This window comes from Calliphora vicina, chromosome 2 (genome assembly GCF_958450345.1).
Source record: "Calliphora vicina chromosome 2, idCalVici1.1, whole genome shotgun sequence".
Lineage (NCBI taxonomy): Eukaryota > Metazoa > Arthropoda > Insecta > Diptera > Calliphoridae > Calliphora > Calliphora vicina.
The window spans coordinates 58,951,047-59,081,753 of NC_088781.1; the positions used below are offsets into that span (position 1 = coordinate 58,951,047).

Sequence of the window (130,707 nt, forward strand, 5' to 3'; positions counted from 1 at the left end):
AATGCCGTAATCTCAAATAAGAAAATTACGATCGATTTTACTCGATATCGAATGCGGTAATTCGGCCCAGGTCTCTGCTGGTTGGTTACTATAACACAATAAACATAGCATACAGAGTAGTATTATTTTAGGTCAGTTTTTGCTTGAAACACAATAACAACATTTTCAAACCATTGTGAAATATTAGGACATTATGACAATATGACATGATATGAGACCTTGTGAATTATTGACCATATATATAATAGAGCGAATCACTTTGTATGGAGATGAAAAAAGTTAAAATAAACTTTGGTTTGTTTTATGATGTCTCCCAAACTATTTCGGGTCTATTGATAAACGTTCATGAGCTGGGCCATTTGCAAAAAAGCATTTTTTTTAGTTTTTTAAAAATATTTGTATTTTCTCCCAAAACAACACATATAATAAGCGATATCATTTGAAAAAGCTCATCCATACAACGCTATATCAAGTAATTTTCAAGCTCACCCAACCACTGCATCCGGACCCTCCCACTATTTACGTGATGATGGCTTCCATAATTTATTGTATAAGATTTTTCAAATATTATCTTCTCTGCGTGTGTATGCTACAAGAAATATCGTATTCATTATATAAAATTAGTAATGAAATTTAATCCTAGAATAAAAGGATTTTCGGCAATAAAAGATGCGATGACATAATATGTCATGTCATCGCAATATGTATTTTCAGAATATTTTTTTAATTTTCAAATGCTAATATGACACATTTCTGGAATAATGACAGTCCTGGTATTGTAATAACTTCAATTCTTGCTGCTATACATTAATGGTTCACTTTTTAGTTCATTTTTTATTTTTAAAGTTTTTGAACAAAGAATAACAAGAAGGGAAGCCTCTCATTTTTTCTACAAAAACAACTTCTCTCTCTTCTCACATACAAGTAGTATGTGAATTCAACACACTTGAGAGAGAGATTTAACTTCAAAACTTTTTCTTGAAAATTAATTTCTTGACATTGGGGGTGGAAATAAAAACTAAAAAAACGCGTTTGTAAAATTTCGTATTAGAAATTAATAAAAAAAATTCAAATAAACTTAATTTTTGCAGAAATTATGGAATAAAAAGCGGAAAAATCTATTTATAAAACCTTTCCAGATCAAATATAATTCAAATATTTTGAGAATTGTTTGAATTTTTAAGTTTAATTGTAATAAAATTTTGTTATAATTTTTAAGGTCGCTTTTTACAACTCTGCGTGTTTGAGGAGTGTGGTGAAAGTGGTTTTGAAAACCAATTCAAATAAATAAAACAAGTAAGAAAGTATGGTCGGTCAAGCCCGACCATATAATACCCTACACTAAGTAAAAGATCAAAAACATTTTTCTTTTAAAATTTCAATAATTTATATTTTTGAGTGATTTTCGGAAGTGGGCCTTATATGGGGGCTATGACCAATTATGGACCGATCACCATGAAATTAGGTCGCGTGATTTATGTTTATATTAAAGTTAACTATATTGAATTTTGTGTGTATACCAATATTTTTAAGTGATTTATGCACGTTAAAGTGATTTTCTGAAGAGGGCATATATGGGAGCTATGACTAATTATGGACCGATCGTAACAAAATTTGGTGACATGAATTTTGTGTATATAAAACTTATTTGGAGCGGAATTTGTGGAGATACATATATAAATTAAACATTTATGACCGATAAAGTCCAATTTCGAGAGGACATTTGTATGGGGGCTAGGTGAAATAATGGACCGATTTCAGCCAGTTTCAATAGGCTTGGCCCTTGAGCCGAAAAAATACTATGTCCCAAATTTGATCGAAATATCTTCAAAATTGCGACCTGTACTCTGCGCACAAGGTTTACATGGACAGCCAGCCAACCAGCCAGTCGGACGGACGGACGGACATCGTTTAATCGACTCAGAAAGTGATTCTAAGTCGATCGGTATACTTTAAGGTGGGTGTTAGACTAATATTTTTGTGCGTTACACACATCTGCACAAACGCATAATACCCTCCCCACTATGGTGGTGTAGGGTATAATGATAAAAATACATTCTTTAGTTAAGTTTTTTTTTACAACCGACTTAGTTTTTTTTTGACAGCGTATCACTTCTTGTTATTATTCTTTGTTTTTGAACATATTTTAAATGAAAAAAATTATTTTTTTTTTTGAGAAATTTTTAATTTTTCCTAAAAGGCACAATCACCCCAAAGAAAAAAATGCAAAAAGGCCCCAAAAAATGATTGCCCCAATTTGTTTACTTTGGGGCCATATTTTCTGGGCCCATAATTCTCAGCTCCTCTAAACATGTGTACATAGAGAATTATACATAGAGACGAGACACTACGATTTGTCAAACAAAAATACAACAAAAAATATGTTTAATACAACAACAAAATACATTGACTAGCATGTATTTTGTTGTTGCGAGAGATAGGTTTTTGACAACAGACTTAGGTTTTTGACAATTACGTCTCGTCTCTATGTTACCCTATGCATGTGTATTTGACTTCCAATTTATTTACTTTTAATTTTGTATTAATTTGTTTTAATCATTTTCTATTTGTGTTAAAATATAAAGTTTTTCTTAATTTAAATTCATCCTGTTATTTATTTAATCTGTGTTAAAGAATATTTCAAAAAATGGCGCGTTTAGTTTTTGTGGAAAATGATAATAATCCCGCCAGTAGACGTTATAGGGTAAATTTTTCGCCAAACCAACAAAACTCTAAACAAAATTCTGACAAAATATTTTTTTCGTTGTTTTTGCAGGTTAAGAAAATTGGTGGTTGGCGTAGTGTGCGTTTGTATTTAGAGCCATCATCACGTAAATGGTGGGAGGATCCGGATGTGGTGGTTGCGTGAGTTTGAAAATTGCTTGATTATTTATATTTGATAGTTTTTATTGTTATATTTTGGAACAATTTATTATGTTTGTCATTTATGAGTGTTATTTAAATGAAAGGTTTATTTTTGCGTCTTAATCACGTGCCAAATTTATGAGTTTATTGATTAAATAGGAAAACTGTGATAATTTATGCATTTTGGTGATTGATTGAGAATGATTGCCAAATACAAACACACGTACATATAAAAGTGATTCAATTAGAGGCTTTTAGAATTTTAAGTAATTACTAATCTAGCTTAAATATGTTTAATTCATGTTATAAACTGAGAAATTGAGCTGCTAGTGTCAAAATATTTAACAAATGCTTTTAACGCAAACTAGCCACAATTTTTAATCTACAAATTAAATTATATTTCACTTATTGAAAAAGAGGAAATGCTTAAATGGCAAAATCTGAAGACCCAAGGTACATTTTTTAGTGATGAACGGTGGAATTAATGATAAATAAAAAAATTATTTTGAATGTTACATTGTTAAACTCTTGGCAACTCTTAGAAACCTAAAGAGGTGGTAGCAAATATTATAACATTTTATTTGTTTAAGTAATTTCAACACCATTACAATTTTATATCATTGATGATTTATTATAACTCTGCGGTTTATGAAATAATTTATGATTCAGCCTATAATAGACACACTTACCAATTCATTCCATATGGCAATATTTTATGGATTTTTAGCTTTATTTGTCAATAGTGCCTCAACAATGCTGTATAATTTATACTCCTTTTTATGGTTTATCTAGTTGGCCCGGTTCGCTTCGCCACCCCAATAGTAATTAAATTAATAATTGTTTAAAATATAGGAAATGTGATTTAGTTTTGAAGAATATACCATGATATTGAAATATATATTATCCTGTTATTTTTCCATGTTAATTAATACAGGAAATTCAAAAAGCACAACTGAAGAAGTGGACAGAGCTTTAATGGTACGTTCTTACTTCACTAGAATCACATTATCATCATTATTTTAAAATTTCTCAGTCACTCATGGTCCCTTTGTGAATTCTCATTCAGGATAATATTTTCACTAGTTCACTCTAAACCATAAAGTAATCAAAAAGTACTAATAGGTGTATGACTTAAAAATGCGGAATTTACAATAGATGGCGTATCTTTTGAACGCGGTTCTTGTTTTTAATTACTTATATGTCATTTTGAAGGGTACATATCTGTCATTAATACTCACTTAATTATTGAATACCAAACACCTGATGTTCATTTTTTGAAAGCTAAATATGAATTTTAAATATTCATTGTAACTGTATTCGTTTATAAGATATAATCTTGCCGAATTTAATCCTTCAAATTTGCAAAAATCACTTCTTTGTGGATCTCATATGGAGAGGGGAATCTATAGACCAAATGTCATGTCTCTACTTTTTGGCGTTTGATTCGGGCGATGTTGAATCAGTCAGTTACTCAGTTACATTACTCTTTTATACATACATAGATAAATTCAAATGTATTCCTTACTAAACCTTTATAATACATTTAACTCAACTGCTATTATTGTTAACTTTATTTTTCTTTTTTTTTCGTTTAATGAAATTAATTTTTTCTATTTCATATGAGCTGCAAATTGAAATTAAGACAAATAGCAGTAAAATGATTGTAATTGAATTGTAAAAAATATTGTAATTGTACCATTATTTTAATATTTCATTTGATATTTGTTAATTTTTTATTTCCAACGCATATGCATATCTACATACTTGTGTGCCTGTAACAAAAATATATGAATGCAATTAATAATTTAAACACACCCATGCTTTGATTTAAAGTGCTCATTGACGGCAAATTGGTCTAAAGATAAAAATAAATAAATAATATCTATTATTATTATTAAATTAACAACAAGTTGGCACTTATTAAATTGTGTCTCCTACCATTTAATGGATGATATTATCAATTAGTGTAATTTTCATCAAAATATTAAACAATAAATAAAATAAATTTATGACTTTCCAAAGAAACATCTTTTTCGAGTCCAAAAATAATAGATTTTAAATTTAAAAATTTAGAAAATGTTTATTAAGTTGTAATGCAAATAATGAAACTATTTTGGAAACAAATCTGCCATTGCTAACTGGTTGATCCGATTGATATGAAATTTAATATAGTCATAGTAGAAGAGTATTCTCATTTTTTTTGACGAAGATCCATAAAAGATCAAAGATTTAAATATAATATTAAAGCCCAATTAAGCATATAAAAACATTCTCGCATGTGGAATTTATAATCGATTTCATTCAAGTATACTTGTTAGTTAAACAGTCATACGAAAAATGTTTTAAAGCAATATATTTAAAAGTTCAAAAACAATCGGTTTTAAATTTGAAAATTTAGAAAATATTGAATTTTCCTTTTTTTATTGACCAAAGAATCTCAATTGCACTTTGCTTTCTACAAAACAATATTTTTAAGGTATTTATAATTTTTTTTTCCAAAAGTTTCTTAATAGATATAGTTAAGAAACCTCCTAAAATATGCTTAAGGGGGTATCCCTAGAATTAAACCAATTATTCTAAAATTAAATTCTTGGGAATCCAACATTGAAGTATTCGAATCAGCCATATTATTTTTTTTATCAGTCTAATTTGTAATAGAGGTCCTTAGCAGAGTCTTCCAAATTTAAGCCATATTATGTTGCAACTTTGGATTTATCGTATTTGTTCTAAAAGCCCAAATTATCAGCTTCGGACCTAATGTGATTCCAATGGACTAAAATCTAAAAATTCCTATTTTAGAATTTTTTTAAGGGATTTATGGGATTCTTTTTCTACAAATTATTTTAATTTTACCAATTTAATTTTTAGAATTACATAGTTCATCTGGGTAGGAAATTTCATAAATAATAAACAACATATGGGCATTTCCTGGGGTCACGAACGTACGTTCGTACGCTTTTGATGTCCAAACAATATAGAAAACAAAACATTTCCTAGCATTTTTTTTGCGATTCGATAGCATTTTGGTAGCCCTATGTTTAGTGCAAAACATGGATTTCATCGAGTTTAAGTTTTCTTAATGATAGTTATAAACATGTGGTAACGAATGTCGATCAAGCCCGACCATATAATACCCTACACTAAGTAACAATTTTCTTTTAACCCGGCAATTCCCAGTGTCACCTACAGGTGACAAAGATTAACGGTAGTTTTAAACATAGAAACAGATATCATTGATAAATAATGATATTATTTATATACAGACAAGAACCTGTTTTATATCTGATTTTATTTTGGCAACGCTAGAATTTTATTAACTAGGGGATTTTTAAAAATCTTTAAGCAGTGTTTTTGATTTTCACATACTGATGTGTGTTTTATGATAAATAAGTTGTTATAAAAATGCAAAACGGTAAAGTATCACAATAATTTTTTTAATAAATACTGCTAGATATTCAGGCTAACAATATCAGCAAGTATTTTTAGAAAATTATTTTTTCTCTGCCCAGTGTCACCTATTGGTGACCCCCGCTATAAAATCGCAACTAGCTATATTTTTTTTTTTTTTAAACTTATTTATAGTGTAAACTAGACGTATTTTTACTATTTTTAATAAAAACAAATTGTTTCTCCCTTTGGCGAGGGTATGGGAATTGCCGGGTTAAAAATTCAATTATTTATATATAATTTGATGGGTGATTTTCGAAGTGGGCCTTATATGGGAGCTATGACTAATTATGGACCGATCATAATTTGTGTAGATACCTACTAGGGTATTCAATTAATCGGGTTTCTGGTTTAATCGGTTAATCGAGCAAATAATTAATCGGGGTTTATATTTATTCGGTTAATAATCGGTTAATTTAAAATTATTCGATTAACCGAATAATTTTTATTTTAATTTTAAATTGAAAATACAACAACGAATTTTGTGTACAAATACATAAAAAACAAAACAAAACAATTCATCCAAAAAATAGCAAATATGGTATTTGAGATCTTTTTTGTATACACATGTGAGTTTTTTTAGGGTTTTATTGAAAACTTCAGAAATAATCATTTAAAAAAACAATATAATTTAAATGATTTCCTTTAAAACTATTTTTTCTTTAGATTTAATAAAACTTGACTTGGAAAAAATTCTCTCGCTGATGTATTCTTGGAGAAATCGAAATCATGATAAAGAATATCCAATATATCAGTTCTTCTTTTAGTTATACCATTGGAGTCCTTTTTGGATTGTGTTAGATATTGAATACATTTAATAGTTTCGCAAAGTTCTGATAAAATACTCTTTTCCAAACAAATTTCGTATATACATGTAAATACAAAGTTTCAAATACATGTAAATTAATTAATTGAAATTTGTTTCTTCATTGATACGGAAAAATAAATACAAAAAAATATGTATGTTAAAGTGCAAAAAAAAGTAATTTCGGTTAATCGACACAAATTAATCGGTTTATTTGTTATTCGAAAAACGGCAATTTTAAATTATTCGAACAGTTAACAGTCAAAAATTAATCGGTTAACCGATTAACGGTTAATCGATTGAATACCCTAATACCTACCAATTAAACATTTATGATCGATAAAGTCCAATTTCGGGAGGAGATTTGTATGGGGGCTAGATGAAATAATGGTCCGATTTCAGCCAGTTTCAATAGGCTTCGTCCTTGGGCCGAAGCCTTCGTCCTTGGGCCGCAAAAATTATATCGAAATATCTTCAATAAAACACGATGATTATTAACATTTTATTTGGTTGACTAATCGTAGGAAATGCCCATATATAATATTGGGTGTATGTCTTTAAAATACTAGATTTTTTTTTGAAATTTTAGCTTTTATTTTGAAACATTTGTACAATATAAATATATTCAAAGTATTGCCCATTGTAGTTATGACATTTTCCCATCTTTATGGCAACATATGGATTATGTGAAAAAAGAACTGCTCATCTTTTGAGGCCAAGAACGAATCAAGCCAATTTCGGATACTGTGTTCCAAAGTGAAGCGTATCCCAGAGAGAGGGTTCTACATCGATCGAAACAAATAATAGTCGGACGGTTCACGGGGCAGACAAAGCATTCTGCATCGTTAGAAACATATAATAGTCGGACAGGGCACGGTCTGGACTATAAAGCGGGTGAGGCAAAACTTCCCAAACACTTCATTTAAAATACATTTTAACAGGTATTGCAATATGTTGCGTTTTCATGATGGAATATTTTTCTGCAAATTCTCGCTTCAAGCGAATCAGTTGCATTCGGTACAGGATCCCCGTTATGGTCTGGTCAGACTTCAGTAGCTCATAAAAGATAGGACCTTTTTGCTCCCACTAATTACTGAGCAACCTTAGTGCCAAGGATATTTGGCTTTGGTGTCGATTTGGCATGTTGGTCGGGCTTCACATACGCTTCGGTTTATCAAGGATTCGGTGCAAACATGATTTTCTTTTATAGAATTCAAGCATAATTTCAGACATGCAAAACCGTTCCTGCTTATGGATGAATCCTGCTGCTCGCAAACGTTTTGAAATTGCTGTTTGAGTAGATCCCAAGCTCTTGTTGGGCTTTACAACAAACTTCATGGAGTAATGCCCCCAATTCTTGGTCTTCCAACTTGTTTGACTGTCCTGGGCGATATTTGTCCAAATCACCATTTCTGAACCGCACAAACCATCTCTCATACGTTGAAACCAAACCATGAGCTTTGGTGAGCAATCGGTATGCTTCAGCGGCACTTTTTTCAAATTAGAAAAGTAAAGCAAAACTTCTCGCATATGACGCATATGGCACAAAATTTTACATTTTCAAAGCAAAAAATACTTTGTTATTTACACTATAATGTTCAATAACCAAGTGAGAATAAATGACTGTATGTACCCTTCAAAATTACATATATGTAAGTGGATTTAGTTGGGAAGTGCCTAGTAAATGTTTTTAATTAATACGAATAGTGTTTTCATGGAGAGGGAGAATTTCCTCATTGAAACAATAGCAGTCCAATTTCAACTCGTTGATATAAATGCAATTTTTTTAATTACAATTGGAAATTTCAACAATTATAAACTTCTGAAATAGAAATTAAAAGTTCTCAAATACAATTGGGAAGTTGGGAAATACTCTTTGAAATTTCTGAAAAATATATTGAAAATTTCTGAACTACTGAAATTGCTGAAATACAGATATAAAATTCTGAAGTACATTTGAAAATGGTGTAGATTCTAGAGTTTCCAGTTGTCAGTTACGATATTAGGATGACCTTTAAAGCTTGTGATTAATTAGCTACATAAGTATTTGTAAAATAAATGTTAAGGATACCATTTTAAGTATAGAGTTTTGTTTGGTCGGTTATAATCAATGATTATATTCTTATATGCTTTTTTAGATTTAAATATAATAAAAAATTATTATGTTCATACTTTCTAATTTACTTGATGCAAATTTAAATCTAAATTGCGTCAGTTAATTGAAAAAAATAATAATAATTTACAATGTAAAAGGAAAAACAAGTGTTTTATGTTGGTTTTGTGGTAGAATTGAAAGTGTTTACATACATATATACAAATATATAGTAACGACCTTGACCTAGCCTCGAGGGATACTAAATAATGTATATATTTGAATCCTCACAAACAAAGTAAATATTATCTATTTTTTTTATCTCTTCCTTCAACTTGAGCAACAACGTAAGAACATCCAAAACATAGTGAAATATACATACACAGAAAAAATTATATTTCAGTTCAAACATTTATCCCATATTGAACTCGTTTCAATTATTTCATAATTAAATCAAAAACAAAATTTCTTGATATTTTCTATTGAATTTTGAGTTTTGAATTTGATTATTTTGACAATTGAATATACAATTTTCGTTACTGGTTGAATTTCAAATACAAGAATTATTGAATAGATAATTTTCGTAATTGAAACACTAAAAATAACAAAAATGTGTTTTCAATTACGAAATTATCTATTCAATCATTTTTGTATTTGAAATTCAGCCAATAACGAAAATTGTATATTCAATTGTCAAAATAATCAAATTCAAAACCCAAAATTCAATAAAAAATATCAAGAAATTTTGTTTTTGAGCAAATGAATACTTGATTTAATTATGAAATAATTGAAACCAGTTAAATATGTGACAAATATTTGAATTGAAACGGTTTAAGAAATAGTTTTTTTCTGTGTAGAGCGCAAACTAGAAAAAAACTCAAACCAAAAAATTACTCAAAATAATTACACATTCCAGTGTAGTTTTTGTCTTCACATAGTTTATTTTACTAATCCATTTTTACCACTGAGGTTTTTGACAACGGAGTTAGGTCTTTGACAGGAGAGTTTCCGATCTATGTGTACTTATCCAACTATAATCCAAACCACCATGTTGTTGTTCCATTAACTGAAAATTATTTATCAAATACAATTTATCATTTTCAGCAATAAGTCACAACAAATCATAAGTTTTTCTTACAAAAACCTTTAACTTTATTAATTTATTTATCGTGTTGCAAGTAATTTTTTCTACTAAATTTTCAAATTTCTATTGGAATGTTAACTTGGCTCACGTGACTTTGCTGTTTGGCTTTATTTAGTTTAAATTAACACCCACTACAACATACAATTGGCTGGAGTTGTAAATATTTTCCAACTAAGTATTTCAGTTGTAACTTTTATAAAGTTAATTTGTACTCCAGTGTGAAGTGAAAGTTGAAGTTTTCAACAACATTTTTTCATGCACAAATACGGCAGCAGTCTGGATGTCGCCTTTGTCTTTGAGGGTGTATTTTTGGTCAATTTTTAAATGTTTTGAATATGAATTTTTTTGTTTGTTTGCAAATATGGTTTAATATTAAGAGATTTTAATTGAAAACAATTTTTCACCTACATAATATGAATATGAAAACGTATTAAACAAAATATTTACTTACCAGCAAAACACAAGGATACTATGACTGGATTATTCCATTAAAATAATAGAGATTTGAAACCATTAGTATTGCTCAATTAAGATTATTAATTAATTCATATGTACAATATTATGGGTCATTACTAAAGGGGACTTACGATCATCTGTCGAATTAGCTGTCATCTATTCACTATATTTTGCCAAATCATCATGGACGGATATAGCGTTCAAATGGTAAAATTTTCCATCAAGATGGGTGTTATGTTCGGGCAACATTCCGCTAATTTCTTTCAAAAAATCATCTTCAGTGATGAGTCCCATATCTGGATGAATGGATACGTCAACAAAGAAATTTATCGAATTTTAGACGATTCCAATCCATATGAGATCCAAGAGCATCCAAGGCATTCCGAAAAAGTCACAGCTGGGTGTGAATTTTGGGCTGGCGGTGTTATCAGCCCTTGAGAACAATGTTGGCCAGACCATCACCGTCAACGGCGAGAGCTATAGGTCGATGATATGGTTTGAACAAGACAGCGCTACGTGCCATACAGCTCATGGCACATTGAACATTCTGCAAGAGCAATTTGAGGGCATGGTCATCTCACGTTGATGTGAACTGGCCACCGAGATCGTGCAATTTGACCCATTAGACTTTTTCTTGTGGGGTTTTCTTAAATCGCAGGTTTATTCGATGATATCTCACAAAGAGCATTTATTTTCTTTAAAATTTTTTCCGTATTTTGCGCATTTTAGTTATTGACCGATCGCCATAAAATTGTATACTACGCCAAACGTATTTGTGATGAATATAATTTGGATACGGATATTTTTAATTTTCGGAAGTGAGCCTTATTATCATAAAATTAGGTCCATACTTCATGTTTAGTAGCTTAGGGTTTCTACAAAAGAATTCCAGTTATTTCTGTTTCGTGCTAGTAATCTTAATTCGTTAGACGATTTGCCGGTTTCTTTAAGAACATTTCACGTTGTTTGCGGTCTTCCATGACGCCTCACACCTTGCGGGTTCCACACAAGAGCAACATGGAGAGGATAATCGTATTCAGCCATACTTTCTCTATCTTATTTCGGAGTTGATGATCTGTTGGTGGTTATTTCTGCATAGGTAGTCAATAGATATGGTTCTTGGCCATCATATTTGGAGAATATTTCGATGGAAATGGTGTTTAAAGTTGTGGAGTTTTGCTTTCATATCTGTGGTAACTAGCCATGTCTCTGAGTCGTAGAGAAGCAATGACTTCACGCACGCATTAAAAATTCAACAGTGCTTATGTTTTTTACACGGCATACATTTCGTGGCTTGACATACGTCATACGCGCCTTCTGTATGCGACTTATGATGTCCTGTTTAGCTCCACATTTGGTTGAAAGAACGCTATCCAAATATGTGAAGCTGTTGACGTCTGCTATGTGTTGGCCGTTTATATTAAATGTTATATGGTTTGATTATTTAATTCGCTGGTATTCTGTTTTGATGATATAGATTTTAAGGTCAACCTTTAACAACTCCTGCTGTAAGTCGTCTAGATTCGATTCCATGTGTTGATGCGAGTGCTAGAGCAAAACAATATCATCAATTTCCAAGGCTTTCATTTAGACACGAACTTATTCCCCGTTTGTTGCTTGTGCTGTCAAAAATTGCTAATGGAAGGTAACTACTGTCTTACAGCGAAGGTGGAATTGAATGGTTCACTAATATGGTATTCAATTAATCGGGTTTCTGGTTTAATCGGTTAATCGAGCAAATAATTAATCGGTGTTTAGATTTAATCGGTTAATTTTAAATTATTCGATTAACCGAATAATTTATATTTAAATCTTAAACTGAAACTAAATCACGAATTTTGTGTACTTATTGAAGTATATTATTAGTAAAAAGAACAAAAACATAAAAAATAAACAAAACATAACAATTCAACCAAAAGGTAAATAATTTTCTTTAGTTTCAATAAAACTCGACTTGGAAAAAACTCTCTCGATGATTGTAGATGTTGGAGAAATCGAAAGTAAGACATGATAAAGAATATCCAATTTGTCAGTTATTTTAGTTTTTTCTAAGCATAAAATCCTTCATTATACCATTAGAGTCCTTTTTATACTTTTTAGATTTTAAATACTTTTAATAATTTCGATAGGTTCTGATAAAAACTCGTTTCAGTAGTGTCTCCAGTTTCGTCTATTATCATGTTATCATCCGAAAATTACATGTAAATTTAATATATCACTTATTATACTCACTAAACATATATCGCTCATTTGCTGCAACAACGACATAATTAAAAAAAAAGTCGTTTCGAGAAAAACGGCTTTGAATGTTTTATTACATTATACTATTTCTTGTATAAATTTTCAACAAATCATGCGATTTCCGAAATAAAACCTGATTTAAATAGTAGATATTAATGTCTTTCCAATCTGAATTTAACCCAAATTTTTACTTGTCAAATACATAAACGAGAAAACATGAATTTTAATTTTGACGTTTACAACGAAAAAACACTCTCATACAAATATTAATTGACTTTTTTTAAAACTGATAAAACTGCATATATGAAAGGCAAAAGAACGGTGTATATTTTGTATTACTCAGTTCAAAACTCCCGGATTTTGAGTTATGACGTTGTTGCAGCAAATGAGCGATATCTTAAATGTTCAAAAAAATATGTAATTTTACTTTGACATTTGTATTTGAATTAAAATGGAAAATTAAAAACAAAAAAAATATGTTAAAGTGCAAAAAAATAAATTTCGGTTAATCGGTTAACCGACACAAATTAATCGGTTTATTCTTTATTTGAAAATCGGCAATTTTGAATTATTCGAACAGTTATCCGACCAAAATTAATCGGTTAACCGATTGGATACCCTATTCACTAAGCTTGCCGTTGTGCAGCACTCTGAAAACTATATTTATCGATGCATTGCACTAGTATAATTCTGATTGGTTTGCCCTAAAGTCGTCAAGTGGACAGATTTCTTCCATTCTGAGGGCATCGTTTCTGTATTCTATTTGTATGGGACTTATGTGTGTTAAATTTTATTTGGATAGTGACATTTTTATAAGATTAATGCATATTAATGAGAATATCGGAAATGGGTCTTATATGGGGGTTTTGATGTATTATTTGGGTAGAATGATTTTAGAAACAATTATTTTTCTATCTAAATATCTCTTGAACTAAAACTATAGTTTTTGTCACATGAATGTTTTTATAATTGCTGTAACCCAAAACAATTTATTCTTTAGCAAATTCAATTTTGATATTCCCCCTCCTCCACAAAAAAGAACCTAAAGTTTAACACAATATTTGTTTTAAATATAATAGAATGCAAATTAAACCTTTTTAACACCATGCCAACACCTGAATATTGACACACAAAACAAAAAAAAAAACAACTTTTGAAACTCAATCAAATCAAATCGCATTATTTAGATGGCAAATACAAAAAAAAATATAGAAAAAGACCCCACAAAAAGGAATCTAAAGACAATGTAATGTAGCAATATTTGGTAAATATGAAAGTATAGGAAAATGGCAATAGAGTGGAACAATTATAAGTAAATCCACCAGCTAGAACGAATTTGATGTACACTACAGATACATATGTACGTCATAGTTGGAATGTTCGAGTATTAATTTAATTCAACATAAAAACAATTTTGAAAACTAATAACGAACATTTAACATTTTCTAACAGATGTTATATTTGCATATATATGGGGCATTTCACGTCAAGTGAACCAACTTTTGAAATCGATGTCTTCCGATCGCGATGAAATTTGCACCAATGTTAGTTCTATTGGATAGTAATTCGGACACCATTTTTCAACAAGATCGGTCAAGAACTCTCTGAGTTATAGGAGGTCAAAATTTGACATTTTGGCCAAACAGGTGTTTTTTTTATCCATATAACTTATTACCTATTGTTCTTAGCAAAATGTGTCCCAAATAGTTTAGATAGCTATTTATGCAATCTTTCGAAAAAAAAAATTAAAAAAATTTAATAAAATATTTTTGATTTTTTTTTAAATCAAAAATATTTTTGACTTTTTTTTCAAAATGGGCCCTTTTTATTTTTTTTTTTTATTTTTTTTAAGAAAGCTTAGGTCTTTTCCTAAGCGACCTATATGGTCGCTTAGTGGGATGCGAGTGGGATATCTATCAAAAAAAATATTTTGTAACTCAAGATTTAAAATTTTTGAATTTTTTTTGCAAAATCAAAAACTTTTTTGACTTTTTTTTAAAAAAATGGACCCATTTTTTAATTTTTTTTTTTGCTCAGAAGAAAGCTTACGTGTTTTCCTTTAACACCCTTTTTGTCGCTTAGTGGGATGCGAGTGGGATATCTATAAAAAAAATGTTTTGTAACTCAAGACATACAATTTTTTACTTTTTTTTGCAAAATCAAAAACCTTTTTGACTTTTTTTTCCCAAAATGGACTCTTTTTTTATTAATTTTTTTTTCTCAAAAGAAAGCTTAGGTCTTTTCCTTTAAAACCTTTTTGGTCGCTTAGTGGGATGCGAGTGGGATATCTATCAAAATAAATGTTTTGTAACTCAAGATAAAGGTTTTTAAATTTGCACTATTTTAATTTTTTTCATATTTGTGTGTAAACCTTAAAAATTAAACTTACGCAGAGAAACTAGACACATTAGCCTTTCCGATGGTATGTAACATACCCAACTAAAATTTCATAGCCTCGATACTGTAATACCCATAATATGTTAACCTCAGGAATAAAAATCACTTTTTTTCTATGGAAATGTTGAATAATTTAATTTTGTTATTTATTTGTAATAATAATTATTTTAATATATAATAATAATAACAAAAAGATGAATAATTTAGTAAAATTTAATCTTAATCACAATAGATCAATTTATATAATAACTATTTTTACACTTAATGTATGAAGTTTTTAAATTTTCAAATATCCATACTTTTATCCTCCTTATTTGTCACCTTTATTAGGTGCTTTTTTTTTGTCAATCCTTTCTTGGCGTTATTAGATTCAGCTACTGATTTCGCTGCTGGCTTCTTTTTTGGCTTTGGAAAGAAATCGCATTGAGTAGATGCAGAAAACTTTTTTAATTTGAGTCTTCCATCGACAAGCGGTATGAAAGCATGGTATTGAGCAGTGCCATCGATTGTTACCGCAGCATCGAATCTGCTCTTTAGTGTTTTCAATGTTTCCTCATGATCCTCTTTGCTACTAAAAACTATTTTAGTTTCTTTACAATAATTCTTTGCCCAATGGAATAAAGCAGTCGCATCTAAGATGCGATCTTGATGAGAGCACTGGGGGCTATACTTCGCTGCATTTCTTTTGAGGTTTGCTCCAATACCATCACATGCTCCTTTACCATGAGCAGTAGGATAAAAATGCCACTCAGCTGGCATTCCAAAATCTTTTTCATGAGCTGTAAGATTTGCGAAGCTACTTTTGTTTTTAAAATGTTGACGAGCTCCGTCCGAAACGTAGTATACCTTTTCTACTGTAAATTTTGATTTTAGATAATTTAGTATTATCTTCTGGTACTCATAAACTGCAACGGTGTCATGTTTTAAATCGTCGGATATGATTGCCATACTTTTGTGTTCCAGGTTTTCTTCTTTCATGTAGTAAATAACTACTGTGAATATAGTTGCTTGGTCGTTATTGAAGTGGAATGCTTGTATGGAATCCTGAAGAACATATTAATAGTTCTCTGCGAAATCAAATGAAATAATGAATTCACCAGACTTCAAATGTGTTTTCAAGTCCTTGAAGAATGACCACTGCTCTTTGACTAAAAAGTCATGGGTTCTCAAATTTAGCAATCCTCTACACAGTTCTTCCACAAAATCATCCACATTTAAAATTATGGTTTTCAGTGTGCATCTTTCAGTCTGAAGCCAAGATTCAAATTTTAACTCCTCAATACATTCTCGATCAAAAAACTGATTTCCGTATGTCTTCAGAATGACAATAAATAGTTTTTTAAGATCATATAGGTAGTACGTTTTAATGAATGAGTCTAAAATCTTTTATTAGGGTCAAGAAGGGCTTACATACTAAAGTACCTAGTTTAACCAAATGTTACAAATAATAATAAAAATAAACCACCATATAAATAACCTACCTGTCAACTTCTACCTCTCCACCCACTTCTTAAAGTCAAATGTCATAAAATAATAAATAAACTGGTACTTCGGAGAAGGGCCATAAAATATTTCCACTTGATTCCAAAAATTTGTTTCTGGGGCACCTGATATTTTAACAATGAAAATCACGTGCGCTGAAAACTACCTCTAGGATTGACTAAAAAAGCCGCAAGATACAAAACTCGGACAAATTTTGGGGGTGGAAAATTAATAGCGGTCGGCCTCATATTGCACCCCTCCAGTGGCTATTATCGGTCAGTTGTTGTGGTTTTTATTTTTAAGGTTTTAGAAACACTTACACACAAATATGAAAAAAATCAATTTAAAAACCTTTGTCTTGAGTTACAAAACATTTATTTTGATAGATATCCCACTCGCATCCCACTAAGCGACAAAAAGGGTGTTAAAGGAAAACACATAAGCTTTCTTCTGAGCAAAAAAAAAAAATTAAAAAATGGGTCCATTTTTTTAAAAAAAGTCAACAAAGTTTTTGATTTTGCAAAAAAAATCAAAAATTTTAAATCTTGAGTTACAAAATATTTTTTTTGATAGATATCCCACTCGCATCACACTAAGCGACCATATAGGTCGCTTAGGAAAAGACCTAAGCTTTCTTAAAAAAAATAAAAAGGGCCCATTTTGAAAAAAAAGTCAAAAATATTTTTGATTTAAAAAAAAAAAAATCAAAAATATTTTATTAAATTTTTTTAATTTTTTTTTCGAAAGATTGCATAAATAGCTATCTAAACTATTTGGGACACATTTTGCTAAGAACAATAGGTAATAAGTTATATGGATAAAAAAAACACCTGTTTGGCCAAAATGTCAAATTTTGACCTCCTATAACTCAGAGAGTTCTTGACCGATCTTGTTGAAAAATGGTGTCCGAATTACTATCCAATAGAACTAACATTGGTGCAAATTTCATCGCGATTTCAAAAGTTGGTTCACTTGACGTGAAATGCCCCATATATCAACAGGGGAGCTCACAATCTTTAGCTTCACGGCCCCCTTGAACCATCTCATTGAAAGCACGACCCACAAGTTAAAAATGGGAAATCCAAATTAATATTAATAAAATAAAAATTGAAGATGCGATATCCAATTTAATATTGAGAAGATAGAAAATGTAATTCAGAAAAACAAGTTAATGTTGAGCAAAAGAAAACAAATTGAAATTCAGAGGTCCAAATTAATATTGAGAAAAAATAAATTGAAATAGAAATTAAGAATAATAGCAAATTAATATTGAGAAAAGCACAATTAATTGAAAAACCGAAATTAATATAATGAAAACATATACAATATTGAAATTGAGAAAGTAAAAATTTATGTAATTGAGTAGTTGTAGTAGTTTCTCAATTTTAATTGTTTTTTATCTCAATATAAAAATGAATTTCATAATCTCAATTTGGGTTATCTGAATATTAATTTCGGTTTTTCAATTTCATTCAGTTTTTCTCAATATTATTAGCTATTCTTAATTTAAATTTGTATTTTCTCAATATTAATTTGGATTTTTTAATTAGCTTTTTCTCAATATAAAATAGAATTTCTCAAATATTAATTTAAATTTGGTTTTTCTCAATTTCAACTTGAAATGGTGTAGTTTCACCTAAATATAACATGACAATTGTATGACAAAACAGCTTCAATTCTTCAGAGCCAAACGAAAGTTTTTGATTTCAACTAATTCAAAATCAAATTTAGCAAACGAATTACATTTAAATTATTACATCTTGGATTATATATTGGGTGTATAACATAAAAATGCGGGATTTACAATAGATGGCGTATCTTTAGAAAGCGGTTTTTGTTTTTAATAACTTATGTCATTTTGAAGGGTACATATCTGTCATTCAATCTCACTTAGTCATTGAACGTGTAAACAACAACGTATTTTTTGCTCCGAAAACGTCGAATTTTGTGCCAACAAAGCGTCATATGCGAGAAGTTTTGCTTTATTTCTTTAATTTGAAAAAAAAAAACTGGCGCTGAAGCAAACCGTTTGCTCACCAATGCTTATGGAGAATGTGTTCCATCGGTTTCAACGTGCGAGAGATGGTTTGTTCGGTTCAGAAGTGGTGATTTTTCCACGGAAGACTAAGATCGACCAGGCCAGCCAAAAAAGTTTGAAGACTAAGAATTGGAAGCAAGAGCTACTCAAGCAGCAATTTCAAAACATTTGCGAGCAGCCATACGAATTTATGACCGAAATTATGTTCGAACGCTATAACAGAAAATCATTTTTACTTCATCATTACTTGCGATGAAAAACGAAACCATTACTAAAACCAGAAGCTTAAGTGAGCATACGTGAAGCCCGGCGCTAAGAATGATCTGCATTTGGTGGGACCAAAAGGGTCCTATCTATTATGAGTTGTTAAAATCTGGCCATAATATACGGAATATATGTAACTGATTCGTTTAAAGTGAGCATTGGCAGTAAAGGTTTTTTGGAAATATTTCGGTATCTTGGGAGTTATTTGATATATTGTTTCGAAATTTTACATGGTTTGAGCTGAGGTGTTTTCAAGCTGATTTACGTTTGTTCAGCATCATATCGATAATGGGGGTCAGTGCGTAGAAAATCAAAGTTGGTCACTTCGGGTCTCAAATTTTTTAAAAAAATCGCCAAAATTCTTTTATTATCCGAATGAGCTCAAATTTTAAATATAAATAGAATAGGTCTTACAAGTATAGGTTATCTCTATTAGTTGAAAATATATTCTGGTTTATTGATTTATTTTTTTAATTTTGCTCGATCTTTTTATGGTTTTTTAGATATGGCGGACCTAAAATACTAAATAAAATAAAAAAAATGCTAACAGTTATCTGTTCCCTATATACGCATGTTTACGTTTTTTCCCAAAAAAGCCCATATATTTTTTTCTTTTGTAGAAAACAATTTTCTTCGGAACTATATAGAATTTGTATATGATCCGGAAAGATAACTTAATGCATAAGCATGTAAAGAAACATTTGGCTCACTGAAGCAGACATATCACTCCACAGACCTATCCAAACTTGGCCAATTTAAAAAAAAAAATAAATAAAAAATTCTAAAAAGGCAAGGAACGGATCCACGAAAAAGCTCCATATTATAATTTTTTAGTTTTTAAGTTAAATGAAGTCGCAAAATTTCATAACGTTATTTAATTTTACTAAAATATTAATCCTCAAGTCACAATGTTTTCAACAGTATCAAATACATACTTATATAAAAAGACTTTATTTACTCCTCAGAAGTTCCACAAACCTTGCCCCCTTTGACAACTTTGTACATTTTTTCATAAATTTGTGACCCGAGGTGACTAACTTTGAGGGGCTACCCACTGACCCCCATTATCGTTAGGAAGCTGAACAAACGTAAATCAACTCGAAATCAGCTCAGGCCAAACCATGTGAAATTGCGTAATAATATCTCCAATAGTTCCCAAGATACCGAATTATTTCCAAAAAAAAAGGTTCTAAAACACTGTGCAACACTCGGCCACATGTTGCAATACTTGTTAAGTGAAATGGTTGGGAAGATTTACCTCACCCGCTTTACAGTCCACACCCTGCCCCGTCCGACTATTATTTATTTCTATCTGTTCTTTGGAACAGAGTATCCGATGTTGGCTTGATCCGTTCTTAGCCACAAAAGATGAGCAGCTCTTATGGCTCGGACTCCATATGTTGCCAGAAAGATGGGGAAAAATTCATAGCTAACAATGGCCAATACTTTGAATAAACTTATATTGTACACAGAAAAAAGTTTCAACATAAATATTATGATTCGAATTCATTGATTTCAATTCATAACATTTATAAATAATTTCTTAAATAGTATGATTTTTTTAATATTTTATGTTTTGAAATAAAATCTAGAAGGCTTGAAAAATATAATTTCAATTTCATTTTTATTTTTATATTGTTCAAAAATTTTTGAAATTTTTCATGGAAAATTTTTAGTTTTTTTATGATTTTCAGCTACAAAATGATATAAAAAGCGCGAAAATGATTAAATTGATTTAAGAGGATGAAATGCTTTTATATTTATGAATGTTTTATTATGTTTAATGATAATTTTTAAGTTTCAGATATTCTCCTTTTTATCTTAAAATATTGGCCAATATATGGCTATCATGCAAATATTCTTGCACTAATTCATTATATAATACAATTATAATGCAATTTATTAAAAAAATTAAGTAAAAAAAGCAAAAATTTTCGTCATGTAAAATTTTATAATATTTATGAACATGTTCTTATTTTGAATGAAATAAGTTTGGGAAAAAAAAGTCAAGTTCGATTAATAATATTTATTACAAAATTCATTCCAATTATGAATTTTTTTTTTCTGTGTACAAATATTTCAAAACTAAGGATAAAAATTTGAAAAAAAAATAATTTCTAAGTCATACATCCAATATATTTCGAAGTAAGTTATTTTTCCAAATATCTAGAATAGAATTATGTGCTGTAAAAATAGTTTTTCCGAACGATTGGAAAATCTAGCAAATTATAATGATACTCAAGCCAGGAAAGAATTTGACATTGGTATTATCCTACAGACCGATTATTTAGCATTTTTCTTGCCTTGTTTGTCTAAACTATTTGAGAAAATTTTAATATTCTTAAATAGTCAAAACATTATCCCATATCATCAATTCGTACTATTACACAATATTAAATACATACTACCTTCTAGTACACTCAAAATACTAGAGTCTTAACCATCTGATCGCTTGTTTAGGATAAAATGCGGTGATTATCTAAGAAATGACAACATCCACAGAGACTTAGATATGCCTTTGGTCAAGGACGAATTTAGAAAAACTCGTGAGGCTTATTTGTCAAAACTACATCAACATTCGAACCCACTCGCAAGGCTACTTACAATAACTCAAGGCAGATCAAGGCTGCGTAGAGCTGTCTTACCACTCATCTAATTTGAGACTAATTTGGAATCATATTTGGCAAATTAGTCCACTCCACTGAGAGAACAATAATTGTTTAGTTATAAGGCGCCTAGACATTAAAGGCAGAAACAATATTATAATAAACGTATAAAAAAAAGTATCCATTAGGATAAATTACTTACCGATTGGCAAACATAAAATGCCCTGATTTTGGTGGTAGTGCAACAAATAAAAAAAATTATAAATTGATGGCTTATAAATTGAGGCAAATAATGAAAGCAAGAAAAAAAACAACAGCAATTTATATTCAAACAATAAACAAACAAACAATAGAAATTAGAACCTTTTGATATAAAAGAAGAAGGGGACCTAAAGGAACAATAAAATTCTAATGGTTTCAAAGGTGCTACACGGCAATAAACAAAGTGGGGGGAAGTATTGAAGTATTGTTTATAGAACTGTAATAGCAAAGTGTAGCAATGAGGTAAAGATGGCTGAATGTTGGTAAATTGTTATTGAAACGAAAAGTGTTACAAAAGTGTTGCACGTCTGAAATATGAGCTGTCATAACAAAATCAGACACTTTACTTGCAACACTAACTTTTGCCAAACACGAAACGCAAGAACACAAAATAAAAATCGAAAGTAACGTGAGTTATCAAAGTGCAAAAATCAACGAAAAGTTGCATACAACAACAACAACAAAAACTTAAAAAAAGAAAACTATAACAAAAAACTAACTTAAAAGAGCGTTTTTCAATTCACATTCGCACGATTTGCAAATCAAAATAAAGTTTCATTTTGCCACATACATCATTGCAATAGAAACTGAAAAAAGTACAAGTGTGAAATTTTGCATTAAAATTTTTGACGTGTTTTAAATTAGAAAAAAAGAAAACAATTTTCCTAAAACTAATTTTGCTAACAAATCGCAAAATGCGAACATTCAGCAAAACTTCATCACAGAGTTCCTTAGCCCAATACCAGCCACATCATGGCGTATCGCCATCAATTACACTGACATCGGCTGCAGCTGCAAAAACACCTTCACACAAATCGAAATTAACGGCAACGACATCACCGGATCGTACAACAAAATGTGCCACCGTTACAATGATGCTTGCCGAGCGTATAATTCGCAATGACTGGTCAGTCGAGGATGAACATTTCTTTGAATCGAACAACATGAACGTCTGGCAAACATTGGAATTTCTGTCGGGTGTTAATTCACGCAAACGTTATAATTATGAGGGCTATAACGATATCAATAATGCTATACGCACGTTAACGCCCTCCTGGCGTCGTGATAGTTTCGTTGAAAAAAATGTCAATCCTAACGGCGACGAGTCAAAAACTGGTCAAAATGGCAAGTACTCAACGGTGGCAAGTAGTACGTCGGATGCCAATGATAATTCGGTAAACCACAACGCTGAAGGTGTTGATGGTAGTGGCTTGCGTGATGGAAGCGCTAGTAAAGGTGGTGGTGTTGGCGTAGGACGTAAACAGCGTTCCTCATCATGCCATGGCAAGACCTCTAAAAATGTAAAAGGTGGTCATCGTAAACGACGCGATAAGCAAAAACTTCAAGTCAATGAATTGGATCCAGAATACGCTTTATCACCGTCAGATTATACGGATTTAATTAAATGCACGTAAGATTTGTATATAGAGTTTTGAGATTTTTTTTATTTTTAAAACTTGTATTTTCTTTTAAAAGGCAAACAAATCATTTATTTGCTTTATACAGTTTAAAAAAATTGTATTCAGATCATATAAAATAAACTTGTCTGAGTTTTTTATTACTGTGGGTCAAATTTTAAATTTTTTTAATGATGAGAGCACTGTACTAAATGAAAAAAAATTTATGTTAATGTCTGAGAGAATTCTTATTGTCAGAGTTGTATTGTGGAATTACGGGGATCTCTTTAAGGGTCAATTTGACCATTTTTTCGAGAAAATCAAAAAGGATATTTAAGGATTAAAATATTCCACGAAAATGTTTGCTGAAAATTTTCAGTAGGGTTCAAAATCTATTTTTGACCTATTGTTTCTAGAGCAAAGTTGCTAAAAATTCTTCGGGGAATCATGATTTTTTGTCGAAAATTTAAGGCCCTAATTTTGTAAATCACGTCACAAAGTGATATTTATATGGAAAGCAAAAACAAAATTTCAAAAATTTGAAAAATTAGTTTTTGTTTTATATACAAATTCTTAACAGAACAAACGCACCAAAATTCAAGCGTTGATTTGATAATTTGAAAATTTTGTATATAAAACAAAACAAATTTTTAAAATTTTTGAAATTTTGTTTTGCTTTCCATATAAATATCACTTTGGTGACGTGGTTTACAAAATTAGGGCCTAAGTTTTTTTCTAAATATTTACAGAAATATTAAATACTGGCAATAAACTAAATAAAACTGCTGGCAATAAAGATAAAAAAATATAATTTTGCAATTCCTTACACAATCCTACAAATATCCCTAAATGTCATAGTAAGAAATGGTACTCAACGTAAATTTTATATCCATAAATAGTATTTAAAACGTTCAATTAAATGTAACGTTCTTGTGTTAAACCTTCTAAAAGTTAGGTTTTTTCGTGAAAAAATTCTCAAACTAACAGCACAATTTTAAAATTTTTGACAGATTTGTTTCAGCTTCTGAAAATTACATAAAAAGTATGTTTTACACGAAATGTCCTTTTCAAAATGTTTAATTTTTATTGTAATGTTATGGGTTGGAGTGATGACCAAAAATATTAGCATAAAACACCCTCCTTAAAGTATACCGCTCAGAATCACTTTCGCGTTGTCCATGTAAAGTTGTGCGCAAAGTACAGTTCGCAATTTTAAAAAATATTTCGATAAAATGTTGTATATGTATTTTTTCCGGCCAAAGGACGATTATTCACCTTCAGTCCATTTTTTACCTAGCCCCCAATACTAATGCCTCCCGAAATTGGAGCATTTCAAGGAAATTTAGATTTTGGTTACATATTTGTTAAAATGATGTATTAAATAAACTTTTCGTAGCCTATCCTTATAGATAGCGGAGTCGATTAAGCTATGTCCGTCTGTCTGTCTGTAATTTTAATTTCTAGGACATTTATAACCTTTTGTTAAGTACTTGGGGTCAAAATTGTGCAATTAAGACATCTACACTAAAAATTATTAAAAATATAAAATAGATGAAATCTGTTTCTTAAAAGCAGTTTTAGTATTTTCTTACTTGGACTTCATTAATAATTATGGACTATTCATGCAAGAAGTCAAATTTACCTTTTTTTAATGCAATTTCTCATATAAACTAGACCATTATAATGTTATACCATCAAATTTACAAGCAATTTAAATGTTACCAGGAATAATAAGAAGTTTTTAAATTATATACAACTAGTTGACCGCCCCGGCTTCGCCCGGTAGCATTTACTAATGTTAGTTTTTCAAGTTTCTCCAACCCACGCACACCAGCCTGTTCCTATTTATTTGCAAATAAAATATCTAAATTTGTACTGCATACTTTAGGGAGCTTTTTTATTATAGTTAACTGGACTCACAAAAAAAGAACTTCCGTATTTTACCCGGAATTTTTGAATTTCTTTACAAACCATCTCCTGAAAATTTCGAATCGAATAAAAAAAAATCAGCCAAATCGCTCCAGCCGTTCTCACGTGATGACATTAAATACATGGGCCATCTCATTTATATATATATATAGATTTACGTCGCTGAAATATATTGGACATTGTATGGTAATGAGGTGGAATTGCCTAGAGCTAAAAAATATAATTAATGAATACTTCCTATCAAAATTTGCTATCGAAGGTAAAATAATAGAGATATTAGTGATTAGTGTTTTAATTGTGTTTTTTGATATTTTTTTAAAGAAAGGCAAAAAAAAACAAACACCCTTAAAACAGGGATTTAAGGGGTTAAAATGTTCCGAAAAAATATCCGTGAAATTTTATTATAAGTCCCTGAAAACACGAAAATTCAACCAGAAAGTCAGAAATATGACACAACAAAAGAGATCCTAGGGTTAATTTCGCATTTATTAAGAATTTTGTACCTCAAAAATTTAGCATGAAAAAAAAACTAGTGTTTATAAAAAACCGACTTTTTAAAAAACCGGTTTGTCGGTTAACCGAAAAATGGCCTTTTTTAAAAAACCGGTTTTTCGGTTAACCGATATCGAAAAAACCGGTTAACCGTCATATATGTGTAGAAATCATAAAATGTACAAAAAATTATATACAGCTTTAAATTTTTTAATTTTTAGTAGTCAGGAATGGTTAATATTAAATAACTATAAATATACAAAAGTGCTAAGTCCATTTATTTTGTAAAAATTTCAAAATTATTATCTCAGTCAAATGGAAATGATTATAAATATGTTACTAAATATAAAATACTTGTTTTAATTATTGGTTTATTCATTAAATTTCAACCAAAAAATGTAAATCACTTTTTTAATTTAATATTTGATAACTTTGAAATTTATTTTCACCTCTACTTTCTGATATGAAAGACAAAATGTTCCAAGTCCCAAAAAAAGGACCTATAAGATGTAAACGCACTTCCACTTAGCTGTGATTATTTGTTATTATAAAAAACTCCATTATCAGATTTCATAAATATTTCAAATAATGAATTTTAGAACGTTTTTTGTCTCTCCTGTAATATTTCTGAAAAGCTAACGAAATGATTAATAAATTAAAATTTTAAGAACAAAATACACTAATGAAGTCAAATTTATTGAAGGAAGGTATGTACATCGAATTCAATTTAACGTTTGGTAAGATCACCACTATGTTTTTAATGAATCATTAGTAAGATTTAGCCTAAACTTATAGAATTATGCGGAATTTAATTTTAATTTTTAATAGTTTCATTATGTGCAAAAAAGTTTTTAAGTAAACTTATCATCTACTACTATTTAGAATAATTGTAATTCTTAAAAATATTAATCTAAAGAGTTTTGTATTGTAAATCAGCAGTTTAGGTTTCAAATCAGACAAATAATGTGTATACAATGAATATTAAAAATGCACAAAAGAGTGAGATTTATCAATTTTAGTCCTAAATTTTAAAAACCGGTTAACCGAGTGATAAAAACCGGATAAACCGGTTAACCGAAAATCAACATTTTAAATTAACCGGTTCGCAAAAAACCGAGATTTGGAAGAAAAACCGGTTTTTCGGTTAACCGGTTTATAAACACTAAAAAAAACTAATTCAAACTTAATTAAAAATCACTAATATCTCTATTGCCTTTTAAAGGTTAAAAAAAATTTTTTTTAACCTTTAAGATAAATTATTGAATAAAATTGGAAATTAAAGCATACTTAATGTGCTATTAAAAAATTCAAATTATAAATTTATTGTATAAATTTTATTTAAAATCCAATTTTTGTTTTACACAAAATTGTATAAATTTACAAATTTTTTCAAAAAAGTCACAAAAGATACATTTTAGAATAAAAAAAAATTTTAACCGTTAAAAAGACCTTAGCTCAAAATTTATGTTATGTAACTTTGGAATGTAAAGCGATAAATTAATGAATAAAATTGGAAATTAAAGCATACTTCGTCCCCTTAATAAAACAATAGTTACAATAATTTTTTTGTCATTTCGAAATAATTGAGTTTAAAATTTTTGTGTTAGTAGACATCTAGAACAAAAGTAATATTTCAATTGATCTTTTGACCCACTTTGTGGAAGTAGAATTCACCAAATTTTGACCACATCTAGAATCAGTTATGTAGATTATTCCAAAAAAATGGTGTATGTGCTTATACACCATTGTTTTATTATATGTATTTATATTAGTATAAATTTAATTTAAAATCCAATTTTTATTTTACACACAATTTTATAAAGTCACAAAAGAGAATATTATAAATTTTTGTAATGAATAATCATAGATACATAAAAACACAGCTGTAAAAAAATGGAAAAAAAATGTTTAACCTGTTAGGCGTTTTATGTTTTTCGGAAAAAATATAATTTTAGCTGTAGCTTTGAAATCAAAATAAATTTAAAGAATAAGTTAATATGTAATATGGGCATTTCCTGGGGTCACGAACGTACGAAGCGTACGATTTTGATGTCCAAAGAATGTAGAAAAAAATACTTTTCCCAGCATTTTTTTTTTGCGATTCGATAGCATTTTGGTAGCTCTATGTTTAGTACATAAGATGTATTCCATCGACTTTACGTTTTCATAATGATAGTTACACAGAAAAAAAAAATTCATAATTGGAATGAATTTTGTAATAAATATTATTAATCGAACTTGACTTTTTTTTCCCAAACTTATTTCATTCAAAATAAGAACATGTTCATAAATATTATAAAATTTTACATGACGGAAATTTTTGCTTTTTTTACTTAATTTTTTTAATAAATTGCATTATAATTGTATTATATAATGAATTAGTGCAAGAATATTTGCATAATAGCCATATATTGGCCAATATTTTAAGATAAAAAGGAGAATATCTGAAACTTCAAAATTATCATTAAACATAATAAAACATTCATAAATATAAAAGCATTTCATCCTCTTAAATCAATTTAATCATTTTCCCGCTTTTTATATCATTTTGTAGCTGAAAATCATAAAAAAACTAAAAATTTTCCATGAAAAATTTCAAACATTTTTGAACAACATAAAAATAAAAATGAAATTGAAATTATATTTCTCAAACCTTCTAGATTGTATTTCAAAACATAAAATATTAAAAAAATCATACTATTTAAGAAATTATTTATAAATGTTATGAATTGAAATCAATGAATTCGAATCATAATATTTATGTTGAAACTTTTTTCTGTGTATAAACATGTGGTAACGAACGTACGCAAAATAGAAGAAAAGTTTAGCTGACAGTAGTGAAATGAAAAAATCTGCGAAAAGGAACGGAATATTTAAAAGCGATTAATTTATTTAAAAAGTGTACTAATGTAGGTATTTACACAATAAAATATCTCTATTGGTTTTTGTTTAATTGGCTTAAGTACCGGTCGCTCACGTACGGGTCGCGAACGTACGATTTTTCCATATGTTTTTTTTATTATCACCGTGCATTTTCTCATAAATATCTCCAAATTTCCTTAACAAACAAGTAAGAAAGTATGGTCAAGCCCGACCCTACACTAAGTAACATTTTTCTTTTAAAAATTCAATAATTTATATTCGTGAGTAATTTTTGTAGTGGGTCTTATATGGGAGCTATGACCAATTATGGACCGATCACCTTGAAATTAGGTCGTGTGATTTATGTCTATATGAAAGTTTACAATGTTGAATTCTGTATGTATACCAACATTTTTAAGCGATTAATGTACGTTAAAGTGATTTTCGGAAGCGGGTCTATATGGGAGCTATGACTAATTATGGACCGATCGTAACAAAATTTGGTGAAATGAATTCGGTATATATAAAACTTATTTGGAACGATATTTGTGTATATACCTATATAAATTAAACATTTATGACCGATAAAGTCCAATTTCGTATGGACATTTGTATGGAGGCTATGTGAAATAATGGACCGATTTCAGCTAGTTTCAACAGGCTTCGTTCTTGGGTCGAAATTATATGTACCAAAGTTAATCGAAATATCTTCAAAATTGCGACCTGTACTATTCGCACAAGGATTACATGGACAGCCAGCCAGACGGACGGACGAACATCGTTTCAGATCGATTCAGAAAGTTATTCTGAGTCGCAAAAGATCGAATGCATCATTCTCATTCTGAAGAAAATAAATGCATTCTTTATGAAAAAAATTTACTTACAGTCACGAACGTACGAAATTTTGCAAATAAAAAAAACTTTAATTGTAACCCAGAAGTTTTTTTTATTTACAAATTAGTGACACCGAACTTAATTAAAATGTGTTCTGTCTGGCTCCAATTGACGTTTAATGCGAAGCAATTACAATAAAATGATGTTTTCGGTAGCGAACGTACGATAAAACATAGATAAGAAACAAAGTAAAAATTAACCGTTAATCGAACTTTTTTGTTCTCCTTACACTTTTCTCTTCTTAATTGTAATAGAGTGATTTGGAAGAAAGAGTGCAAACATAATATATTTTTTACATGTAAAATAACAAACTGCTACAAAATTACACTTTTTGTCAGAACTTGAAAAGCGACCTAATGGAGGTTGTAGGCCTAGGTGAGGACATACTAAAACCGTTTTCAAAGATTTTGAAACACCCTCAAAATTTTGAGATATTTTGAAAAAACTGTTTTAGGGTAGGTCGTAGTACTTTAGTACCTCTTACTCACAAATTTTTAGACCGATTTCAAAATTTTAAACAATTATGGATAAACAATTTCAAAATTTTAAACAATTATGGATAAACAAAGAATTAAACTTTCATAAAATGTAAGCACAAACTGTACATATATAAATTTCGTAAGTTTTTATAAAAAGTTTCACGTAATGTAAATTATCTGCGAGTTGTTAAGTTTTCCTTAATTAATTTGCCACGTAAAAAAACGTAATGTAGACATGTTATAATCAATGGATAGAAGATTTTGTCTACTTTCCATTTTTATTGAAAATGGTAAAATGAAAACAAATTTTGAAATTTGTAATCAGGAATCCCGCAATTCCCAAAAATGTATGGAAAAATTTGCAAAAATGGGATTTTTTCAATTTTTGGCTATAATATCCATACTAGGTGCGGGGTTATCGAAACCCTTTACAAAATAATTAAGAACATATTGGGCCATCTAAAATAGATTATTATAATTTGATATCGACTATGAGATTTGAGAATTTTTGTTGAATTTTACATAAAAAATAGGCATTTTTTGAATGGACGTGGTCCCCTCGGTATCAAAAATTGTAATTTTTTTTCATTTAAAATATATGATGTAAAGTTAGCTTTTCAAAAAGTACAAATTCATTATACATCCTCTTATACATTTTTTAGATAACTTAAAAAGAATAAAAGTACCTTTTTTCCCCAAAAAATAGCGAAAAATAGCCTTTTTATTTTTTTAAATTCAAATGCATGTAACTTTGGACTCTGTCGTGCTTTTTAACCAATTCTTTCTTTATTTGATATTTCTTTATTTGATATATACATCTGTTGTTAATCCTATAAAATCGGGAAATATTTGGAACCGCGGTCATCAAAAAACTGGAGTAGGGTTGGTAAAAATGTTGAAAATATAATTTTCAAATGCGAATATCTCCTGAGCTATAAAATATAATTGATAGCTACGATGAGGTTTTATGTCGTGCTTGATGAGAAGATTCTATACATGTTAGGTTTTTGAAATCGGAATACAAACGAAGAAATAAGATCATTTTTAAAATTGAACATACCCGAGGTGTCCTAGTTTAGGGACCCCTGGTCCCGCTCGTGGTGCGGTCATGAGGTCCAAATTCAAAACTTTAATTTGGCAACACTTCCTCTTTGCCCATGTGAAATTTCATTCAAATTGTACTAAGGGTTTAGAAGTTACAAATTTATTTCCATCTTTTTTTTCTCATACCACTGTGCACCATGTAATTAAATATAAAAATGTCTTTAGAACTAGTTTAAAAAGAAAATATAAAATTTTCCAGTTTCCAGCCCAAATTTCTCAATTAAAGCTACGTTTTCGCATACACCGTAATCGGCACCGAAAACGAAATTCCATACATTTGCACCGAAAAAATGTTCTGAAACGAAGTTTTTTTCGGTGCAAATGTATGGAATTTCGTTTTCGGTGCTGATTACGGTGTATGCGGAAACGTATCTTAAAACAGCTGAGATTTGCTATGAAACCATTCTATTATAAAAACATACACTTTTTTTATAATTATAAAAAATAAAACATTTTAAAATCAACATTTTATTTTTCTATCCTGGTAGACCATTCAGGGGAAATGCTCATATGTATTTTTATTAGTATAAATTTGAATCCAGTTTTTCTTTCACTAAATTCCGTTAATGTAAAATTTAATCTGAAAAAATAAAAAAAATTAAAAGTTTTTGGTTTCGTTTTACCTTCTTAATAAAAAATATATTAAAGTATTTGTATTATTCTGCATTCTCAAATTCACCACAAATATCCCAATTTCATTATAATCTTCATCATCATTATTATAATCTTCGTCATCATTATCATCATCACTATCTTCATCGTTCTTATCATTTACTGGTCTTCTTAAATAAATTACAACCAGAGCTTTTACACAAAAATGAAATTAAGGGCCAGGCATTGTCTGGACTTTTTTTTAAATATAAGATGATATCCTATACTATTCTAAAATCCATAAAACTAATACTATTACTAACTTAATACTTGTGGCCCATTAAATGCGGAAATTATTCCAATTTTGGATCTTTTTTAAAAAGATTATTAAAAATATATTCACATAATTTTTATAAAAAAAAAAATACTATATACTTTAATACCTGATGTTGAAGGTTCCATTATAAAAGATTTACTTTTAATAGATTTAATACTAACAATAATCACTTGAATTGTAAAAATTTCAAATTTTTTCACTTTTTTAAAAAAACAGCAATAATTTGCTAACTTTGACCGCTCACTGAAAAGAAAGTAAACAACTTAGTTGATTGATTTTTACAGCTAGTGATGTAGCATTTTATCTACTTTACCCTATACCAAAATTTATTATAAAAACTTTATTTCTAAATTTCAATTAATCGCCACTTTTATACCATTTGAACCCAACGTGCGCTGGTAAAATTCTAAGAGCCATTATTACAACTTGCCGTTATAGTTAAAGGTAACTTTAAGCAATAGAAAAAGGTACCCTTAAAGGTCACTTTGACTATAACGGCAAGTTGTAATAATGGCCCTAAGACTACTTATTCGAAAGAAATATTAATGGTTTTTGGTTTAATTTAGTATTAAATTAGGAACCCTACTATCGATCAATAATTACTCATACCTCCCATATAAGGACAACTACTGAAAATCATCACAAGTACTGATATCAATATAAAACTTAACTCAAATATGTTTTATATGCTCATAAATTAAGCATCAACATTTTTTGAAAATCGTTCTTTAATAGTTCATAGCTCTGATATGGAACACACAAAATTTAAAATCTCGGAAACAGACTTAATAACCGTTAATAACGCATATTTTTTTACCAATTAAAGGAATGTTTGTTTGTAGAATTAATTGTTCATACAAATTTATTACTTTTTCCTTGCCGTTAACATTTACAACCATATGCATATGTTTATTATTTATCTGAGTGTATCTAAGTTGTTTAAAAGCTTTATTATAGTTTATCATATTCACAAACCATTTAGCGTTATATTAAAATAAGCTTTTGTATAAGATTTTTTGCTGGAAGCTTTACCATCTCAAAATATAAATGATAACAACTTTCGATAAATGCACATAACTATGTAATACCAGTATAAGAGGACTTTCTAACACTCTATTTACAAAATACATTTTTTTTAAGGTTCTGTTTATTTATTGAATTTGTCTTTAATTAGGCATAATAATAAGTATATAAACCTTATTAGGCTGGGTAACTTATTAATTTTTAAAAATTGTTTAGGCTTAATCAAAGATAAAATTTATTTAATTTCTATGAAAAAAATATATTCAAACATTGATTAAGCCTTAACTATGTTTAAAATTTTGATAAGTTACCCGGCCTTAATAACTATTTATCTCTATTGAGTGCTTTATTAAGCTAATGGGCCTCAAAATTTAGCATGGTGGTGTGGTTATTATTTCCCTACAAATTTTTATAATAAAAGGATAATTGGTATGATTCGGGTCCTTTGAAGAAGTATTCATGTCCTTAATTCATTACTTTAATTATTGGCAATAAACGTACCATAAATTTAAATGGGATTCTAAGTATATCATAAGTAGGGGGCGGATTTATATGCAAATACAAATTTTTCTCGAACGTCCAAATACAATGTAGACTAATTATCTAACCGAATCGCAAATTTTGCTGCAAAATGGAATCGATTTGTTAGTGTATATTTTATTGACAATGCATATTTTGGTCGTCAGTTTTTTGTCGAATTTGTTCTTCATTTCTCTATCAGCAATTGAAAATTATCATTTCAAAACATATTTGAGGGATTCAAACGGTCTGCTATTATGTTGTATTGTCATAATGTCGTAAAATATTTTTTTAGTTTAAATAAATTCTTGTTGTGCTGCAAACAAAAAAAGTGTTATTTTATGACAAACCAATAAACATAGTTCAAAAAGTCTTATTAGTTTATAACTTTTTTGTTTCAAACCCAACAAAAATTTGTTTAAACTAAAAAAATATTTTATGACATTATGACAATACGACCTAATAGGAGACCGTTTGAATCCCCCAATTGCCCTTAACGGGTACCACATACAAATTATATGGAAATATTACTCATACGCTCATAACACAATACTGAGTAGTCTTTCTACTTGCTGAATTTATTTGAGTACTGTGTTTATATACGGGAATCCCCATTTATTGAATTGACATTAGGATAAACTTAAATTTTTTTTTGCATTTCATAATATGGAGCATTAAGGGTTAAATGTATCGAAAACATTCATATTTGTTTCCATTGCAAATTCGATTTTTGTAACTTCACATACAAGTTACCACTCCAGCAGTTCTAGGAGACTGTCCTGAAATAGTGATTTTACCTATTATTTTGGGCAGTGGTGCCCAAAAACATACCATCAAAGCTTTGCTTGTGTTGGTAAAACAGCGGAGAATAAAAATCAACTCAACATATGAATGTCGTACACTGAGAAACTGAAAGAAAAAAAAACAAATGAAAACAAGCAATAAACACATGATTATAAGAAAACACACAAGTATGCTTATAGTGTACATAGAAACACTTAAGTGACAATTGTCTATACGCTAGATTTCATGGGATGTATAAAGTAACCAATTGAGTTTTCTCTGCGTTACAAATAGCACATACGTGTCAAATGACCCAAAATATATACATAAATTGGAGTCAGCCAATTGATCAAACATTATTAACAATTACCGTCTATAAGGGATACATTTACTAATTGCTGGGTTATTACGAGATGAAAATTAAGCTTGAATGCTAGTTTACAGCTCGATCAAAATATTGATGATTTTAAAAGGAAAGGCACAATATAGAAGCTATAAAGATGACGACTTTAAACAAGTTTTCATACCAAGAACTGCAATTAATACATCCATCGTTTTTTCTGAAGAAAAATAGTTGTAAAAATAATTTTTGAACTTTAATTGTTTAATTCCTGGTATAATTTAAAGAGTCATAATTCCTGGGAACAGTGTTGTGTATGGACATTGCGAAATCTATACTTTATTATTTTATGTTTCTGCACAAAAATATAAGTGCATATTTTTTAACTTTTTAGGTCATATTTTGATTTTTATGAATCATATTTTAGGCGCATATTTTGCAATTATAAATGCATGCAAATCCGCCCCTTAATCATAAGATAAATATTACTTTTACCAACTACATAACATATTTTATAATAAGTTTTTACATAAGAAGGATATTTTTATTCAATACTAGCCAGTAGTGAAATAAAAAATGTAAAGGGATTTTATAAAAAAATAAATTAATATAATTAATACCGGAATTTATTGAGTAGTGAAAAGGAGGCAGTGTTGTTAGCTCTTAAACTTTCTCCAAAACATTTTTCTTATTAAGAAAAATGAGAAATGAAAAGTAGGCAGTAAAATTTTCTCATAATTAAATTTATTTTTCTCCAAAGTGACTTTTAATAAAAAAAATGAGAAGTGATTTTGCAAAAAAAGTCAAAAACTAGCAACAGAATCTTACAAACGTTGTTTAAATTAGTTTTAAAGGTAAACAAAAATATTCATTTGCTTATAATATTTTCTTATTAATGCTTTAAAAATAAGAATATGAAATTTAATTCAGAATTGTTTGCATTGAAAAGAAAAAAAATTAAAAAAGTACGTATGGGTTGATATTTAATTGGCCAAAACATATGCAACTAATTGCTTCGAAAACATTTATGTCTATAAAACTTAATATTTGGTGGCAAATCCTATATTTTCAATGACGGCCTTACATCGGCAAGGCAGTGAAGCTATCAAATTGGCAATAAAATTTTGCAGGAATAGCGTTCCAAGCATCTACCAATCCACAGTGGGGCAGAATCGAAATTTTTTGGAAATAAATCTGGCATTTCTAAACGTCTGGTTCGATCGGGATAAAATTTGACGTGACCGTAGCTAAGGAGTATTCGAGTTTAACTTATTAAAATGGATCCTACAAATGCACCAGGGGCGGCGTTAGGGTACCTTCGACATGTAAAATTTTTAAACACGTGCCATTTTTTGTTTCCCATCCTATTTCAAAGATTTTTTTATTTTTGGAAAGCGCTCGGCTAGGTCTTGAAAAAACATGCTTGGATGTGCTAATTATCTCTTCTAATTTTCGAGTTATAGGCATTTTAAAATTGAAATTTAAAAATATGACAAAAAATGCTTTTTAATGAGTTTTGGCATAGATACAAATTTTTCAAATTGAGATAAAATTTTTATTTATGAATATTTTGTAATGAAATTTTACACTTATATAGATTTTTTTATTGAAAATGGAAAAATGAAAACAAATTTTGAAATTTGTAATCAGGAATCCCGCGATTCCCAAAAAAGTATTGACAAATTCCAAAAATGGGATTTTTTGGATATAATATCCATACTAGGGGCGGGGTTATCGGAACCCTTTACAAAATAATTAAGAACATATTGGGCCATATAAAATAGATTATTTTAATTTGATATCGACTATGCGATTTGAGAATTTTTGCTCTAAAGTTGAATTTTACATAAAAAAATATAAATTTTTTGAATGGACCTGGTCCCCTCGGTATCAAAAATTATAATTGGTTTTTAATATAAAACATTTGACGTATAGTTAGCTTTTCAAAAATTACAAATTCATTATACCTGCTCTTAGAAATTTTTTAGATAACTTAAAAAGAATAAAGGTACTTTTTTCCCCAAAAAATAGCGAAAAATCGCCTTTTTTATTTTTTAAAATTCAAATGCATGTAACTTTGGAGTCAGTTACGATTTTTAACCAATTCTTTCTTTATTTGATATATACATCTGTTCTTAATCCTATAAAAAAAAGTGGAGAAAATCGAGAAATATTTGGAACCGCTGTCATAAAAAAACTGGAGTAGGGTGCATAAAAACGAAGAAATAGGATAATTTTTAAAATTGAACATACCCGAAGTGTCCTACTTTAGGGATCCCTGGTCCCTTTGTTTTTTTTTCTCATACCACTGTGCGTCGGTGAAGCATGCAGGATGCAACGTAATGGCATGGAGGTTGTTTTTCAGCTGCTGGAATTGGCCCATTGCTCAAAATAAATGGAATAATGGATGGATTTATCTATAGAGACACCTTGGAAAGAGTAATGCTTCCAAATGAATGATAAACAAGTAAGAGTACTATATTCGGCCGTGCCGAATCTTAAATACCCTCCACCTAAATATGATAGTATAAAAACTGAAATAATATAACAATTGTTAGAAAGACTAGTATACGCAGAAGATATTTTATTTCAAATGTACAAAAAATTCTATCTAATTCAGCAATTTATAACTGAAATTCCTATTAGAACGTATGAAGTTTAACAATTTATATACTTAATAATTAGTTAATACGTTTGGATCAACATTTTTCCCTTTTAACCTCAAGTGAAGAAACAGAGTATAAACAAGTAAGAGTACTATAAATGTATTTATAAGAGATTTATGAGTACTTAACTGATTTTTGGAAGTGGACCTTATATGGGAGCTATGGTCAACTATGGACCGATATTCACAAAATCCAGTAGTATGATTTTTAAATATAAACTATGTGTGAAATTTTGTTTTGATATTGATATTTTGTAGATATTTATGTAGGTTATTGTGTTTTTCGGAAGTGGTCCTTATATGGGAGCTATAACCAATTATCGGCCGATCTTCATAGAATTAGGTACAGCGATTTTGGTATATATGGGGACTATTTGTGACGAATTTAAACTTGATAGCGATGTTTATAAGACATTTATGCTTATTTAAGAGATTTTCGGAAGTGTACTTTATATGGGGGCTATGGTCAAATATGAGCCGATCCACGAAAAATTGTATAATATTCTTTTACCACGAAACATATGTTTGCTGAATTTTATGTGGATATTCCAATTCTGTAGGCATTTATAGACCATAGAACCATATTTCGGGAAGAAATTTGTATGGGGGCTAGGAGAAATCATGGACCGATTCTTATAATTTTCACCATAGTTACTCCTTTTATCATAAAAGTAACGAGTGCAAAATTTTATGATATTAGCTGCAATATATTTACAAAAAATGTCCAAAAATATGTGAAAACTATCAATTTTTTTTTAAGGTTGTCCCACATTTTCATTCATAACTTTGGTTCCACTGTACCGATTTCGCTGATTTTCAATACCAAACTCCAACTCTACTAAGTTTGTTTGCGTATTTTTGACGTGAGCGTGTTTTACACAGACGGACATGGCTTAATCGACTTAGAATTTCATAAGGATCAATAATATATATACTTTGTTGGGTCTCAGATGAATATTTCTCAATGTTACACACGAATGACAAACTTATATATACCCTCATTCACCACTTATGGTGGTGGAGGGTATAAAAAGACCTGTTTGGTCAAACTCAGAGAGTTCTTGACCGATCTTGTTGAAAATTTGTGCCCAAATTACTTTCAATAGGACTAACCTTAGTGCAAATTTCATTGTAAGACATCGATTTCAAAAGTTGGTTTACTTGTCATGAAATCTCCCATATATATATTTCATGGTATCAATTTATATTTTTGACATACATATGGGTAATTCTATGAATATGTTAACTACGATTGAAAAGACAAAAACCCTTGAAACTTTTTTCAAAATTATTTAAATAGGAAAAAAAGCACTGACATTTTATTTTGTGAAGATATTTAGAGCTTATTACAACTTTTTAAGAGCAAAACGAATATATATTTTTTATTGTTTTTTAGTTTTTGTATATTTACAGAACATACTTTATAGTTTTACTATAAGAGAAAAATCTGTCGCATACGGTATGTCACGTACGATATTAAATTTTAGTTATTATATAAGCATACAAAGATTGTTTTTATTTAAATATGACGTATTGTAAAGGAAAAATATTTCATTTATTGTAACTATAAGAGAAAAAAAACTCATCTCACGATTTTATGTCAAGTACGATATAGCTAACATTGTCAGCTAACTACAAATTAGATGGTTAAAATTTCCATTAATGATGTAAAATTGTATCAGGTTTTATTCAAAACAGTAATTATGAAAAAAATAATTCTTAAATTTCAATTTAGCCAAATTTGAACCCAATGTGCGCTGCAGTTTTAAAAGTAAAATAAAGAAAAAGGAAAACTTCAACATAAAACTTTTTAAACAAATATTTACTCTAAAGACATTCAACTTCTTCGATGCTGTTTAACAATTTTGTTCTCCCAGCAACAGAAACTACTAAAATACGCACAATCGCATCTGATAATTGGTTTAGAAGCTACAGCGACAAGTTGTTGGGTAAACAAACTTGCAACCAACCACTTTATTTCTTATTGCTTCTGGTATTTTCAGCAAAAACAAATTATTGTCTTAAACAATTTGTATTTGTTTTCTGGAAATGCACTACTTCAGATGGATTTTTTTCCTGTTCGAAAAAGTACAAATAGAGTGCTTTGTCTACATTTCAAATCAATGGTTTTTCATGTTTCTTTTTATTATTTCTTTCATTCATGTTCTACACATTTCTTTGCAACTTAATAAATAACAACAAACAACCTCTCGCGTACACATACTTACACAAACAAGTGGCAGCTGCAGCTTCACAAAGTACTCGCATTTCTCTAGAACTTGAGTTCAATTTGAAAGTGCAACAAGTTTTATTTTTATATCCTTTTAAATGGTTTTTATGTCGCTATGTTCGTTTTTTTCTTTTTAATTTTATCCTTTTCCTTTATGTGTGCGAGCATTTGTTTTTGCTATTATTGTTGGTGAATGCCACACAATTGTATGCGTGTCGAATGCCACAAGTTGTGGTATGAAACAAATAGCGAACACAAAAACCAAAGTCGTTATAAAGTAATAAAAATATCTGATGGATAAAGTTTAACAACTTCTCCATTTTTTATGACTTCTATTCTCTTTAAAATAATGTTGAAAATTAGATGACAAACGCAAACATCGTTAATTTTAAATACGCGTTATACGAGATTTGTTTTTTAAATAAAATTATAAAGTCCAAAAGGCTTTTTATTTTTATTATTGGGGGAGTTTAGCATTTGGTGGAAATGGTAGTTATGTGTTTGTAATGTAACTAGAAATACGCAAATACATACATCTAATACAACTTGACAAAATTTTTTTCTTAAAATGTTTAAGTGCTCACATCCAGAATTGTTCCTTTTAGTGTGAAAATACGATTGTAAAAGTTCATATTTTTATTCTCTACTAGCATATCCCGGTGCATTTCGCTACCCCTATCCTAGTAAAATTTAAAAAATATAAATGGATTTTTGATACAACCTAACTATGTACAATGCACTATGTGTCCAAAAGCCAAAATTGCGGCACAAATATTTCCAAGGGATCTAGCATCATAAAACTTTGTGCAGAGACCGATGTTACTAAAATTAGCATTTTAAAAAAATTGCCAATAACCCCCTTCCCTCTTTTCTCATAATCCCTCCACCAGCAACTCACCTTGAAAACTTTATTTAAAAAATGTAAACTTTCACAGCTTTTTACATATAAACTGATAGGCCAATTGGCGTACATTTTTGACATTTATGTCGTCGAAGTGTTAGGAATTGAACACAAAAATTTGCCACAAAAATTGGAATTGGGCACATAGTGACATGGTATGAAAATAACACATGCAAAATATTGAGAATCTCTCAATTACAGTTCGCTTGATATTCAAACATTAACTAATTTGGTATGGGAGATACCACTCCACTGATCCCACCCATTTTTATGTATTTTATATAAAAAAATAACTCAAATCAAGCTTCACTTTAACTTTCCTTTATATGGGAGGGGTCATTCCTACTAAGCCGATCACGTTTAGCTAAACTTTGTAAAAGGATCAGGAATAAATTCATTTTTAGCTAACCTCCGTGGAATGGTAATAAATTGATTGATATTTTAAATACTTTTAGAATTATAGTTCTCCAGATATTCGAAATTAATTATTTACTTTGTATGGGAGGTGCCACGACCACTAATGCAATCCCGACAATTTTCAGACAATCTCTGCTATGTGGACGAAGTTTGAAGAATTCTTACTTCGTATGGGAGGTGACTCACCTCCTTTTCCGACCCTCCCATTTTGGTTCCCCAGACATTCCAAATTAATATTTACTTTGTATGGGAGGTGCTTCGCCTTCTAATCTAATTTCCCCAATATTCAGCTATCTCCGCACAGTAATAAGAAATTAATTCGTAAAAAGTTTAAACACTCTTATAATTGTAATAGTTCTCGAGACGCCCACTATTCCAATCCCGGAAATTTTCAGTAAAACTATGCAAAATGATAAAAAAGCCATTTAGACAAAGTTTGAAAAATTTTGGAATTATAGTTCACAAAATATTTAAAAATAACTATTTAATCCGTTCCATTTTTGGTTAAACTTCATGCAGTGATAAGAAATTGATTCGTATAAAGTTTGAACACCGACACAAATATAGTTCTGCAGATATTATAAAATAACTATTTACTTACAAAAAAACACCTTCAAAATATTTGTTTCAATTATTAAAATCTTCTTCTTCATTGTTTTCTATAACAACTCTCACTTAAAACAGAGCAAAATCAATGTTGTTTAACTTTTTCTCTTATTTATTTCAACAACAAATTGGACAAACACGCAATGTTTTGTTTACTTTTTAGCTTGAAGATTACATGTACACATTTTTTGCATATGTGTTAGTAACAACTTTACATTCTTATAGCTCCTAAAATACTGAACCGATTTCAATAAAATATATATTCTGCACTTCTGTGAATAAATCCCTTTAAAATGGTATATTTCTTGCCTAAATTTAATGTATAATGTGAGCGTAAAAGGGGTCTAAAGAAATCGACTTGCCTATTAATATTATGATTATGATCTCAACAAATCCTGGGAATTCCTGGGAATATTTTTTTGTTAATTTTCGGGAAATGTTTGTAGGGAATTTTCTGGAATTCTTTCATAAGTTTTCTTCTAAAAGTTACAATATTCAGATACGTTTCAATGCAATATAGGTTAAACGACTACCAAAACTGTGCTAAAGTCCAATTTTTCAAATGCAAATATTGCACTTTTTTTAATGCCATTTTGTAACCAATACTCCAAATTAACTAAGTCAGCTTTTTGTTTTTGGTAAATATTAAATTCCATTTGACAACACGCAGTCAAAGACATTGCATCGTAATTACTTAATAAATTTTGTTGAAAAGCTTGTATTGCTTTAAAATTTTCAATTGCATGTTTAAATAATTTCGCGAGTTATAAACAAGAAAGTGAAAATGGAGAACAATAAACTAAGTAAGTAAGTAATGTTTTTTGTTAAAAAATGTGATAAAATTGTTTAACTTGCTTGAAATAAATCCACTTTTCTAACATAACCTTAAAAGTGCTGCGATTGTTTTCAAAATGTAACTTCGTGAAAGCTTTTAAAATTTCGGCAAAGTTCGGCAGATTAAATGAAATCAGAAACGAATATATTGAAATGTTATAAAACAATTTTCATTTACATATAATAGCCATTTTTAGCCGTTTTCGAATAATACTATCTTTTTTAGGTTATTGTTTGAAATTTGGCTTAACGAAAATTCAAAAAAAGAAAAATTTTATGCCGTTTTCAAACATGTAGTGGACAAAATTGAAAATTTAAGTATTTTCAGATGAAGTGGAGAAGCATATAACGAAAACAATAAATTTGTTATACCCTACACCACCATAGTGGGGCCCAAGCACGAAGCCTATTTAAATTGGTTGAAATCGGTTCATTATACCACCTAGCCCCATACAAATTTCCTCGCGTAATTGGACTTTATCGGTCATAAATGTTTAATTTGTATAGGTATCTACACAAATTTTATCCAAATAAATTTTATATATACGGAATTCATGTCAGCTAATTTTATGATGATCGGTCCTTAATTAGTCATAGCTCCCATATAATAACCGCTTCCGAAAATAACTTTAACGTGCATAAATCTCTTAAAAATGTTTGTATACACATAAAATTCAACTCTCATTAAGAAAATAATCACACGACCTAATTTCATGACGATCGGTCCATAATTGGTCATAACTCCCATATAACCCACTTCCGAAAGTGACTCACGAATATAAATTATTGAAATTTTAAAAGCAAATGAGACTCTTGCTAAAGTTTCTTTGCAATTACTTCATATTGCTAAAAAAATTTTGAGATGCAAAAAGACGCTGTAATGGAAGCGGAGAAGATATATTTTTTAAGCTCCGAATTAATATTAATATTAAGCTGTACCTCAGATCCATTAATTTCCACATTATTTTTAGATAGTCGCATACAAAACCGGAAACGTTCCACACTTCTACCAGAAGTAATTCAACTGTTATGTTGCAGTGAACCCATGGAAGAATTTAACTTTAGCCACCAAGACAATGAAATTAATGAAAGCGAAGAGGACCTTTTTGATTTAAATTTACAAAATGAATTAGATTTAAGCAATTACTAAAAGTTTTAGTATAATTAAAATAAATGAATGTATTAAGTTTGCATTAATGATTGTAAATGGGTTAATTTTTGGTCGTTAGTGGGTTAAATTAAATTTTTTTAATAGAATTAGTCTTACTTTCGAAATTCTTTAAGGTTTTGGTTTGAATACCATGATTTTGTAGTCGTTATTAATTTAGCACAGAAAAAGTAGTCATTTAACCTATAGTGCAATGGCCAAATTTGTTGCTAATTGAATTATTCTATTATATCCATAGATTTTTTCGGTTCTAGAAACAGATAGTCAGTTGGCAAAGAAGTATTACTGTTGAAATAACCATAACTCAAGCCTCTCTCATGTAATGCAGAAAAAAAATATTCTAAAAATTATACACGTCGCCGGACATAATTGATTTTCATTGGCAAAGACATAAATTTTGTAAACATATCAAAACTAAGGTAGCCAAAATATGTAAACATAAATATTTAATTTAAATTTGGAAAAAAGTAAATTTTTTATATTTGATCAGATAAAAATTATCATAGCTAAATTATTATCGATAATGAACTGAATTTTTCTTTCTAAATTGGTTGGATTGTAGTCTTTGAAAACGGTATACTACATGGCATGTGTTATAAAATATTTGTTAAAGTACTATATTTACGTCAATACATCGCCCAGATAAAGTTAAAAGTATTCTCTTTAACCCTGTATATGATTTTGTAAACGCCCGGACCTGCGCGTAAAACATTAACATATTTATTAACAATTTTTATTAAAATAACGTCCATTTTCTCTATATTAGTTATGGCATTTTTTTAATGTATGGAGGGTTCCAACAATTTGTATGTGCTTAAATTGTTTACTGGTTCAACATTTTTAGTTAATTTTTGTCATAATATCCCTGCCAATTTTTTTTAACTGATTTTCAAAAGCAAAAATTTCAGATCATTATAGTAAATATATAATTTTCATTAGAGCTAAATGAAAATAAAAAAGGCTAAAAAAATGGCTAAAGGCTAAATTAATTTTTTTGTGGCTAAACAAGATTGAAATGGGCTAAATTTAGCCTAAAATGGACTAAATTGGCAACACTGCTCACGACACTCCCACAGTAGTCTCCTAGCATATTCTGATCTCAAAAACCTTGATAATTCCTCTCGAAAAACTTAAAAGCTTGATGGAAACGCTCTCCATGTTCGTCACTCATGTGTCCGAGGTTTTCCGGTTTTCCGGGGAAAAATCAACATGAGAATGTAAAAAGTGAATTTTGAGGGACATTTTATACCCATCAGTTCAAAATTATGTAATAAATTCGCTACAATATCTCTGTAATTTTGACTTTTCTTATTCCCCAAAAATTCTTGAACAACAAGTTTAAAAGAATTCCATGCTGATTTTTCAACATCGACTCAAATTTGGTATCACCCAAAATTTTTCTTATTTGAGGACCCACAAATATCCGTTGTTTTAATTTAGCCTCAGAAAGACTCGGGAACACGCTGCATAAATATTGAAATGCTGGTTTTGTCTTATCTAAAGCTGTTACGAAATTTTTCATTAAACCTAATTTAATGTGGAGTGGCGGCAAAACAATTTTTTTGTGGGTCAACCAAACTGACATTTTTAATGTTCATTTTACCTGGAATATATTCACTACAATTTGTGCAAATCGAATGAGGGACCCACTTTTTATCCTGATTTGACACGGGGAATCCAAAATAATGTAAATAAGCATTTTGAAGAGTTTGTGTTATAGGAAAGCCTCGATTTAACTGAATAATTTTTCCGCAAATAAAACAAAAATGGTCTGAGTATATTTTACACTTTCTATCATATTTAGAGAAAATAATAGCAATATAGGTTCAAATAATAGTGGTTCAAATTTGTTTATCTACAATCAGATTTCAAAAATTTCTCTAACTACGCATGTTTTATAGATTTAATATGATCGAAATTCTTACGTTTTTTAATTAAACAAAGAATTTATTGATTTCAAACTGATTAAAACTACGACTGTGACAATACCGATCAAATACCACTATTAAATTGGAAACCTTATAAAGGCTGGATCAACAACCAAATATAGTTATTTTATACTTCTTTTAAAACCCTGTTAAAATTATAAGTCAATTTATTCGAAAAAAAATGTCTGGTTTTTGATTTAATTTAGTTTTAAACAAGTAAGGAAGTATGGTCGGTCAAGCCCGACCATATAATACCCTACACTAAGTAAAAGAGCAAAAACATTTTTCTTTTAAAATTTCAATAATTTATATTTTTGAGTGATTTTCGGAAGTGGGCCTTATATGGGGGCTATGACCAATTATGGACCGATCACCATGAAATTAGGTCGTGTGATTTATGTCTATATTAAAGTTTACTATGTTGAATTTTGTGTGTATACCAACATTTTTAAGCGATTTATTCACGTTAAAGCGATTTTCGGAAGCGGGTCTATATGGGAGCTATGAATAATTATGGACCGATCGTAACAAAATTTGGTGACATGAATTTTGTGTATATAAAACTTATTTGGAGCGGAATTTGTGGAGATACATATATAAATTAAACATTTATGACCGATAAGTGATTCTAAGTCGAAAGTGATTCAGAAAGTGATTCTAAGTCGATCGGTATACTTTAAGGTGGGTGTTAGACTAATATTTTTGGGCGTTACAAACATCTGCACAAACGCATTATACCCTCCCCACTATGATGGTGTAGGGTATAAAAATTCCCGGGAATGAAAGATTTATTAATTTCCTCCCGGGAAAGAAAAAAGTCCGGGAAATTAGGAACCCTACTACTAACACAAACATTTTAAACTCAATTATTTCGAAATGGCAAAAAAAATTATGCACTATTGTTTTATTAAGTTATAAAGAAGTGGCCACTTAAAATCCGTACGCACTATAGTAATCATAACAACGCCCCCTGTTATCAAAATGGAAAAAGATTTACACAGATTTTTAACAACAAATCTACCATTATTCTACAATGAATTGCAGGTCATTATGTTTAGTTTTAAAAAGTGTAGACACAATGGAAAATGAAGCTAGAAATAAAATGGTGCACAAATATCTAGAAAATTCGACTTTGTCGGGCTAAAAGATAGTAAAAATCTGATTTTCGGCAGATATCAGGTCAAAAATTTTACATCTCAGCAGCTGGAGGTTGTGTGGCCTTCAAATAAGAATACGTAAAATTTAACTAAAATATTAATTTGGCAGGCAGAGTCAAGCTTTTCAGATATGTTTTTAAAGAATTTTCAGAATAATATATAAAAAGAGAGTTTGGAAAAGCGATTGCTGTCATTTGTAAGACATCATACATCCGATACAAAGTTTCAGCCAAGTTATCATTACTCAATGACAAGTTGTCATTACCCAAATATAACTATGAAGTGGTATAATGAGAATAATATTGATTTATACCAAAACACATCAATTAAACAAATTGCCTAAATCTTCGTCCGATCGAGATATATTGGCCAATTGTTAAACGTAAATTGAAAAGGAGAGCAGGTACAGTAAATAACCAGATTTTGATGAGAACAAAGTGGAATACATATGCTGGAATAACGGTAGAAGTGGGAAGAAAAGTTGTGCAGCTATTAATGAGAGGCATAAGAAGAAAAGCCAGACAATTTATTCGCAATAAAGACACATAAACCTACGGTTACATTTTTTAAAGCTTAATAAATTACTTTTAATTTCATGTATAAAAAGTTAACATACGTTGTTTCATTTAAAAGTTATGCTCGCTTTAATCCGTACGGATTTTATGTGGCCACTTCTTTAGCAGCTTATTTCGGGGCAAACTAGGGACTAGTAGAAAATTAATCGATTATTTCTATTTTCGACAGGGTTTGTTCATTCGTTGTGGGAATAACGAGTGCAGAATTTCATGGTATTATTTGCAATATATTTAATAAATATAGTGGTCCAGACCACTGGTTCTACTAGACCGATTTTATAGATTTTCAATCAGAATGGATCTCAGATGAATGTTTCTCAATGTTATGCATGTCATGCCGCGGCATGACTACCATTACTTTTGGTGATGGAGGGTATAATAAGATGACAGTATGAATGAATCACTTTATATAAAAAAATGTTCTGTACTAATGTTGGACTATAAATATTTTTAATTAAGTATTTTGGTGAGCCAAGTAAGTTTTTGTTAAAAATTTAATTTAAATTGATGTAAATCTGTATTCTTTAATATACGTGGGTGATTAGCGGCAACGTCATTTCAATGTTAAAAACACAATGTCTCCTGATTACAAAACGCAAATATGCACATTTTAATACGTAGAGATACTTGACGTACGAATACCTATGTGAATGCAGGTGAACTAAATGGCTAAAGGAAATAACGAGGGTGTCATATTAACTTGAAGTATGTATGTACTACATACATGTATTTATGTATGTAATAACAATGTAAAATTACACGCTGACAAAAGCCTACAACATAAAAGATTCACAAACCTCCTATCCCTTTATTATAAAATACAGTCATAAAAACTAATCAAAGATATTTGAAACTTTAACAATCACGTTCATGAGTATGTGTGTGGAAGGAAATAGTGTTGATGCACATGGTTATCTATATTTGTATCTATGTACATATATATTTATTTATCTATATATTTTATTTTTACAAAATGTTGCATGTGTAGTTCGTTGTTTTTCCCAAGTCGTGTAATGATAGAGTTCTAAAGTCACATACAAGTACTCATATCCTTTCAACATGCATGACTAAAATACGATATAAGTTTGATAGTTTTCACTTTTTTTGCTTTTAGTTTTAACACAACCTACAACAACAACTGAAAACTATACTCATTGTTTAAAAGAAAATAAATATTTACACTTCAACACATGAGAATTAACCATACGTGAACGTATGGTTAAAATCGCACTTAAAATCGAAAATATTTGGATGACACCTTTATCATATCAGGTACATGTTTCAGGGACGTGTGGGAGTCAATAGTTATGATTTAATATCTCTGGAAAGAAGAACTTTCAACGATGCGAAAAATAAGTTGTTTTATTAGTCATAAATGATGAATGAAATAAATGCAAATAGCTCGCGTAGCTATATACGATAAGGAATCGTATTTTATTTCAGTGTAAATTCCTTTTTGGCTGGTATATATTGGAATAGATTAGATCAGTCATGCCCAAGCCCTATACTCTTGGTACTCTTTTGTTATTGTAATTGCTCTTAGCTATAGGCTGTGTGTTTTGTATACTCACTAGAGCACTCAGCATTAGCAATACAAAATACACAAACAACTTTGTCTTATTATTTTTTTTGTCGTTCTTCACTGAATACACGCATGTTGAAAGCAACAACACTTTCGTATGCTTGCTGGTAAACATTGACGACTGCGATCATCCATGTAGATTTTGTTTTTGTTTATCGTATGATATTTTAAAAATGTGTGTGTTGAAAGTGAGTTTTTTTTTCTTTTTTCTTTGTATGAATTGGTTTTAGCAACAACAAATATTGAATAAAAAGTAGCTTTTCTTTAAATGTATTGGTGTTTACTCTTCCATAAGGAACTTGTGGGCACCCCTGGATTAGATTCTATCCTTTATTTCTTAGAATTATTGAAATGTCTATCGAAAAATGTTAAAGTTTCTAAATTAAAATATGCTTTAGCGGTATCCTATTCTAAATTTTTAATTTTATCTTTTGCTACAAATTTATTCTAGTTATTTCATTTAAGATATTTCGAACCATAAATTTTATGCGACACTGTCAGCATTTCCAAAAACATGAGTGTACTTGTAAGTACAATAAATATCATATTTTTGAAATGTGTATCATTGTCAACACTCTTATTAACCAAATTCTAAACAATACCGTCATTCAAAATAAAACAAAGTTGTTGAAATTAGGGTTCACTCTACCAATAATTGTATGATTATTGAAATTAGGATTATTAATTTTCTACATTTTATTCATATTACATAGATCCTAAATATGACCCCTTTCACACTAGGCAATTTAGTTGCGCAAGTCTCTTGTGTTTGTAGATGCCAGAGGTACTGTCGGGTTAAAGAGAAGAAAATTTTGCATGCTGTTTTGTTGTTGGACAAGAGACTTGCGCAACTAAATTGCCAAGTGTGAAAGGGGTCTATTCTTAACAATGTCAGTGATCAAAACTTGACTTTTTCTTTCTTGGTCCGTTATAAAATAGTGTACATATATATATGAAGATTATAAAAAACGATATACTAAAAAATATAACTTACAATTGAAATTGTGGAAATTCAAGAGAGAGAGAGTTCTCATCACAAAACCATAAATTATTGTATCCATAAAATATAGAAATTCAACCAACATTAAATTATGGTGCTCCAATCAATAAATGAAGTTCGATATAACCACTGTTACCAATAATCATCATCGTCCTCTCTTTAACGTGATCGAGATTCCCAATAGACTCAATGTGCCAGTTGCACAGTGGCGCCATTTGAGTATTTTCGTTGCAAAAATCATAACTTTTTAACCAAATGAGACAATCAAAAAAAATAAAAGGCATATGATAGATAATTGATCAGCCTATGAAATGAGTGTTTGAAAATGGTTCTACGCCTTTCAGGTGCATACTTGTGGGTTAGCAAAGTTGAAATTTGTGGAAAAATCAATTTTATGGGAAGTAAAATAAAATATTTTTTAAAAATATTTTAATTTTTTATTTTTCTTTTCAAAGGCTTTTATGATTTAAAATTATTCCAGAAAATATTAAAAAAAAATTTGTTTGGTTGGTTTTTCACATTTTTGGAACCATGTTTTTTCCAAAATTTTACCTCTAGCAAAAAATGGGACAAGAACGGGTAGCTGGACATTTTTGCATTAGATAAAGAAGAAATCAAAGAACTTATTTTGAAAATATGGCAAATATAGAAATTGATAGTTTTTTTTATTTTCCTTCAAAGCTGAGAAATGTTGAAAAAATGTATAGTTGGTAAATATCAATTTACTTGGACAAATACAAAGCAACCAGTACAATTTTTGTGTATTCTTTTCATAGTAAATAGGTCTATCAATAAAATCAAAAATAATGACGATCAGTTACTTAGTTTTCGATATATTGTATCTGAAAGCGGACTAAATTACCTAAAAATGGTCTGTTTTTTTGAAAACTGAAAATCAGTCAACTTTGAAGTTCTATATCTTCTGAACCAAAAATCTGATTGTAATAAAAGTAGCATATTTGAAATCGTTGGACAATTTACTCATTTATTCAATATTTTTTAGGGGCATATGAAATTTTTGATTTTTGCAACCTCATTTGATCTACGGTCGCCACTGTGAGTCGATCACCTAGGTATTCTGGTTGATTAAATAATGTATTACTCCGTTTTAGAAATTCAATATACTAAAAATCTTCTATTGAAACTGCAAAATTGTGCTTATTGTAACGGACATCAATCACACAGAACATCCAAATTTTCTAATTCCTTTTACACCGTAATGAAGTAATAGAATTAATTGTTCTAGATGTACAACCTTCATTTAAGATCTCGGAATCTTATAATTCTGTATTCTGAAGACCACGTAGTTTAATTTCATAATCATCGCAATGGGTTTGTAGTTCAGGAAACAGTCCTTTCTTTCGTTAAATCCTTCAGAATTCTCGATCGTATCTGGATTTCATTTTGTTGTTGAATTCATGGAGTTCGTTAAAGTCCTCTTGATCCTGGGTAGAGTTTTCATTGTCTTCATTTATTGCTGAGGGGTTAATTCTAAATCCAAATTCTAAATCGCCAGGCAATTTCAGTTCAGTTCCAAAGACAATTTTAACAGGTGTTAGAGAGGAGTCCTGAACAGCTGATCTGTATGCCAGCAGAAGTTTTGGTATGTGTTCACCGCAGTCCTTTTGATGTGTACTGACCACTTTTCTTAAATATTTCTCCAGAGTACGATTAATCAAAAGTTTCATCAAAAGATTTCTCCATGACAATTATGTCATCAAGGTAGTCCTTTCAAAACCTGTTCCATTAAAAGTTCGAATGTGGCTGGAGCATTGCAGAATCGAAATGACATCACATTAAATTTCCATAACTCATCGCTCGCACAAAAGGCGGATTTCTCATTGTCTTTGTCCGAAATCTCTACGTGGCAGTAACCACTTTGCAAGTCCAATATGGAGAATCATTTTGTTCCAGCTAGTGTGTCCAGGGTGTCGTCAATTCTTGGTAGCTGGTAGCTGTCTTTCTTGGTTAGGTCTTACAGCTTTCTATAATCGACGGTAAAATCAAGTGCTGCCGTCTTTCTTGTTAACTAAAACAACAGGCGAGCTCCAAGGAATTGAAGATGGTCCGATTATACCGATCCGCTTCTTTTCGTTTAACAACTCCTTCTCTTCGTTTTGCTAGAGGAATACTTCTGGGCGCCTACTTTATAGGCCTCGCTTCGTCAGTATTTATTTCATGTTTTACATCTGCCGTTCTACCTTGGCTTTGACACTTTAATGCGAAGACGGAGATATGTTTCTGCTTGGTCCTTCTACCCATTTCCCCACATATTCCGCTAGTAGCTCGTGTTCTTTGGTGGACTTATTGGCGGGCTCCGGCCAAACGCTTTTTTCATATCTGGACAGGTTGATCAGTCTTACAGGAACTATTCTTATGTTGCATTATTCTAACGAGGGCTTTTGCTGTTATAAGATCGCTTTTTTTCCAATGGTTCTACCATGCTCAAGCTCTTGTTCTCACAATCTCCCTCCATACGGGGTCACACTAAAGTTTCGGATTGTGGTGGTAGTTTCTGATGGGCGACAGTAACTGCTTTCTTACTTGAATCTTGCTTCCATATCCGACGTCAAGGGGTATTTCCACATTTCGCCAAATCATAACTTCCAATTCCTTATGCAGATTAATGCAGTGACTAACCAATAGAGTGTCCCAAAAAAATTTCTTTTTGGAATTTAGGAACGCATACCCTCTAATTTGTTTATATATATAAAACTATAGTTAAATATGAAATTTTGTCTTTCATCATGATTGTAACCCGTGCCGACTTGCGATTTAGTTTTGTGCAATTTTTTGCTATTAAGGGTTAATTTTAATTTTTGTGCTATTATTATAAATACTAGACATCATGTTATACTTTTCTTGAGTTTCATCAAAATGGGACCAAAAATATATAACATTTCGTTATTTTTCCATGAGAAATTCCAAATATTGAAAAATTTGACCTTTGACCTTCTCGATTTAAAGGTTGACGTTTTCCGATTTTAGTAAACCTTTCAGACTATATTTAAAATTACATGGACTATAATATTCTGAATAGCTTTTACTTAAAAATCATAACAGAAATCATAATGGCAAAATTTTGATAAAAACTGAAAAAATGCATTTTTTCCCCTTGTAAATGCACCACAAAACTAAATCGCAAGTCGGCACGGGTTACAATCATGATAGAAAGACAAAATTTCATATTTAACTATAGTTTTATATATATAAAAAAATTAGAGGGAATGGGTTCCGAAATTCCAAAAAAAAAAATTTTTGGGACACTCTACTAACCAATGATTACTTCGTCCAAAATTTCGGCAACAATAAATACATGATAGACTCATATATTGGCAATGGTTAATTTCAAACTTACTTTGCTATAGACAGTGGCTGGCTCCCCAGTAGCTGTGCGCAGACTTACCTGACTAAATATGGCCTGAAGATGGACTGTGATGCTCCTGTGTCTATAGTAAAAACGTGTTTCTGACCATTGATGTACCCACAAGCAGTAAGATTGCTATTTTTCTACTGCATTACGGATATGGCTATTTCGTGGAGGCTCAGCAGATTTGCTTAGTTTTCTTGGTGCTCGACAGTTTCGCTGAATATGAACGGCTTTACCGCATTTATAACATTTAAGTTTGGCTTTACTTTGTTTCTTATTAAACGCCTCCAAAACCTTTTTTAAATCATGGACTATATTTCTTGTCCAAATTTCTCTCATTTTCAGCGATAACTTCGATATTTCGCACCCTGCATATTTGCGACTTAGAAATTTATTGCTATTTTTCTTGTGCTAACACGAATTACTGGTTTCCGCAAATGTTGACTTCCGTTTGGCATAAACCGCAAGTTTTACATCAGGTTCATTCACAAATACTTCAATCTTCAAATGATTTAATAACGGAAGGTTTATTATCAACATCTTGGGATTGTTTTTGCAGGTGTCCGCTCTCGGACACCTGCTTTATAAAATTTAGAGACTTGTATTTCAAGTATATCCACTCTATAACTTCCGAAATTTCCTGAAGTTTCTCATTTGTGGTTCTACAAATTTCTTAGAAATCTTCCTTGACTTCTTTTACTTCAGTCTTGGCAGTTGTTGGCTCTTGAAGTTTCTTGAACTTCAGAAAGAAGTTTCTCGTTGTTGGCTTTAGAAGTTTCTTGAAGTTCATTAAATTTTAGTTCCATGATTTTGACTTCCAGGTACTGACTTCCACTTCTTCTTTATACTCAATTCAAGTTCCGATGTTAATATCAGCCTCTTCTGCAATTATGCTTTGTTACTTGCTGTTGGTAGGTTTTTTTTTAAGAAATTGGGATCTTTAATGGAAAACCCTATCAATGCAACCTTTAAAAACTAAATACACAAAGTCTCACACACATTACCACTTACTCACACAAACATCATCATCATAGTTTCATTAAAATACAAATCCATTCATTTGTTTAGTTCATTGTAGTTTTACGTTGCAAAAATGATGTTGTTGACAACATTTGAAAACTTAAATTTGTAAAATAATAAACAATTTCCGGTTCAGTCTGTTTGTTTTTAAGGATATAAGTTAATTAAAGTTTTGATAAAATAAACTTTATTTGTTTGAGCAAGTTGTTGATTTGATAATTGTAATTTGAATATCTAAAAATATAAAACTGAGAATTTAATATAATAATAGTTATAGAAATGCATTTTGCAAAACCAAGGTTTCCATTGAAAGAACTTTAAACTTAAATAAGCTCTTTTGGCTTGAGTGCAATATTATTTACACAATGAAACTCTGTAAAGTTTTAATGAAATCAAAAGTTGCAAATAAAAAAGTTACTTCATCAGCTGCAGCTGCTGCCAGAAGTGATAACGATGATGCTAATGATTACTTAGAGGATTTTGTTAAGTGTATTATTGCACCAGATGACAAGTAAGTTGTTTCTTTTTTTTCGTCATTTCTGTGTTTCAATGTTTAAACATTTAACTATCTCACCTTTAAAAGTTACTTGTAAGTTGTGTTGTGGGTTTTCGGAGATTATTTGAGATAATTGTGGGTGTTTTAATCTCCTTGACACCAAGGAAGTTGAAGTTACATTGTGATTAGGTTGTGATCATTATAAATAAACGTATTTAGTAAGTGGGTTTTACTTATAAGGATTGTAGAAATGTTAAGTTTGTTGTGGTTTTTATAAATTCAAAGTTTAGTTAGATTATGAACTAATATTTATCTTTAAAAAAAGGAGATAATACTAATTTCAATAACTGTAGGAAATTTATATTTTTGCTGTAGAAAATGTTTAAAACAATGCTTGATTATTATTTTTCGTTCCGATAACATTTTGCTCCATAACTCTAGACATATTTTGCCCATTTTCAATACCAAACATTTCTAATCAACAAAGAATATTTCATCCCACTAAGTCCTTAAATGAAGGCCCTATTGTGCCTTCAACAGACAGTCAGACGAATGGACATATCTAAAACGCCATAGAATTTTTGTGGCACTGGAATGACAAACTCAATACATCCCTCCCCCCCATCCTTTTGGTGGTGTGTATAAAAACGCATTAACTGCATAACTAAGATTCACTTAATAATTTTTTATTGCATTTTCACTTATTTGCAATATCTATTACTAACCTTTATATTTCTTTATAAAATTTTACCTTAACTTTTCTACAAATTCATTGTCATTGGTATCGAATGACAAAACAAAAAGCAATAAATTATTTACTTTGTGCCAATACATTTCACAAATATGGCTTTTGTCACGTAAACAATTTACGTAGAAGGAAATTACTTTAATCAAAATTCAAGTTCAATAATAAAACCAAAATTATGCATCAATAAAAAGAGTATAGATTGAGAAAATAGTTTTCATAATCAAATTTAAATAGTTTTACAATAAAGAATTGCAATACAGTGCCAGACCAAATTGCAAAAAAAAATATTTTTTTTTGGAAAAATATACCCCATTATTTATAATTTTCCGTCCCTATAAAGTATATATATTCTGGATCCTTATAGATAGCGGAGTCGATTAAGCCATGTCCGTCTGTCTGTTGAAATCAACTTTCCGAAGCCCCCAAGTAACTTACATACACGATTCATATATCAATATCTCCGGAATTCTTCCGTCTCGGTTGCTATTTAAAATCGATAAAATCGGTCCACAAATGGTTGAGATATATAACCATTGAGATATATAATCGATTTTTAACCTATTTCTGACCTATATCTGGATTAAAAATATTAGAAAACATATTTTTTAACCAGCATTTTTTTCACCATATGATTTTTTTCGCTAAATATTAAAAAAACAAAAAAAAATTTTAAAATTTAAAAAAACAATTCGAAAAATTGTTTTCCAATTTTTATTTTGAAGTATAAATTGGTGAAAGGTATATAAGATTCAGCACATATAGCTCTCTTACTTGTTAATTCTTTAAATCTATATATGTAAAAGAGTAACGTTACTGACTGACCGATTGAATGACTGACTGATTCATCATCGGACAGCCCAAACGACTGAAGCTAGAATCATGAAATTTTAACTGTGGGTTCCTCCCTCCCCAAAACGATCCGATAAGAAGGGATCTTTGGAAATTCGAACATTAAGGGTTTAAAAAAGCGTAAAAACGGGTAAATTCCGTAACCTTATATCTTCAAAACTAATAAAGATACAAAAAAACTTAAAATTGTATGTTACTCCAATTAAAAAAATAAGATGACAGGTGTTTCGTATTTTGGTACTTTTTTTAAACCAATAAACATAGAAACAAATTTTATATCGTATTCTTTACTTATCAAAAAATAAAAAATATAAGTTTGTCACTTTTTGGAAATTCGAACCCTTAAGGGATAAAAATTGTGTTTATTTTTGGTACTTTTTCATAAAATATGTTTTTCTATAATTTGATATAGACATACGAATATTTTATTATGAGCTCCCACCACGATACAGAAATTTATTTGAATAAAATTTTATCACCGCAATGGGGATAAAAAAGTAACAAAAAGGGGATAAAATCGGAAAAATACATTTTATTTGAAATTATTAAGCCAATTTTGATAATTTGTTTAACATTGGTTCCTGGATTCATACAAAAATTAACTAACAGGGTGTTATTTGGAACTCGAGTGCCAAATCCGGGTAAACAGTTTGGCACTTTTTTAAAACTTTTTTTAAAGCATATTAACACAGATGGAATACGGGATAATATTTAGGTACCAAAATGTAAGAATGGTACTGGTAATGGTATTTTTTGAATTTTCTATAACAATGAACTTAGAAACATGAAATTCAGCATATATGGTCCTAAGTGAGTGAGAATTTTAGGGGAAGACTTTTGGTACTTTTTGAATTTTCTGTACTAATGGACCTAGAAATATGAAATTAAGCATACATGGTCCTAAGTCAGTGAAAATTCAAGCGGATACTTCATGGTACTTTTTCTTTATTTGAATGGTACTTTTTTTAATTTTCTATAACAATAGACTTAGAAACATGAAATTAAGCATACATGGTCCTAAGTCAGTGAAAATTCTAGGTGGAAACTTTTTAGTACTTTTTCTTTATTTGAATTACTTTTAGTAATTTCTTCACCAATGAACCTAGAAACATGAAATAAAGCTTATATGAACCCGAGTGAGTGGGAATGCACAAGTGGCTGCTTTTTGGTACTTTTTAATTTTTTGTAATAATGGCCATAAAAATATGAAATTAAATATATATGGTCCTAAGTGAGTGAGAATTCTAGGGGAATACTTTTTAGTACATTTTCTTTATTCGAATGGTACTTTTAGTAATTTCTTCACCAATGAACCTAAAGATATGAAATTAAGCTTATATGGACCCGAGTGAGTGGGAAAACACAATAGGAGGCTTTTTCGTCCTTTTTCTATATTCAAATGGTACTTTTTGAATTTTCTGTAACAATGGACATAGAAATATGAAATTAGGCGTATATGGTCCCAAGTGAGTGAATATTCAAGGTAATTTTTCTTTATTCTCATGGGTACTTTTTTGAATTTTCTATAATAATCGAAAAAAACCGAAGAATTTCAAAACTGATAGGTTTCGGTTTTGTAATAATTTATTATATATTAAGTGTTGTAGAAACAAAATTAGTTGATAGTATAGGAAATGCTATACACATTTAAAATTCAAACATGACGGCTTATGGTTTAGTGAATGCGAATTCAAAAGTGATAATAAATGGTACTATTTGTTTATTGCAATGGTACTTTTGAATATTTTATAATAATAAACCTAAAAATTTAAAATTAGGCACACATGATTCTGAATGAATTTGAATCCACAAAAGATAACTTTAGTGGTAACTTTCTTTTGCATTTTCTATAATAATGGACCCAGAAATATGAAATTAAACATTTACAATTAGATTCACAAAGTGACTCTTAATATTACTATTTAATTCTTCTAATTGAGGTGGCGAAGCGCACCGGATCAGCTAGTAGTTTATAAAACAAAATTTCCATACAATTTCTTTTACAAACCTGTAATAAATTTTCAAATTGACTATGATGCATCATGGTTACCTATAAGTACAAAAATGATAAAATTTTTTAATTCTATGTCTAGATTTTTTTTTTAAATTTTTTTTTGTAAAATTGTGAATTTGGTTTAGATGTTTCTCCACATAATTTATGATAGGAAAATTTAGATTTATATAACCTTTACGTTCATATATTGAGTTTCAATCGGCTCAGTAATTTCGGAGTTATAATAACAAATTGAAGCAAAAAATATATTTTTTACATGAAAATAGCAAATTATTTTGTTTAAAAAAAAATGAAAAATCGAAAAAAATATGAAAAAATAGCTATTTTCACTTAAAAAATATATTTTTACCCTACAACACCATAGTGGGGAGGGTATAATGCATTTGTGCAGATGTTTGTAACGACGAAAAATATTGGTTTAACACCCACCTTAAAGTATACCGAATCAGAATCACTTTCTGAGTCAATTAAACGATGTCCGCCCGTCTGGCTGGCGATTTATATGAAGTCGTTAAAAACTTGGGTAATTTTGGGACATTTTTCGAAAAATGTCCCATATACCCGCATATATATCGGGTACTATTTATGCTAGCTACTTAAGTTATACTTTGTTAGAAAGCTACAATCTCATGCCATCCAAATTTAGCTTCCTAGCTCTTTAGGGGCCTTTAGAATTGCGATTTATATGAAGTCGTTAAAAACTGGGGTAATTTTGGGACATTTTTCGAAAAATGCCTGGCTGGCTATATATACAAAATGCATGTCACCAAATTTTGTTACGATCGGTCCATAATTAATCATAGCTCCCATATAGACCCGCTTCCGAAAATCACTTTAACGTGCATAAATCTCTTAAAAATGTTGGTATATACACAAAATTCAACATAAATAACTTTCATATAGACATAAATCACACGACCTAATTTCATGGTGATCGGTCCATAATTGGTCATAGCTCCCATATAAGGCCCACTTCCGAAAATCACTCACGAATATGAATTATTGATATTTTAAAAGAAAAATGTTTTTGCTCATTTACTTGGTGTAGGGTATTGACCGACCATACTTTCTTACTTGTTTTTGCTTCAATTTGTTATTATAACTCTGTATATGAAAATGTGTACATAGCATGGGAAAAATGTTTTCAAAATCAATCGATTTTTATGATTGATATCTCATTTTGTTGCTATTATATATGGGTTTGCGAAGATTTCAACCCAAATATTATAAAAATACCAAAAAACCAATTTGTCAAAAAATGTGAAAAAGTACCTTTAGTTCTGCGGCTCCTCATATAATATTACTGACGAGCACATTATATATCCCAGGTAATTTTGCGTAAAGTCAATTGTTACTTTAGTGTCTCAAAGTGATCTAGAGGGTAGCAACATTGAAGATTTATTTTGTACTGTCCTTTAGAAATAGTTATTTTATCCACTGATTACTTATGGTGGGGATAAGATTTGTTTGTTATGAAAATTGGGCAATTTAGGTCCTTGTTTCAAGAAATACTGTTTGAGCAGCAATAAATATGTTGATTACGCGATAATTCTTAGTACTCTGAAATTATACTGTAAAGTACGGCGAAAAACCGACAACATTTGTCCCTAGTCACCATACAAGGCTCCCCTCAGAAAATGATTTGAACATTCAAAATTGTCTTATAACAACCAATATCGTGATGAAATTGGTCACAAACAAGTTTTATATGAATCTAAATCTTTTACCAACTTTTATATACGAACTTCCAGGAATACTTAAAAAATCAAGATAGTAAAATTTTAAGGGCCATTTCGAGCATTTGTGTTGCGAATGTTTGTATATTTCTCATTAGATTTTCTGATTTAATTCTGCAAGTAAATATACTATACATATCTATTTCGCTAAAAATTATAAGAAAAACTACCTTCAAAAAGTTATTACATATTTACTTATGTAAGCATGTTTTCTGTGAACTCTGAAATTAATTAGTTTATTGCAACAGAATTTTCGTAGTCTTTGTAATTTCTTGAAAGTCTATTAAAATACGTATATTGCAACTTGCAAGAATATAATATGAATTCATACAAGACTTTTAGTATGCTTTTATATTGTAGTCTTCTAAGTAAATTTAAACGAAATATATATATACATATATTCTTTTATATTATTTGCAAAAACGCAAGCAATTAATATGCATATCATAAAATTATATTTCCATTTGACTTTTATGCTTTTCTTGTGCCATCAACAATCTCTTGCTCCACCCAACATCCAAGTCTTTTGTAATTTTCCACATGTTGCCAAAAGCAAATGCAACACAATTTAAGATGTAGTAACAAGATTTCAAGCAACAAGTTGGCTGGCTGACTGTAAGTACAAAAATAAATGCAAACAGCGCAGTATCATCATATTTCTTATAAAAATAGTTCGTTAATTGAAGAGTTGAGTTTGTTTGTAATTCAGAGTTAAATAATAACATTTTGTTTCAGCTACGAATCTTTATATGAAAGTTAATTAAAAATGTATGACGTCATGCTTTTCTTTTAAGATGAAAGAACACGTAAGATTTTCATAATACAAGTTGAATGTCCTTGATTTTGGAATTGAAATAAAAGAAAATCTTATAATAGTTATATTGTACTTTGTATGAACTACATAATTCATATAAGTTTATATAATCGAACTGTTTTAAGAATATTTAACCTTGTCACATGATTGGGAATCATTTGTTAAGGTTGGTTATAGGTATGAATTGCAAACAATTATACACCATTTCAAAATTGTTTAAATTATTTTATTTAATTATTTATATTCTTGCGGAAACCATAATATGTTTAAGTTACCATTAGCAAACATATAATTTATAATAGTAATTAAGTATATTTTTGTGGCAACAATCATATACATATATATAAATAACACTATGCAACAAATGAAGACTTTTGGAAAAACACAAGATCATGACAGCATAGGTTCGACTCTACTACCAAAGGGTAGTAAAACCCTATACTCAGTTTGTCCATTTTGGCGACCGCTTTTTTTTTAATGGCCCCCAAAGTTTCTGAAAATCTGTGGGGCCTCTAAAAAAGGTGTCATCAGTTTTTGGTTAACAGCCAATTCAGACTTTGTGATACGGCTTAACTTTATATGGCAATAATATAGCTAAGAGTCCGCCAAATAAATTTTGTTAAAATTTTTTTCCAAAAAATAGCTTTTTCGTGCACTTTTTTGGAAAAAAAATTAACAAAATTTATTTTGCGGACTTGAATTAGCTGTTAACCAAAAACTGATGACACCTTTTTTAGAGGCCCCACTGATTTTCAGAAAGTTTGGGGGACCATAAAAATAAATCGGTCACCAAAATGGACAAACTGAGTATAGGGTTTTACTACCCTTTGGTAGTAGAGTCGAACCTATACAGTCATGATCGTGTGTTTTTTTCACTGTTGCACTGTGTAACAAGTAAGAAAGTATGGTCGGTCAAGCCCGACCATATAATACCCTACACCAAGTAAATGAGTAAAAATATTTTTCTTTTAAAATATCAATAATTTATATTCATGAGTGATTTTCGGAAGTGGGCCTTATATGGGAGCTATGACCAATTATGGACCGATCACCTTGAAATTAGGTCGTGTGATTTATGTCTATATTAAATTTAACTATGTTGAATTTGGTGTGTATACCAACATTTTTAAGCGATTTATGCACGTTAAAGTGATTTTCGGAAGCGGGTCTATATGGGAGCTATGACTATGGACCGATCGTAACAAAATTTGGTGACATGAATTTTTTATGTATAAAACTTATTTAGAGCGAAATTTGTGTAGATACATAGATAAATTAAACATTTATGACCGATAAAGTCCAATTTCGAGGGGACTTTGTATGGGGGCTAGGTGAAATAATGGACCGATTTCAGCCAGTTTCAATAGACTTGGTCCTTGGGCCGAAAAAGTAATATATACCAAATTTGATCGAAATATCTTCAAAATTGCGACCTGTACTCTGCGCACAAGGTTTACATGGACAGCCAGCCAGCCAGCCAGCCAGCCAGCCAACCAGACGGACGGACGGACGGACGGACATCGTTTAATCGACTCAGAAAGTGATTCTAAGTCGATCGGTATACTTTAAGATGGGTGTTAGACTAATATTTTTGGGCGTTACAAACATCTGCACAAACGCATAATACCCTCCCCACTATGGTGGTGTAGGGTATAATTAATGATCATAAAATTGATAAAAAAAAATTAAAAAGTTTTAAATGGTTCAAATGTATTTTTATACCCTACACCACCATAGTGGGGAGGGTATTATGCGTTTGTGCAGATGTTTGTAACGCCCAAAAATATTAGTCTAACACCCACCTTAAAGTATACCGATCGACTTAGAATCACTTTCTGAGTCGATTAAACGATGTCCGTCCGTCCGTCCGTCTGGTTGGCTGGCTGTCCATGTAAACCTTGTGCGCAGAGTACAGGTCGCAATTTTGAAGATATTTCGATCAAATTTGGCACATATTACTTTTTCGGCCCAAGGACCAAGCCTATTGAAACTGGCTGAAATCGGTCCATTATTTCACCTAGCCCTCATACAAATGTCCCCTCGAAATTGGACTTTATCGGTCATAAATGTTTATTTTATCTATGTATCTACACAAATTTCGCTCCAAATAAGTTTTATATATACAAAATTCATGTCACCAAATTTTGTTACGATCGGTCCATAATTAGTCATAGCTCCCATATAGACCCGCTTCCGAAAATCACTTTAACGTGCATAAATCACTTAAAAATGTTTGTATACACACAAAATTCAGCATAAATAACTTTCGTATAGACATAAATCACACGACCTAATTTGATGGTGATCGGTCCATAATTGATCATAGCTCCCATATAAGGCCCCTTCGAAAAATCACTCAAAAATATAAATTATTGAAATTTTAAAAGAAAAATATTTTTACTCATTTACTTGGTGTAGGGTATTATATGGTCGGGCTTGACCGACCATACTTTCTTACTTGTTTTCTCTGGGTTTAGGTATTTTGTATCCTTTGAATTAATTTAGATCCTGAAATCAACAAGAGACAGTGTTTCATTTAAGGCTGGCTACCGTTACCGAAATAACTGCAATTACCGTTACAGCTAAAATACCGTTACCGATATAATCGTAAATACCGTTACCAATTTTCTATATAGGGTCGAAACCAAAAATTTGCACAATAATAACTGTTGATGGTCAAAAATTAGTTTTCGGCTATCTCAATATCTGGAAAGGGGAATCGTTTGTTTGGTCCTGACGAACAAGATTCCGACATTTTTTCGCCCCCATATGAGATCTGGTCACCCTACTCTGCATCATTGAATTTAGCAAATCGCTCGTGCTTAATGTCTAATATGTCATGAACTATGTGGCACTTAGCGCCGTCCTATTGTTGTCCATATCATTCAATACGGGCCAAAAGTAGTTGGAAGCCATCGACCTATAGCACGCGAATTTGACAGTGATGGACTGGCTAAAGACGTTCTAAAAGAAAAATGGACCGATAACGCTGCATAGTAGACCAAATGTCCAATCTGGGTTTTGCGGGTTTTGTTTTTAGTCGAAATGTCAATTTTAAGACAAGAACGGTTCACTGTTTGGATAAACGCTCAAGACAACAAAAATAAATCGGGTGCCGTTATTGAGTATGTTATGAGAAAAATTGGATTTACAGAAGAAGGCAATAATAGGTCTGTTCATTTACTTTCCCAGTAAATACTTGCAACGAGAGAATAAATTCAAAATTTACAAAATTACTCTCTTAAATTCTCAAAAATAGTAAAAAGTAAATGAACGCTTTTCCAGTAACAATTGTTTTATACACACAATTTCCTTATTTTATTTCTTTTAAAATGTATAAATACTCACATTTTCTTCAATTTTATTGAAAATTCTTTTGTTTTGACATTTTTGCACCAGAAAAATAAAATTTTAAATAAATAAACAATAACACAAAACATATAAAATATAAGCTGCTAACTATTGTATAACTTGTAACTTGTAATAGTTTGCAACGAGAGAACACTCTCTAAAATTTATACGCTCTTGATTTTTTCTCTACTTACAAGTTTTTGATTTAATGAACGCTTTTCCAGTAACAATTGTTACTAACTAGTAACAACTTTTAGTTATTGAACATAGTTAATGAGAAGTACAAAAAAGTAAAGCAAAATGTACATAAATTTCTTCATGACCTTGGAGAGAAATGGAAAAATGTGTGTAGGAAAAGAAGAGATTTTGAAGTTAAATATGAAAAGTGGCTTAATGGTGCCTTAGTTTTAATATCGATGAAAAGGATTCTGAAGTTGCTGGTCCCTCCACCTCAGTTACTCATATACCAAAAACGGAGTTTGCTGAAAAAAGTAAGAGGACCCAACTTTTAAATGTTTCTTCGATTGTAAAATCTAAGTCGTGTGAGGAATTAGTTTTAGCAACAAAAGTTAGTTTGTACAAATCTGGCAAAAGAGATTAACCACCTCTCCAACGAGAGCAACTAAAATTAAAAAAACAGTTTTCTGCCTCACTATAGTAAACACACATACATATAAGTTAATGCAAACAGGCAAGTATCCAACGTACCATGTTGTAAAATCTGCGAAAGAAAAGTGCTATCCCAGTAATATGATATTTTCGGATGTTTCAGCACAAGTTTCTTTGCAGGGTTTAGTCGATAAGACAGTTAAAAGGTTGGGAGAACTTCAAATTGACTTACTGGAACAAACTAAACCACTTGAAATGTTTATGACATACAAGTGGGGATGTGATAGTATTCCGATAACTCTGATTAACATCTTTTCGCAGTATGTTTGATGCCTTTACAACTTAAATCTAATAATGTCCTTTTATGGCAAAATCCACGCCCTTCATCAACACGTTTCTGTAGGCCTATTAAAATTATTTTTGAAAAAGAAAGCAAGGAGCTAATAAAGCAAGAAATTTCAATTGTTGAGAACCAGATTTCTGCAATCCTGCCAACAAAAATTAAAATTGGAAGTGAAGAGTGTATGGTGCATCATAATTTCTTATTAACTATGATATATGGGAAGGTCTTCAGCACTATTTCAGACTCATCATCCCAAACATATGGAATATGTGGAGCATCACCGAGTATAATGAACGACTTAGAGTCAATTGGAAAACTCTCATGCGATGGAAATTTGTATAAGGTCGGGATTTCTATTTAACATGCCTGGATACGTTGTTTTGAATGTGTTTTACATATTTCATATAAGCTTGTTAAAAAAGGTGGAAGCCTCGTAATGCTGAGGAAAAAGAAAAAGTGGAAAATCAAAAATAGATTATAAAAGAAAATATTAAATCTCAAATGCATTTACTGGTCGATGCCCCAAAACCTGGAATGGGCTCTACAAATGACGGAAATACGGCTAGACGTTTTTTTAGTCGAACAGCCTTAGCATCAAGAGATTGCAAATTATTTTAAGAACAATGTCCAGTGGATACACAGTAAATGTTGCAGTTTTTCGCCTTTACTTAGCAGATACCGCGAAATTATACGTTGAACTCTATCCTTGGTACTATATGCCGTTCAGTCTCCACAAAATATTATTACATGGGGCGGATATAATTCAACAGTTTTCGTTACCCATTGGAATGATATCTGAAGAGGCCTTAGAGTCCAGAAATAAAGATATTAGAAATTTATGTGAATTTCATACACGAAAGAATTCGCGTGAAAGCACAATTTAAAATATAGTCTGAAAGTTTTACTAAAATCTGAAAACTTTAACCCTTAAATCGTGAAGGTCAAAGTTCAAATTTTTCAATATTTCAAATTTCTCATGGAAAGATAGCGAAATGTTATATATTTTTGGGCCGATTTTGATGATTTCAAAATATGTAAAAAAAAATGCATTTTTTCCCCTTGTAAATGCACCTCAAAACTAAATCGCTAAGTCGGCACGGGTTGCCCTTCTTAGAACAAGCTAAACATTTTTTTGGTGGTATTTTATGTCATTACACAAGTTTTCAGGGGGTACCGTCTCAACATTTCCAAAAATTTAATTCTAAGGGACACTCTAGTACATACATATTGGGAATTCTTCGGTTGCTATTTAAAATCGACAAAATCGGCCAACAAATGGCTGAGATATAAGGAAAAAATCGGAACAACCTCGATGTTTGGCCTATTTTTGATCTATATCTGGATTACTAAGTCATTAATCTATATATATAAAAATGAAATGGTCCATGTATGTAATGTCATCACGTGAGAACGGCTGGAGCGATTTGGCTGATTTTTTTTTTATTCGATGGTTTGTAAAGAAAAAAAAATCAAAAATTCCGCGTAAAACTCGGAAATTCTTTTTTTTGTGAGTCCAGTCAACTGTAATAAAAAAGCTCCCTAAAGTATGCAGTACAAATTTAGATATTTTATTTGCAAATAAATAAGAACAGGGTGGTGTGCGTGAGTTGGAGAAACTTGAAGAACTAACATTAGTAAATGCTATCGGGCGAAGCCGGGGCGATCAACTAGTATATAGATATTTCGAAGTCCATTTCCACGATGTATATAAGGCTATAGTAAGTAGGATCTACAATGGGTCAAAATCGGGGAAAAATATTTTTTAAACCTTATAAATTCTTTTTCAAAAAAAAATTAATTTTGTTTCCCTAAAAATATTTAAAGAATTTATTTTAAAGTATAATTTGGTGAACATAAGATTCGGCACAGCCGAATATAGCTCTCTTACTTGTTAGTAGACATTTGGTTGGAAATAGATAACAACTTGGAACAATTTATCTAATTTCAAAGAGCATTTTGATAAGGTTTGAAGGCAAAATAATAATTTAATTAGATATACATACATATATATAAATACCTGTTAATGTTTTGATATAGGCGATAGTACATTTCCGGAAACGTTGTTTTTTCTTAACAATTTTCAGGAAGTTGATGCATTTCTAATATCATCATTTTAAGTAAATTTCGTAGAAAAGTACTAAATGTAATATCACAAAATCAATAAAAAAAATTCAAACTACTTAACCTTAGTATCTCTAGAAAACTTGAATATCAATTGATAAGAAATTTATATTTTGCTATTTAAACTAAAAACTAACAACGTTAACAATCAGTTCTAAAAAGACATATAAATCGAAAGCAGCATAAGAATTATTACAAATATTTTTCCTAACTAAAAAATAAAACATGAAACTAATTGCAATTATTTTAACAATAACTGTATGGATACAGGTATGAATTCTTATTTAAGTACCTTATATTATACTAATATTCAATATCTTTAAGGTATCACACGGTGGCACTATGCCACATTCTCCAGCATTAGATACAGCCATCACTACTGAAACTATTAACAATTCTTTGCAGGATTCCACTAGTATTTTAACGCCATCAACCTTGCCACAACGCATTGAACAACATAAACGAGAACAACTTTTTAAATTTGCTTTGAATCAGCTGGAGAGTTTGGCCAATGATTTATTGCATCAAAGTGAAACCACTTTTACCAGCTTGTTAAATGACATCGATCAGGTTGACTCCATCAACATTAACGCTTATAAAAATAGTTTACAGAACTATTTAAATGATTTCCATTCCTATCAAGCACAAACTGAAGCTTCAATTAAGGAAACCTGGCAAATGTTTAGTAAATTTGGTATTGTAATTGAGAAATTTGCTACAGAGCAAGATCCACAAATCTTACAGATTTTACAAGATTTTGGTTTTTCAAAATTTTATACGCAAATTGAAAACACTGTAAAAGTTTATTTTACAGAATTTTCACAAAAATTCCAAGACTTTGCAAATAATTTAAATGTATTTGAGAGACAAAATGAAACAAAATTATTGCAGTGGTATGAGGAATTTTCGCAGGAGCCTGATACTTCCAAGCAATTGTCAAAATTTTCTGAGTTCTTTGTGGTTTTCTTGGAAAAATAAATTTATTTAATATTAAGAATTTATACTAATAAACGAATAAATACGAATTTATTAAAAAAAAATAAAAATTGTGGGTTTATTTTTTAATTAATTTCGAAAAGAAAATCGTTCGAATTTATATGGGGGATTTCATGTCAAGTGAACCAACAATTTTATTTTTTTGATCAACAGAAAGCTTAGGTCTCTTCTTTGAAGAACGTTTTGGTCGCTTAGTGGGTTGCGAGTGGGATATCTATCAAAATAAATATTTTGTAACTCAAGACATGCAAAACATGCTTGGCCAAAATGTAAAATTTTGTTGAAAAATTGTGTATGAATTACTATCCAATAGAACTAACCTAGGTGCAAATTTCATCCCGATCGGAAGACATCGATTTCAAAAGTTGGTTCACTTGACATAAAATGCCCATATACTTAATGCATTGAATTTCGAAAATGTTTTCTTTCGAGCGTTTCCTTTAACTTTAGAACAGGCAGTGGGTAATGCCTTACTTTTGTAGGTCTACGACAGATATTTCGATGTATTTCAAACGCAATGACAAAATCAATATTTTTGCTTGAATTAGAAATCATCGACAAAAAAAAAATTCATAAATTCGATGGTAGACTGCGTTTTTTTCCAAAAACGTTGTTTGTTTTTATTGCCATCCAATTCCGAAAATCCACGTTTCCAAACTCATAAAATTCCCTCTATTAAACTTCCGCCTTTAATAATTTTTCAGTTGCTATCTTGACGCAGCAAAGTGGGGCAGAATCGAAATTTTTTTTAAATAAATCTGGCATTTCTAAACGGCTGGTCCGATCGGAATAAAATTTGACGTGGGTGTAGCCAAGGAGTATTCATATTAATGTTAATAAAATAGGCCCTACAAAATAGCTCAAACTAGGGTACCTTCGACATGTAAAATTTTTAAACACGTGCCATTTTTTGTTTCCCATCCGATTTCAAAAATGATTGGGTGTGCTATTTATCTCTAATAATTCAATTTTAAAATTTTGCCATACCTTGGAGTCGATTTTTTTGTTAGTTAGACAACTAAATTACCAATAATCTACAGACGATTTTAGAGCAATATCAATTATGAATCCAAAAATAAACGATTTTCAATTCAAAAAACAGTAAATTTTTTCTGTTTTTTGTGCGAACTTAACCCTTTTTTTAATAAAAAAAAACTTTCTTTAAGAACATATAACACTTTTATGTTTTTATGTAAGGTATGTTTACGGAGAACATTTTCTTATAAAAACTATATTCCACTTTTCTAATATATCGGTCTTACGTCCTTCGGAAATTAACCTATTTTTTATCAGAATTTCAAATTCGGGCCACATGTTCTAAAATCCCAAAGCTGGGATCAGAAAACAGAAAGCTGATTTAGAAACCCTGATATGTTCCCTATTTATTTCCAAATTACTTTCTCAGCCCCGTAGGAAATGTGGACCTTATGGGCAAAATTGTAAAAACTACCATTTTAGTTTTTAATTGTAATTGCGGGAATCCCTTTGATCTTTTGACAAGTTTTTTTCCACTTTGTTATTTAGAATGATAAATTTAAAAAACCTTTAAAATTTCGTTGAGTTCTGTTGATAAATAAAGATTTTATTACATATTACATATTTATTGAGTTTCTAAAACTAAAATTTGTATCAAAATTTTAATAGGATTGCACATATTACTACCAATTTGATCCCCGTTTAATCCGAACTAATTTTTTTTGTTTAGATACACAGAAAAAATTATATTTCAATTCAAACATTTATCCCATATTGAACTGGTTTCAATTATTTCATAATTAAATCAAGTATTCATTTGCTCAAAAACAAAATTTCTTCATATTTTCTATTGAATTTTGAGTTTTGAATTTGATTATTTTGACAATTGAATATAAAATTTTCGTTATTGGTTGAATTTAAAATACAAAAATTATTGAATAGATAATTTTCGTAATTGAAACACAAAAAATAACAAACAATAATATAACAATAATATTTGTATTTGAAATTCAACCAATAACGAAAATTTTATATTCAATTGTCAAAATAATCAAATTCAAAACTCAAAATTCAATAGAAAATATGAAGAAATTTTGTTTTTGAGCAAATGAATACTTGATTTAATTATGAAATAATTGAAACCAGTTCAATATGTGACAAATATTTGAATTGAAACGGTTTAAGAAATAGTTTTTTTTAAAAAATTGAAAAAAATTTTAGGTCAATATCTTTATTAAATTTAAAAATATGCCACTTTTATAAATGCCAGATTTATTTCCAAAAAATTTCGATTCTTCCCCACTGTTCGCATTAGGGTGGTCCTTATATTAGACTTTCACGATTTTCAGTGCTTTCATGGTCTAAAATTATTCAGTGTCATCTAAAACCCAAGTGCACAATTTATTAAAAGTTTCGAGTTTTAGGCCAAAATATTTAAATGTTGAAAAAATTCACTTTTTAGCACTTGGCTTTTTGATGATAGGGAAAAACTTTAGGCAGCGAGAATCAAAAAATCCAATACAAAACGTATAAAAATATATGCAGCATATATGTATTTTCAAAAAAACTTGGTTGTTGAAAATTAAATTATTACGGATATTAAACATTTTATTTTTAATAAAAAGTATATAATATATTCGAATAATCGATCAAATTTACTCGAATAAATCTTTACTGGAAATCAGCCATTTTAATATATTCAAACTATTCCCACGTACATACGGGAATACATAAATACCCTAGTACATATGTACGTGGTTTGGATCTGTTATATTCAAACCATCCCCGCCAAATTGTATTTACCCCTAATAATACATCTGTATATTTATATTAGCAACAACTTTGAATCATTTTAGAGATTCTCTCTTTTTTAAATTTATAGCTTTTTCTAACCTCATATTAAAAAGGTAATATGATAAATTAAGCTCACCCTAATATTTTGTAATTTGCATATAAAGAAATACATATGTATGTATTTATGAACATGATTTAAGTCTACATATAACGATAGATAAATTAATAGCAGAACACTTTCATAATTTGTAGGGCCATAAACATTCATTCATTTATCGCATGTGAACTTACTACCAAAGAATATATCGTTTGTTCTTTGTTACTAAGTTTGTATGTAAAAAATAAAATAAACATAAACAAAATACAAGAAACTTTTTAAAAGCACCCTAGGATGGAAATAAATAAACCATTTATTTTATATTTGAATATGTGAACAGCACTTTTTTGCTTTGATTTTCAAACAACAATGTTAACGAAGTGAATTTAAGGGGAAAATCAAGAATACCTCATAAAGCTAGTAAATAGAAAAAAAAATTGGGTCTAGAAAATATGAAAGGTTAAAACGAATTTATTGAACACTATCAGATTAAAAAGTAAATTAAAATTAATCTATAGTGGAATCAATTCTAGTCTACTGTCCCCATATTACGACTATCTATAGCTTGTCTGTTAAAGGATTAATTTAATTTAGATGGCTACATTGTAGTGTCTGTAGCATTGATTGACTACATATATAATAAAGCATGGTGCTTCTATAAGTAGCATAGGGGCGGAAATAGTTCGTTACATTCGGATCTGTCGTATGCAATGGCTTTAGTTTTCATCCAGCTTTTACGAACTCTCGTTAGTTCGACATAAATCCACCGCTTTCATGTATGAGCAGTTCGGTCTCCACGCCTACTTCCCTGGGGTTCCATTCAATTGCCTGCTTGCCAATATCATTATCATCTGTGTGACCTATCCACTTCCACTTCCATTTGCATTTACATATTTATGTTTGTATTGGAATTTGTTGAGTTGTTACCCAATATCTTTTAAAAATTGCACGTCTTTAAAAATTGTATATGTCGAAGGTACCCTACTTTGAGCCTCCATAGCGCCGCCTCTGGATTATTTGAAGGGCTCATTTTAATAATTTAAACTCGAATCCTTGGCTACGCCCACGTCAAATTTTATCGCGATCCGACCAGCCGTTTACAAATGCCAGATTTTTTTCCAAAAAATTTAGATTCTGCCCCACTGTGCAACATGTGAATGTGTGATGAGACAAATATCGTCAGCATAGTCAAGGTCTTCAGTTAATTTTCATGCAATATTCTTCATGTTGCATTAGCATAAATAGATCTTACTCCACTATTATTCTGAGACTGTTGACATGGTCAATAGAGGATTTTCCACGGCGACACCAGTTTGTTCTCTTGAAGACTTGGACAATAACATTTAGCAGCATATTGAAAATAGTGATACCCTTTCAGTTACTACGTTCTGAAAAGTCTCCTTTCTACGAAATCTTTATGATTACACCTTCCAAGAGCAAATCTGATAAATAATTGGAAGACCAAAATCCATCCTTGAGCGGTAGCAGTAGTTCTGAGCTTGTCAGTGGATCGATCAGCAGCAATTCGGGAGGGATATTGTACTGGCCTGAAGATTTGCTTTAATAGCTTCACATATTTCGGGAATAGAGAGATATTCCGTGGTGATATGTTGGTTTCACTCATGTAACTTGAAGTCGCACAGTTCTTTTATTTTTTTTATTCATTTTATCCATCGGACTTGTCATCGTTAATGTCACTCTTTGATGCTTCCCTTTCTTCCACAGATCCTCAGACATCCATTCTTTACGTTCCTTCTCTTTGAAGCCTATATATTTGAAGGGCAGTGTCGACAAAGAGGTTTTCAAGTTTCGCACAGCTATATTCAGTGGAAACTTGGCATTGCGGTGTAGTACTTAGCAACGCCGAGATCCTTCAGTTTGATGATATTTCGTTCTTCCTTATGACTTTCATTCCGAGTGTCTTATTACGTGCGTCTAAAAGAGACCCCCCGCCATTTCCGGCTGATAGTGATGTGATCAATTTGGTTTTCGGTCATATGGTCAGATGAAATCCAATTAAACTTGTGAAGGAAAGTTTAGTTCTGCCACCAATGCCGACAGAATTTGTAGTATACATTTCGGTTAATAGTTAGCCATTTTCCGTCATTCGCCCTAAGCCATGTCTGCCCATTATACTTTCCATACTGAAGTTTTCAGCACCAAACTCCAGTATGGAGTTAAAAGTAGCTAAAACCTTTTCAATTTGCCTATAGAATTCATCATTTATTGATCTTTCCGATGTTTCTGTTTATTATTCGATCCGAGCCAGCTCGACGAGTTTCCTTCGAGAGAAAGATCCTGCACCACTTGAGCTAACTTCGTCAGCCCCAGAGTAGAGTTCCAGAGTACAGAAGGGTTAGACCATCACTGGTCATGTGTTCTCCTGCATCTGCTCGCTAATGCCATGTAGTGCCAATTTATAATTTTTGAACTTTTTACATAGTTGTTCCCATCGGGATGGATGTAAAAGCATCATTACGTTCCGTGTGTCCGTTTTTTCATGGGTTTTTCGAAGCCTACCAGACAGACACTGAGAACAGCCGAACACATTTATATAGCCAGCAGCTTCATGCAAGAGCAGACGTACCATATCAGATACACCCGGCAGTAGCTATTGGTTTTGAATGGCTTCAATGACTCGCCATATCATTTCGAGTATCATTGACACTCAGAATTTAGATGGATATCGGTATAACCCGATATCCCTCTGAGACTCTACTCTCGAAACAGCTGATTGTCCGCGACTGCATAAAGCAGCTACCCCGCATATCTGACGTGCGAACCACTATCCGCAACCTGTGACGCGTCCGGTAGCATTCTGCTATGCTAAATAGGACCTATTAATTCTATGATATATAGTGACAGTAAAAAACTGACTTTTCAGGTATGTGAGAAAAAGTCTCATGAATTTAGATCGATTTCCGAAATAATTTTTGAATGATTTATTCTTTCCTTGCAAAATTAAGCCCATAACCAATAATTTAAAAGCACTCTATTAAAAAATGTGAAACATATTAATTAATAAGTATTAAAATTAATATCGAAATCAGTTTCTCGATCACATACCTGATTGAGCCCAAAATAGATAAATTGTAGCATTTCATTACTGCAGGTTAAATTACTGAACCTACATTTTATAAATGGAAGTAAAAAATATTGAACAGGCACATCCAAAAGTGAATATTGTTTATCAAATTTATCTAGATGTTACCAACATATCCTCCACACAATTACACCTACAATTTACAGGGCAGAGTACACTAAAAAAAAGACAAATTTTGACAAGACAAAATAACAAGGCATCACAAATAAATAAGAAACAAACAATAAAAAAAAGAAAAACATATAAATGCAGGTATAAATTATCAACAAAATATGAATTTAATAAATAAAAAGGAAACACAAAACAAACGAAATAAAAATCATGCATGAATATTTGTACCACAAAAACTTTTGTAAGGTTTTCGAAACAGTTTTCTGCAAATGGTGGTAACGAAACGTTATTTGAGACAAGAAAACAACTGAATAAATTTTTATATATTTTGACAAATATTTACCAAGTAAAGTTAATGTTATTTAGACACTTTTTGCATTAAAATTTGTAATTGTAGATATTTAATTATTTTACTTCGCTTTCAGTTTTAATTTGCCTCGCATTAGTGCTGCTTTAGAACGTCTCATGGGCACAAATGTTGTACGTTTAACTGACCGCAATTATATGAAAGAACTTAGGGAGCGCATCGAAGATGACTACAGGGCTAATTTACAGAAGCGGATTAAGGCAAGAGAGGTAAGTTGGTAAAATATTGTAAAAACTAATGTTGCACAGTGATTCGTTTGACTGGACAAAAATATAAGGAGTTATTGTAGGCACACTATTATTATTATTATTATTGTGAATGTTTAAGAATAAGGTAAAGCTTTAACAAACTTAAACCAAGGACTTCCCATATGTATATTAGAGTGACAGCCGATTTTTTTTTTAGATTTCAAAGAGTGCCGGGTGCAATATTGCCAAATCGGACAACGATTTCTGGACGCGCATCGCGGTTAAAGTTCAGATATATGCAAAATTTTATTATTTATATGGAAAAATAGGTCAAACTCGTTAAGTTTCTTCATTGTTTTCTAGAAATATGTAGATTTATTTATATTAATGAATATTACATTAAAAAAATTTTTTGGATTATTAAACCTGTATCTGCTTTGGGTCAAAATGACCAAAAAACTGTATTATCGCCAAAATTCGGAAAAAAATTAAAATTTTTCAGTTTTTGTAAAAAATTTTCTACTAAATAAATACTTTTGCAATTGAATGCAAAAGAATCGAAATGTGTACATAATTATCGTTGTAATGAGTTATAAATGACAAAATTTGGTTAAAAAATGTTAATGTTATTATAAAATCGCCAGACCATTAACGTGTTTCAGGCCACTTCAACTAGAAATTTAAGAAAAAAACAAGTAAGAAAGTATGGTCGGTCAAGCCCGACCATATAATACCCTACACTAAATAAAAGAGCAAAAACATTTTTCTTTAAAAATTTCAATAATTTATATTTTTGAGTGATTTTCGGAAGTGGGCTTTATATGGGGCTATGACCAATTATGGACCGATCACCATGAAATTAGGTCGTGTGATTTATGTCTATATGAAAGTTTACTATGTTGAATTTTGTGAGTATACCAACATTTTTTAACGATTTATTATTTTGGATAGGTTTTACTTAAAATTTATAAGAGTAAGGAAATTGGGCTCATTCGCCAAAATATGGACAAAAAAATAGTTTTTCTTTAAAAATTTAAATCACAGGTACGGAAAAACTGTACGAGGTATTGACATAATTTTTTCATATTTTTATTCCCTATTATGATCTCAATATATGCCAATATGATGATCAAAAAATTCTGAAATTTGTTTAATAAAATTTTTAAATATTTGAAAATGGAGATTCGAAACGACAGTTAAAAAAATATTTTTTTTGGCCATACCTGCGAATATGTTAATTTTTTTCCTAAATTTCTAGTTTAAGTGGCTTGAGGCACGTTAATAGTCTGGCGAATTTGTAATAACTTAAAAATTTTTTAACCAAATTCTGTCATTTATATCTCATTACAACGATAATTATATACACATTTCGATTCTTTTGCATTCAATTGCAAAAGTAGCAAAATGTTTACAAAAAACTGAAAAATTTGCATTTTTTCTAACGGGTAACGAGGCCATAATTCTTACTTCGTACTAATACCGTAGTTAAAATCAGTAGTTAGCCGACCGAGAGCTGAAGCATTTATCTCGTCGGTTTGTACTCATTAGCTAGCCATAGTCATTGTACAATAGAGCTTACGGATTACATTCATAAGCTCTATTTACCAATAATTATGGCTGTGTTAACCGATCGTTGATGGAATGTAACCGTAATCCTGCCTTAACGTAGCACTTTAGTGCGATTATAGAATTTTGAAATTTTCAACTTTAAATCAACATTAACGGCTACAGATTTAACATGCTAAGTATTAGCGTTAGAGATGCTAATCGGGACTGATTTTTAAAAATCCCGGGGTTCGGGATTTGGTAAAGAATCCCGAAATCCCGACCCGGGGTTTCGGGTCGATTGGTATGGACGATCAAATCGTAAAAAATCGTATAGCAGAAACGCAATCTACACAAAATTTTAAGAAATTATCCCCAAGAAACCATATGTCTAAAATAAAAAAAATATATATACTGAAATATCATTGGATAAAAGATGAAATGCGATAGGAGTTGATTTTAGACCTATGGTTTCTTCTTAGAATTTTCCGTAGAAGGCGTTTCTGCTATACCATTTTTCGTGAAAAAAATCGGCATACTGGTGAAAAACCGTACTTTAGTATAAAAAACTGTTTATTTTAAATAGCTTCTTAAGAATACTATTGCATCTATGGTTTCATTTGCCATTCTGGAACGAATTTTGTTTTCGACATATGCTGTTGCCGAAAAACATATTTCACATTCCATATTTCACATTGGCAAACCCGTTTGCAAATACTTATAACAAATCTGCAAGTATTTTCCTCTTGTTCCTTCAGAAATAAAATGATCTATACTTTAGCAAGTTGAAAATCTACATTATAACTTGGTTTCGTTATTGTTATTTGGGGTTTTTACATTTATTAATAATATCTTTTAGCCAGAAATACCGTTTTCCTTTATTAACTATATTGTAGCAGGAGTTGAGCTTAACAACTTTGCTGAACATCACTTTGCGATATTCGGGCATGTAGAATGTCAAAATGAATGAAAAAGTCACACAAAAATGACAACTTCCCCTATTTATTTATGAAAAACGGGATTTGGAAAATCCCAAAAACCCCGGGATTTAAAATTAAAAAATCCCGGGCTTCGGGATTTAGAAAATCCCGAAAACCCCGGGATTTTCGGGAACTGGATTCCCCGTTTAGCATCTCTAATTGGCGTACACAAAGAAATTCTAAAAATGTTGAATTTTATTTTACGTATGAGTAATATTTATTTCCAACTATTAATACATATTATTCATACGCTAAGATATGCGAGTTTTTATACCCTTCACCATTAGTGGCAAGGGTATAATAAGTTTGTCATTCCGTTTGTAATTTCTACATTTTTCATTTGCGGCCCCACAAAGTATATATCGCACGCCCAGTTCAAAAGTGACACAACTGATAATTAATTTGTCGGGTTATGTAAACGCGAAAAATTAATTTTACGCTTAAACTATGCACAATACACTTGTTTATCTATACAAAAGATATCAGTGTATTCTGTTGTTGGTAACTGTGGCTAAAAAAAACACTAATGTCTTTCATTATGTTTCAATTGATATATATTTATTTTCGATTTCTGAAAAAATAAAATTTTGAGTTGTGTCTCTTTTGAACTGGGTGTGCGATATGTATATTCTGGATCGTTATAGATAGCGAAATCAAGATAGCCACTGTTCGTTTGTCCGTCTTTATGTTGAAATCAACTTTCCGTAGACCCCAAATAACTTACAAACAGATTAATGTATCAGTATATCGAGAATTCTTCCGGCTCGGCAGATTTTTAATCTATATCTGAGTTAATAAGTCATTAATATAGACTATATGGATATAGAATATATGGATATCTAAGATTGATATTATAAGTTTTTTAAAAATGTTGGAATCCAAATATAATTTAACAAAAATAAGTTTCATATTGGCATAAACCACACGAACTAATTTCTTGGCGATCGGTCCAGAATTAGTTATAACTTCCATATAATGCCCACTTCCGAAAATCAGTTGTCAGTACGTCGTCCCGAAATTATCTTCACGTATATCACAAAATCAAAAAAATGAGTTAGGACCATTTTCTGGGGTAAAATTCTTAGATCTATCGATCTGTTCAATCGACAGGTTTATATCTCTTATAATTTTAGAGATATTGTGGGGCAATTTTGTTGTATATCCATTTTTGATAAAAATTTAATGAGTTATGATACCGTATGAGCCATTTTTGTGGATATACAATAAAATTTGTATGAAATTTTACAAATATAAAAATCTTGTGTTATCTTCACGTATGTGATACTAATATTTAACAAGTTTTTAAAAAAGAAAAAAATATTTTATTTTAATTATAATAGGAATTTCGAATTCGCTCTATATTCGTGAATTTTAGAGCATAGAATCTATAACGGTTATTTTTATATATAGAGTGTCTCAGTAAGAATGCAATTTTTGATTTTAAAATAAAAACATGTATTTTTTGAGATAGTTGTGATTATTTATTGGATTGTAAAGACGACATGTTCTGATTAACTACGGAATAAAATATCTGTCAAATGACCACACGGATCTGATGACGAGGTATACATATATGCTTTGAATATCTTTAATTTTGTCTTGAGAAATATTTATTCATGTGTATGAATAAAATTGCCAAAACTCTCTTTCTAGCTCGTATTTTAAAACTTGATGTTGGAAATTCGTTTTCACTTATAGATGTTTTATAGACTAGAGAAAATAAATTGAATTTATTATATTTTATTACTTTAATTTTGGCAAATGGAACTTCTTTAAAATTATATTGGCTTGCTAGTAATGAATAAACTTTCAAATCTTCCGACCGGTTTCCATAATTTTTAAAATTAACTTTTTGGATTGATTTTGTTGTCGAATCTAAAATGATAATGACATATTTTAATTTTAGGTATCGGTCTATTGCACTATGTATAGTGTAAATCTCTTGAATTTGAGAAAGTCCCGGCTTTGACTTTCAAATTACTTCTTTTATACAAAATGTCAAGGAAAGTAGACGATACTATTTTATTTCTGTTTTGTGGCACACAGGAGTCGCTCCAAAGAATCATATGCTCAATATTATAAAATCTTGGAATACATTTTCCAACATTTTAATAATAAATAGTGGTTTTTAAAGCCCGCCAGAACTTGCGAAAGGATTAACGATCTAATGAACTGTCCCACTGTTGTCACTTTTTGACATTTAGAATCAGTATATTCTGTCAAATCATTATAAATATATTGATGCTTGAACAACGCTACCTAATTATCAATATGTACTTCGAAAATCAGTTATTGATTCACCTTATTGTCGACTGTTTTATCGCAAAATTACATTTAGCGATGAGGCTCAATTTTGTCTTCACGGGTTTGTTAATAAACAAAATTGACGCATATTGAGTAAAACTAATCCACAACAAACTCAACACACTTTATTACATCCAGAAAAATTCACCGTTTGGTGTGGTTTACATGCTGGTGGCATCATCGGATCTTATTTCTTCAGAAATGAAGCCGAAGCTGGCGTTGCGGTCAATGGAGATCGTTACAGAACCATGATGAACGATTTTTGTTTGAAAATATGGATTATATATAGCCGGGCGATATCTGGTTTCAACATGAGGCGCTACGTGCCATATGGATACCGCAACCATCGATTTATTGAAATGGACCTGTCTATTGGCCTCCAAGGACGAGCGATTTGACATTTTCGATAATTACCTGTAGGTCCACTTGAAGTCACTAGTTTATGCTGATAAACCAGCGGCAATTGACGCATTGCACGCCAACATTGTTCGTGTTATTTGTGATATACCATCAATTCAATTCCAAAGTGTTCCAAAATTGGAAGTCCATAATGCGCTTCATTAAAAATAACCATGGTGGCATATTCCCGAAATCATCATGTTTTTTAAATAAAAAATTTTTTTGATTAAAATTTACTTCTTTTGTAAATTTTTTACTATTTAAAGTTCTATTCGGCTTAAAAAAACACACTTTAGAACTTGCCATAACAATTTCCAGAGCGATTTACTAAATACATACGTTAATTTTGATTACTGAAAGTATAACTCATATACGTGAAGATAACTTTGGAGAAAAATATTAGTGCAGTTTTTTTCAGTACATTTTCACGTATGTGCCATAAATTAATAAATATTTCGTAAAAAGTGGCGTATACAACAAAATGGTAAATTTTTTTTGGAGCTAAAAATGCCAATAACTTGAAAAATTTCCTCCATGACTTTGGAAATTTTTACACTAATCGATGTAGAATTTCAAGCACTACATAATACAGAAATATCGAAACACTTTTTTCGACTCAATTTTTTTATATAAATCGTTAAAACTTTAAATTCAATTTCCCAAAAAAAATTTTTTGGACTTACGTGAAGATAAATTCGGGGCGACGAGTTGTCAAATTCCTAACTTTTGCTACAACAAAAGACATGATTTAATACAATGAATTTGTTTTTTCTATGAAAAACTTTTGATTTAAAACAAAATTTTCAACATCAAAGTGCATGTCAAAAAACAATTTTTTGACAAATAAGTTTTAGTTTCTATCTTAATAAATATCAACATCAAATGCAATTTGGTGACAAGTGTTACTCCTCAATAAAGTTTGCAAAACAATTTACTTGCTACCCAATTGAAATTGACTGCAGAAAGTCATGTCATGGTAATATGTATTTTGAAATTCAATCCCAATTTTCAATGGTTGTTCTATATTTAGTTCAACATTGACCTTAATAGAAATCAAAATGTATACATGAAATATGACCTCTGCAGTAAAAATGTAAACTTACAAAAATAAAAAAGTTCAAGTTTATGGCGAAAATCTAGTAGCTACCAAACATGTGTTTTTGTAAATCCCTTATTCCTAAAAAATTCCATTGAAATATACTGAATTGTGTAGGAGATAACGTGCGTATCTAAATCTATCTGTTGAGTGTTCGAACTACGAAGTGTTTCAATATTTAAAAGGTGTTGGCTGGTTGGTATGTTGGCTCTTTAAGATTTTTGATAGTCTTTAATTTAATGTCTTTTAATAGCTGAGTGTAGATAAACAGCAACGATAAAATGACAACTTTTGTGATAATTTCAGTTTATTGGCATTTTGCCAATAAAATGGTTGATGGCTGTGTAATATAATGCCGCCAAATGTGCACGAACATTAAAGTTTAATAAGTTGTAAAACAAAAGAGTCTATATCCATTTAGAATTAACCCTTATTTGGAGCGAGGGGTCAAATATAAACGAAATTTTACTAGTTACGAATTTTATTAATTTTGATTTTTTAATTTTTACAGAAATGAAAAGAAACAGGGAATTATTTGTGTAGCAACTTCTTCATAATGATCATTTATAATTATTTTCGTTCCCTATTTAAAGGTTAATTTTCACACCCTCCCTTAATGAACTTCCGAAATAACACAAGCAATCATAATTTCTTATCAATATGCACAAAATTTCAACTGAAAAACTTTCCTTTTACATGCAAAATCTAAATAAAAAAACAAAAGTAAAAAATACCATCAGGTACGAAATTAAAGTGACATTTTTGTCACCAATAATTCGTATTTAATACATTGACATTATACGTCTATTTCTTTCTAATATTTATTCGTACATTAAAATTCTGGCACTTTTGCTTTTGACAGTGATGGATGAAGGCAGGTTGTTTAGCTTAAAATGACAATAAACCAGATTTTCATTTAAATTAGTTATTGAACCAACAAATAAACAAAGTTTTTGTAATTTTTTTTGTTTGTTTTTCCTTCATTTTGGTTGGTTACAATATGAACCAGGTATGAACCCTTTAGAAAAGTGCCACCTAACAACAAACTGCATTTTTTTATAAATAAATTAAATCATTTATATTTTTATGTATATTTTTGTAAATTTGTTTATTTTTGTCTGGTTTGCTTTTTTGTGGATTTATTTGACAGCTTAAAGAAGTCGAACGTGAACGCATTTTAATTATTGAGGGCAAAACGAATGTCATACCGGCAGAACTGGCTGACGATCCCATTTTTGTGGTGGACAAGAAGGCCGATTTGGAAATTTTGAAATCAAGAGCAAAGGTATTATATATTTGCTATTTAATATTTTAATGGAATAATTGCATACGTGAGAGTAAGGGATTAAACAAAAAGATAAGGAAGAGTGTTATTATTTGCCTGTGACGAATCTTATGCAGCCAAATACATACATATAATACTCGTGGTTTCGAATGGTAAAATGTCTGAAATAAGGAAAGAGATGTTAGGAATTTCACATGGGAAGGACGGAGGAGTTTCTGTATCTCCTCCTTCCAATGTATATTTTTGCTAATTGACTAAGATACTCGTACTCTCCAATGGATAGAAGCAAGCATAGAATAAACGCATATAACGGAAGGAGAGAGTAAAAAATTACTCTCTTTTCACACATACGGGTGATACAAACAAAAAATACATTCTCATGAATTAGGTTTTTGACAACATACTTAGGTTTCTGGCTCTCAGTTACCTATCTAGTTGTTGTCTATGGAAGCAAGGGTAATTTTCATACCAAACCCAGGAAAAGAGAGCAACGCATATCCGAAGGTATATAGATCCATACGCATAGAATAAAATATACATAGAAGCGTTACTGAGAGACAAAAAACCTATGTTTTGCAACAACAAAGTACATGTAAATCAATATATTTTGTTGTTGTGTGAACCAGAAAATTTGGGAGAGAGTAATTATTTTTAATCTCAGCTTGCTCTCAGTTATGCCTCTAGTTCTACCCTATGCCCATAAGATTAACATTATTCTGGGTTAGAAACCTTGGAACGAATTGTTGACACAATGGTAAAAAGACAAATACCAGACAACGCGTTAAACAACGCGCTTATAGAAATATATACTCATGGGTATTTTGGGAATCCCTTCAAGATAATGATCGTGGAAATAAAGAAGATAAGAAATATATGTATAGAGTCTGGCTAGAAATCCCAGAGACAGATCACCGGAGAATAATAATAGAACTGCTTTCTTAAAATCTGATATTATATTGTAAATTACCATTAATCCAACCTAATCTCCTAATGAAGCTGAAAATGACCTCTGGACTACAACAATTCCTTTATGGAATGGTTGGCCTAGCCACCTAAATCTATGTAGTTGAAATCACGGGTATTGGCAGATAATATGTTGCACAGTTTTCAGCTCATCTTCGTCAACGTATATTCTGCTGAAGACCGTCGCATCCATTCGCCCTAGCTCTATCTCAGGATTATACTCACGATCACTCCAACACTACCTTTGTAGTAGTAGTCTGATACCTGAGGTATTCAATCTTTGCCATAGGGCCCTAGAGATCCAACAGTTGAATCTATTCCTCCGCTTAGTGCGGAGAAGGTCCTCCTTCATTACTATCCTGTGGTAATAGCTGAGTGTTGGTTTCACCCAGTCATTAACATTCATAAGGTTCGCATACAGTCATGTATTAACATGGATTTTACCCTATGACCTTCCCGAGTTTTTAGTGCTGCCTGATCGCCATTATGTGGAAGCATTAGTTATGATGGATCTGATAAATACGAGGATGGTATTTTATCCTACTATGGGTAACTACCATACATATTCTATTAAGTATTATCATCGCTGAAGGTTACAAGCCCGTTTCTTATGCGGATGACGTAGCGATATTTATCAGAAGAAAGGATCCCAATGTTTAATGTGACATGGAAAAGGAAACCTTCAACATAAAGAAAGCAACTGTTCTGCATAAGCATATGTGGTGAAATGAAAACCACATTGAATATATTTTATGAATACCACTGATGAAAACACGAAATGAAATATATGACCAAACGGGAATGGGCTTCTATTATGACGAAATTTAGACAAATTCCTTCGTCTATCAGATCATAATACTGTCATTAAGTTTGAGATCATGGCGATTGCTTAAGGTACGTTTCCGCATACACCGTAATCGGCAACGATAACGAAATTCCATACATTTACACCGAAAAAAAGTTCGTTTTAGAACATTTTTTCGGTTCAAATATATAGAATTTCGTTTTCGGTGCCGATTACGGTGTATGCGGAAACGTAGCTTTAGGGGATTAAATGATTGAAAAGGATTGATAATAAAACTCTTACTCGTATCTTTAATAATCGTGAAATGAACGATAGTGTTCAATTGCGGAACGTTTTACAAAGCAAGAATGAAATAATGTTGTACTACAATTGGAACAATTTTAAGATAATAAGGGTCTCAAGACATCATGGTATTGTCGGAAATGAGAAGGAGGACAAGTTATCCAGGATAGGATACCGTCACTCTGGAAAATTTCAAAACATTCCTTCCCAAGGTTTAAGGATGCCTAAAAGAATGGGATATAAATGAGGATGTCCGAACTTTACAATCATCAGAATGACCAATATCCTATAGTAAACCCAAAATTACGGGGTTGTCATAGAATCCAATCATTGTCGGAATCGGTTTTGAAAACGACAGAAAAAGTACATTGGTCTTGCGAAATCGAAAGTTAACGATTTTATATTTGATCTAGAATAAAATTCTTTATCGATTAAAAAAAAAATATATTGTATTTCATAAGTCAAATGTACCTTTTTTGTCGTTTTCAAAACCAATTCCGACAATGATTGGATTCTATGACAAACCCGTTAAAGAGAACAACCGAGATCCTAAACCTAAATAGGTCAATATTAATTGAACACGCAGAGTTGAAAGTTCATTTGTATCGAATTAGTCTATCCGACAATTCGACCTGCAGAGCGTGTGATGCAGAGGAGGAAACACTGGAACATTACGTGTTCCGTTGTCCTACGTTTTGTCCAATCTGGACTACGATTTTAGGATTAAGGGCTCAAAACATACCGATATAGGCATATGTGTATATCCGAAATAGGTATGGGTCATGTAAATTCCTCTCTACTTAAACTGACCTAGCTTTGGGCAGTAACTATTTGTGCCAACATTGGAGAGACGTACATTTTGTGCTTAATTTATTTTTTTGTTGCAACACTTTTGTCTACTTTCAATACCAAATATTTATGATCAAAAGAGATTATTTTTGGAAAGTTTAATCCCGTTATGACCACAATTTTTAAACGAAGTATCAGCGTTATAGTGTATCTTAAATTTTGAATTTTTGCAAATGATGTTATTGAAAATTTAAATTACAAACAGCGCTCAATTTCAACATACTGTAAATTTCCATCCTTTCTGGAATAATAAATATTTATTAAAATCCTTTCTTCCCACTTTATTTATTTTTCAGTTAAAAACAAATCGTGAAAAAAATTCCGATCGTTTAAAACTGCAAGGTGTAAAATGGGAGCGTGAACGTTTGCAACATGAAGAGGAGGAGGCGCAACGCATCAATGTTTTACGGCAAAGATACAAAGAGCAAAAAGCGCTAGAAGAACAATACAAGGAGGAAGATGCCAACAAGGGTATGGATTTTTTAAGGTATGTGTGGTCCAGTTTTATATTTTTTCCTTTGTGTTCTACAGAATTCTAGGGCAATACAATTTTCTCACTTAAAATAATATTTATATAGGCCATCACATCATTTTTGTTTTTTGTTCACACTACAAACATTTTGTTTGTCTTATGGTGGAAGTGAGATGTTAATAGACCTTTTTCCACATCCTCCTATGGTTTACATAAATAAACATAATGTTTAAAAACTTCCTTCCGTATTTATGCGGGTAATAAAGAATGAAAAATAAAAAACAAAATAACTTTGTAAGAAAAAAATTAAATCACTATTGAATTTGTTGTATGTTTGTCTGTTTTCGAATGTAAAAATATTTTGCATAGTTAAAACATCCTGTAATAAATCATGGCATATTTAATTTCTTTTTTATTTCTTCTGCGTTTTTTGTGTTTTAAGGAAATCATTTATTATTTTATGATATTGTTTCCCTTTCAACGCTTTTCTTATGTAAATGTCTATTCTGGCTTTGTAATATTCACCAGCATAACCAGCCCTCAATACCACAGAGTTTATACAATATAAATTAATGTGAAATATGTATGTAAGACAAATAGGGTGGTCCAGTCTCTTAGATTATGATAACCATATTATGCAATGATGTAATGATTCCTCGTGGATATTATTGCCACAAACATAACATAATTACTACAATCTTATGTATGATTGCTGCAAGAATGTGAATGACAACTGCATCATATTATGGTTGCCGCTACTTATTAATAATTACACTGGCCAACAGCATTTTTGCGACCCTATAATTCTTAAAGGGCAGACTAGATCATTTTTGTAAAATAAACTATAGTCCAGCTGGTCTGAATTTTTTTTACAGTGGGTCAAAATTTTAGTTTTTTGATCGAAGGGAGCATTATACTAACTGAAAAAAATGTTGTAAGTAAATGTCTGAGAGAATTCTTATTGTCAGATTTATATTGTGAAATTTTATGGGGATAATTTTTGTGGACGATTTTAACCCTCTAGCTCATCTCTTTAGGGGCAAATTGATCCTTTTTCGAGAAAATCAAAAATAGTCCTTTCAAAAAGAGCATTTAAGGATTAAAATATTCTACGAAAATGTTTGCCAGCACATTATGCTTAATTAGCAAAATTACACTCCACCTCGGGTCTCAAATTTTTTAAAAACTTCGACAAAAATCCAAGAATGATCCGAATGAGCTATAATTTAAAATATAAATAGAAGATCTGCAAAAAACATGCATACATGTGTAAGTTATTTCTTTTAGTTCAAGAGATATTTAGGTATATTTAATTATTTTTTAATTCTGCTCTATCTTTTTTTGGTTTTTTAGATATGTCCGGCCTACGGAGGTTCGAAATTTGCGATAAAATTTCGAATACAATAAAATAACGTGCTAACAGCTATCTCGTTTCTATAAAAAGTTACACGAATCCACAGTTGGAACATGTAAAAATGGCCGTATTTTTTACGTTTTTTCCAAAACATATTTTCCATGGAATATATAAAAAAACGTTAACATTTTTCAAAAGGGAGCAAGGTTTGTGGAGCTTCTGAGGAATAAATACAAGCTTTTTCTATAAGTAGTTGGCATTGGTGAAAACCTTAGGACTTGAAGATTAAAAGTTTAGTGAAATAAAATAATTTTATGAATTTTTCGGACGTCAAAAAAATGTTTTCTACAAAAGAAAAAATATAGGGACTTTTTGGGAAAGAACTTAAAAAATACGGTAATTTTTACATGTTCCAACTTTGGGTGCTTGTAACATTTTATATGGACGAGATAACTGGTAGCAAGTTGTTTTTGTAGTATACGAAATTTTATCGCAAATATAGATTATATTTTATAAAAAAATTTCGAGCTCGAGCACAATTAAAAAAATAATTAAATATACCTAAATATCTCTTGAATTCCCGGCCGGGAAATCCCGGGAATCCCCGTAAAGTTGTTGCCGGGAATTTTAATTTTTTTCCTGGAAAAACGGGAAATTTAAAATTAATTGAAAATACTTTAATACATTTAAATATAACATCTCTGTTTGAATGAATGGCTTGTTCCAAATATTAGTGGAGGTTTTAAAGCCCATTAAGGATGCAGTAGAAGCATTAAGACATTTTGCTATGACGAACACTCTTTATGAACAGATGTTATCTAAAAATTTTACGATTTCTCAAAAAATGGTTCTTGCAATAAAATGTAAAGTTAATAAACAGTATAACAGCAGACTTACATATGTAAATTTCCTAATAACTTCTCAACATAATAAGCTAAATTATAATACAAAAAGACAATGTTCATACATTCGCCTATTTGACCACTATGTTCCCTCATCAGTTCAAAGCGATGATGATGATGTTTGCGAAATACAAACGGAGCACAATTTTAAAAACGAATTAGATTATTCAATCAATATTGAAAAAAAAAATAATCCTAAACGTTTAAAATCAAATGCTGAAATTAGTTTTAAGCGGGAATTAGCTTTATTTGAAGCAAGTAGCAATCGGAGAAAAAATTTAGATTGTCTTTATAATGCTTTTTTAACGATAAAGCCACCACCTGTTTAAAGCGAATGAGTTTTCTGGGTGTCTGGAAACATTGCCACTAAAATAAGAAAATGTCAAATGACTTACTGAATGCATTTTGAAAACTCAATTTTTTTAAAAAAAAAAAAATAGTTCTATGATGAACATTATTTATATGAAATAATAGCGGTATTCAAATGCAATTAAAATATTGATCGACAGTGAATTATAAAGGTACATTCACAATTTATAAAATTTTGTGACACTTAATCGCTCTTTTGCTCTATTACCAGGACAAGAGCTCTACCTAGTAACAAATGATCTCCAAATATTTTATAAAACATTTTTTTTTGTTTTATGTAAGTAGAATTGAATTGTAATGTATTGTTTTTCATTTTCTTTTAATAAAATTAAACAATTTTGTAAAATAATGTTCTTTTTTACTTATTTTTCTAGTTGAAAAGAAGTTCCCGGGAATCTCGGGAAATGAAATTTTTCATTCCCGCTTCCCGGGAAATAAAATTATCCGAGAAACCCCAAACCCTACTTACAACATTTTTTTCAGTTTGTATAATGCTCGCTTCGATCAAAAAATTAAAACTTTGACCCACAGTAAGAAAAAAATTCAGTCCAGCTGGGCTATAAGTTTATTCTCCAAAAATGGTCTATAGATCATTTGAGTATACTCAATATGCCCGTTCAGAATTATAGGGTCGCTATTCTGTTCCAATCAAAAAGTGTCAAATTGTTGGATAGTGTAATAAATATTGTGATAAATTAGACATAAACAAGTTTAATATGAACCAAATTTTGTGATGATCAGTCCATAATTGATCCATATAACCCATATATCAGACAAATATTTAATTGTCACATGTATAACACTCCTACTTGTTAATTATACCCTACACCACCATAGTGGGTGTATCTGCGTTTGTGCAGATGTTTGTAACGCCCAAAAATATTAGTCTAACCTTAAAGTATACCGATCGACTTAGAATCACTTTCTGAGTCGATTAAGCGATGTCCGTCTGGTTGGCTGGCTGTCCATGTAAACCTTGTGCACAGAGTACAGGTCGCAATTTTGAAGACATTTCGATGAAATTTGATACATATTATTTTTTCGGCTCAAGGACCAAGCCTATTGAAACTGGCTGAAATCGGTCCATTATTTCACCTAGCCCCCATACAAATGTCCTCCCGAAATTGGACTTTATCGGTCATAAATGTTTAATTTATATATGTATCTCCAAAAATTTCGCTCCAAATAAGTTTTATATATACAAAATTCATGTCACCAAATTTTGTTACGATCGGTCCATAATTAGTCATAGCTCCCATATAGACCCGCTTCCGAAAATCACTTTAACATGCATAAATCGCTTAAAAATGTTGGTAAACACACAAAATTCAACATAGTTAACTTTAATATACACATAAATCACACGACCTAATTTCATGGTGATCGGTCCATAATTGGTCATAGCCCCCATATAAGGCCCACTTCCGAAAATCACTCAAAAATATAAATTATTTAAATTTTAAAAGAAAATTTTTTTAGTGTAGGGTATTATATGGTTGGACTTGACCGACCATACTTTCTTACTTGTTTTGAATTAAGATTTTGTAGAATTAAATAATTCAAAACTGCAAAGCTCCAATTAAATTCATATAAAAACAAGTAAGAAAGTATAATCGGCCCGACCCGACCATAGACACCCCACACCATACATGGCTCATGAAAAAGGACTTACCCTAATGACCAGTCTATGAAGTAGGCCAACCAATATTATTTGACTGAGATTTTTGATGAAAACAAATGTAAGGGGATTATGTTTTCAATACATTAAAGAAATGGTTTCAATATTTTATTAAATATTTCACTAGATTTTATCAATGAGATATGAACTTTGCAATACTTACCTAATTTTCCACATTGCCGATTAGTTAAACTAAAAACTACTTTAGGCTACTGGTCAACTTAGGCACAGTGTGTTTTTTAACCCATATTTAAAACAGACATTTACGCAAACAATATTCTAAATTATTCTAGCATAACTTCTCCTGTTTAATATTCCTACATAATTTAATTCTTAATAAAATTTGTCTAAACAAATTGGCACACTTCTCCCCATACTAGACTATACTAAAATTTACATTCACTTGTTGCCTTTTGAAAATGTTCTACCATTTTTTTGTTGAAAATTAAGATGTTTATGGTTTATATTTGATGAAGATGAAGTTGATTCATGTAATACATCTTTTTCCATTTCTCACAAATTTTATTCAATTTTAATTAACTTTCGTTTTTTTCGCATGGTTGACTGGATAACGACTTTTACCAACCAGTAAAATAAAGCAAAACAAAGAAATGGAGGAAAAGAACATATTGTATTTTTGTGATTTACTTTAAATACATTTATTCAATTATCCCTCCTTTTACTTGTAATTTCTTTAGAATTGAAAACGAAGAATGGCGTCCTTGTGAACAGGAACTGAAAGAGTTTCTTGAACAGGAGCGTGCCAAGATGAAAGAACGTTCATTGCGTATGCCCACGCCATTCGCCACTGATCCCAAGGATATTAATAATATACTGAAAGCCAGGTAATAAATAAATGGTCATTTAAAATATTAATTTTGACAGATTACTGATTTGTTTTGTATAGTGTTTCAAATGCAGGAATGAGTATAATTGTTTACTTTTAATTTTATTTTATTTTAGGAAAGCTTTCCGTGAGGTTGAAAGACGTATACGTAAGGCCATTGAAGATAATCATGAGGAGAATGTACAACAGAAACATCTTCCACATCAACTGTCTGGCCAGCAACAATCAAACGGGTTTGCTATTTTAGGACAATCTCAAGAGAAAAATATACAACAGGTAAATTGGTAATTTTTTGTTTTCAATTTCTTCGATTTCTTTTTGTTCGGTCAATACAATGAATCATCTACGGAGAACGAAGACGGTTTATTAGTTTGTTTGTTATTTGTTGCACTACGATATTAAAATATTACAGATTTGTATTAAGCCAAAATAGTTGCAATGTCTAAAAAATAATATTGAAATGTTTTCCATGGTACCTGAATGTGTTTGCTTAACCTTTATATGCTCGGTAGTCTACATTTGTAGCATTTTTGCAGGAAAAGTTGAGTAAAACAAGTTAGAACGGTATATTCGGCTTTGCCGAATCTTAAATACCCTCCACCTGCATACATATTTTTTTAGGTTGATATATATGGGAGCTATAACCTTTTTAGGTTGCCTCACATTTTGGTTCATAGCTCTGGTTCTACTGAGCCGATTTTGCTGATTTTCAATACCAAACTGCTTAGGACAATAATAATCATATTTTTTGCAAGTCTACCAATTTTGTTTGCGTATTTTGGACGTGAGCGTATTTTACACAGACGGACATGGCTCAATCGCCTTAGAATTTCATAAGGTTCAAGAAAATATATACTTTGTTGGGTCTCAGATGAATATTTCTCAATGTTACACACGGAATGACAAACTTATATATACCCTCATTCACCACTTATGGTGGTGGAGGGTATAAAAATAATTTCTACAATAGGGTCCGAAATTTTCAGTAGCTTCCTAAAAATCAATTATAAGCAGTTTTGACCACTAACACGCTTCAAAAGTAATTTACAGCTCCCCCCAGGCCCTACTATTAAAAATGACCATCTCCTGGCCGGAAATCTACAAATGTATACACCATATAAAATGTATGGAAATTCACATCACTCTTTTACTCAACTCAAATTTTTCGGAATGCGGCATGTCGAACATGTCTTTTAGTATTAGGAGGCAGTTTTTGAACATTTCCAGTCTACCTAATCAAGCAATTCGAATTGGAGCTCATAATGTGTTTTATGGACTGTTGGCTCATCTCGTGCAACCAAAGGGCTCATCGAGTCGGCCGTATTTGATTTGATGTTGATGCTCGAACAAGTTCGGATTGATACTAACTCAAAAGCCGTGATAACGTTTCAAAAATAGAATGAACAAAACCGCTTCGCAAAGGGTGTGGAATAAGGTGACAAATATTGAATTGAAAGCATTCATTGGGGTTTTTTTTGGGCAGACGTTTATAAATAAAACGATGAAGATACAGATGTATTTTGATGTACGGAAGCAGTTTGTTATTACCGTAATGCCGAAATCTCTATTCAAGGAAATTTTGCGGTTCATTCGGTTTGATAGTGAGCATAGTAGAGCTGCTCGACTGGTTAACGATAAAGCTGCTCCAATTTATGCATTATGGGCTCTAATGAACAACAATCTTCGTCGGTACTATCAACCATCGGGAAGAACTAGATTTACGCAGTACATCTCATCCCAGCAAAGTATGGCATAAAAGTCTGGTTCGCATGCGACGCAAAGTCTATCCTCTCAAAACCGATATTTAAACAGGAATGACCTCAAATGCTAGTCGTACACGGCAATCTCTCCTACATTGGAGGAGAGACTGGTCTACCTTTGGGAAAACACCGGAACAACCATAATCTGTGCTGGGTAGGCATTGGATGTCCAAAAATCTCGGTCTTCTTGGTGAAATGAAAGCAGACCGCAAACGAGCAGTTTTTCTCGAATCAAAGTTGTCTCGAATTAAAGTTTGCGTTGGTGCCCTAAGTGACAAAAAAGGGGAAAGCAGTTGTACTACTTTCCAGTACGCCAGAAGAAAAAGAAGTCATAATATATCCTTGACTACAACGCAGCCAAAACAAGGACCACATCCACCAAACATACAAACGACGAAAGTTCCCGCGGAGCCTTGCAGAACAGCTCTTCATGCCACCAATTGAACAGCTCTCTAAAAATCCTAGGATATTTGGCCATGCTCCAACTCCCCTGGATATTGAAATGACACTCGGTAGAGCGTACTGGTATTTTTTCATACAAATACATATATTCTACAAATGTAAACTTCCGACCGTCAACGTAATTTTACAATCCCGTGCACATAAAGGTTAATTTGTCCATTTTAATAAATTGCACCATTTCTAGAATAGCTCTAAAATTATCATTGTTCTCAATACTATCAAGGCTTTATTCGGTTTTCTGAACTGATTACTACATCATTTATCTAGAACCTCCACAAAGATTCTTCAAAAATAGAAAGAACATATCATGAATGATCATGAAAATTACTCCAAAGTGAACATGAACTCTCGAAATGTTGATGGAGCTGTGCAACTTAAACATTATCCTTCCAAAAAGACCACCAACTACAATATTGGTTCAAAGCTTTTCCTCACTACATAATGGAGGAAAATCAGGAATCGAGAGAATGGAATGCTTAAAGATCAGTTCGATATTTTGGAAATAAATTTAACAGTGCTAACAGTATGATCCAATTGCCATAAAATTTCATATAGGCGTAGCAGAGTTTAAGTTTTTGGCCGAAACCCCGCTTTACTCTTTGTTTCCCTGAAAAAAATTTTCTTAATGTGTTTATATTTTTGTCAATAGTATCTTAACAGGGATAGTTTTAAAACAGAACACGGCTAACATATGCTACTAGGGGTTTCCCTACGCCGAATTTAACTTATTTTTTATCGAAATTTCTATTTAAAATAAGTGTTTTAAAATCTCATAGCTGGTTTTCCAAAATGGGCAACAGTTTTACATAGTATTCCAAATCAGTTATGTTAGTCCGTCTGTTGCTCATCCTTTGAGGTCATGAAAGAATCAAGCAAATTTCGGATACTCTGTTCTGAAGTGAATCCCATCCCAGAGAGAGCGTTGTGCGTCGATCTAAACAAACTGTAGGCATACTGGGCAAGGTCTGGACTATAAAGTAGGTGAGGCAAAACTTTCTAGATAGTTTTTAACAGGTATTGCAACATGTGGCCTAGCGTTGTCATGATGGAATATTAAAGTTTCATGTCTGGGCGTTTTTCGGCTAATGTTCGCTTCAAACCAATCAGTTGCGTTCGGTACAGGTTCCCTGTGATGGTCTGTCCAGATTTCAGCAGCTCATAATATATAGTACCCTTTTAGTCCTACCAAATACAGTGCAATCATTGCCTTAGCACCATGGATATTTGGCTTTTGTTATCGTAATCTACGGGTTATCGCGATAATGATTCGGTCCAAAAATTATTTTATTGTATTCCAGATATCGAGGGAATATATTCAAAACCCTCTATCTTTGATTTTCACGAAAATGACTTTTTGATGGTAAAATGTCCAGTAAAACAGCCCTCATCTATGGTGTGAATTTCATAACGAACATATTTTTTTTTGCAGTTTATTTTGAATTTTTGTTACTTCCCTATCTTATACAATTAATTTTTTCCAAATGCAAAACCTATCTTTTCAAATGCATAATTAATTTTCAAACATTTTTTGGAATAATTTCTTCTTACAATACATGATTTCTTACTAATTTTAGCAGCTGAATATGAATTTTATATTTTTCAATCATTTATCAAAACAGCGAAACCGATTCTGATTTGAATTACCATGAAGATATTTTAACTTTTTGTTTTTGGAAATTAAATGATTTAAGTTGGAATTTGCTTAAAAAAAGTGTCTACTTTTAAAGTGTCATCATTATGGTTGTGGCTACGAAAACCGCAACCATTATTTATCTAAAGCTCAATCCAATTTTGCTGCAGATAATAATAAAGTTGTTGAACAGAAGTTCTTAGATAGAGATTAAATTATAAAATTAATCGATACAATTGCCAATCGATTAAGTTAGAATTACTAGAGAAGCCAGGAAGACTGTTCAAATTCATAATGAGATCTTAAAAAAGCGTTCGACGAATAATATTTAAATTATGATTTCTTTAATAACACTGTCCAACAAATTGAGACTTTTTGATTGGAATAGAACAGCGACCCTATAATTCTGAAAGGGCATGTTGAGTATATAATTTTTGTAGAATAAACTTATAGTCCAGCTGGTCTGATTTTTTTTTACAGTGGGTCAGTAGCATTATACTAACTGAAAAAAAGTTGTATGTTAATATCTGAGAGAATTCTTATTATCAGAGTTATATTGTGGAATTTTATGGAGATCATTTTTGTGGAAGATCATAAACCCCTATCTCCTCTCTTTAAGGTCAAAGTCCTTTCAAAAAGTACATTTAAGGATTAAAATATTCTACGAAATTGTTTGCCGTTAAATTTCAATGGGGGTCACCGAAGACACAAAAGTTGTAAATAGAGCCCTTTATGCTTAATTAGCCAAATTACATGCCATATCGGGTCTCACATTTTTTAAAAATATCTCCAAAAATCCAAGTATGATCCGAATGAGCTGAAATTTAAAATACAAATAGTGCATAAGGAGATTTACAAAATATATGTAAATATATGTAAGTTATCTTTTTTAGTTCAAGAGATATTTAGGTTTATTTATTTTTTTTTTAATTCTGCTCGATCTTTTTTTGGTTTTTTAGATATGGCGGGTCTACGAAGGTTCGAAATTTTTTTTAAAATATTATCTACATTTGCTATAAAATTTCGAAAACAATAAAAATAATATGCTAACAGTTATCTCATCCCTATAAAAAGTTACACGCATCCAAAGTTGGAACATGCAAAAATGGCCATATTTTTACGTTTTTTCAAAAACACATTTTAACATTTTTCAAAAGGGAACAAGCTTTGTGGAACTCCTGGTTAATAAATATAAGCTTTTTGTATAAGTCGTTGGTATTGTTGAAAACCTTAGGACTTGAAGCTTAATAGTTTGGTGAAGTGAAATAATTTTATGAATTTTTCGGACGTCATTTACCTTAGAAACTAAAAAATTATAATATAGGGATTTTTCATGAACAAAAATATAAAGTTTGAATTAATTTATAATTTCAACGGTTAAAGATAATACATCAAAAATTGGAAATAGTGTAGATCCAAATGTCCTTAAATCAATGGCGTTACAATTTTTGACACTCTATATTTTAAAATACCAAAATTATTAAAACGGAGAAAATGTATATTAAAAACTGAGTTTTTTAGAAAATATCCTACTGCAATGTTATTTACCGTGTGATAGTAAAATACCTTTGCACGTATTTAAGTATTATATAGGGCTATATAGCATGATGCCTTATCGAGGATCGGTGCTTTGCCTTTTTATAATTTTTTACTGAAACCAAATTTTTTTTTTAAATTGTAAAAGTTTGGATAAGTCTGGAAGCGACTAGGTCCACTTAAGTGAGCCAAGTTTTACTTTACACGCTTTTGCATTAGGTTCTCTTTTCAGGTCGTATACAAATTTTATACAGTCCCGAAGAAAATTTTTTTCTACAAAAGAAAAAATATATGGGCTTTTTTGGGAAAAAACGTAAAAATTGTGACAATTTTTTCACGTTCCAACTGTGGGTGCGTCTAACTTTTTATAGGGATGAGATAATTGTTATTTTGATTGTTTTTGAAATTTTGTAGCAAATATTGATAATATTTTAAAAAAAAATTTCGTAGGCCCGCCATATCTAAAAAACCAAAAAAAAAGATTGTGCAGAATTAAAAAAAAAAAAAATAAATAAATAAACCTAAATATCTCTTGAACTAAAACAGAAAACTGACATATATTTACATATATTTGAAAATCTCCTTATGGACTATTTACATTTTAAATTTCATATCATTCGGATCATACTTGGATTTTTGGAGATATTTTTAAAAAATGTGAAACCCGATATGGCTTTTAATTTTGCTAATTAAGAGCTCTATTTACAACTTTTGTGGCTTTGGTGACCCCCAATGAAATTTCGTAGAATATTTTAATCCTTAAATGTCCTTTTTGAAATGACTTTTTTCGATTTTCTCGAAAAAGTGGTCAATTTGACCCCTAAAGGTAGGAGATAGGGGGTTAAGATCTTCCACAAAACTGATCCCCATAAAATTCCACGATATAACTCTGGCAATAAGAATTCTCTCAGATATTAACTTACAACATTTTTTTCAGTTAGTATAATGGACCCTTCGATCAAAAAATTAAAACTTTGACCCACTGTAAAAAAATTCAGACCAGCTGGACTATAAGTTTATTCTACAAAAATGATCTACTCAACATGCCCTTTCAGAATTATAGGGTCGCTGTTCTGTTCCAATCAAAAAGTCTCAATTTGTTGGACAGTGTTTTTAGCATAAAACGTTCGACGAACTAACCACTAATAATAAATTAGCCGTTATCTTAAATAAATTACGTTAAAAAATGACAAATGACATAAATGAAATCAAAATAATTAATTTTTATTAAAATGCAAAACCATAGGTTAACATACAGACGAGACGTAATTGTCAAAAACCTAAGTCTGTTGTCAAAAACCTATCTCTTGCAACAATAAAATACATGCTAATCAATGTATGTTGTTGTGTCAGACATATGATTTGTTGTATTTTTGTTTGACAATTCGCAGTGTCTCGTCTCTATGTATAATTCTCTATGAGCAAAACCCTCTATCTGATCATATTCATACATACACATTGAATATTTTTGAAAATAAAAACCCTCTATCTATCATAAAGTCCACAATAATGAAAAATTTTAAAAACCAATTACATGTGAGATTCAGTAGTTGCTTTTAAAAAATATTGTAGAATACCGAATTTTAATAACTCAAGTAATACGCGAAAAATACTGTTTTTTGGCTCTCCTGAAAAGTTGTGTTTTTCAAGATGAATATAGTCCCTCGATATACAAAATCGTCATTCTTGGTCTCTCAGTTTCAATTCGTATGGTACCCAATTTCCCTTCTTTTGGATTAATCCAGCTGCTTTCTAAATCTTTGAAATTGCTGGTAGAGTATCTCCCAATGATTTTGCAAGCTCTTGTTAAGTTTACCAACAATCTTCATGGAGTAATGCCTCCAATTCTTGGTCTTCAAATTTTTTTTGGCAGGCATGGGCGATCTTTGTGTCAAACTCACCACTTCTGAACCGCACATTCACTGTAAGCTTCGGTGAGCAAATCGATGTGCTTCAGCGGCACTTTTAAAGAAGTAAAGCAAAACTTCCCGCATATGACGCTTTGTTGGCGCAAAGTTCGACATTTTCGAAGCAAAATAAAACTATGTGGTTTACACTATAGTATTCAATAACAAAGTGAGAAGAAATGACAGTTCTGTACCCTTTAAAATGACTTATAAGTTATTAAAAACAAAAATCGCGTTCAAAATATACGCCCTCTATTGTAAATCCCGCATTTTAAGTCATACAACCAATATTTATTCTAACGTTTTGTAATAGAATCTCAGTTCTCATAAAAATCTACTTCGCATGTTAAGGTATTTCTTATTCCCCTTAACTCAACTAAAATACCCTAAATTTGATATTTATTTAAGTTCGTTTAATTTGATTCATCACAATTTTCCCAAAACTTATTCAAGAAAAAACTTTTGATATTCGTATCAAGGTTTGTTTTCATTGTTTTTTTTGCAGCCGCTGTTTGTATTTTTGTTACGTTTTGTCCGTTTTATTTGCCGTAAAAGTTAAGGAACTCAAAATACCTGTAAACTGTTGTCGGTTTAAACAAACAACAAGTAGGAGTGTTCTTTTATTTCTGTTTTATTTTTTTATTTTTTTTTTGTTAGCTACAAAAGTTGTTTATATTTCATGGATACATTTTTATAAATAAAGTGTAAACATTAAAGTTTTGTTACGAACAGCAACAATAAGGAAAACTTTTAATACTTGTAACACAATATGATTGTTGGAAATCAGTCAATGGAGAAGGTGGTAACTAATAGAAAATTACTCTTTTAAAAGTAGTCTTAAACAGATTAAAAAAATAAGTTTTCTGTAGAGATATTTTCGTGTTAAGAAAAGTGAAAGGATTTTTTTTCATTTCATGTAAAAAGGTTTATCATATGGCTGCTTATTTGCACATGCATAAAGAATAGAATTATAGTTCCTTAAACTTAATAAATGTTATTTAATATTGATCTTTATCGCAATCACAAGAAGAAAAAAGATTTATTATTCAGAATAAATCTTTTTTTGCAGAAATTATGCAATATATCTCAATACTTTAATTTAATTGTTCATTTAGACTCTAAATTTTAGAGCATTATTAATTGCACTACAATTTCATCCATTAATATTACTACCTTAGGCCCTTGATGAATCCCCAACAACTAAAGATCCCTTTGAAACTGATGATACCGATACAGCAGTAGTTGGTAAAAATTTATCTTCTAACGATGGTTCTGATATATCAAGTGGCGAATCATTAGACGAAGGCAGTTCCATTAGTTTGGCTAAACAGCGATACGCTCACATGTTGCAACAGGAATTGGAAAACGATGTCAACGAAGGTCTACTCATCTCCAAAGAACAATACGATCATTTACGCTATGAAGATGAGAAAATAATGCAACTGCGAAATGCTCGAGTAAGTTAAAATAATAGAAAATGATTATTTTATAAACTTTTAATTAAAATGTTCGAATTGGTTGTAGGACATACGTGAATTGTATCAACTGGCTGAAGAGATTATTATTGGTGAGCGTGTTGAGAGTTATGCCGATGAGGAGGAAGCTCTAGCTGAAGAAGAAGAGGAGGAAGAACCAGAGATTCCCGACCAAGATTAATGTTCTAAATTTTATGTTTACTGATTTTCGTACTACTCACATTAGTTCTAAATAATTGTGTATCTGATATCCATCACTTTTTTAAAATAAATTTTAAACACCGGATTTGTGTAATGATTTATTATCAAGATTTATCATTCAGCTCTTCTAGATTTTTAGAAGATTGTAAAAAAACTTTCTACTAAACACATATACACCTTGGGTCTCAAATTTTTTAAAATAATCTACGAAAAAAAAAACAAGTAAGAAATAATACCCTAGACCATAGAGAACACATATAGCGGAAACTCTGCTGTCAAAGACCTAAAACCTAAGTCGTGAGAATGTATTAGTAAAAAAACTATGTGAAAACAAAAACAATATTATGAATATCTTATGAAGGATAAGAAAACAATAGCTTTGGTACAAGGGGAATCCCAGTTTTCATACAAATAAAATGTTCAGCAAGTACAAGGTGGCGCAAAAGTAATCCTCCCATCAGAAAATGCTATAAATTTAGCGATTCGTAACAAAAATTTAAGACTTTAGCTTCAGGTGAAATTTGATCCAATGACCTTAAGTGCAAAAAATTATTTTTTTGTATATTTGTGTTTCTAAAACGTAGTTGTTGATTTTTGAAATTAAATAAAATATCAAATATATCAACCACTCACTTTTCGAAAAAATTAAATTTTAATATCAAAATGGGTCGAATTTGACCCAAAGATCTTGTGAACGTTAAAAGAAGTAATCAAAATTCGAATTAAAAAGTATTTAAGCGTTTTAAAAAGGCTTATTTTTTTGTAATTAGAATACATGTATATTCTTTATCTTATTTCTAGGCGCTTTAATATTTTTCCAAAAATCCGGTTAAACGGTTATTATCAAAAAACCGAAACCGAAACCGGTTTATATTAAATTGCAATTTTTCGAAGAAACCGAAACCCGGTTTCTAAAAAATGTCGAAGAATCGATCAACCTACGGGATATTCACTTTACATTTGATTAGGTGTTAAAATTTGTGTCAAATTATGTTCAAAATCGAATCTTCTAGTGACATTTATTTAAGACAAATTTGACTATTACGTGAAAAATATAGTTTTTTGATACTAAATTTAAATGTAAAGCTATCTATAGACGGTTGTCAGATCTGGAAATGTACTGACAATGAAAAATTGTTAGCAAAAGGTAAATTGTCAGTTCCGACGATTGCAAGATACCCAATTTCATTGCCATTTGAAACAGTCAATTTGAAATTGTTCATCAGTGCCTTGGCCTGACTTTTTTCTTCTGAATTTTTCCAATTTGCAATCGTTCAAACTTACCTGGATGGCATCATCGACCTTTTGCCTTAAAATATCTTTGAGAAGTTTATGTTCAGTGCAACCAGCATTCCATAAACTTCGCAGTACCTTAACTTCCTCGATAAGTTCGATAATATTTTAGTGCGATCACACGGATTCCACCTTATAGCGTTACGTCTCACAGGACGTAGTGGGGCAGAATCAAAATTTTTTGAAAATAAATCTGGCATTTCTATACAGCTGGTCCGATCGTGATAAAATTCGACGTGGGCATAGAGTATTCGAGTTTAAATTATTAAAATGGACACTACAAATTCTCTAGGGGCGGCGCTATGGGGGCTCAAAGTAGGGTACCTTCGACAGGTACAATTTTTAAAATCGTGCCATTGTTTGAAGGACGGAGTTTTAAAGTAGCATATATTTGAATCAAATTGAGATATTAATTTAAAATTTTTTTGTAAGACCAAAAATTAACTTATCTAAACAAACAAAATTAGTTCGGAATAAACGTGAATCAAATTGTTCCTAATATTTGCAATCCTATTAAAATTTTGATACACATTTTAATTTTAGAAACTCAATAATTATGTAATATGTAATAAAATCTTTATTTATTAACAAAACTCAATGAAATTTTCTTTAAAAAAATTTCAAAGAGAACTCCGTAATTCCTAAAAAAAAATTCTGGACATATATAAAACACCCTCTGAGCAAATGAGGGATGTTTCCAACTTTCCATTACATCTGCTTTCCGATTGAAATTAAAATCTAAGTTTTCTATCGATAAACATATAACACGTTATATCTGTAATACATATATCTATCGCTTAAATAAAGTATTAGGTGTATTTAGTTTATATTTAGAAAACTGTTATCACAAATCAAAACTAAATACAACATTAACATTTAAATAAATACATAACAGTGCCTCACTTGCCACAATTCAGACAGTCAAGCATTCTGTTTTAATTGACAATATTTTACGCTCATTTATTCATTCGTTCGTGTAATCAATCATAAATTGATTTCTAGGTGGGAGTTGTTGCATTTGATTTGTTATTTATTTAGTTTTTATTGACGTTATATTAATTTATTTAGTAAATATTTGTTAACTACTTGTTATGAGTGTAGGAGTCAATTATGAAATATTAGTGTGAAATAAACTTATAGTACTTTTTACGTCTGATTGATAATGTGATAATAATTTGTATTCATCAATAAATTTAATGGCAGTTTAGTAACATAAATATTTTTATTAAAAAATAGGGGAAAATGATGAAATTATTTGCTTATATTTCGATTTAAAATTGCGTATTTATTTTGCGGTGGGTGTTACATATAACAATCAAAGTTTTCATTAAAATGTTATCATTTTGGGTAAGAAATGATTCATCGCTAATGATTAATTACATACATATGTACTTAATTCAAAACAATAAAGTTGGAATTCTAAATCAACATTAATTGAAGTTGTCATAGTAAACCAGATCATGCAGAATAATTTTAATACATAAATCATAAAATGTCAATATAATTTTACTATTGAAGACTATTGTTCATGATCGTATTCGATCACCTATATAATAGACTTAAAAGTAATTATCTTTGCTAAAAGAATAAAAAAAAAAAACATTCTGTTATCCGTGTATGATAACAGAATATGATAACATATGGTATTTTAAGATCTTCCTACGTCACCCAATGTCTACACTCGCTATAATCTCCTCTCCTGTTATTTTTCTCTAACTAAAATATTTCTTAAATTCAATCGTATTATTTAAATCGATTCATCTCATTTAAATAAATTCATCGGAAATATTCATATACCTACATATGTATATTCTTTTATTTTTTTGGTCACAATAATTCTACAAATCATGTGTGTTATTAAACAGTTTTTTCCTCAATAAGAATTGTGCAGTGGTTATGTTTATAGACTGACTGACATTGGACAACGTCATTTTTGTTTTGATTGCAAGGATTAAATATTAAAAATATTTATATTGGTTTTCATATGTATCTTTGTGTGATTACTCATGCATTTAAAGATATGAAACATTTAAATGAGGATAAGTAAATAATTATTTGTCTGGAAACATATATTTCACGTGTGGAAAAAACTTAATTTTTATCGAGGTTTCTCTATAAATTTGCTGTATTTTTGAATTCAAATTATAATTAATATTATTATCACTAAAATGAGCTTAAAAGTAAAAAAGTATTTTGATTATAATATATGATTAACATTTTTCAGAATATCAAAAAAACATTCTTACCCCCATTAATACGAAGCCTGTTTATGCCTTAACTAATAGTTATACTGTTGGTTAAAATTATTTTTGTATGAAAACATTCAGTATAGCTATTAGTTAACATATAACCGGAAAACGTGTTAATGGGGGTTAATGAGAATATATTAAATTTTTGTTGGACATTTGTTAAAAATTCTTTGGTTTTAAAATTTTACTTTCCACACAAATTATAGGCTGTATGATTTATTCACACTTAGTTATTGAACATTATAGTGTAAACAACAAAGTTAGTTTTACTTCGAAAATGATGAATTTGTGCCAACAAAGCATCATATGCGGGAAGTTTTGCTTTATTTCTTTAACTTGAAAAAAGTGCCGCTGAAGACCACCGACTGCTCACCAAAGCTGAATCAAAATTTTATGGAAATAAATCTGGCATTTCTAAACGGCTGGTCCGATTGGAATAAATTGGTTCTACAAATACTACAGGGGCTCAAAGTAGGGTACCTTCGATATGTAAAATTTTTAAACACATGCCATTTTTTGTTTCCCAATTGATTTCAAAGGATTTTTATATTTTTGTAAAGTGCTCGACCAGGTCTTGCTTGCATGTGCTATTTATTTCTTATAATTTCCGAGTTATAATTTAAATTTTAAAATTTTGCCATACCTTAGTCCGCTTTTTTAAAAATATAGGGCGTACTTTTGGACCTAATGGAGTCAATTTTCTTTTGTTAGTTAGACAACTAAATTACCAATAGTATACAACAAATTTCAGAGTTATGAATCCAAAAATCGGTGTCAATATGCGAAGATGGTTTGGAAGACAAATACCGTCCAGGCCAGCCAAAAAAGTTTGAAGACCAAGAATTGGAGGCATTACTCCATGAAGATTGTTGTCAAACTCAACAAGACCTTACAATATCATTGGGAGCTTCTCAATCAACAATTTTAAAACGTTTGGTACCATACGAATTGAAGCCGAGAGAGCTTGAATGACTATTTTGCATGCCCGAAATTATGCTTGAATGCAAAGTGGTTTAGAAAAATTATTTTTTTAAACGAAATTTCACATGGTTAGAGTTGAGGTATTTTCGAGTTGATTTGCAGTTGATCAGCTTTCTAGCGCTAATGGGGACCATTGCGTTGCCCCTCAAAATTGGTCAACTCGGGTCTAATACGCTTACACGTGTAGGTTAACTCTATTAGTTTTTTCATATATTTCATGCAAAATGTTACTAACATATCAGATGTAAATTTTGAATTCAAACACATACTGACTAATAATTTTCGTAATTGAAAACACCTTTTTATTATTTTTTGTGTTTTCAATTACAAAATTATTTATTCAATAATTTTTGTATTTAAAATTCAACCAATAACGAAAATTGTATATTCAATTGTCAAAATTATCAAATTCAAAACTCAAAATTCAATAGAAAATATCAGAAAATTTTGTTTTTGAGTACATGAATACTTGATTCATTTATGAAATAATTGAAACCAGTTCAATATGTGATAAATATTTGAATTGAAATATAGTTTTTTCTGTGTAAAAAATAGCCTGAATGATTTTAGAATTGATTTCGAAACAGAAATTTTAGCGTCTAAACATGAACATATGCTGCCGCAATATTAGTGGAATCGCAATTAATAATCAAAATATTAACTTAGATTAAAGTGATGTTGAAAGTGACGGCGAATGTGATTTAGAAACGGTCGTCGAAAATGATATTGAGGATGGCATTTGTAATGATCACGTTGAAATAGACGAAAGCCATGGTCTTAACTCTTTCAGCCACGCTTTTTATACCCTTCACCACCATAGTGCGGAGGGTAAATGCGTTTGTTTAGATGTTTGTAACGCCCAAAAATATTGGTCTAACACCCACATTAAAGTATACCGATCGGCTTAGAATCACTTTCTGAGTCGATTAAACGATATCCGTCCGTCTGGCTGGCTGGTTGGCTGGCTGTCCATGCAAACCTTGTGCGCAGAGTACAGGTCGCAATTTTTAAGATACTTCGATAAAATTTGGTAAATAAAATTTTGAAACTGGCTGAAATTGGTCCTTTATTTCACATAGCCCCCATACAAATGTCCTCTTGAAATTGGACTGTATCCAAATAAGTTTTATATATAATAAATTCATGTCACCAAATTTGGTTACGATCGGTCCATAATTAGTCATAGCTCCCATATAGACCCGCTTCCGAAAATCACTTTAACGTGCATAAATCTCTTAAAAATGTCGGTATATATACAAAATTCAACATAAATAACTTCCATACAGACATAAATCACACGAACTAATTTCATGGTGATCGGTCCATAATTGGTCATAGCTCCCATATAAGGCCCATTTCGAAAATCACTCACGAATATAAATTATTGATATTTTAAAAGAAAAATCTTTTTGCTCATTTACTTGGTGTAGGGTATTATATGGTCGGGCTTGACCGACCATACTTTCTTACTTGTTTGTGTATAAGTTTAAAATCAAAACAATTGCATTTTTACTTTAATCAAGGCTAGTTTATTGTAAAAAGTAAGAAAAAATTAATCAAAACATGAAAAAAACCCCATTCCAAGGTTTTTTGTGGAGTGAAGTGGACAGTTTACTGGCGGTTGGCATTAAAAATAAATATGATACAAATTTTTGTTTCGTAAAAAATTTTTTGAAATCGAATATTTTTGACTAAATTTTCTGACAAAACAACCGAAATATCAAAGTAACACTGAATTCGATGAACAATAAACACTCTGTGTTTTTTTATTGAATGCGTGAAAGTCTCTTAAAAAACTGATTTTTACAATATCTTCAAATTAATATATTTATCTAACCAGAGCACCCTGACGGCAAAGTTTTGCAAAAAATAATAAACGATGACTTCAAAAAATATAATTGTTTAGCAAAGTGGCAATATATGCCAATAAACTATGTGTTAAAGACTAGAAAATGTGGTTAGTAAACTAACCACCAAACCGCAAAGAGGTAAAATATATATATAAGTGATGTTATTAGCCTTGTACGTAAGTATTGCAAAATATTTAATAAATCTAGTGATAAACACAAAATATTGCAAACTTACGTTTTGCTGAAAGAAAAACATGGAGTTCATCCCATACATGTGTTAAACATCATTGAACATCTTTGTCCAACATGGTAATAAACTTTTTGCGTATTTAACAATGATATCAAATTTTGGACAGATACGTTTATATTGTACTTGAATTCAGGATCATGTCAAACTAGCTCAAATTGTTTAAGGCATAGCTACTAGGGTATTCAATTAATCAGGTTTCTGGTAAAATTATTCGATTAATCGAATAATTTCTATTTTAATTTCAAATTGAAAATACAACAACGAATTTTGTGTACAAATACATAAAAAAAAACAAAACATAATAATTCAACCAAAAACTAATAGCAAATATGGTATTTGAGATCCTTTTTGTATACACATGTGAGTTTTTTTAGGGTTTTATTGAAAACTTCTGAAATAGTCTTTTAAAAAAGGAATATAAATTAAATTTTTTCCCTTAAAACTATTTTTTTCTTTAGATTTAATGAAACTTGACTTGGAAAAAACTCTCTCGCTGGTGTATTGTTGGAGAAATCGAAATCATGATAAAGAATATCCAATATATCAGTTCTTTTTTAGTTATACCATTGGAGTCCTTTTTGGATTGTTTTAGATATTGAATACTTTTAATAGTTTCGTTAAGTTCTCATAAAAACTTTTTTCTAATAAAATTTCGTCTATACATGTAAATACAAACAAAGTTTCAAATACATGTAAATTAAATATGTCAGTTTTTATACTCACTAAACATGTTTCTTGAATGTTCGGAAAAATATGTAATTTTAATTTGAAATTTGTTTTTTAATTGAAACGGAAAAATAAATACAAAAAAATATGTATGTTAAAGTGCAAAAAAAAGGAATTTCGGTTAATCGGTTAATCGACACAAATTAATCGGTTTATTTGTTATTCGAAAATCTGCAATTTTAAATTATTCGAACAGTTAACCGTCAAAAATTAATCGATTAACCGATTAACGGTTAATCGATTGAATACCCTAATAGCTACAAAATTAATAATCACACTAATCTGCTGTAAATGAAAAATTGTAGTTGAGTGACAAAAATTCGTTTATTTCAACCATAATGCTTCTTTGCCAACATGCTATCTTTAAAAGTAATAATTCAGCTGACCAACACTATAGGCTTCCTCTCGTACTACCATCTAAATAGCAGCTGGTAGAAACGGATTATTTTATTGACAACATTTTAAACCTCCAATTAAATAAAATTTAACAAATTAAATACCTAAAGTGGCAGAATTTAAAAATAGAACATATTCGTTGTTAAACGTTTTTCTCTTTAAACCTTATTTAATCTGTCAGTTCATATTTTCATCACATTTAGATTCTCCCTCCTCTTTAAATGTAATAAGTTGCCAACAACAACAAAGCTGTCTGTCTGTCTGTCTGTCAAGGATTGATAGACACATTTCATCATACAACATTATTAAACATTGTCATCCAAACGTTAGTACATTCAACAAAAAAACACTCATAATTCTAGCATGACTCACGATTCGGTGGGAATTTGTAGCTATTGTTGTTTGATTCCTGGAATATAAAACGTCATAAAAATGACAATATACACAAAGGTGATTTTTTATTTTTTTCTCAGTTTTTCTTATTCCAGGAATATTTATTTGTTTGTGTTTACTGACCAGTGGTTCGCTTTAATGGTGGTTTTGTTCAACTGGGCATGATAAGTGTCTGTACTGGTTGTTGCTGCTGGTATTTCTTTTGACGATGACATTTTAATCGTCATATGAATTGGCATAAGTGAAGGGATATGTTTGTATTTATATGAAAATGAGAGGGCCGTTTCCAAAAATAATAGGTCCCACAATAGTTACTGCGAAAATGGCGATAGCTTCTATATGGTCGATATACATCAACAACCAAACTAAAAGCTGTTAATGCTGCTTCAAGATTTATATGTATTGTTTTTTGGAACCCAAATCTGGGGATTTGTAAGTTATGAGGAAGTACAATAGAAAACCTTTTTAGATATGTATGTACTTTCACGCAGAGAAAAAATATAGTTTTGCATGTTTACTGTAACCATTTCATTTCAATTTTTACAAGTTTTTTAACAATATTATAGTTACAGTAACTACTTATATGTTTGTGGTAACCATAATATGACAAATTTACGATTCACATGACTTATTTCTTGCATAAATTTAGATTTACGATTCTGAAGTTCGATTTTTTGAGCTAGCTTTATTTCTTCCGGAGTTGAACAGATACCGTTTTATCCATTTGTACACCTTAAATTTCGAAGTACCAAAAAACCTTTCTTAGTGGATCTACACATCGGGAGACGTGCCTATATAGAAAATTTGAAGTCATACGAATTTTAAAAATTCGTCAATACAATTATTTTTTTAATTGAAAAATCGGTTGTTGGTGAACAACCGATTTTGTAGATACAAAAATATTTTTGTTACTTAAAATTGTTAACACTCAACAATATGTTTTAACAACGAGTTTGTCAAATTAAACAAACAATTTGTTAATAGTCAACAGTAAAATTTTAACAATAGAGTTTGTAACATTGAATAATTATATTGTTACTACACTGAAAGAAAAACCTTCGTAAATACAACGTTTTTCTACGTTATATTAATGATTTTGTTCTTGAAATCAGTCCGATTACCGGTGTCATTGCATTAACGAAAAATGTTTCATTAATCTCAAAATTTTCGTAAATATAATGAAATAATGTCATTAATATAGAATATATAAATAACGCCACCATACGTGTTTACAATGTCAAATATCATTAAACCAATGATACAATTTCGTCAATATAATGATAGGGTTTCATTAAATTAATGAATCTCTTTCAATACTAATATGAAAAAAATCATTAATTTAACGATTTTGCATTAATAGTATAACGACATGTTTCATTGATGTTAAGAAACTTTATCATATATGCAATGAATGTTGACATTGGTTTAATGACATTGCTTCACTAATATAATTATATCCTACATTAATGGAACGAAGTTTTTACATTTCAAAAATGAATTTTGTCATTGATTTTCCTACATTGTTTCGTAAATAGAATGTGCTCCTTCATTAATTAAATGAAATATATCATAAATATAATGATTATAAGACATTATATTAACAATATTAATCATCATTTTAATAAAAGGTTTCATTCCAAAAACGATTCCTTTCATAATAATAATGAACAAAAATAAGTTATTTATAATTACAATTTATTAGGATTTTAATCTAAACGTACATATGTATTAATACTTTTTAAATACTTTTTATATTTAAATTCGATTTCAATATACATAATAAATATGTATAAATAAATACAAAAAATATAAGCGGTATTCACAATGCAGAGTACTTGGCCTAGTAAAAAAGCAGAAAAGCTATTTATTGACAAACATTTCAATTTCTAATGTATTTCGTTTTTATTTTTTTGATATTGTGCTCTTTTACTACATTACCAGGCCAAGTACTCTACATTGTGAATACCGCTAAAATGAAAAATAATTGAATATCAGTAAAAAAAAATTTCGTTGCAGGAAGACTGAGATAGTGAAAAATGGTGATGAAACATTTTTGGATTCCTGAGAGTCACTCAAAATTTGTTGAGACATGTTTTTCTCCGCCCTCCACTTTTCTAAATTATACTTAAAAACGATCTTGTCGCCAATTTTCATTTGCTGAGTAATTTCAAATAAGTCATTAGCAGACATTGGAAATGGAAATTGTGATGTTTTATTCTAAAAAAAAAAAATATTTTAATAGTTTGTTTAAATTTTTATATAATTATTAATAATGTTTACCTTGAAAAAAGTTTATGAGGTGATTTAGGCCCCAAGAAGTTAGTAGATATTGTAACGTGTTTTTTGAGTTTCTTCATCTAAAAATAAAATTTAAACGTATTCTTTAATGGGTATCATAAATTTTCCTTTTGATGTATTAATAATAGCTTACCTTTCTTATGAGTCATTGATCCACTTGAATCGAAAACCACTTCCTCAATTGATTGAAATAAATCCTCCTCAATCCATTTTTGCACAAAAAACACTTCAAATTATTTATTACCAAATTAGATTTTGATAACAATTTCAACTTTTTATAAACAACAAATAAATCAATTATATTTTTAACACAACTACTCTTCACTTGTTGACTGTTTAAAATAAACTAAAATTAAATAAAAAGAAACTCTCAAAAACAGAAGATGATGCAATTTATGTTGTTGTTGTATTTTTTTTAAACGTGCCACATTATGTTCCAACTCTATTTTATTTTTCTTTGTGTCCATCAGCATCAACATTCTCTTGTGTCCCGTTATTTCTTTAAGAAACGTTCAGTACAACGCAACTTTACGTTGTATTGATAACCGAATCGTTGTATTTACCATTATTATATTAAATACTTAATTATTGAATGACACATTACGTTAAATTAATGATAAAATCATTGTATTTACTACAAATTTTCATTAAAAATATGTTTGCCATAAAGTCCCGTTATGATTTTTTTGCAAAGAAATGCAATGACACATTACGTTGCATGGATTACAAGTTCATTAATTTAATGACATGGTTTCATTAAACGTTCGTCATAATTACGTGATTGTTAAAAAACTTGTTTAAAATATTAATGTAAAATGACATAATTTTTGGCGTTTTTCGTCTCATTAATGACAATTTGTTATATTAGCAAAATAACAAGAACTAAGCAATTTAAATATTAAAAACTACATTAATTCGATTTCTTTATATATAATTTTGTTTTATATAATTTATTTTTTTTAATTTTCAATATTTAATCCAAAAAAATGGAAAACAAAAAATTCATTATGGCTACGTAAATATTTCATTGAATTTTTAAGGGGTGCTGTATTTCATACAAATATTACTATATTTACACAAAAACAATTAGAATTTGCCAATTAAACCTTTTGTATTCCAAAAAATTTATTTGGGACACATTCGTTATTCAATTTATACATTGAATCTCACGTTAAAGTTTTACGTAATATTAACGTAAAAAGTTTCGTAGCATCAATGACTCTACGAAATGCCAAAAAATACTCATTTTGCCTGAATCGTAATATTAACGTAATTTTCGTAAATACAACGTAAAATTTCATATCATTAACGAAACTTTTCATTGCATTAACGTAAACAGGTTAACGTAAAAGTTTCATTGGGGTTACGAAGCGTTTTTCTTTCAGTGTAGTTATCTAATCATAGATTTTTCTTATATTAATTAAAAATGCATTTGATGGTTTTAATTGTTGTTTTAATTATTATGAACAAATTTACAATTTATTATAATAATGACATACATATATAAATTTAAAATATAAAGTTAAAGCTTGTTATGTCCATTATCTCACCTTTTGAACTGGTACAAAGTACAGGTCAGTATCACCATCCACGAACGTTTATACAGATTGTTCCTCTAGTATTGTTCTTAAATGCGTTCCTTCTACATTCGACGCATTTTATGTTGAAAAGTGTCCACTAAAAAAAAAAGTTTTGTATAAAAATCGATGTCCAGTTTTTTCCTATCGCAGTATCATATTTACATATTCAACTTACCATCTGGCATACACCAATTTCTTTATAATCCGCAAAAGAAAACATACATATTTTTATGAAACAACAAAATGCAAAGAATAATAACAAGAAGTGAAACGCTGTCAAAAAAAACCTAAGTTGGTTGTCAAAAAAACCTAACTCTTTGGATGTATTGGTATCATTTTATTTATATGTATTGATTTTCAAACCACTTTCACCACACTCATCAAACACACAGAGTTGTAAAAAAGCGACCTTAAAAATTATAACAAAATTTTATTACAATTAAATTTAAAAAATTCAAACAATTCTCGAATTATTTGAATTATATTTGATCTGGAAAGGTTTTATAAATAGATTTTTCCGCTTTTTATTCCATAATTTCTGCAAAAATTAAGTTTATTTGAACTTTTTTTATTTATTTCCAATGCGAAATTATACAAATGTGTATTTTTTAGTTTTTATTTCACCTCGTAAAAAATGAATGTCAAAAAAATTAAAAAAATATTTTTTTCGTTTGTGCAAAATATAAATGGTTTAAAAGTGTGTAAAAAAATAATAAAAATATTATATGATGGTGAAAGTGTGTGATAGAATTGCAATTTTGTGCAATTTTCAAGAAAAAGTTTTGAAGTTAAATCTCTCTCAGGTGTGTTGAATTTACATACTACTTGTATGTGAGAAGAGAGAGAAGTTGTTGTTGTAAGAAAATGAGAGGCTTCCCTTCTTGTTATTCTTTGACAAAATGTTTATATTTTTCTTCAATTTTTATTTTCTTGACACATTTATTTTTGTTACTTTCAATATAATATTAATATTGAATTTTAACAACTGAAATTGTTAACAAATATCTAAAAGAAATTGCTGATATGAGTATTAAAAAAATATATTCAATTAAAAAATTAGTGAAAATTAAAATAGTATTTAAAAAAAAAAAATTCAATTGCTTAATAACTGTTACCATTTTTTTCTGTGTAGAATATGGCCAATCAAAGACCACTTAATCCAATTAATTTCTCTCCCAATCGGTACACATTTGGCCAGAATATGTCTGAGGCAACGAATCGCAAATGTTTTTATCTTTCTGAGTGTGGTTTGCATTGTGATCTATGTAGATCAGCTGTAGAGTTAAACAGATTTTACACCTCAATAAAATATTATAATTTGTGTAGGTATAGTAGGTTTGCCAAATGTCTCGATTTTCGCGGGATTGTCGCTATTAGTTATGAAATCCCGCGTCCCGCTCGGGATTCGTAATTATCGCTTTTTTGGATTTTCAAAATCTAAAAATACTTAATTCATATCTAGTTTTAAAGAACATCATTATGTTGAAAATGCCCTACACTAAGTAAACCTGCAAAAACATTTTTCTTTTAAAATATCAATAATTTATATTCGTGACTGATTTTCGGAAGTGGGCCTTATATGGAAGCTACGATCAATTATGTACCGATCACCATGAAATTAGGTCGTGTGATTTATGTCTATATGGAAGTTATTTATGTTGAATTTTGCGTGTATACCAAAATTTTTAAGAGATTTATGCACTTTAAAGTGATTTTTGGAAATGGGTCTATATAGGAGCTATGACTAATTATGGACCGAATAATAACAAAATTTGGTGACATGAATTTCGTATATGTAAAACATATTTGGAGCGAAATTTGTGTAGATACATATATAAATTAAACATTTATGACCGATAAAGTCCAATTTCCGGAGGACATTTGTATGGGGGCTAGGTGAAATTATATACGTACGGACGGACGGATATCGTTTAATCGGTATACTTTAAGGTGGGTGTTAGACTAATATTTTTGGGCGTTACAAACAAAGTGGTTTAGAAGTTTTGCTTCATCCGCTTTATAGTTCAAACGTTGCCTCGTCCGACTTATATTTATTTCGATTGAAGCAGGACATTCTCTCTGCAATACGCTTCACTTTGGAACAGAGTATCCGATGTTTTCTTGATTCGTTCTTGGCCTCAAAAGATGTGCACTTATTTTGGCTCCCAATATTTTCCAATATATTTTTTTATTTTTTGTATGGAAAATTTCCATATCAAGTTAAAGTAGCAAACAAACCAACAAAACATGTTACGTATTTTTTATACTGGACGAAATTTTCTTTAATTTAACTCAATTATAAGATTTACACATTTATTGTGAAAATTTACAATTTGGGAAAAATACCATACTAGAATTCACTATTAAGTGGGAATGGTCTAGCATCATTGCAAATGCAAAATTTTACCGTAGTCCAATAACAAAATACACAAAAAACCTTTACAATTTTACATTTGCAATGATGTAAGACCATTCGCACTTAATAGTGAACTTCGCTAGTGTTAAGATAGTTGAGGTATAATTTATTATCTTTTGTCCCGCGAATGTTTGGAAAATCCCACCATTTTTCACCTGTTTTTAAAATTGTACCGGTTTTTGCAAAAATAAAACTGGCAACCCTAAGGTATAGTGATATTGTTCGCTCACCAGACTTTATTTAAAGGGGGGTCAGACGGCATGTATTGCTTGTGTTTTGTGCCATGTATTGGGACATTTTTCCACATGTAAACATATACATACCGTGTGATCCATATGAAACTTTGTGTATGTAAAATACATGTGTATTACTCGTGACATTTTTGAATTTAGAGCATGTTCTATTTTCGTGTGTATAACAGTGTTGTATTTTGAAATACAACACTGTTTGAGTGCAAAATAAAAAAAAACAAAATAGAGTAAAGAAAAATCATAACAAAATAAGTTTCATTGCATTAAATATAATTATTGTCATTTAAAAATGTTTTAAATAAATATATTGTTAAAAACAACAAACATATAAACTAATAGAGGTTATGTCACATGCAATTACATATGTACATTTGAACGTGGAAATTATGAATCGTATATATAACGTGAATTTTGACATACACATGGAATTCCATATGTATCGAATACATGTCCCAATACACAAGCAATACATGCCGTCTGACCCCCCTATTAGCGAGTGAAATAAGACTATGGCTTTGTTGATGCGGGTCGTTATATTCATACCAGAACCTCCATCCTTCGAAAAGCGGCTACCCAATTTGCAAAAGCGTAATGTAAGAGGAGTTGAGTTGTTGATGCCAAATCGCATGAGTTTTGTTTAAATTACGTTTATCTTAAGACCAACTTTCCTTGCGTTCTTATCAAGGCATATGAGTTTTTGTTGTATATCATCGAATCGGTTGGCAAACAAGCATATAGTCTATAGTGTTTAGACATTTGCTTAGATACCAAACATCGACGCTCCTCATGGTCATACGCCATGAGGAGCATAAAACGCAACCTTGTCTAATACCTGCGTTGTGTTCGAATGAGAGACTTTCGTTTCCACATAACTTCACTTTAGATTCAGGCCCAATATATATTGTCTGGTATACCTTGACTCCTACGGGCCAAAGTCACATTCAAAGACAACAAATATCATATACAAGTGATGCGGATGGTGTTAATGTGATCTGCACATGATCTTCCCATAACAGACTAGATATTTTTGTTGTAGCAGACTATCTTAGGGCTCGCTTGTATAACAGCTTCAATTTTACTATAAAAAAAATCTTTAGCGTCATCATCGCCTACCTCCGTAGGCGCGTAGCACTGTATCACATAGATTTTGCGAGACTTTGAGTGGAAACGTGCAGAGATGATACGGCAACATCCCAGCGGTAAATGAAACAAAGTACCCAGATAATAATCGATAACGTCAGGATGATATTCTAAGCGAGCAATCTAAGTACTTAGAGTATAATCTGTGCGTAATCCAACACATCATGAACTAATTATAACTTCGATTACGATTTAAGCGGATAGTCAGCAGCTATTTAATTTTTTTTTTGTTTTTTATTTTTCACTAAAATTCACTAAAAATAAATACCTTTTCTTTCTTGTTTATACATGAAAAACAAAATTGATAAAATTTATATTTATGCTGTAAGTGAAGGTGTTGATTTTAGTGTCGTAAAAATTATAAATAAATTAAATGAAAATGGAAGGTTTTTCCTCCAGAAATTTATATATGAAAATATACATAAGTATTCTTTCAATTACGAAATCAGTATGCATGGTACTATACCTTAACTTGCAAATGCAAATAGAATTGTAATCTACATTTATTACATTCTAATTTGCTTTATAGGCATATCATCAAGTTCGCTTAGAACTCCGCTTTTAATGTAAATTAAATAGTAGTGACACCTACTGATATTGTGGCTTACATTCTAAGCGAGAGCACACCGAATATACAGCCTATGACACTTTTATGTTAAATCTAAGTGGGAAAATAAGCGAAAGAATCACCAATGACTGCTACAAAATATTGCTTAGATAAGCGCTTACGTAATGTGTATTTTTACCGCTGGGATACTGATGTATAGTGTATGAGTACTTTGTTCGCCATTGTGAAGAGTATTAGGGCAACACCGCGGTGCACCGCTTATACATTTCCCACTTTTGCCGGAAAATATGAAACTTTTTCAAATCTTGATGGATCAATAAGAGTTTGAACGTTCCATGTTACAACACCTATCCGTTGTTTAAATCCTAATTTCCTCATAGTGGTGGGGGATCGTGTTGAATTTATTGTAGACATTTCAGTAGTTTTTTTTTGGAAGGAGCTTGAAATAAAAATGCCTCGGCATTGATTATTGAGTGGCTCCAATATTTCGCCATGGCGATTGGAGCCTCTACGGCACTCAGTACTTAAAGGCACACATTGACAGGCGTATCCATCTGAGACCATCTTCCATACTACCACTGCTTATTTAATTTCCAGTTACCCTCCATACTACATGATATCGTTCTCTGCTATCCTCAACCTGCGGTGGCGTCTCTTAGCACCTCAGCTATGCTTTCCGAAAAGGTTATTTTATATTTATATCTACGTAGGAAGAAATACCGATGAAGAAGAATTGTAAAAAAAAAATCCCCTTGGGAATTTCATGTTATGTTAACCAACTTTTGAAATCGATGTCATCAAAAATTGTATATCTTGAGTTATAAAAATATATATCCCACTCGCATCCCACCAAAACCCTCTTAAAGGAATGGACATAAGCTTTACTTTGAGCAAAAAAAAAAATAAAAAAATTATTTTTTAAAAAAAAAGTTAACGAAGTTTTTGAAATTGCAAAAAAAAAGTAAAAAAATTTAAGTTTTGAGTTACAAAACACTTATTTGGATTGATATCAAACTCGCATCCCACTAAGCGACCAAATAATTCTTCAAGAAAATATCTAAGCTTTCTTTAGATGGCCCATTTTGTAAAAAGTCATAAAAGTTTTGATTTCGGAAAAAATTTAAAATTTTTTTTATTTTTTTTTGTTATATTTTTTTCGAAAGATTGAAGAAATAGCTATCTAAACTATTTGGGACACATTTTGCTAAGAACAATAGGTAATAAGTAACATGGATGAGAAAAACACCTATTTGGCCAAAATGTCAAATTTTGACCCCCCATGGTGCAAATTTCATCCTGATTGGAAGATATGGATTCAAAAGTTGGTTCACTTGAGATCAAATCCCCTATATATCTATTAAATAAATAAAAAAGGAGAACAAAAATTGTAATTAATTTTAAATTTTATATGACGACCTTCGTACTTGTTTACATATCGCTCATTTGCTGCAACAACGTCATAATTCAAAAAAAGTCGTTTCGAGAAAAGCTGTAAATGTTTTATGCCATTTTACTATTTCTTAAATATATTTTCAACAAATCATGCGATATCAGAACTTTTTACTTGTCAAATATACGAGAAAACATGAATTTTAATTTTGACGTTTAAAACAAAAAAAAACTCTCTCATACAAAAAAAAAATTGACTTTTTTTAAAACTGATAAAACTATATGAAAGAAATATTTTGTATTACTCAGGTCAAAACACCCGGATTTTGAGTTGTGACGTTGTTACAGCAAATGGGCGATATGTACTCTCACGTTTAAGTATTATAAATGTAATTTAATTAAAAAAATAAATACTTCAAAGCAATTTTCTTTATTTTCACTTTTTTTTATTTCAACTTCATATTCTTTGGAGACTTCAACATTTAAATAACGTTTATTGTTCGTAAACATTTAAACAATTTAAAAACTATTTTAATAACGTTTTTATTATTATTTGTTATAATAATGAATAATAAACAATATAATAAAGATGATATAATTTCATCTGTAGTGTTTTTTGGGAAAAATGTTTTCTTTTCAATTGAGTGCAACCATGCGTATGATTTATCTATAATTCTTGAACAAATAAAACAAATATTCAAAAAAATAAGTAGGCGTATAAGTAATTTTAATTTCAATCAAATAAATAACAATCATATTCGAATATTAGATTTACTAAAATTAGTTAAACCTTGGTATTGCCTTTCATTTAAATACTTAAGAAACCTTATATTAAACAAAACAAATCAGCTATTCATCCCTTAAACTAAATTAATGAGTCTATTGTGTTGGAAATAAATAAGAGTTTATATATTTATTATTGTTGCAAATTAATAAAATTTTATTTAATATTAAAACACTTACGTGATCATCAGTATATACAATTTTATGCTATTTGACGTCTCTTGGATTATATCAAAATTCAAGACAAATAACCCAAATTAAATTAAGTTTAATGAAATTTTTGTTTATTATTAAGCAGTTTTCGTTCTCTTGAAAATACTCGTACCACAAGAGGGTAAATACAAACTAAAATATAAATAAAAACTGCTGTTAAATTAAGCAGAAGGTCAATATTGAAAAAATTACTTATTCGTATATGCGTTGGCTGGGATGCAGAATAAAAATAGGAAGACATCACAATTATTTTGGAAGAATAAAACATGAATACGTATAACTTTGAATGTTGACTTTTTTCATTATACAAGCCAAGAAATATCTAAAAATATAGGAAATCATGAGGACTAAGGCATTACGGTATTGAACAAAGGCCAATATTTTCCCAGAATTGTGTAGTCAGGACGACTGGTTTGCAATGTTTGTCGATCAGGATATCAAGATTATGATCTTCACTGTTACCCACTAACACACAGCGCACAGTGGTTTAGAAACTTTTTTTTTTTGGAAATAATTCGGTATCTTGGAAACTATTGAAACAATATGAAAATATGAAAAAACGTACAAACTTGTCAAATGGGGCAAGGTTTGTGGAACTTCTGAGGAGTAAATAAAGGCTTTTAATATAAGTATTTGATATTGTTGAAATCACTATGACTTGAGGATTGACATTTTAGTAAAATTAAATAATGAAAACACTATGACTTGAGGATTGACATTTTAGTAAAATTAAATAATTTTATAAAATTTTGGGACTTCATTTACCTTAAAAACTAAAAAAAAAATTCATATCGTGATTTTCTACGAATAAAAACTAAAATATTCTTAAATCAACGGCATTCGAATTTTTGAAATTTTTTATTTTCAAATACTGAAATTCCTAAAACGGGGAAAATGTGTTCCAAAAACTGAGTTTTTTTAGAAAAGTGCCTACTGTGACGTTATTTACCATGTGATAGTAAAACCACTTAGCACGTATTTAAAAAATATATGGAATTATACAAATATAGAGCTTTTTCGTGGATCGGTTCTTTGCCTTTTTAGAATTTTTTACTCAAACCGAATTTTTTTTTTTAAATTGGCCAAGTTTGGATAGGACTGGGGGGTGGTATGTCCATTTAAGTGAGCCAAGTTTTTCTTTACACGCTTTTTGCATTAAGTTATCTTTCCGGATCATATAAAAATTATATATAGTCCCGAAGAAATTTTTTTTCTACAAAAGAAATATGGGCTTTTTTGGGGAAAAAATGCGGTCCTTTTTACAAGTTCCAAATTTGGATGCGTATAACTTTTTATAGAGAAGGGATAACTGTTAGCAAGTTGTTTTTATTTTATTTAGAATTTTATTGCCAAAATAGCTGATATTTTAAAAATAAATTTCGACCTGCGTAGGCCCTAAAAAACCATAAAAAGATAGAGCAAAATTAAAAAAAAATCAAGAAACCTGAATATCTCTTCAACTAATAGTGACAACCTACACCTGTAAGCGCATTTTTTGTAGATCTTCTCAAGGACTATTTATATTCAAAATTTAAACTCATTCGGATCATAAATTTTTGTCGATTTTTTTAAAAAATTTGAGACCCGAGGTGACCAACTTTGAGGGGCTACGTACTTGCCCCCATTAACGCTAGGAAGCTGAACAAACGTAAATCAACTCGAAAACACCTCAGCTCAAACCATGTGAAATTTCGTAATAATATCTCCAATAGTTCCCAAGATACCGAATTATTTCCAAAAAAACAGATATTTTGGAAATAAAAGTCAAACGTGTATTCAAATTTTAAATAAAAGCCTTTGAATGTAGTAAAATAATAGATTTTGGGGATGGATTTATGGAATGAATGGCTGATGTTTTGTTATTCCAAATAAAATTTTTAGTGAATTAAGCTCAAATTAAATTAATTAATTCGTAGCTCTGACTTAAATGTCAACAATTTGCAGAGCTTCGTATTAGTTTGTTAAAAATATTTTCAATTCCCCTTAAGTTTTGGAAATCAAGAAACATTTACACCATAAAATCACTATATAAACCATTTTATTAAGGCAAATATATTGAATTCCTATGTAAGAACCCCTGTATATCTCAAAGGATATTTCATGTTACTTTTTATACCCAAAGGATGGGGTTATATTCATTTTGTCATTCCGATTGTAACACACCAAAATATTGTTCGTATATTATGTATTCTTGATCCATATATAATTCTAAACGGACATATGTATGTGGAAATTGTACACAACAATTGAAGAATATTTTAATATACGTATGTCATGGATGACAATATACACAGAAAAAACTATATCTTAAACCGTTTCAATTCAAATATTTGTCACATATTGAACTGGTTTCAATTATTTCATAATTAAATCAAGTATTCATTTGCTCAAAAACAAAATTTCTTGATATTTTCTATTGAATTTTGAGTTTTGAATTTGATTATTTTGACAATTGAATATACAATTTTCGTTATTGGTTGAATTTCAAATACAAAAGTTATTGAATATATAATTTTCGTAATTGAAAACACATTTTTGTTATTTTTTGTGTTTCAATTACGAAAATTATCTATTCAATAACTTTTGTATTTGAAATTCAACCAATAACGAAAATTGTATATTCAATTGTCAAAATAATCAAATTCAAAACTTTGTTTTTGAGCAAATGAATACTTGATTTAATTATGAAATAATTGAAACCATTTCAATATGGGATAAATGTTTGAATTGAAATATAATTTTTTCTGTGTTCAATATATAAAAAATTATTTTTTTTTGTGAGCTAATATAATGTACAGTGGTGGCCAGCTATTTATGGGCTAAATTTTCAAATATTATTATCCATATCTGTTGAACCGATTTTTCGAAACAATTTTGTCAAATTTCATACCCCTACACTGAGGGAAAAATGGCGTTGCAAAATCGACAACCATACATTTACAATTTGTAAACAAACGTGTTCTAATCGACAACGCAATGTTATTAAATTAAACATCGACGCATCTCAATGTTAGTTGCTTTTTAGACGACTAGCGCTGCTACCGAATTACTTTCTTACAGTTGCACCCCACCATTGTTATAAGCTAAAGCTCTAATTAATATGATTGAGGGTAATTTTAAATAAACCACCGCCGACAAGTTTTTGTCAAAGCGTTGCTTTGAAAGTTTTTGTTCCACTTTGTACTTTTAAGTGTACAATAGATAAAAATTATTTTAGAATTAAGAATATTTAAGTATTCCTTACCCCCATTAACACGAAGCCTGGTTATGCGTTAACTAATAGTTATTCTGTCGGTTAAAAATATTTTTGTAAGAAAACTGTCAGTATAACTATTAGTTAACACATAACCAGGCTTCGTGTTACTGGGGGTTACTGTATAAAAAAAATTTTATAAAATAAATGTAAAAAATTAAAAAATTGTTATTTCTTTTAGTCTCCATAAAATAAAAAATATTGATAACGTATGGTGTCAAATTGTCAACGGTATGGTTTCAAATCGTCCACGAATGGTATAAAATCGACATCGTATAGTGTCAAATCGACAACGTATGGTGTCACATTCATGTACAATTTGTATACATACGGGGTTGATACACTATTGACACTGTCGCACTTAAAATTCAGTCCATAACAAAATTTAAAATATTCGTGCCTAAATAGCTGACCTCCACTGTACATACATATGTATATTTAAATAGCTGTATAAGTATATGATCATAAATAACTACACAGATACACAGATATGTATGTATGTATACCAGAGCATAAATATTATTTTTATAGACTCTCGCACTTAATGACGTTTCTCTTGCCTCGGGATTTCAATTTTGTTTATTTTATTGTATTTTTTTCCATTTCGAGTGTCAATAAATGTCGTCACATTTTTCATTGTTACCGTTACATCGTGCAGTCATATTGACCTCATACATATAAAGGAATAAAACAATGCCGACAGAAAATTACAAAAACAACAAACAGAAGACGTGTGGTTAAAAGGATTCAAATATAACCAACACTCTATAGATACATACATATGTATGTCTGTATGGTGTAGGGTGGCCCCGTTTGTATGGAGGAAAAATATGGTATTAAAGTTTAGTTTGTTTGAGGAAACCATTTCTCAAAAAGTTTGTCCTGGCATCAGTATTTGGTTAGATGGATCAAATGATAAAAAGGTACTTTCTTAAGGTTTTAATCATTATTTTCATATTTCTCGAAAATTAAACATATGAAATATTAGTATCGTGTGAAAGGCGTCTTCAAAGCCATGTCTGAATTCTCATCGAAATCTAAAAATATTCAACGTTTTGTAATTTTTTGCAAAAATTTAGTTTTTTGTCTAATTTTAACCCTTTAATGCATATTGTTGCCAATTGTCTACATTCCAGTTCCACTTACTTTTAGACGAATATAAGCTTGATACTAATTCAGATTCTCCTTCAGCAAAATCAAATGGATTACAAAAAGTTTCAGCTAATGAAATTCTAAATCAAAATAAAGCAAAAAAAATATAATAAATAAAAATCAACTAAATATTTGAAACTTTATAAAAAATAAAAGTAAAAATCATGCATTTAAGGGTTAAACTAGAATTATTTAAAGTAATTACTTTAAATTAATACGTTATAAGCCACACATAAATTCAAATTTTCTAACACATCAACACGATTACAATATGATCAACAAAATAATCGTAATTTTATAAGATTTACATTTCGTTATACAAATATAAAATACAATTTGAACTACATATATTGAATATTATTTTTCTTTCTTACTCTTTGTGTTGAATTTACGAAACATCTGGAGATGGTAAACTGATTTAGTTAGAATATTATCCTCATAAAAACCTTAAAAAAAGGACCTATTTATCCTTTGAACCAGCTCACCAAATACTGAACTCAGGACAAACCTTATGCGATACGGTATCATAGAATGAATTTTATATTTTATTTTAGTTGTGAACAACATTCATAACTTTTTTTTGGGGCCATCCTAATGCACTGTATACGTAGTACATAAAATTACAGCCATTTAAAAGATATTTTTGTAACTAAAAAGTATTTTTTTTCCAAAACTGTATTTTAAACTGCTTTTAGTGCTATTTATGGATTTAACGAGTATTTACATATTAACATACCTTCCAACTTTTTTGCAAGTCCATTTATTTTTATAGATTTTAGGGGTAAAAACGCCAAAAGGCCTCATAAATATTTTAGATTTTTGGTTCAACTCCATATTTCTCATGGATGTATCATATCCCAGCAGTTCTTAAAGACTGTACCAAACTAGTAATTTTACCTATCATTTAGGGTGCCTGGGTGTAGTTATATAACTAACTAACTACATGACTAGTTATTTTTACACGTGCGTGCTCGAAGCATGGGGTCAATTGACCCTTTTTGATTACAATGATACTGTCTGATAGCTGGTCTAAAGTAGTCAATGCATTGTATTCACTTACTGAGTCAGTTACCTTACTTTAACATGTAAGGGTGTTAATTTATCACAAATAGTCAGTTAAAAAGATATCTCATAGACAGTCTAATAACCGATTGCTTGTAAACAAACCTTCTTCCGACAACTCTCTAATGTAACTTTTTTGGGTAAAATAACTACTATCTAAAGTCCAGTACAAAATAATCGTTTAAAGTGACTACACTTTAGGTCATTTAGAGACACTAAAGTGATAATTGGCTTCATGCTATGTTAAATGGGATGACAGTAACTTAAGTGAAAAGAAAATAAACTGTATGGTTATAATATCAACAGAATTTGTATAAAACAAGTTTGTACAAATTAAGTAGATGCACTTAAATGACGATTGACTACACAACAGATTACATGGGATGTATAAAGTAACCAATTGACTTCACTCTGCGCTACAAAATGCACATACGTATAAAATGTCCCAAAATATATAAAGTGGAGTCAGCCAAAGTGATCAGACATTTGTGACAATTTCTGTCTATAAGGAATACATTGACTACTTGTTTAACTGCAGGGATATTTAAACCAATACTTTCATGTTTGTGTATTTGTATATGTACATTTCTGAAATTATTAAAATTTGTCTATATTCATATGAATTTATGGAGATTTTGAATACAATATTTTCGTATAAAATATTTTTTTTTATTATGTACATAAATAAGTATGCAAATAAACAAAGTGACATTTGACTTTAAAATTGGCTATCAATTATTTTGTTGGGTTTCATGCAACACACTTCTTAAAAAGTAGATTCATTTTACAGATATTGGGTTACTTAGATACTACTTATTTTTAGATATAGGTAGAATCCATATCAAAACGGACAGAAAACAGCTATTTTCGGATTTGACATAATTGCCAATAACATTGAAACTACTCAAAGTCCAACATAATTTTTTATTCCATTTTAAAGGCAAAGATATTGTCCTTAAAATGATGTGAATAAAATAGTTTTCTTCCAAAAGGCCAAAGCTCAATATTCGGAGTATATATTTCAATGTGAAAAATATCAAAGATCACGGTGTTAAAAATTAATAAAGAACACGGTATGAGGACACCCAAACTCTCTACTGATTCTTTCAAAATAATTTCGATGGAGACTCGATTAGTTCCGGAGTTGTAAAGAAAAACGTTATTAAAAGTACGTTTTTCATAATGGAATATGATGCCGCACGGTGCTTCGTTACATGGACAAAAATACCAGAAAAAAAGTTATTCCGAGAAGCAAAAAAAGTTATAGTGTTAGATTCGTAACTAAATAACTAACACAAATTTTATACAAAAAAAAATATTTAACTCATAACGTATCCGCTAGATGGCACCAAAATCAGAACAATATATTCATAAAAACTCTAAGATAAAAAAGTGTTTTTTTATGTTTTAGAAAAATAATAGCCAAAAATTTATTTTTCCAAGAACTTGATTATTTTTTTTTGCATTTGTTAGGTGAATATATAGGCTACATTTTAAGTATAACATTTTTGGTATCGATGTTTAATTGTGGACTAGAGAAAATATTTAAAAACACGTATTATTTCTGTGGGTTAAATTTTTTTTGTTTGAACTTTGATTTTTTTTATTTTTATTTTTGGTGTACCTAATGATACTACCTTTAAAGATTAAAAGAGAAATCCACCACATATATACGCATATAAAAATAGGGCTAAATGGATTTTTTAACTTTGAAATATTTTCCTTTACATAAATAGCTATACTTTTTTTGTTTGGCTATATTTTCACAATTTTTTTTTTTTGATTATAATTTGTAAATATTCAATTTAACCAAAAACTTAAAACTTTTTACATATCTTTGCTAAGTTCATGACTTACAGCCTTTCGAAATTGCCTAATTTTGAGCAAAAAATATTGATTTTACTTAAGTTTGAATAAAAATACCCAAAAAAAGTATATTATTTTTATACCCTTCACCTTCGTGAGAAGGGTATATATAAGTTTGTCTTTCCGTTTGTAATTTCTACATTTTTCATTTCCGACCCTATAAAGTATATATATTCTGGATCCTTATAGATAGCGGAGTCGATTAAGCCATGTCCGTCTGTCTGTCTGTTGAAATCAATTTTCTGAAGACCCCAGATACTTCGGGATCCAAATCTTCAATAATTCTGTCAGACATGCTTTCGAGAAGTTTGCTATTTAAAATCAGCCAAATCGGTCCACAAATGGCTGAGATATGAGGAAAAAACCAGGACAACCTCGATTTTTGACCTATATCTGGATTACTAAGACATTAATATAGACAATATGGGTCAAAATTGAAAAAAATATTTTTTAACCCGAATTTTTTTTGCACAAAAAAAAATTAAAAAACAAAAAAAAATTTTAAATTTAAAAAAAAAAAAAATTTTAAATTTTTTTTCCAAAAAATGAAAAAAAGAACTGAAAAAAAAATAAATTTTGTTTACCTAAAAATATTTAAAATTTAGAAGTATAATTTGGTGAAGGGTATATAAGATTTGGCACAGCCGAATATAGCACTCTTACTTGTTTTAATTTTTTTTTCCTTTTTTTATTACTTTGTATCCTGCTCTATAAAAATAAAAAAGCAGATCCACCACATTTTGATAAGAACTGTATTTTTTTTTATTTCTTTTGATTAAAAATGCCAATTTTATATTGGTTTCACTAAAGCTGTTTATTTGTTACATCATGTTTAATTCATTTTACTCACTTTAAATTTTATTAAATTTTGAAGTATTTTGTGCAAGACTTTATTTTTTTTTGTTATTTTTAATCGTTTAGAGTGATAAATTACTTATAAAACATTCATATATTGGTTATAAATCAATGACAATATGCTATTAAAACATTAATAAATTTTTTTAAGATTGAAACATACATTATATTATAGGCGCTTATTTTTAATAATTAGTTCAATAAATTTCGCGCCTTATTTATTATATATTATTTATTTTTGTTTAATGTAATTTTTTACAAAAGGATATACAGGATTTAAGTGTTTCCTTGCTCCTACTTTATAAAAATAAAAGTTTCTATAACCAAAGAGCCAATTTTTCAATAACTTCAGAATTTTTTTTTTTAAAGGATTTATAGGATTTATAGAGTCATTTTTCTGGTGAAAAAAAATAGTTAGGAAATTAGTACGTTGCTTTTTAGTAACTTTACCACATTTTGTTTGCCTATTGACAACTAGAAATATTTTACTGACATTTTCGTTTTTAAGGATATATGGGAGGTACCATTATCCTTGGGCCGATTTTGCTCAAAACTTCAATTTTGTCATATGTTTATGACATATAGCCCTATGCCAAATTTCATTACTCTACAACAACTCCTTCTATTTTTGCCAAATTTTAACACGTATTTTCACAAAATGCGCATTTTGCAAGAACGCTTCGTTTATCACGTCAATGCAGCGCCGAATATCATCTTTTAGAGCAGCGGTTTTTGTGAAAAAATTTCCCAAGTTTATACTAAATAAATGTCAAAGGATAAGAGCCAATCTACTTCCGCACTAAACTTTTTAAAATCCATAATAAAATTTTCCGTAGTTAATCTTTCAAACGTTTTATTTTAACCCCAAAATACATTAAAGGGTTAATATTCAATGTCTTCAGATCTCATGGAATATTGTTCTTAAATTTCATTGAAATCTGACCATATGTACAAAATAATTTAAAAACTTTTTATGAAAATTTTACATTTAACCCCGGTGCCGATAGCTCAAGTTATAAAATGTCTCCTTGTAAACACATTTTCAAAATTCAGACACGGAAAGGTTGAAAATCAAAAGAAAATAAATAGAGCTAGACTAAGGCTTTAATTAGAATGATCAAAAGTCAAATTTAAGATAATTTTTGGCTTTTTCCTAAAAATAACTATAAATCATAAAGTATTTATAAAACTTCCAATAAAAAGAACTGATCAAATTAATTTAGAGATACGTTGTGTTTGTTTTTCTAAAAAAATAACAAAATTTTTAAATATTAGCAACTAATCTTATTAATTTCAAATTGTAGACAAACATAAAACGATTTGTTTATAAAAAATTTAATTAATTTACCCCATTAATCCTATTGATTAGCTATTTTGCTGTTGCAGAATGTATCTCATTATTTGGTGGAATTAAATATTGTTTCCTTTTTGTGCAGCCTCAAAACCAACACAACAATATATTTACATTAACGCCAACACTTTTACATTTTATTGTTTTTACTTTTACGCTAAATGTTTTATTGTTGTTTTTATGAAACAACAATAACAAACACATAAAAAATTATTTTGGGTAAGAGATTCAAAGAAAAATGTTTTATTCACACCCACCATTTCAACCAACAAATAGCAATAAAATTTAATAAGAGCAACAAAAAACCGCCAAAGTAAAACCGAGGACTCCCACACCACAGGATGTGCGAGTAAGATGTACAAAAGGAAATTGATATGCACACATGGATGTATTTAAAGGATGTACGCACACACATAAAGATTATGCTCACATTAAAATACAAACACAACCCACAGATGCAAGCAAACATTTAGCAAAATTAAATCAGGTTATTATAACCCAGTTGACAAGAAGTTTAGAAGGACTCTTCTTTTGTTTTGATATCTATTAGATAAAATTGTTCGGGATAAAGTAAATCAAGGGACAGGATACAAAAAACTATCTTTTAAATGAAAACTATAGAATAAAATCTTTGACAAATTTTATGGTTCTGGTTTCTAGTCTTTAGGGTGGTATGCTTACTGGGTAATGACACTATCACCACTTCCATCTAATAGCCTTATGACACACATGTATAAAGCAAAATGAACAACACAAAGGCATAAAAAATATAAAATGTAGGATTTAAACATCTTATCACTTTAATGTTGCATCAATAACATAACAAACGCCACAAAGAGCAGCACAAACGTACATGCACATTAGGCTGGACCTTATTTTGACTTGTTGGTTTTTTCGATGCTCCCAAGATCTGAAATTGTTCTCCATCATCTTAAAACCAAACGCTGAATGTTTAAGCAACATTTATGACGTGAAGTGGTTGCGCATTTTATAGAAGTGTGGTGAAAGTGGTTTGAACACCAATACGTATAAACAAAATGCTACCAATACATTCTTAGAGTTAGGTTTTTTTTGACAGCGCATAGTGGTATGAACAAAAACAGGGATATAATTCTTTAACTTCTAAACGGTTAGTCCGATTTGAATGAAATTTCACATGCGCAAAGAGGAAGTTAATGTGGACCTAATGGTCCCAACAGGGTTTCCCAAAGTACTATGTTGTTATATTATAAGAAATTATATTTTTTGAAAAGCTAACTTTATATCATAGCTGTAACTTGTGAATAAAATACAAAATATAAATATTTTTTATATTATTTTAGTTTTTGTTTCCAATTATTAATATTTATTTTCCAAATTATTTATTAAAGGCCTTATTCATAATCAATTTTTAAATTTATTACAGATTTATAAAACAAATTTTGTAAATCTTTGTTTGTTATAAACCTTTAATAAAATTAAAAATTGATTATGAATAAGGGGGTAAGTAAATAAAGTATTTGTCTAATTTATTAATAATATTTACAGTTAAATTTATGCATATGTATTTATATATTTTAAAACCAAATAAATTATAAATAAAATCATTTTATATATGTACATATATATTAGTTTAATTAAATTAAATTATATTGATATTTTTTAGAAAATAGTACAATTTCATATATTCAAATAAAATAAATTTGAATAAAATTTAAATTTATTTCATTTAGATACAAACAAAATCAACTAATTTATTTAGAATATTTATTCAAACAAAATAAAAAAAACTAAAATTATTCAAACAAAAAATTATTGAATAGAAATAATTCTAATAAAACTTTAGAAATATATTTATTTCTTAAAATTTTAAATAATAAATGTTAAAAAATATTTTTATTTCACAGTAATACTGATGTAAATTGTCTTCTGATTGCATTCTGAGTTGAAAAAGTTATTTTCGAAACGAATTATAAATTTTTTTCAGATTTAACTTATTTTTTTCTTAGTTTGGGAATGGAAAAATTCCGGGAAATTCGGAACCCTAATTCTCTGATATCTATTATTCTATTTTTAAAAACTACTACTTAATCATTGATTACACTAGTTTACAAGGTTTTTGCTCGTGAATTGAAACATATGGGGATTTGTGTATTTAGGTCTTCTAACTTCGAAAAAAATATTAAACTTTTGAGATATTTATTAAAAAACGAAACATATAAAAATGTACATTAAATTATAACAAACAAATTAAAAGTGAAGTGTTTAGTCCTCTTTTTATAATTATTTTCATTTGTCT

General features: G+C 30.0%; 1 protein-coding gene across 1 annotated transcript; it reads left to right on the plus strand.

Annotated features, from left to right (window-relative positions):
- Window positions 1-2,551: 2,551 nt before the first annotated feature.
- On the plus strand, window positions 2,552-100,192 carry LOC135951975 (cytadherence high molecular weight protein 2). Its single transcript, XM_065501735.1, has 9 exons — window positions 2,552-2,704; window positions 2,777-2,865; window positions 74,884-75,034; window positions 82,488-82,622; window positions 85,818-86,008; window positions 90,995-91,141; window positions 91,260-91,419; window positions 99,617-99,895; window positions 99,963-100,192. Exons 1-9 carry the CDS (start codon window positions 2,648-2,650, stop codon window positions 100,092-100,094), a joined length of 1,341 nt encoding a protein of 446 aa, XP_065357807.1. The 5' UTR covers window positions 2,552-2,647; the 3' UTR covers window positions 100,095-100,192.
- The last annotated feature ends 30,515 nt before the right edge of the window (window positions 100,193-130,707 follow it).

Bases quoted from the DNA above. Each gene is read 5' to 3' on its own strand.
- LOC135951975 (XM_065501735.1), top strand. From the start codon at position 2,648: ATGGCGCGTTTAGTTTTTGTGGAAAATGATAATAATCCCGCCAGTAGA. The intron at 75,035-82,487 runs GTAAGTTGGTAA...TTTATTTGACAG, and splicing joins AGCGGATTAAGGCAAGAGAG to CTTAAAGAAGTCGAACGTGA. The intron at 91,142-91,259 runs GTAATAAATAAA...ATTTTATTTTAG, and splicing joins AATAATATACTGAAAGCCAG to GAAAGCTTTCCGTGAGGTTG.